This window comes from Procambarus clarkii, chromosome 58 (assembly GCF_040958095.1).
Source record: "Procambarus clarkii isolate CNS0578487 chromosome 58, FALCON_Pclarkii_2.0, whole genome shotgun sequence".
Lineage (NCBI taxonomy): Eukaryota > Metazoa > Arthropoda > Malacostraca > Decapoda > Cambaridae > Procambarus > Procambarus clarkii.
In genome coordinates, this window is record NC_091207.1 from 29387699 (window position 1) to 29510198 (window position 122500).

The 122500-nt window shown below is 43.3% G+C and overlaps 3 protein-coding genes across 5 annotated transcripts; 1 reads left to right on the forward strand and 2 right to left on the reverse strand.

The window, feature by feature from the left end:
• Positions 1-17619: 17619 nt before the first annotated feature.
• Positions 17620-33012, reverse strand: LOC138353487 (uncharacterized). 3 transcript variants are annotated; one of them, XR_011223174.1, is made up of 6 exons: positions 32717-33012; positions 32340-32537; positions 31922-32026; positions 31264-31611; positions 20053-20133; positions 17791-17848 (listed from the first exon to the last, which is right to left on the reverse strand). XR_011223174.1 is itself a non-coding variant. In XM_069306459.1 (5 exons), the coding sequence occupies exons 1-5, from the start codon at positions 22099-22101 to the stop codon at positions 17646-17648; spliced, it is 660 nt and encodes a 219-aa protein (XP_069162560.1). In that variant the 5' UTR covers positions 22102-22205; the 3' UTR covers positions 17620-17645. The 3 variants fall into 3 exon arrangements, 1 of the variants encoding a protein (XP_069162560.1); XR_011223173.1 differs by having other exon boundaries at positions 31264-31642; XM_069306459.1 differs by lacking the exons at positions 31264-31611; positions 31922-32026; positions 32340-32537; positions 32717-33012 and adding exons at positions 20720-20861; positions 21405-21613; positions 22077-22205 and having other exon boundaries at positions 17620-17848.
• Positions 28788-30834, reverse strand: LOC138353486 (uncharacterized). The gene is made up of 4 exons (XM_069306458.1): positions 30742-30834; positions 30175-30376; positions 29457-29641; positions 28788-29179 (listed from the first exon to the last, which is right to left on the reverse strand). Exons 1-4 carry the CDS (start codon positions 30772-30774, stop codon positions 28967-28969), a joined length of 633 nt encoding a protein of 210 aa, XP_069162559.1. The 5' UTR covers positions 30775-30834; the 3' UTR covers positions 28788-28966.
• A 30722-nt stretch (positions 33013-63734) lies between the features above and the next one.
• On the forward strand, positions 63735-113780 carry LOC138353544 (beta-1,4-glucuronyltransferase 1-like). The gene is made up of 6 exons (XM_069306716.1): positions 63735-64154; positions 69199-69348; positions 88592-88796; positions 97310-97509; positions 105630-105791; positions 113489-113780. The coding sequence occupies exons 1-6, from the start codon at positions 63750-63752 to the stop codon at positions 113684-113686; spliced, it is 1320 nt and encodes a 439-aa protein (XP_069162817.1). The 5' UTR covers positions 63735-63749; the 3' UTR covers positions 113687-113780.
• The last annotated feature ends 8720 nt before the right edge of the window (positions 113781-122500 follow it).

A 122500-nucleotide genomic window follows, 5' to 3' on the forward strand; every position in this document is an offset into this window, starting at 1 on the left:
TTTTTCTTATGAAATGATAAAGCTACCCATTTCATTATGTATGTAGTTTTACGGTGCCCTCTCCTATTTCTTTGTTTGCCGGCTTAAAGAGTCATATCAGCTCCCCCTACTGATTCTCTGAGGTTCAGGGAGTCTAATGATATATGTGGCGACCAGACCGGCTGCCAGTTAAGGGAAGGAAGTTATATTATAAGTTGTAAATAAAGGAAAATTGGCGCCCTGTTATAAAATGAAACAGTATCCCCTACGGCAGATATGACCTTTTGGAAGGGACATTAGCCGATCGCGGATTGGTCGACGTAGGTCGCGGGCGACAAATCAGGGCCCGCCATGACGTCACCGAGTGCCCCGGGCGGCGCCAACGTCAGAGTTGTTCTGACCTTGGAAGCGACAGGACGCGCCTCGGTCTGCTCTCAAGGATTGGAGGCTCTGCAAGCCTTGTTCAGTGGATTGAGCTGGCCATCGCAGCCCATCATAGTTATTGGAGACCCTGCGCTTCTGGGAAGCAAAAGAGGAACCAAGTTCAGTGAGCAGAGAAGTGCCAAACTTGGAAAATAGTCGGCGACGACGCTGGGCGGCGCCGCTGGCTGGACGTTGAGGTCTGGAAGGTGGGCGGGCAGGCCTAGCTGTGACTGGGGTCACATCCACTGAGAATCTTGGAAGGACGACACCGTGCCTAGGACAAGGAGCAACGCCTTGTGGGAGAGGCGAGTTTGGGGAAAATAGTGATTAGCTCAGCGCCCATCGATGAACCAGGATTGGGGCAGCTGAATCTCAGGGATTGGAACGGCGACGGCGCGAAGGCTCCACGACACCTGAGGACCTGTGGAACGTCCTGGATCGTCAAGGATCGACCCAAGGAAGCGTGGGAACCTCACACCATCGAGGGACAGGCGTCGTGAGCCAGGAATGTAAGGTAGATCATTTTCCCTCCCATTACCCCTTGTATGAGTAGGCTAGTTAGGCCACAATATTTACTTGTGTATGTGGCAGCAAGACTTTATTACTTTAATAGTAGAATAGGCTGCAAGGCAGCTTGAGTCCAGGACTGTCAGAGAGGACAGTGTGTATGGATGGCAGGACAGTGAAGAAGAGGCGCCGACGTGGTGAAGAGGCCCTCCTGTGAGAGTGTGAGACTCCTGTCTTTCTGCCCAGTTGAAGGAGGGTTGGAGGTCGTGGAAGAAGAGGCTGACGATCTCCAGATTCATTATCCATATTTCCATATTCATGTATTACTTGTGATTGTGTGTGTGTGTTCATGTAATTTGCATCAGTAAATCCACACATTTTATCACTGTGTTTGAGTGTGCCTCCATTATGATATTTCTCTATGAGCATACATTTCTGGTTACAAACAATATATAATACACCCACTGAACTGCGTTGCTGGGGCGCAGATATAATAACCCAGCTGGCGACCTTGCTAAGAGGAAGATAGAGAAGACAGGCGGGAAAGGAGTTCCTGCAACCTTTTTTGTCTGGCAGGCAAGACTCAGGGAGGTTATGGCTATAGGTAAGCCTGAGTCTTCCTTCACTCCCCCACGGGTCTAGGCCGGAACTGTTAACAGCAGTTTCCCCGTGTTTGACTGAAGGGCTTCCAGGGTGAATCAGTGGCACCCTTTGTGGTGGAAGCAAAGACCTGCGGAGGTGGGCATTGTTGGTCCTCTCTTGTGTGACCAAGGAGACTCCGGTGAATCCAGGGATTCGGAGGGGCTGAGTATTTGGGCCTTTGAGCCCCTAGCAGCCGAGTGTTAGCAGAGCCCTGGACCACCCACCCCCACGTGACAGTAGTCATTTTTTTTTTATTGGAGTTAAAATTACGTAGATATATGACCAAACCTAACCAATCCTACCTAACCTAACCTAACCTATCTTTATAGGTTAGGTTAGGTTAGGTAGCCGGAAACGTTAGGTTAGGTTAGGTAGCCGGAAACGTTAGGTTAGGTTAGGTTAGGTAGCCGGAAAGGTTAGGTTAGGTTAGGTAGCCGGTCGGCCGAGTGGACAGCACGCTGGACTTGTGATCCTGTGGTCCTGGGTTCGATCCCAGGCGCCATCGAGAAACAATGGGCAGAGTTTCTTTCACCCTATGCCCCTGTTACCTAGCAGTAAAATAGGTACCTGGGTGTTAGTCAGCTGTCACGGGCTGCTTCCTGGGGGTGGAGGCCTGGTCGAGGACCGGGCCGCGGGGACACTAAGAGCCCCGAAATCATCTCAAGATAACCTCAAGAAGGTAGGTTAGGTAGGCGAAAAACAATTAATTCATGAAAACTTGGCTTATTAGGCAAATCAAGCCTTGCATAGTAGGCTGAGAAGTGCGTTTCTGGCTACTAGGTACGACATATATATATATATATATATATATATATATATATATATATATATATATATATTATATATATATATATATATATATATATATATATATATATATATATATATATATAATATATATATATATGTTCGTACCTAGTAGCCAGGACGCACTTCTCAGGCCTACTATGCAAGGCCCGATTTGCCTAATACAGCCAAGTTTTCCTGAATTAATATATTTTTCTCTAATTTTTTTTTCTTATGAAATGATAAAGCTACACATTTCATTATGTATGAGGTCAGTTTTTTTATTGGAGTTAAAATTAACGTAGATATATGACCGAACCTAACCAACCCTACCTAACCTAACCTAACCTATCTTTATGGGTTAGGTTAGGTTGCCGAAAAAGTTAGGTTAGGTTAGGTTAGGTAGGTTAGGTAATCGAAAAACAATTAATTCATGAAAACTTGGCTTATTAGGCAAATCGGGCCTTGCATAGTAGGCTGAGAATTGCTTTCTGGCTACTAGGTACGACATATATATATATATATATATATATATATATATATATATATCTATATATATATATATATATATATATATATATATATATATTATACATATATATATATATATATATATATATATATATATATATATATATATATATATATATTATACATATATATATATATATATATATATATATATATATATATATATATATATATATATATATTTTCGAGTATTTATACACTCCAAGATCACCACCTCCCAAGAGCACTAGAGCAAGTGAGGGGTTATTTTTACGTTTTTTCATCAAGTCCCTGTTAATATGGGAGAACGCTGTGTCTATGCTTAAGGCACAACTCTCCTAAACACGAGAGTGAAGTATACAACTTTAGAACACTTTCCCACCAGGAGACTCGAACCCTAGCCAGCACAGAAGCCTTCCAGCAACTGGCATAACAGGTACGCCTTAACCCACTCCACCACCTGCTCAGACCCTTAAAGAGATGGTAGTTTCGGAGTATTTATACACTCCAAAGATCACCACCTCCCAAGAGCACTAGAGCAAGTGAGGGGTTATTCTCCCATATTAACAGGGACTTGATGAAAAAAACGTAAAAATAACCCCTCACTTGCTCTAGTGCTCTTGGGAGGTGGTGATCTTTGGAGTGTATAAATACTCCGAAACTACCATCTCTTTTAAGGGTCTGAGCAGGTGGTGGAGTGGGTTAAGGCGTACCTGTTATGCCAGTTGCTGGAAGGCTTCTGTGCTGGCTAGGGTTCGAGTCTCCTGGTGGGAAAGTGTTCTAAAGTTGTATACTTCACTCTCGTGTTTAGGAGAGTTGTGCCTTATATATATATATATATGTATATATTTAATGTGACGGTAAAGCGTTGGTGTTCGGCTGTTTCAAAAGTTAGGGGCAGGGCCTCGTCACATTAGAGAAAAAAAAAGAGAAAAGCTGGAACTTTCGTCAGTGGTAAGGTAATGGGAAGACACACAAAAACACAAGTAAATTTAACAATGAAATTTTAATTACGTTAGAAAAACAAGACATGAATAAAGTTAAGCACATAAAATATAACAGACAAGTCAACAAACAAAATAATATGAATAATCACTGGCAAATGAAAAGTTACGTTAAGACAAGTGAGTTACAGTGATAGCAAAATAAATATGAATGGAGCTGGAATATTGGCTTTGAGCTGCACCCTCCCTTAGTACACGAAAGCCAAGGCTTAGTTTACCAGCGTGAGATGTCAACTGCAAGGAGCACTGAGATATTCTGACAATACTGGGCCACTGCAGCCCAGACATCAACTTGTGGCGGAGGGCAAGTGCGACGGGGACACCAGCCAATCAGCGACAGGCAGGCAATGGACAAGCAGTTTTGCTGATTTACAGTGCGGTAGGTAGCAGGTGTCACTTTGTGCTGGGTACGATTTGCTCTCTGGGCAAAACGTTTGGCGATATTTGCTGGACGTATCTTCTATATTATCTTTTGTTTTTACGTACTTTGTAGGGAAGAGCAGGCTCAATCTCTCTTGAAAGAGATTATCGTCACAACTCTCCCCCGAAGCCTTCGGTTCTGGAAGAAGTACGTCGTCATGTGGTGGAGTAATAGGTGGAGTTGCTTCTACTCATAAACTCTGGAGATGGGCGTCGACTGTGATGTTGTCAGAACCCTTGATATAGCGGATCTGCAGGTTGAATTTCTGCAGTTATCAAGCCCATCGTAGAAGACGTTGAGTGTAGAAGTGGGCTTGCTGCAGGAAGTGTAGGGTGTTGTGGTCCGTGTTGATGTAGACCGAGCACTTTTCAGGTATGGAGCAAAGTGCTGGAGATTCAGGATGATGAAGAGTAGCTCCTTGCCAATTGTTCCGTAGTTCCTTGTAGCTGTGGTCGCTGACAGGTGTATTCTCCTCGCATCGTTGTTGTACTAGGTCACCCCCGATGCCGGTACCACTGGCGGCGACATGGAGGATGAAGGGCTTGGTGATATCTGACGAGGTGAGAGTGGAATTAGAATATGGTAAAGGAGCACTATTATGGTCCTGAAAATGGTTGGGAAGATCAGTAAGGATTTCTGAATTTGAAAGCGCTGAGTCAGTGTCCAGTGCTTTCGGGAGGAGAAGCAGGGAAGGTCTCACTGTGGATGTATGGTTCCTTAAAGGAAGAGTATAATGTTAAGACAGTGGGAGGAGTACCGTTATATAGCTTCAGGAGATTGACGTGGCACGGCTGGGTCTTCGCCGCCTATCTGGAGTCTCTAGAACGTAGTTATGGTTGTTTCTGCACTCCTTGATGCGGTAGGGTCCTAAAAACCTGTTTTGTAAAGGAGAACCTGGGATAGGGAAGTAAGCAAGTACGAAGTCTCCCGGCTTAAATTTTCTTACTTTGCTGGTCTGGTCGTAATGAGTCTTCATCCTCTCCTGTGCTTTCAATAGATTATCTTGGGCAAAACTGCGGACTCTCTCTAGAATGTGTTGTAGGTTTTGAAGAAACTGGGGCACATTCTGATGCTCACTGAAGGTGGCATCACTGTCGGAAAATCCGACACCATTTAATATCATACAGATAATAGCTGCTGTATTACCAACAAGTTACCCATAGAAAACGTAACTTGTAGTGGAATTACCATCTAAAGAAAACGGGATATCATCACCACATACTATTATAATTCACCACCTATTATGGTGGGAATTGTTCTTAAATACATTAGTCTTTGGACTTTACCATCATAAAAACATCTTATATAAGTTAACTTAATTATCAATATTAAAGTAGAGTAAATGTGACCCTTCTATCACTTTCTGAAATCTGGACAAAGTAGGCCAGGCGTCAGTGGGGAAGGAGGGCAGCCATTGTTGTTTATTGAGACCAGAGGCTCACACGGGAGCAAATTCGGCTCCTGTTAAATTTACTTGGACGTAGTGTTATGGAAACCAAAGGTGTACCATTTTTCAACACGCTGTCTACAAATATAAGTTAAGTGTCTATCCGAAACCCGTTTATCATTCATTTATGGCCATTAATGTCAGGATATAGGGTTAGCCGGTTAGAACGCGAAATCGCCTCATACTAAAGGTAATTAAGCCAGGTCTTTAATGTTCCATGTACTGTATACTGTTTTCTCTGATATACTTGTCATATATAGGTATCTGGCTTCACAGCTAGCGCACTTTTGACAGGTCAAGACGAGGATGCAAGATTTTGTGCACCAGTTACTGGGTGATATGGAAGCTACCTCAAAGAGGATAATTTGGTGTCTACACTCTAGTTATACCTGGTGGACTAACCTGCTGTACTATAAGAGAAGGAACCTCATCAATGTATGTAGCTATTACTGTAATTTGATTGGCTGCATATGTGTAATATAAACCCCCCTAATGTGTAGAGGATCGATTTGTGAGATTATGAGATTATTGCAGAAATACAGTCCAACTTATCATTATACAAATTGCTATCGAAGTATATAAATTAACGTAAATATAAATTCATATAAATTAAACAAATATAAATCTCACAGGTCGGTTCCCACAATCACGTAGAGTCTTTGAAAGCCTTGAGGGGAGTACGGCACTTACGTCCGTAGAGCATCTCATAAGGAGATACTCCTAGGGACTCATTGGGAAGACTTCTATATATGCACATTATCAGGTCAATTTGCTTATCCCAATCCTTAGAGGTTTCATTACAAAACTTCTTCAGGAGTGCTTTAATAGTCTGATGACTACGCTCAAGAGAACCCTGTGAAGAAGGATGATAGGGGCTGGACAATACCTGTTTGATGTTGAACTCCTCCAGTGTCCTCTTGAAGAGATCACTGGTGAAGTTGGTGCCACAGTCGCTCTGAACCTCCCTTGGAAATCCATACTGGGTAAAGATCTTCAATAAGTGTTTCACAACCGTAGCAACCGTAATGTTCTTTACTGGAACTGCTATGGGGAATCTGGGGGTAGGACACAGGATGGTTAAGATATAGGCGTTACCTGAACTGGTCCGAGGTAAAGGACCAACACAGTCTATAATAAGTCTGTGGAAAGGTTCCGCAGGCACCTGTATGGGAGTCAGTGGTGCTCTGGGGATAGAGATGTTCGGTTTACCTGTCATCTGACATGTATGACACTGTTTGACGCTATTTACCATACCTGGCCAGTAGTAGTCTTGACGGATTCCATGGTAGGTCTTGTTGAATCCGTAGTGGGAGAGTGCTCCGTGGGCCAGGTGTAGAATAGTGGGCCGCAGGCTGGCAGGAATCACAAGTTGTTCGACGTTGGCCCAATCGTCCTCCTCCTTCAGTTTACTGGGTCTATATCTGCGGTAGAGCAACTCGTTCTCTAGGAAGAACCCAGGAACACTGTCGGGTTGAGTCTCAGCCTCGAAAAATAATGGTGTCAAGTAAGATCTTCCCTCTGTAACTTACGGAACTCCAACTTGGTCAGATTCGGGGGTAGTTTCTGAGGGTCTTGAGGGACAGCGGTAGCAGTAGAGTCAGCTGGCTGTGGTCGTGCGGCTTGTGCACGGGTGGTCACTAAAACCGGAGGAGAAACTTCATCACTCTCTTAAACCTTTGCTGGAACATACTCAAATATAGGATTATCCGTCACAGAGGTACACACCTGGGGTTTGTCCATGACGATCAGGTTGGGCGGTTGCAGGTCTTCTGCCAAGTCGTTGCCCAGGAGAAGTTGCACTCCAGGCATGGGAAAAGGCGTTTCCCTGATGGCGACTTGGACTTCTCCGTTCACAAAGGGACAATCCAGGTGGACTCTGGCGAGAGGATAAGGAGTGGTAGCAGTGAGGTCAGTGATGAAGACAGTTTCTCCGGTGTAGGCGATGTTGGGCACAGCCGACTTCAAAATAATCGATTGTAGAGCCGCTGTGTCCCTCAAGATCTTCAATTTGAAACGTCCCTCCGGATTTGAACCGTTGGCAGAGACAGTTCCAGTATACAGGTGTTTACTGAAAAGAGAAAGATCATTAACATGAACACCAACGTTCATCACAGGCTTACCGGACTTAGGAGGAGTCTGTTTGGGTTTTGGCGTTTCGGTGGTTCCTTTGTATTGAGACTTACCACATTTATCTATGGTATGTCCATAGAGTCTACAATACTTACAATACAATTGCGAGCCAGCTTGATCGGTACTCACTTTCTCGTAACTGTACCACGACTTCTTACTGGAGGATGGTTTCTGGTGTCAGCCGGTGGATGAGGCTGTAAGTGTCAGCCGACTTAGCACACTTTAGGTAGTCGGTTTCTTCTTTATCTGCTAAATATAGACGGACAGGAGGCGGCACACGCCTCAAGAATTCTTCAACTAGCATAAGGTTGACGAGTTCTGCAAAGGTAGAGACATGTGCTGCTTCCAGCCATTTCATAAAATATCTCCTTTTGGTATTAGCAAACTCGAGAAAGGTAGTGGAACTTGCCTTCAGGTGGTCACGGAATTTTCTTCGATAACTTTCGGTGGAGAGAAGGTAGGCGTCCAACACTGCTTGTTTCAGAGTCTGGTAGTCATTCTCAGACGCCAAAGTACTGAGTGTGACTGCAGTTCTACCTGTAAGATGTACTCTGAGAAGGGTGGCCCATTGGTCGGCAGGCCAACTAAGTTGATTAGCAAGGGTTTCAAAGGTGGTGAAAAACACGTCAACTTCTGTTTCTACGAATGATGGCATTAACTTACTTGCATGTGATATATTAAAACTGACGGGAAGATTGGCGGTAGCTTGCTGGCGTTGAGCGAGGTGTGAAGTTTCCAACGCGAATTCTCGTTGACGACACTCCATAGTCAGTGATGCTTGTTGTTTGTCATATTCGTGTTGCATCTCCAATTGGCGTTGTTTTGTTTCAAGCTGCAGTCGTTCCCGCTCATGGAATAGTGCAACCTCATGTTCTTGTTCTTCCTTCCTCAAGGCAGTTTCACGTTCCTTGAGGGCGATTTCACGTTCTTGTTCTTCCCTTCGTATGGTAGCTGCTCGTTCTTGTTGCTCGAGGGCTTCCCTTTGCTGCTCGCGTTCAATCTTGGCCAGCTCTACTTTGAGTTTCATCGTTGCCAAATCAGTTTTATCTGCAATAAAGTAAGTTTCGTGAGTTTCAGAGTCTATCTTACCTTGCTCTAAGAGATGATCCAGTAACAGGTTGTGTATTTCATTTTTGTTGGCTTGGTAGGGAACTTCTAGTTGATACTCATGTGCAAGAGTGTGTAATTCAGTCCTCTTGGCACCACTTAAAGTCCCTATTTCACCTGCTGGATCTGCACGGAAAGCTTGGAGACGAAACATGGTGAAATTAGCAAATAAATGCACAACGAATATACTGTTGTGATATGGTGAATGTCAGAAACAGGACAACGTGGCAACTGGTACCTATCCTGTGGAATCTTTAACAATTAATGTTAATTACATGATGATAAATGATTAATTAAATCAAGGTCGCAGGAAATCTTGTACCCGGTACTCATGTAAGAGGATAAGGGCAAGAAAATCCTACTAAACAAGCGAAACTGAGTTTCTAAAACAAATGAAACAGTTAATTGCCTCAAAAGTAAAATTGGTAGTCCAAGAATGTAGGCATACCTTGCCGAGTCTCTATAGAACATAAGCAAGTTTTCCCACTAAAATTAATATGATACTTACAGAATTAGCAAACTTTTTGTGCTCTGAAAAGAAAGCTAATTCGCTACCAATGTAGGTATCATCATCTCTGACCGACATGTAGGGGTGCGAGGTGTCAACTGGTGACGAGAACTGCTGCTGAGGTCCCAATTCAGCAACTAAAGTTCGTGCCAGAGGAACTATGGCCCTCTTTATCCTCCTACTGTCAGATTGCAGAAGATTAGGTGCACTTGACCCGGGGGCAGACCACAGTACCAGGGTACCAATATGATGATCTGTCGAAAATATGAGAAATATCCTAGGGACAAAAGATGGTAAACACGAGTAATAACATGGAGGGAGAGATGACCAATTAAGAGAATGACTGAGGCCTACAGTCACCACGTAATCCAAAGTTGTCTCCCCTTCACCATATGCTACTCTCGGAATGCACAATACGCACAGCACCAAATAAAAATAAAATTGAATATGAAAAATAGTAAAAAGATACGTTATCAGAGCCAAATACGCTTACCATAAATTACTACTTGGCACCAGTACCTGAGTGAAGCTCCCGGACAGGCCCCCACTTTAATGTGACGGTAAAGCGTTGGTGTTCGGCTGTTTCAAAAGCTAGGGGCAGGGCCTCGTCACATTAGAGGAAAAAAAAGGGAAAAGCTGGAACTTTCATCTGTGGTAAGGTAATGGGAAGACACACAAAACACAAGTAAATTTAACAATGAAATTTTAATTACGTTAGAAAAACAAGACATGAATAAAGTTAAGCACATAAAATATAAAGGACAAGTCAACAAACAAAATAATATGAATAATCACTGGCAAATGAAAAGTTACGTTAAGACAAGTGAGTTACAGTGATAGCAAAATAAATATGAATGGAGCTGGAATATTGGCTTCAAGCTGCCACCTCCCTTAGTACACGAAAGCCAAGGCTTAGTCTACCAGCGAGAGATGTCAACTGCAAGGAGCACTGAGATATTCTGACAATACTGGGCCACTGCAGCCCAGACATCAACTTGTGGCGGAGGGCGAGAGCAGGTGCGACGGGACACCGGCCAATCAGCGACAGGCAGGCAATGGACAAGCAGTTTGCTGTTTTACGGTGGGGTAGGTAGCAGGTGTCACTGTGTGTTGGGTACGATTTGCTCTCTGGGCAAAACGTTTGGCGATACTTGCTGGACGTATCTTCTATATTATCTTTTGTTTTTACGTACTTTGTAGGGAAGAGCAGACTCAATCTCTCTTGAAAGAGATTATCGTCACAATATATATATATATATATTATATATATATATATATATATATATATATATATATATATATATATATATATATATATATATATATATATATATATATATATATATATATATATATATAATTAAAAGTAAGATTAATAATTCTAACACAAATTTTCTCAATTTTTCTTATATTTTTCTTCACTGTTGATGGTAACTGAAAAATCAGTTCACCAAAATTCATTTTTATATCTAGTCTGACACGACACTTGAGCGCGTTTCGTAAAACTTATTACATTTTCGAAGACTTTAATTTACTCACACACAACTTATATCTGAACAGAGCTTAAACATCTTCGATTTTATACCTGCATTTGGGTGAGGTGATATGTTACAACTGTTTTGGATGAGGTGAAAACAAGCTTTCAACACAAGACAAAACACGAAACAATGGGTAGTTTCGTTTCGTCCAACGAAACAATCGTTGGACGTAGAATCACTGTTTACCAACGTACCTGTGGATGAAACAATCGGGATAATAGTGGACAGAGTGTATCGTGATCCGGCCTGTACTCCTCTTGACATACCAGAAAACATCCTAAGGAAACTACTCCAAGCTTGTATTAAAGAGGCACCCTTCTTGAGCCCGGATGGGCACATGTATAAGCAAGTAGACGGGGTCGCCATGGGTTCTCCCCTAGGTGTCCTGTTTGCAAACTTCTACATGGGTACCATCGAACAAAAGGTCTTAGTCGTCATGAACTTGAAACCGGCCATATACTGCAGGTATGTTGACGGACATTTTTATCCAGGTACCTGATGTCAGACATCTGAAAGAGGCATTTGAGCAGAATTCTGTGTTACGTTTCACTTACGAGATGGAGAAGGATGGGAAGCTGCCCTTTCTAGATGTAACAGTCATGGAAAGGAGCGGAGGTTTCCACACTGCAGTCAACACTAAGGAAACAAACATAGGAATGTGCCTCAATGCCAACAGTGACTGCCCAGACAGGTACAAGAGGAGTGTCGTTAACGCTTATGTCGACCGTGCTCTCAGCCACAGCTCAGGATGGAAGCAAGTCGATGAAGAACTCTGTAGGGTAAGGCAGGTCCTAGTCAACAACGGCTTTTCCAATGGTTTCGTTGAAGACATCATAAGAAGGAAGGTGAAACGCCATGCAACCTCTGAAGAGACAACTAACACAACACCTGGTTGATACCTGGTTGATGGGGTTCTGGGAGTTCTTCTACTCCCCAAGCCCGGCCCGAGGCCAGGCTTGTCTTGTGAGAGTTTGGTCCACTAGGCTGTTGCTTGGAGCGGCCCGCAGGCCCACATACCCACCACAGCCCGGTTGGTCCGGCACTCCTTGGAGGAATAAATCTAGTTTCCTCTTGAAAATGTCCACAGTTGTTCCGGCAATATTTCTTATGCTTGCTGGGAGGACGTTGAACAACCGCAGACCTCTGATGTTTATACAGTGTTCTCTGATTGTGACTATGGCACCTCTGCTCTTCACTGGTTCTATTCTACATTTTCTTCCATATTGTTCACTCCAGTCCGTTGTTATTTTACTGTGTAGATTTGGTACTTGGCCCTCCAATATCTTCCAGGTGTATATTATTTGATATCTCTCTCGTCTTCTTTCTAGTGAGTACATTTGGAGGGCTTTGATACGATCCCAATAATTTAGGTGCTTTATTGCGTCTATGCGTGCCGTATATGTTCTCTGTATTCCCTCTATTTCAGCAATCTCTCCTGCTCTGAAGGGAAAAGTGAGTACTGAGCAGTACTCAAGACGGGACAACACAAGTGACTTGAAGAGTACAACCATTGTGATGGGATCCCTGGATTTGAAAGTTCTCGTAATCCATCCTATCATTTTTCTGGCTGTCGCAATATTTGCTTGGTTATGCTCCTTAAACGTTAGGTCGTTAGACATTATTATTCCCAAATCCTTTACATGCTGTTTTCCTACTATGGGTACATTTGATTGTGTTTTGTACTCTGTATTATGTTTAAGGTCCTCATTTTTACCGTACCTGAGTACCTGGAATTTATCACTGTTAAACATCATGTTATTTTCTGATGCCCAGTCGAAAACTTTATTAATATCAGCTTGAAGTTTTTCAATGTCTTCAGCCGAGGTAATTTTCATACTGATTTTTGTGTCATCTGCAAAGGATGATACGAAGCTGTGACTTGTATTTTTGTCTATATCTGATATGAGAATAAGGAAAAGCAGCGGTGCAAGGACTGTACCCTGAGGTACAGAGCTTTTAACTGCACTTGGACTAGATTTTATATGGTTGACCGTTACTCGCTGAGACCTGTTTGACAGAAAACTGAGTATCCAGCGTCCTACTTTACCGGTTATTCCCATTGACTTCATTTTGTGTGCTATGACGCCATGGTCACATTTATCGAAAGCCTTTGCGAAGTCCTTGTATTGCAACCCATCCTCCGAATAGACAGTACGTTTTAATACTAAGTGTAATAAGTACATTTTCATACTTATGTATTTAGTACATAAATGCACTTACCGGGCTGTTCCAGTTACCGGCTGGCCTCCCTAGAATATTCTCCCCGAAACGAGGAATACGTTTTCTTTAATGTAACGGGTGGGCTGTTTTCTTTTCTTAATTTTTGCGGATACTCAGTCAATTTTGCTTATACATGTATACTCGGCCCAAATTTTGCCTTTATAATTTAAGGTATCATGAAAATTGACCGCTTTTGAGGCAATTAAGCATAGCAGAAGCACAGTCACTGACATTCAAAGGAAAGAAGGAATGAGATAACTATTTATATTACGATTTAAATCCTTCTAATTTTTGCTCGTTCCTCAATGAGAACTGATGCCAACGCACTGGCCAATAAACTGAATAATACTGGCCACTAAACAATAGATTGATTGATTGGTGATTGATGAAGATTAAGCCACCCAAAAGATGGCACAGCCATGAATAGCCCGTAAGTGGATGCCCTCTCTGAGCCATTACCAGTATCAATAGATGATACTGGAGATCTGTGGAGGTGCGATCGCACCCTGCCTGACGGGAGATGTCTCCCGTGACTAAACAATAAACTGAACCTATCATAAAGAAGAACGACGACCATTGACCGTCTAGTGCTCCAACAGAGTGTAACTGTAATTAACAATGCTCAAGTCCTGACCAACAGTCAAATATTAATCCATCAGCCACGAAGCAGAGCGTCTCCCAACATCAATTCTAGTGTAGGGTCCTGTTGAACAAATTTTCCGATTTTACATAGGTTTACCGTGACAGACACTAACAATAGTAGCCTTGAAGAGGAAAGGAAATCGGCAGATTGTCGAAGGTTTGCCTGATATTTTCCAGCTATACAGTACTTTAAAAGAAAAGTTAACAGATGTTTGACTTTTATCCTTCTGTTTCACCAATATTTACCAACCATCGGGATGAATACTTATATGACACAAACTAGACATATTAGTATGAAAAAGAACTAACAATTCTTCAAATAGTAGGACGTGATTCAGTTTTCATGGATATATTCATTTAAGGGTGTTCGACTTCAGTTTGGAAATATGAAAAGGCACAGTTTGGTGCATTCAGATGATAAAGCAAAATTACCGTTTTAGGTAGTCAGTCCAGAATGTGTGAATCTTTATACGTAGACATCTTTTATATATAATTTATATATATATATAATAGCCATATGCTGTATTGTGACTACCAATTTTTGTCAACTACCATTCAAGCTGTCATTGCAATCAATCTTATATTGTTTTCTGCTGTATTGTGCCTACCAATTTTTGTCAACTACCATTCAAGCTGTCATTGTAATCAATCTTAGCTACCTATGTGCTTTAATATACTGTACCTACAATTTTCTCTCATCTTCTTTTTTTCATTCCATGTAACTGTTATCATTTTTTTTCTATAAATTTTACAAGTATTTACCTACTTAAAATTTTCTTAGATTAAGGACCTGCCCGAAACGCTGCACGTACTAGTGGCTTTACAAGACTGTAATTACCATATTATGTATCCTCACATTCCCAATGTACCTTCTTGTATATGCATAAATAAATAAATATATATATATATATATATATATATATATATATATATATATATATATATATATATATATATATATATATATATATATATATATATATATATATATATATGTGTGTGTGTGTGTATATCACGAAAATAAACACGTGATTAAGAATGTGACAATGTCAGACCACGGAGGAAAAATGAAACAGGAAATTTCCTTAAGTACTTTCGTACGTATATTAAATACATCTTCTGAAGATGGACCTTCTGAAGATGTATTTAATATACGAAAGTACTTAAGGAAATTTCCTGTTTCATTTTTCCTCCGTGGTCTGACATTGTCATATATATATATATATATATATATATATATATATATATATATATATATATATATATATATATATATATGTGTGTGTGTGTAGCCGAAAAAGTTAGGTTAGGTAGTCGAAAAACAATTAATTCATGAAAACTTGGCTTATTAGGCAAATCGGGCCTTGCATAGTAGGCCGAGAAGTGCGTTCTGGCTACTAGGTACGACATATATATATATATAATGTGTGTGAATATTCTCTTGTATATATTTATTTATTTATTTTTTTATTTATTTATATATTAGAAGGTACATTGGGTTGAGAAAGTAAAAATGATAATATAATGATATAAACACCTTGTTACAATATACTGTTTCATCTTACATGATATATAAGTGTCATTAGTCTCGTAAATAAAGTTCTTATTTTGCTGGAGATACTCTTATTATTTAGTTAAGAATTACTGAACTGTAATTACCTACTGTGTATTTAGTGTGGTGCTTACCAGTTGAAGATGCTAGGAGTTGATACAAGAGTGTGCAGAGAGAGTTAGCAATTTAGCCTAGCAGGAATTCATACCTGTGATATTGTACAGAATTATATTACTGTACCTGAGTTTACCTGAGATCCAGAAATACTAGTGGTCTTGAAAAAGACTGAAAGCCAGCTGCTTGTAGAAGGTCCCCTCATTTGCCTTGATGATCTATACTTTAAAAGTTAGTAGAGTTTTGCCATTTACGTATTCGGCGGGTAGGTAGTTCCATATGTTAATAATCATGTGGGTAAAAAAACATCTCTTGTTCTCAGATTTCTCCTATGTTGTGGCTTTTAATGCTTCAAACTGTTTTATCATATTAAACAGTTTAAATATTAAAATGGTATATATATGTTTTTTAGAAATCTTTCTCAAATTATATATTTTGAATTTTAAATTTCAACCTCCTTAAATACAACTAGGTGACTACATTACAACTAAGTGAGTACATTTTTTTGTACATGTATTAGCATGACTCTGGCATTTATTAACCTGACTCTGGCAGTTATATTAATCTGACTCTGGCATTGATATTACCCTGAATCAACACTGGCAAATATATTAGTCAGACTCTGGATATGAATTACTGTATATCTGTTTATTATTTAGTTATGACGTGGTGCTACCTCACTCAGCTAATTTAGAACTTAAAACATGACATTAAACTTCAACAATATATTTACCTGAGTTTACCTGGTAAATATATTGTTTATAGTCTATTATATCAATATTATATAACTCCCACTAATACCTCTGATGTTAATGACATTATTCTTTCTCTTAAACCAAAGTCAGGTGCCCGGGCTGAGATACAAACTGTAACTTACAAAAAAAACTCCTGATTTCATGCTACAGCCATTGCATTGCTCTACAACAAATCACTTGAACTCCACACCTTTCCTGATATTAAGAAAAAAAAGTTAGCCCAGTCCCTAAAAGTTGTGATCTCACTTATGTCAACAATTACAGACCAATATCAATCTAGCCAAACTTGTCTAAATTATCTTAAAAGTTAATATACAAGCAACTTTACTCGTATGTATCTAAACACAATATGCTCTTGCCAATATGGTTTTAGATCCAAAAAACGCATCAATGATGCACGGATTAGTATGAACTTGATACATGCTGCTCTTGATAATATTGAGTACCTTGTTGGGTTATTTCCTGACCTATGTAATGTTTTGACACTGTTAACCACAATAACCTCGTTCTTAAACTACAATATTATAGAGTCAGATATCACTTCCTGCAATACCTTCAATCTTACCTTAGTGACAGGATACAGTCACTAAGGTAAGTATCTTGTATGTTTTTGTGAACGAATTGAATTCTCCCACCCTACCCATTAACATTTGTGTTCCACATGTCAGTGTGTACTTGGCCCAAGTACGGTGTACTTGTACTTGGTACTATATATTTTCATTTTTTCCATAGCACATGAGCTGGAACTTATCTTCGTTAAACACTATATTATTTTCTGTAGCCCATAGAAAGACCTGATCCTTTAAGATCTTCTTTGCTATTTAAGTCCCTTGACATGCTAAACATACACTCACTCCACACATTCTCCTGTGCAATCTACATGTACAAAACCTTGTTCCTAAATGCTAATGTTGATCTGAAACTTTTTCACTATTTATTTAATAGAACTAATGAGCACCATACCGCAAATAAATATCACTTATATATCCTCAGAGTAAGACTAAATCTGTGCAAACACTCCACGCAAATAAAAGGGCCCAATCTTTGGAATTTTCTCACTGATAAATTAAAAAAGTTTCCAAACCATGCCTAGTTCAAAATAAAAATAAAAAAAAAAGAACCTTATTTCATCCTCATAGTTTCCAACATGGTGCTTCAAACTCACACTGGATCTTTTACAACCCCTACTTGCCTACTTTTTGCCTAATTCTTTATGTAAAAGGAATATTAATCAAAACACAGAGCATTAGCATTAATTAGTGGTTTTACTTTATTACTTTTTCATGGTACAGGCAAACACTTGCTAAGAGAGGTTTTTATAGAAACTTAATAAAATGATATCCTGACTTCATTAATTACTTTACCCTGACTGACATTTATAATTATTTAAGCCTGGCTGGCAATGTTTTTTTTTAAATCCTGGAAAATCACAAATTTTCCTGAATTTTGGGGGTTTCTCCTCCTCCCCCATATCTGGGGTTGATGAATCATCATCTAGCTGCTGCATTCCAGATTCTTCCATGTCTGTTGTCTTGTCATTAGCAGATCCAATGCCATTAGAATCTAGAAAAGATAGAATATATATTAATAATAATAATGGAAAAAATATATAATAAACTTATAATTAAAAATGAGAAAATTCCATGTTATAATTCGCTCACATCTATAACTAAAAATTTAACTGCAAGCATCAGGAAGAAGGGCTCCAATGTTGAAGCCGGCTGATCAACTATGAACCATTACTTTTTGCTCTATAAACACTGGCCAATAATAAGGTCAGTGTTTTCTGCTATGCAAAGTATCTAGTATGGCAAACACACACTTTCCCAAGGGAGGAAGGTATTAAATGTTTGATATGCAGTACCTAGAACACCTGGAGTCATAACATAATATTGGACACAGTATTGTTTTCTAACAGGAAGATGAAGTGAAACAAATCTACTTAGTTTTCATGATAGAGTCACAGATATATTACCAGAAAAAGGTTGTTGGATTTACTGTCTATCTAAACCTAAAAAAGCTTTTGACAGTCCCACACAACATGCTGTACACTACACACAAGGGGCATAACTAGCTGACCCTCCAAAGAATACCTGATCAACCAGGCTGTGGCTCATTCGTCAGGCTACGAGCAGCCGCGTCAAACAGCCTGGTTGACCAGTCCAGCAACAAGAAGGCCTGGTCGACGACCATGGGAAGGCTAAGCCCCGGAAACACTTATAGAGGTAAGGGTGGTTTTAGATAGTAAGCTACTGCCAGAGGAACAAAAAGCTCCTCTCACATAGTAAGAGGAGCTTGTGCATTACTTTACAACTTCAGACTTGCTTTTAATTATAAGGATGGTGAAAGACTAAAGAAAATGTTCATGACTTTTGTGAGACCAAAACTGGAACATGCAGCAGTTGAATGGTACCCAAATCTCAAGAAGCACATAAATAAACTTGAAAAGGTGCAACGGTATGCAGAAAAACATGGCTCCTGGAACTGAAAAACAAAGAGTTACGAGGCGACACTAGAGGCGTTAAACATGCCATCAGTAGAAGATAGAAGAAATAAGAGGTAATATGATCACCACTTACAAATTACTAACAGAAATTCTTCAAATTGATATGCTATATATGCAAATGCAAATATGCTGTGCTTACTATATTAACCTGCAATTTTAAATGGGATACATGTACTGTATTGTGATTTGTGTATTTGTACTCAATGAATTTGTGCGCCCCTTGAGGGACTTGAAGTGGAGGGGTGTAGAAATAGCCTAAGCTACTCTATCACTTTGAGATGTATTTTTTTTCTTGTCTCAATAAACTTACTTGAACTTGAAAGAATTACCACGTAACGAAAGTAGGACCCCTTGAGTATTTAAAGAGTTGGTTAGACATATATATGAATGAGATTGGGTGGATATAAATAGGAGCTGCCTCATATTGGTTAATAAGCCTTCTGCAGCTATCTTAATCATGTTCAGTTTTCTGCCTTATTCAAAAGTAAAACCCAAAAATACCTAATTTCATCCTCATTTACCTACCTACCTAGTGCTTCAAACTCCCACTGTATGTGTGTGTGTGTGTGTGTACTCACCTAATTGTACTCACCTAATTGTGCTTGCGGGGGTTGAGCTTTGGCTCTTTGGTCCCGCCTCTCAACTGTCAATCAACTGGTGTACAGATTCCTGAGCCTACTGGGCTCTATCATATCTACATTTGAAACTGTGTATGGAGTCAGCCTCCACCACATCACTTCCTAGTGCATTCCATTTATTAACTACTCTTACACTGAAAAAATTCTTTCTAACGTCTCTGTGACTCATCTGGGTACTAAGTTTCCACCTGTGTCCCCTTGTTCGTGTCCCACCCGTGCTGAAGAGTTTGTCTTTGTCCACCCTGTCAACTCCCCTGAGAATTTTGTAGGTGGTTATCATGTCTCCCCTTACTCTTCTGTTTTCCAGGGATGTGAGGTTCAGCTCCTTTAGCCTTTCCTCGTAGCTCAATCCTCTCAGTTCCGGGACGAGCCTGGTGGTATACTGCTGAATCTTCTCTAACTTTGTCTTTGTCTTTTCTTATTTTTGAAATATGAAGTTCAATTTTGTCTTTGTGTGTGTGTGTGTGTGTGTGTGTGTGTGTGTGTGTGTATATGTATGTGTATATGTATATATATATATATATATATATATATATATATATATATATATATATATATATATATATATATATATATATATATATATATATATATATATATATTTATTTATTTATTTTACTGACCTCTAGTCAATGGTGTCACAGAATCATTATGTTCAACTGTGAGTTGGTTTAATTCTGCAGCCTCCAACTTCCTCTTGCGATCTGAAAATAAAAATTTCTATTATAATTTAATTAATTCTGCAGCCTCCAACTTCCTCTTGCGATCTGAAAGTAAAAATTTCTATTATAATTTAATTATTAAATTATCAGCAAAAATATGTTGGCAATATACCTTTCATGGGAGGTGTGCTTATCATGTATTGGGATGTGAATCTGGCAACAGGCAAGGTAACAAGGAATTGTTTTTATATTCAATATTTAACATTTAAACTTATTTTTAGCATAGAACAGTAATATAGTATATAATATAAGTTTATCAGTTCAGATAATAGTGACCCCAAATGTATAACAATGTGGTTAAGAACCTTGTATGCATGATATTTTGTCCAACTAGTCAGAAAAGTTAAACATGAAATGTGAAAGGAAAGGAAAGCAAAACTATGAACTTCATATTTCAAAAATAAGAAGAGCAAAGACAAATCCTAGAGGGTTATTATATTTATTGCATTAAGGTCTATGCATTATTTTTATTACATTATATTAAAATATATTACATTAGTATATGCAATTATATTATATTAAATTATATTATATAATATTGCATTAGTATATTCAATACAGTACTTACACAAATGGAAGATATTGCTTATTGATTTACAGTCTGCTGCTGTTAGGCAATCTGCTGGCAAAATGCCTTGAGTAGCTTTATGGAGTCCTTTTTTGTAATAGATGAACACGGTTTCATACCCAGCACCACGCATTTTTGCCATCTGAAAAGAAAGGGTAAAATCCTAATGAACAAAAGGCCTCATGACGATCTCGTCTTCATAAAGACATATCTCTTTTGAGAAAGATCAACACTGGGGGATTCTCATACTCAAATTTCCTAACACTTTGGAGGATATATATCTACATTACTTCTTTAAGAGGGCCAGATGTAACAAACCAGGAGCAAATATTTAAAGATCACCAAGCCACAATGTAGGATAGGAAACAGGTGTTATATATAGTAGGCATCCATCGGTCTCAGGAGACTATGGAGTTGTGCTCTGGTGTCAGCCTGGTCAGGAGTGGCCTCACCAGGGCGCAAAGCCAGGGTAAGTTGATTCGGGGGAGAAGCTGTTACCCATACAGCAGGTTTGTGTGTATGTATGTATGTATATATATATATATATATATATATATATATATATATATATATATATATATATATATATATATATATATATATATATATACAAAGCCATACATACATATATATTATTTAATATAAGTGAATTCAATATAATATATTCAGGAAACAACAGTTTTACCTGCTTCTCAATGGCTCTGTAAGCCCGGGAGATGTTGTTTCGTTCTGCTACCTTCTTTTCAATAAGGAGGAGAGATTCTTCCATTTTTTTTTTTTTGCTTTCCATCCGACGAGCTTTAAAGTTGTACCCACATCTCTGGCATTTTGTAGACCGCACATGAACACATTCCTGGCATTCTGTGCATCTCATTAGGAATTTTCCTTTCAAACCTACAATGAAATACTTCATATTAAAATATTTTGTTTCCTAGAAGTAGCCTTAACTCTCCATATATATGTTGCTTAATTGAGAAACTGTACTTGTGATCAGTCTCTAGCCTATTGTTGATGTGACAATGTGCATTTAATTTTGAACCTACCTCATTAATACTAACTTGCTGAGATAAATGAATTATGGGTTTTAGTCCCTGAGTCTGCCTGAGGACTAATTTATCGGTATATCTAATGATGTTTTGTAACTAGCTCATCAAGATTGTAACTTGCTTAGCTAAATGAATTGTGGGGTTCAGTCCCTGAGCCCATTATGTGACTCTGTAACCCTTTCCACTACCGCCCACAAGATGGGTATGGGGTGCATAATAAATGAACTAAACTAAACTGTTTGTATGTGGAACACTGCAAATTCATACTAAATTAAAACCTTCTAAATAAAGTTTGATGTTATAATTGTTACCTTTTGAAGTTGTTGGCTGGGCCATGACCAATAGTGCCAATGGATCTCAAAATTGTTGAATAACAATGGAAGAGGGCCACTGCTCTCAGACTCATTGGCACCCATAGACGCACACCGCTACCATGTGCTGTAAACAAACACCAGCATTCATGACCCCAAGAATGAAATAATAATTATTTATTTGCCATATAACAAGTTTAATATATATATATATATATATATATATATATATATATATATATATATATATATATATATATATATATATATATATATATATATATATATATATATATATATTTTATTTTATTTTTATTTTATTTTATTTTTATTTTATTTTATTTTTATTTTATTTTATTTTATTTATGCATATACAAGAATGTACATAAGGAATGTGAGGATACAAATATGGTAATTACAGTCTTGTAAAGCCACTAGCACGCGCAGCGTTTCGGGCAGGTCCTTAATCTAAGAAAATTTTAAGGAGGTAAATACTTGCAAAATTATAGACAAAAAATGATAACAGATTACATGAAATGAAAAAAAGATGAGAGAAAATTGTAGGTACAGTATATTAAAGCACATAGGTAGCTAAGATTGATTGCAATGACAGCTTGAATGGTAGTTGACAAAAAAATTGGTAGGCATAATACAGTAGAAACAATATAAGATTGGTTGCAATGACAGCTTGAATGGTAGTTGACAAAAATTGGTAGTCACAATACAGCATATGGCTAGCACATAAAAGAAGACAGCAATGAACACAATGATAAGGTTGTTTGAAATTACATAAAAATTAGGAGATTGGGTAACACTAGGTACAGAGCAAATTTGAAGCTCAGTGTAGGAAACTAAGAAGATGAAGTTAGGTACTTTTTGGTTTTGCTTTTAAATAAGGCAAAAGTTTTACAGTTTTTCAATTCACTAGGGAGTGAGTTCCATAAACTAGGTCCCTTAATTTGCATAGAGTGTTTACACAGATTAAGTTTGACCCTGGGGATATCAAAGAGATATTTATTTCTGGTGTGGTGATAATGGGTCCTATTACATCTGTCCAGGGAGAGTTTCAGAGCATGGTTTGCATTTAAGAACAGGGTTTTGTAAATGTAGTTGACACAAGAGAATGTGTGGAGGGAGTTAATATTTAGCAAGTTTAGGGATTTAAACAAGGGAGCTGAGTGTTGTCTGAAAGCTGAGTTAGTTATCATTCTGATAGCAGATTTTTGCTGTGTGATGATGGGCTTAAGGTGGTTTGCAGTGGTAGACCCCCATGCACAGATACCATAATTAAGATAGGGGTAAATTAGTGCATAATATAGAGAGAGGAGAGCAGAGTTAGGAACATAATATCTGATTTTGGAGAGTATACCAACTGTCTTAGAGACTTTCTTAGTTATGTGTTGAATGTGGGTGCTGAAGTTGAGTCTCTTGTCTAGGAATAGGCCAAGAAACTTGCCATCATCTTTATTACTGATGTTAATGTTGTCTATCTGTAGCTGAATTGCATTTGATGATTTGCTTCCAAATAAGATGTAGTAAGTCTTTTCGATGTTTAATGTTAGTTTGTTCGTTGACATCCATAAGTGGACTTTTTTTAATTCATTATTCACAACATTATTTAGTGTATGTGGGTTGAGGTTTGAATAGATAAGAGTAGTATCGTCAGCAAACAGTATAGGTTTGAGAATATTAGAGACATTAGGCAGATCGTTTATATATATAAGAAATAGAAGAGGTCCTAAGATGCTGCCCTGTGGCACTCCAACGGTAATTGGTAGAGTGGACGAAGTTGTATCATTGATGGTTACATATTGGTGTCTGTCACTAAGATAGGATCGGATGTAGTCAAGGGCAAGGCCTCGGATTCCATAATGCTGGAGTTTAAGTAAGAGGTAGTTGTGATTAACAGTATCAAAGGCTTTTCTTAGGTCAATGAAGAGTCCAATCGGAAACTCATTTTTGTCAAGGGCTGAGTAGATAACGTCAAGGAGACTAATGATTGCATCGTTGGTGCTCTTTTGGGACCGGAAGCCAAACTGGCAGGGGCTGAGTATGTCGAATTTTACGAGGTAGGAATAGAGCTGTTTGTAAATAATTTTTTCAAATATTTTTGATAGAATGGGTAGATTTGATATTGGTCTATAATTGTTTATGTCCGCCGGATTGCCTATAAATATATATCCGCCGGATATATATATATATATATATATATATATATATATATATATCCGCCGGATATATATATATATATATATATATATATATATATATATATATATATTTATTTATATATATATTTATTTATATATATAAATTCTTATATATATATATATATATATATATATATATATTTATATATATATATTTATATATATATATTTATTTATATATATATATATAAATTCTTATATATATATAATTCTCTATTCTTATTCTTAAGAATTATATATATATAATTCTTTATATATATAAATTCTTATATATATATATAATTCTCTATTGAGAATAATTCTCTATTCTTAAATATATATATATATATATATATATATATATATATATATATATATATATATATATATATATATATATATATATCTGATATATATTTTTATATATATATATATATATATATATATATATATATATATATATATATATATTTATATATATATGTATATATATATATATATATATATATATATATATATATATATATATATATATATATATATTTATATATATATGTATATATATATATATATATATATATATATATATATATATATATATATATATATATATATATATATATATGTGTGTGTGTGTATATCACGAAAATAAACACGTGATTAAGAATGTGACAATGTCAGACCACGGAGGAAAAATGAAACAGGAATTTCCTTAAGTACTTTCGTATATTAAATACATCTTCAGAAGGTCCAATATATATATAAATATATATATTTATATATATATATATATATATATATATATATATATATATATATATATATATATGTGTGTGTGTGTGTGTATGTATATGTGTGTGTGTGTGTGTTTCATTGAATATGACCGCATATTCTGTATTTATTATTTTCTGGTTTAGGGCTTCTATCCCTCTAACTATTTTCTTAGCATCAGGGCTTAATTGAAATAGGAGTTCTCCAAAACTCATTTTCGTACTTTTAAGGTGAAGAAAAGAAGTGATTTACTATAGAGTGTATTACACTTATTTATATAATTTGCACAACGTTTCGAACCTCCATGGTTCATTCTCAAGTGAACAGATCTTACAATACTAGTTGATTTTATACCTGCGTACTGGGTCAGGTGATAATACAATAAAGGTGAAAACATGGGGGGATACCTAAGGGATAAATGTGAGGTGAAACATAGAGGTAACTGCAGAAGGCTTATTGGCCCATACGAGGCAGCTCCTATCTAAACACAAAGATTAATCCAGTGTAATTGGCCTATTATTATGTCTTGTCCTTACTCTCATGGTGGGTAGAGTAAATAGTTCCGTGATTTGGGTGTTCATGGTAGGTCGCTCTATTCTTATGTGAATTGCCTCAAGAATTTGTAATCTTCTTGCATCTTGGGTTTTGTCTATTATGCAGGTATTCTTGTTCAACATTTCTCTTGTTAGAGTAATGTCATGGGCTTGTCTCATGTGATTCCTGGGGGCACCGGATTGAAGATGGCATGTCAAACGCCTCGTCAGCTTGGTCGACGTCATACCTATGTACTTACGTTGAAGGTTACATCCTTCGTGGGGGCAAGTGTACATGTATACAACGCTTACATTGGGATCAAACTCAACCCCTCAAAGTCAAAGGCCATGCCCATAAAAATAGCGAAGCCCAACATCCAACTCACAGTACAGGGTCAACCAATAGAATGGGTCGACACCTATCAGTATCTAGGAATCATCCTGGACACATACATGAATTTTAATGCTGAGAGAGCGAACTGCGGCCCGGACGGCAATCCTCAGGTCGCTAACCTCCCTTTCTGGAAGAGCCAATCTGCAAGTCCTTCGCACATACTATGTACAGGCAGTCAGATCAGTGATCGATTATACCGCACCTGCACTCACAAATCTATCACACTTTTCATGTTGCCTTTTGCTTCATTGAATTTATTCACATAATATGCAAGTTTTGCCTTTCTTATGATACTGGTAAGCATTGATGAGTACCTTTTAGCTACTTCCTTTGAAACTAGGCCAATCCTAACTTTCTTTTCATATTCATGTTTCTTGTTGATTGAGTTGAGAATGCCACTTGTGAGCCATGGATTGTTTAATCTTTTGTCAGTTACTTGCTTGGTAAGAAGGGGACAATGAAGTTTGTAGAGGCTTAGAGTTTTGGAGAGGAAGAGGTTAGCTAATGAATTTATATCATTTATATCACTAGTATCATCAACCCAAACTGAGCTGTTTGCCATACAACAGGCATTCGCATATGTGATTGCACAAAACACTCAAAATGCAATCATACACACAGACTCAAAAGCTGCACTTCAAATACTAGGACAAAAACAGTGGAAAGATAATGTGGAAATAATTACAACTATTTTGTATCTTGGAGCAGTCGCTAAAGGCAAAGGACTCAACATAACTTTAAACTGGATCCCATCCCATATTGGAATCCCATTAAATGAAAAAGCTGATAAAATTGCTAAATTGGCAACTCGTCATCCAGTGATACATAAAACAATTCAACCCAGCCTAGAGAACATAAAAAACATCATCACCAAAAAACTCTCACATCTCAACAAAGCCTACCTGCACCAGAGAATAGCTGAAGGTTCGCCATCTGCAACATGGTATCTTCAGGCAACCAAATTAGAAAGGTTAAATATCCCAAAAGGAATCCACAGGGAAATAGCAGTTAGGCTATATAGACTACGTCTAGGTTACAGATGCAACTGGGAGATTGGTGAACCCCGACAGAGAGAGTGCATCTTCTGTCAAACTGTCACAGAAAAGCCATTACTTCACTATCTTCTGGAATGTGAAGCAACCAATGACCTTAGAAGAGCTTTAAGAGTTCCTGAATCATGCAGTGGCCACCCTGAAGCCATCAACACAGCCACTCTCCTGGTCAACAAAGGTGTCCAGCAGCTGGACACCCCTCATAAAGACTGTGAAGCAGTATCCCCAGAATTCTTGAAGCAATTCACATAAGAATAGAACAACCTACCATGAACACCCAAATCACGGAACTATTTACTCTACCCACCATGAGTGTAAACACAAGACCAGAACATAACTTTCTCTCTTCTCCCTTTTTCTGTTCATTGTCTGCTCCTACGCTCCCTTGCTATCCTCTTCTTATTCTTATTACTATCTCTATTCGGTATCTCTATTACTCTATTACTATCTCTATTCTCCTTCTCATTCGGTGGTTATAATAGGAGCTGCCTCGTATGGGCCAATAGGCCCTCTGCAGTTCTTATTATTACTACTATCCCCTCTACTACACCTTACTTTGTTGCCAAGAGCATATAAGCAGCAGAATAGCAAATATTAACTAATCTACTTTCAAGTGTGGTCTAGAACACACTTGCGAGATACTGTACCGACTCTCAGTGCGCTCAACTCACACCATTGTTCAGCAAGGTTTCACCTACATACGTCTGTATGCTCGACTAAATATGCCACATATAATCAGGATTCCTCCCTTATGTTGACCAATCCACACACTAGAAAATGAAGGAATGACGACGTTCATTCGTCCTCCAGCACGGCGAATGGTTGGAAGTCCTGATGATATCTGTAGGCAGTCTTTTCAAAGTCTTCTTACGACCCCTGTCCTTTATGACACTTCAGGACGAATTTTTACTGCTGCTATTTCTATTGAAAGCTTTCTATTCTGCGTATTTCAGCCTCAAATACCCGTTGCCTCCATCTCCCCATTTCTCTCTTTCCTTCCCTCTCAAGCAATCATGAAATGTGACACCCAAACCTTGCCCGAAACGCTGTGCACATTAATGGGTTTAGGTATTGTATGCACTAGCTCTATCTATAAATCCAACATTATGTTTGTAACTCATCTATGTATGTACATTTACCTGAATAAACATTTTGACTTGATTTTTTACCATCCCAAACAATAAAGCCCAGTACTTGTCCTCCATACCTACTCAACTTTTAAATCACACATCTATACACAACACTCACTTGAGTGTTTAAGGTATTTTATATTGAGAGTATGCATGCCTTTGTATTATGAAATCATATTGATGTGATGTATCATTGAGAATTGGATTTAATCAGAGGATTCAGTGGTATCCCAGGTGGCATTAATTTTCACAAAGTAGTTGCATGGTGGTCTACAGTGCTAGCTTGAGAGTACCAAGTGAGGGGTTCGAATCCTCCTCTTGGCTACCACTTTTTTTTTCCAGTGATAGTTTCAGAGGGTTGAGAAAAACACAGCATGAGGAAAATATTTTAATTAATATAATCCAGTTTTATTGTATTAAAAGACAAAAGTATATGCATATAAAATATTAGTTTAGTTTATTTATTATGCACAACATACCCATCCTGTGAGTGGCAGTGGAAATTTTTAGAGGCACATAATGGGCTTATAAATGAACAAAATTCACGTAGTTATAAGAATCTCTGTAACTAAGCAACATAATTTGTGTGGTCAATTCATGTAACCAAGCAACAGGACAAAAGTAAGTAAGTAAGTAAAAATTTAAAAATTTAAAAGCCTATCTTGTATCTATTTGTTAAACACAGAAATCACAATAGCGTGATGCCTTAAATCTACGATCTTTTGCCATGTCGTAACACAGTCCATTAAGGCTCGTGTGGGATCCTCTCGGACATAGGTTCGAACCCTCATCATGGCCCTTGTGGATTTGTTCATTTGTATCTATTCATTTTGTAAATACATGTCTTCATCTTCATCACTTTCTAAGAGCTCCAAGAAAGGCTCATAGACCTCATTTGGCTGGTAGGAACTAAATAAATGTTTGGCTTCAGTAAGCTTGTCAGCACATTGCTTTTGACCCTGCTTGAGAAGAGCCAATAATCCACGTTTCTCTTCTGACAGAATTGGGTTTTCAATGGTGTACGTGTTAGAATCCTGGAATATAATATTTAAAACATCTTAAGAGTCAAATATATACTGTACCTATTTAGTTGTACATAATGCAAATATATAAAAGTATAGATTAAGTAAAACAAAAGGATACAAATAATAATAAAAGCCATATTCTCCACAGTACCACTCTTGAAAATGGAAGTGTTTCATAGTTTAAATGTGAAAGGTGATGGCAATATTACTCTGATTAATTGAACACATTTAAGTGAGTTGAGTGTTTTGAAGATCTAAATTGCAAAAAGTATTTTGAATTTCTTACCTTGCAGAGACATGAAGGGAAAGAATCACATTGTAATTCTTGAATATACTCGGATAGTTTGTCCCTTTTCTTTTTGTAGTACTGTAACCATGTTATCATTTCTTGAATGGTTAGTGATTCCTCCTCTCTACATCTCTTCTGGAGCTCAAACTTTTCCACTGCACTTCTTTTTTCAGTCAGGGACACTATAATGCAAAATGAAAATACAGTATGTGATTGACAAATTATAATAATGGGAATCATTTGTGAATTAAACATCATTAAAAATTGTATCTATAAAATTTACCTTTAGAAAACAAACTCAATTTAATGGTATTGCAGTCTTTCCATATATAAAAGTAATATTAATACAAATAATATATAAATATTTGAAAATGCTGAGAAAACTAATGAATCATTAGATCTTGTGTAAATACCACTTGTGTTTTGATGAAGCAATAAATTGTGCCATGGAAGGATGCCTGTTAAAACATCTGCTTCAGACAAATCCGGATGGTTCTGATTGTAGATTTTTATGAGATCTCGTAGTTTTTTTTCTCAACTTCATTTTTGTTTCTCAATACAGCTCTCATTTTAGATGAAACTGTAAAGTTTCAGGTTGTTATCAAATATTTGATTTGCACCAATAGTATTTTACATAGAAAAACTAATTTAACAACTGTGTACTGTATTAATGTTTAGGTTTCAGTGAACAAACAAAAAAGCAATTAATGTCTACCTGCATAAGTGGTAATCTGATTTTTGCGATGCCTTATATTCTCTCCATATGCCTCGATAGTATGCTCAATGTTATTGGCAGAGGATCTGTTATTTAAGGATCTTGCAATGATCAGTAATTCTGATCTCCATTTCTCAATAACAGATTCTGGGACATTAAGCCTGTGAATCTCATTTGAAACTGCTGCAGCTGTCTCTGTGGCCTATTTAAAAATAAATGCCATCATATTTATTGTAAAATTTATGTTCAGAGTTAAACGAAGTCTTTTGAACTATCCCTAGTGCTTTGCCAAGGTCTGAGTATGTGTTTTTCAGATTCAGACCTTGACAAAGCACCAAGGAGTGTGTGAAAGACTTGGTGTAATTCTTTACATAAATTTCCCAAATACACAAGTGGGTTTTTATCCAATTTTACTTTGTCTATGATAAGAAAATACCATGAGTGTCTTATAATAAGATTAAAGATAAATAAAAACATGTATGTACACTTGATTCATTGTATAGAACAATTGCATATTTATATATAATTCTATATTTTCATTGTATAGAACAATTCATATGTTAATACCTTTCTGAATCTGGCAACTAATGCCCGAGGCATTCCATTAATTTTTCTGTGATTCCAAAAGAGTGCCCCCTCTGTCAGTTCTTATGTACGCTCTGTGGAAATAAATTTAGTTATTCATTGACATCTTAATACTGTGTGTCTCAAAATACTGATTGGAAAGTAAAAGGATGATGATATTGATGCTGTCTTAAGTGGAATGAATTAATTGTTATTTCAGAGGAAACAAAGAACTCAAAAACAGTGGTAGTGTAATAAGATTAAAAATATCAGGATGTGAAAGAAAGCATAAAACAGGGACAACTTGATTTTTCAAACAAGGATTATACATGTATATGTTGGTTGCATATGAGTATAATGCTACTTTATATGAGCCAAAATGCCTTTCTGCAATTTCCTATATTCTTATATTACTGTATTTTATAACATTATCTGGATATATATAACCATCAAATATTACCATTGTACTGATTTGATTGAAAGGTACAAAATTTAGAACTAGATTAAACAAAAATTAACACATACCAGCTTTAAGCATGTTCTTAGTGTTGTTGTTATATCTTGAAAGGTAGGAAAATACTTGCTCTGCCTCCTCCCCAGATGTCAGGCCACTTCCTTCTTGCCACCGCCCTCCATACTTGCACTATTAAAACAGTAATGGTATGAAAACTTACACGCCCTCGAGAAGCACCAAATAATTCCAGTGCACTAACTAATGCCTGAAGAGAAGTTCCAGGGCTGCTTCTCTTGAGAAAATGCCAGGAATCCAATACATTTATGCTGTAGAAAGTGCTACTATTTCTTCCAGTTGAATAAAAACCAGACTGGTGCATGGCTTTCCCAAGTTCTTCATCTACATATCCGCACTTGCACCTAAATATTGGGGTATACAGATCATACCTTCCTGCCCCCCACACAAAAATAAAAAAAATTGAAGTAAAACAATTTTATTTGGCAAGGGATTCAAGTGTGGCTATCAATATATGTGTAAACCAACCCATAAACAAGTCTCTGTATGGTTATAAATACGTATGTGATATAAATACGTCTTCATAAGTGAAGATACAGTGGTAAAGAGAGTGAAGTATAAATGGTTATATTGATGAAGACTGTAGCCTGGGTCACCTGAGCAATGCCAGCTACCAATAATAGTATCAAATAAATGTTTCTTAAAGTAACCTACCACTTAAAGTTACAAAGATGCACAAATTATTGGAGCTTAAAGTTGTGAACTTGCTCTCACTGCAGTTTGGGCAGGAATTAGGTGGATGTGCTGGTACAACAGGCTCTGGTAACAATTAAATTTACAAGATCAGCTATGCAGCAAAATAAATACATGTTTCAATCATTACATTTTAAATTACTAATAATTTTTTTAGCATTAACTGGAGTTACATGAATGATTTATATTTAATAACAAATAAAAATTCATTTATTTAACTAAAAATCTGTAATTAATGAGGTAATCAATAATTAATGAGGAAAATGACCAATACAAAAACTACTAAAAAAATTACATGAACTAAATAAAATTTTAAAACACTGCTTGGTTCAGGATAGAAATGAGAGTATAAGAAACAGACTACAGGTATATTACTTACTCCAGTGAATGACATTCCCATCTGAACACACAGTTTGTGTTGGGTCTAAAGGCTCGAAGAACCCATTTTTCCAGCAGAATCGCTGGTGGAAAGGCATTACAAAATGCTGCTGCTGATCACATTTATGACACAAAAAATGAAAGCAGTCTTCACATTTTATGCTTGCCTCACAACTTCTACATTGTACACAACATTTGCCTGGTTTTCCAAAAAATAATGTAATTATGTACTTTGAATGGTAATAATGGATTTAGAAATATTGTATACCAAGTTTAAAAATGACAAACATCTAAGTGTATTCAGAGATTGACATTAATCATGCATTTCATAATTACATTGAAATTTATCCATAATTACACACTAAAGATGTTATTTACCTTTATCTGGAACACCCAACTTTGACAATGTCCAGCTAAACAACATTGACCTACGTTCTCCCCATTTAATCTCACTATTTTTTCTTCTTTTTTGCCAATCAGAAATGCTTGCTTGAGATTCATAAATTTCCTCCAGTTCTGCAGCAAGTACTTTGAAATATGGGATTCTAAATTAGTCAGGAAAATCTTCAAGAGCAAATAGATGTAATAAATAAAAGTGTATTTTATACATATTATATAAGCATCTAGAACAACTGACAGCTTTCAGTAATGTGTTAGTTAGACTATGATATATATATATATATTTTTATATATATATATATATATATATATATATATATATATATATATATATATATATATATATATATATATATATAATCTTTGGACAACACCCACCAGTGGGACTCGAACCCAGAAAGCACAACTACCTTCCAGTAGCTGGCATAACTAGTATGCTTTAACCCACTACGCCATCAGACCTTACAAAAGAAGTAGATAGTTCGAGATATATATATCTCAAACATCTCTACCTCCCGAAGGCACCAGATGAGTGAGGGGTCAATCTGCAATTTTCATCAAGCCACTGTCAATGTGAGAGAACTCGTGTCCAGCTTATAAGCCTATACTTGCATAAACCACAAGTGAAGATAAACAATCTTTGGACAACACCCACCAGTGGGACTCGAACCCAGAAAGCACAACTACCTTCCAGTAGCTGGCATAACTAGTATGCTTTAACCCACTACGCCATCAGACCTTACAAAAGAAGTAGATAGTTCGAGATATATATATCTCAAACATCTCTACCTCCCGAAGGCACCAGATGAGTGAGGGGTCAATCTGCAATTTTCATCAAGCCACTGTCAATGTGAGAGAACTCGTGTCCAGCTTATAAGCCTATACTTGCATAAACCACAAGTGAAGATAAACAATCTTTGGACAACACCCACCAGTGGGACTCGAACCCAGAAAGCACAACTACCTTCCAGTAGCTGGCATAACTAGTATGCTTTAACCCACTACGCCATCAGACCTTACAAAAGAAGTAGATAGTTCGAGATATATATATCTCAAACATCTCTACCTCCCGAAGGCACCAGATGAGTGAGGGGTCAATCTGCAATTTTCATCAAGCCACTGTCAATGTGAGAGAACTCGTGTCCAGCTTATAAGCCTATACTTGCATAAACCACAAGTGAAGATAAACAATCTTTGGACAACACCCACCAGTGGGACTCGAACCCAGAAAGCACAACTACCTTCCAGTAGCTGGCATAACTAGTATGCTTTAACCCACTACGCCATCAGACCTTACAAAAGAAGTAGATAGTTCGAGATATATATATCTCAAACATCTCTACCTCCCGAAGGCACCAGATGAGTGAGGGGTCAATCTGCAATTTTCATCAAGCCACTGTCAATGTGAGAGAACTCGTGTCCAGCTTATAAGCCTATACTTGCATAAACCACAAGTGAAGATAAACAATCTTTGGACAACACCCACCAGTGGGACTCGAACCCAGAAAGCACAACTACCTTCCAGTAGCTGGCATAACTAGTATGCTTTAACCCACTACGCCATCAGACCTTACAAAAGAAGTAGATAGTTCGAGATATATATATCTCAAACATCTCTACCTCCCGAAGGCACCAGATGAGTGAGGGGTCAATCTGCAATTTTCATCAAGCCACTGTCAATGTGAGAGAACTCGTGTCCAGCTTATAAGCCTATACTTGCATAAACCACAAGTGAAGATAAACAATCTTTGGACAACACCCACCAGTGGGACTCGAACCCAGAAAGCACAACTACCTTCCAGTAGCTGGCATAACTAGTATGCTTTAACCCACTACGCCATCAGACCTTACAAAAGAAGTAGATAGTTCGAGATATATATATCTCAAACATCTCTACCTCCCGAAGGCACCAGATGAGTGAGGGGTCAATCTGCAATTTTCATCAAGCCACTGTCAATGTGAGAGAACTCGTGTCCAGCTTATAAGCCTATACTTGCATAAACCACAAGTGAAGATAAACAATCTTTGGACAACACCCACCAGTGGGACTCGAACCCAGAAAGCACAACTACCTTCCAGTAGCTGGCATAACTAGTATGCTTTAACCCACTACGCCATCAGACCTTACAAAAGAAGTAGATAGTTCGAGATATATATATCTCAAACATCTCTACCTCCCGAAGGCACCAGATGAGTGAGGGGTCAATCTGCAATTTTCATCAAGCCACTGTCAATGTGAGAGAACTCGTGTCCAGCTTATAAGCCTATACTTGCATAAACCACAAGTGAAGATAAACAATCTTTGGACAACACCCACCAGTGGGACTCGAACCCAGAAAGCACAACTACCTTCCAGTAGCTGGCATAACTAGTATGCTTTAACCCACTACGCCATCAGACCTTACAAAAGAAGTAGATAGTTCGAGATATATATATCTCAAACATCTCTACCTCCCGAAGGCACCAGATGAGTGAGGGGTCAATCTGCAATTTTCATCAAGCCACTGTCAATGTGAGAGAACTCGTGTCCAGCTTATAAGCCTATACTTGCATAAACCACAAGTGAAGATAAACAATCTTTGGACAACACCCACCAGTGGGACTCGAACCCAGAAAGCACAACTACCTTCCAGTAGCTGGCATAACTAGTATGCTTTAACCCACTACGCCATCAGACCTTACAAAAGAAGTAGATAGTTCGAGATATATATATCTCAAACATCTCTACCTCCCGAAGGCACCAGATGAGTGAGGGGTCAATCTGCAATTTTCATCAAGCCACTGTCAATGTGAGAGAACTCGTGTCCAGCTTATAAGCCTATACTTGCATAAACCACAAGTGAAGATAAACAATCTTTGGACAACACCCACCAGTGGGACTCGAACCCAGAAAGCACAACTACCTTCCAGTAGCTGGCATAACTAGTATGCTTTAACCCACTACGCCATCAGACCTTACAAAAGAAGTAGATAGTTCGAGATATATATATCTCAAACATCTCTACCTCCCGAAGGCACCAGATGAGTGAGGGGTCAATCTGCAATTTTCATCAAGCCACTGTCAATGTGAGAGAACTCGTGTCCAGCTTATAAGCCTATACTTGCATAAACCACAAGTGAAGATAAACAATCTTTGGACAACACCCACCAGTGGGACTCGAACCCAGAAAGCACAACTACCTTCCAGTAGCTGGCATAACTAGTATGCTTTAACCCACTACGCCATCAGACCTTACAAAAGAAGTAGATAGTTCGAGATATATATATCTCAAACATCTCTACCTCCCGAAGGCACCAGATGAGTGAGGGGTCAATCTGCAATTTTCATCAAGCCACTGTCAATGTGAGAGAACTCGTGTCCAGCTTATAAGCCTATACTTGCATAAACCACAAGTGAAGATAAACAATCTTTGGACAACACCCACCAGTGGGACTCGAACCCAGAAAGCACAACTACCTTCCAGTAGCTGGCATAACTAGTATGCTTTAACCCACTACGCCATCAGACCTTACAAAAGAAGTAGATAGTTCGAGATATATATATCTCAAACATCTCTACCTCCCGAAGGCACCAGATGAGTGAGGGGTCAATCTGCAATTTTCATCAAGCCACTGTCAATGTGAGAGAACTCGTGTCCAGCTTATAAGCCTATACTTGCATAAACCACAAGTGAAGATAAACAATCTTTGGACAACACCCACCAGTGGGACTCGAACCCAGAAAGCACAACTACCTTCCAGTAGCTGGCATAACTAGTATGCTTTAACCCACTACGCCATCAGACCTTACAAAAGAAGTAGATAGTTCGAGATATATATATCTCAAACATCTCTACCTCCCGAAGGCACCAGATGAGTGAGGGGTCAATCTGCAATTTTCATCAAGCCACTGTCAATGTGAGAGAACTCGTGTCCAGCTTATAAGCCTATACTTGCATAAACCACAAGTGAAGATAAACAATCTTTGGACAACACCCACCAGTGGGACTCGAACCCAGAAAGCACAACTACCTTCCAGTAGCTGGCATAACTAGTATGCTTTAACCCACTACGCCATCAGACCTTACAAAAGAAGTAGATAGTTCGAGATATATATATCTCAAACATCTCTACCTCCCGAAGGCACCAGATGAGTGAGGGGTCAATCTGCAATTTTCATCAAGCCACTGTCAATGTGAGAGAACTCGTGTCCAGCTTATAAGCCTATACTTGCATAAACCACAAGTGAAGATAAACAATCTTTGGACAACACCCACCAGTGGGACTCGAACCCAGAAAGCACAACTACCTTCCAGTAGCTGGCATAACTAGTATGCTTTAACCCACTACGCCATCAGACCTTACAAAAGAAGTAGATAGTTCGAGATATATATATCTCAAACATCTCTACCTCCCGAAGGCACCAGATGAGTGAGGGGTCAATCTGCAATTTTCATCAAGCCACTGTCAATGTGAGAGAACTCGTGTCCAGCTTATAAGCCTATACTTGCATAAACCACAAGTGAAGATAAACAATCTTTGGACAACACCCACCAGTGGGACTCGAACCCAGAAAGCACAACTACCTTCCAGTAGCTGGCATAACTAGTATGCTTTAACCCACTACGCCATCAGACCTTACAAAAGAAGTAGATAGTTCGAGATATATATATCTCAAACATCTCTACCTCCCGAAGGCACCAGATGAGTGAGGGGTCAATCTGCAATTTTCATCAAGCCACTGTCAATGTGAGAGAACTCGTGTCCAGCTTATAAGCCTATACTTGCATAAACCACAAGTGAAGATAAACAATCTTTGGACAACACCCACCAGTGGGACTCGAACCCAGAAAGCACAACTACCTTCCAGTAGCTGGCATAACTAGTATGCTTTAACCCACTACGCCATCAGACCTTACAAAAGAAGTAGATAGTTCGAGATATATATATCTCAAACATCTCTACCTCCCGAAGGCACCAGATGAGTGAGGGGTCAATCTGCAATTTTCATCAAGCCACTGTCAATGTGAGAGAACTCGTGTCCAGCTTATAAGCCTATACTTGCATAAACCACAAGTGAAGATAAACAATCTTTGGACAACACCCACCAGTGGGACTCGAACCCAGAAAGCACAACTACCTTCCAGTAGCTGGCATAACTAGTATGCTTTAACCCACTACGCCATCAGACCTTACAAAAGAAGTAGATAGTTCGAGATATATATATCTCAAACATCTCTACCTCCCGAAGGCACCAGATGAGTGAGGGGTCAATCTGCAATTTTCATCAAGCCACTGTCAATGTGAGAGAACTCGTGTCCAGCTTATAAGCCTATACTTGCATAAACCACAAGTGAAGATAAACAATCTTTGGACAACACCCACCAGTGGGACTCGAACCCAGAAAGCACAACTACCTTCCAGTAGCTGGCATAACTAGTATGCTTTAACCCACTACGCCATCAGACCTTACAAAAGAAGTAGATAGTTCGAGATATATATATCTCAAACATCTCTACCTCCCGAAGGCACCAGATGAGTGAGGGGTCAATCTGCAATTTTCATCAAGCCACTGTCAATGTGAGAGAACTCGTGTCCAGCTTATAAGCCTATACTTGCATAAACCACAAGTGAAGATAAACAATCTTTGGACAACACCCACCAGTGGGACTCGAACCCAGAAAGCACAACTACCTTCCAGTAGCTGGCATAACTAGTATGCTTTAACCCACTACGCCATCAGACCTTACAAAAGAAGTAGATAGTTCGAGATATATATATCTCAAACATCTCTACCTCCCGAAGGCACCAGATGAGTGAGGGGTCAATCTGCAATTTTCATCAAGCCACTGTCAATGTGAGAGAACTCAAATGTAGCTTGATGAAAATTGCAGATTGACCCCTCACTCATCTGGTGCCTTCGGGAGGTAGAGATGTTTGAGATATATATATCTCGAACTATCTACTTCTTTTGTAAGGTCTGATGGCGTAGTGGGTTAAAGCATACTAGTTATGCCAGCTACTGGAAGGTAGTTGTGCTTTCTGGGTTCGAGTCCCACTGGTGGGTGTTGTCCAAAGATTGTTTATCTTCACTTGTGGTTTATGCAAGTATAGGCTTATAAGCTGGACACGAGTTCTCTCACATTGACAGTGGCTTGATGAAAATTGCAGATTGACCCCTCACTCATCTGGTGCCTTCGGGAGGTAGAGATGTTTGAGATATATATATCTCGAACTATCTACTTCTTTTGTAAGGTCTGATGGCGTAGTGGGTTAAAGCATACTAGTTATGCCAGCTACTGGAAGGTAGTTGTGCTTTCTGGGTTCGAGTCCCACTGGCGGGTGTTGTCCAAAGATTGTTTATCTTCACTTGTGGTTTATGCAAGTATAGGCTTATAAGCTGGACACGAGTTCTCTCACATTGACAGTGGCTTGATGAAAATTGCAGATTGACCCCTCACTCATCTGGTGCCTTCGGGAGGTAGAGATGTTTGAGATATATATATCTCGAACTATCTACTTCTTTTGTAAGGTCTGATGGCGTAGTGGGTTAAAGCATACTAGTTATGCCAGCTACTGGAAGGTAGTTGTGCTTTCTGGGTTCGAGTCCCACTGGTGGGTGTTGTCCAAAGATTGTTTATCTTCACTTGTGGTTTATGCAAGTATAGGCTTATAAGCTGGACACGAGTTCTCTCACATTGACAGTGGCTTGATGAAAATTGCAGATTGACCCCTCACTCATCTGGTGCCTTCGGGAGGTAGAGATGTTTGAGATATATATATCTCGAACTATCTACTTCTTTTGTAAGGTCTGATGGCGTAGTGGGTTAAAGCATACTAGTTATGCCAGCTACTGGAAGGTAGTTGTGCTTTCTGGGTTCGAGTCCCACTGGTGGGTGTTGTCCAAAGATTGTTTATCTTCACTTGTGGTTTATGCAAGTATAGGCTTATAAGCTGGACACGAGTTCTCTCACATTGACAGTGGCTTGATGAAAATTGCAGATTGACCCCTCACTCATCTGGTGCCTTCGGGAGGTAGAGATGTTTGAGATATATATATCTCGAACTATCTACTTCTTTTGTAAGGTCTGATGGCGTAGTGGGTTAAAGCATACTAGTTATGCCAGCTACTGGAAGGTAGTTGTGCTTTCTGGGTTCGAGTCCCACTGGTGGGTGTTGTCCAAAGATTGTTTATCTTCACTTGTGGTTTATGCAAGTATAGGCTTATAAGCTGGACACGAGTTCTCTCACATTGACAGTGGCTTGATGAAAATTGCAGATTGACCCCTCACTCATCTGGTGCCTTCGGGAGGTAGAGATGTTTGAGATATATATATCTCGAACTATCTACTTCTTTTGTAAGGTCTGATGGCGTAGTGGGTTAAAGCATACTAGTTATGCCAGCTACTGGAAGGTAGTTGTGCTTTCTGGGTTCGAGTCCCACTGGTGGGTGTTGTCCAAAGATTGTTTATCTTCACTTGTGGTTTATGCAAGTATAGGCTTATAAGCTGGACACGAGTTCTCTCACATTGACAGTGGCTTGATGAAAATTGCAGATTGACCCCTCACTCATCTGGTGCCTTCGGGAGGTAGAGATGTTTGAGATATATATATCTCGAACTATCTACTTCTTTTGTAAGGTCTGATGGCGTAGTGGGTTAAAGCATACTAGTTATGCCAGCTACTGGAAGGTAGTTGTGCTTTCTGGGTTCGAGTCCCACTGGTGGGTGTTGTCCAAAGATTGTTTATCTTCACTTGTGGTTTATGCAAGTATAGGCTTATAAGCTGGACACGAGTTCTCTCACATTGACAGTGGCTTGATGAAAATTGCAGATTGACCCCTCACTCATCTGGTGCCTTCGGGAGGTAGAGATGTTTGAGATATATATATCTCGAACTATCTACTTCTTTTGTAAGGTCTGATGGCGTAGTGGGTTAAAGCATACTAGTTATGCCAGCTACTGGAAGGTAGTTGTGCTTTCTGGGTTCGAGTCCCACTGGTGGGTGTTGTCCAAAGATTGTTTATCTTCACTTGTGGTTTATGCAAGTATAGGCTTATAAGCTGGACACGAGTTCTCTCACATTGACAGTGGCTTGATGAAAATTGCAGATTGACCCCTCACTCATCTGGTGCCTTCGGGAGGTAGAGATGTTTGAGATATATATATCTCGAACTATCTACTTCTTTTGTAAGGTCTGATGGCGTAGTGGGTTAAAGCATACTAGTTATGCCAGCTACTGGAAGGTAGTTGTGCTTTCTGGGTTCGAGTCCCACTGGTGGGTGTTGTCCAAAGATTGTTTATCTTCACTTGTGGTTTATGCAAGTATAGGCTTATAAGCTGGACACGAGTTCTCTCACATTGACAGTGGCTTGATGAAAATTGCAGATTGACCCCTCACTCATCTGGTGCCTTCGGGAGGTAGAGATGTTTGAGATATATATATCTCGAACTATCTACTTCTTTTGTAAGGTCTGATGGCGTAGTGGGTTAAAGCATACTAGTTATGCCAGCTACTGGAAGGTAGTTGTGCTTTCTGGGTTCGAGTCCCACTGGTGGGTGTTGTCCAAAGATTGTTTATCTTCACTTGTGGTTTATGCAAGTATAGGCTTATAAGCTGGACACGAGTTCTCTCACATTGACAGTGGCTTGATGAAAATTGCAGATTGACCCCTCACTCATCTGGTGCCTTCGGGAGGTAGAGATGTTTGAGATATATATATCTCGAACTATCTACTTCTTTTGTAAGGTCTGATGGCGTAGTGGGTTAAAGCATACTAGTTATGCCAGCTACTGGAAGGTAGTTGTGCTTTCTGGGTTCGAGTCCCACTGGTGGGTGTTGTCCAAAGATTGTTTATCTTCACTTGTGGTTTATGCAAGTATAGGCTTATAAGCTGGACACGAGTTCTCTCACATTGACAGTGGCTTGATGAAAATTGCAGATTGACCCCTCACTCATCTGGTGCCTTCGGGAGGTAGAGATGTTTGAGATATATATATCTCGAACTATCTACTTCTTTTGTAAGGTCTGATGGCGTAGTGGGTTAAAGCATACTAGTTATGCCAGCTACTGGAAGGTAGTTGTGCTTTCTGGGTTCGAGTCCCACTGGTGGGTGTTGTCCAAAGATTGTTTATCTTCACTTGTGGTTTATGCAAGTATAGGCTTATAAGCTGGACACGAGTTCTCTCACATTGACAGTGGCTTGATGAAAATTGCAGATTGACCCCTCACTCATCTGGTGCCTTCGGGAGGTAGAGATGTTTGAGATATATATATCTCGAACTATCTACTTCTTTTGTAAGGTCTGATGGCGTAGTGGGTTAAAGCATACTAGTTATGCCAGCTACTGGAAGGTAGTTGTGCTTTCTGGGTTCGAGTCCCACTGGTGAGTGTTGTCCAAAGATTGTTTATCTTCACTTGTGGTTTATGCAAGTATAGGCTTATAAGCTGGACACGAGTTCTCTCACATTGACAGTGGCTTGATGAAAATTGCAGATTGACCCCTCACTCATCTGGTGCCTTCGGGAGGTAGAGATGTTTGAGATATATATATCTCGAACTATCTACTTCTTTTGTAAGGTCTGATGGCGTAGTGGGTTAAAGCATACTAGTTATGCCAGCTACTGGAAGGTAGTTGTGCTTTCTGGGTTCGAGTCCCACTGGTGGGTGTTGTCCAAAGATTGTTTATCTTCACTTGTGGTTTATGCAAGTATAGGCTTATAAGCTGGACACGAGTTCTCTCACATTGACAGTGGCTTGATGAAAATTGCAGATTGACCCCTCACTCATCTGGTGCCTTCGGGAGGTAGAGATGTTTGAGATATATATATCTCGAACTATCTACTTCTTTTGTAAGGTCTGATGGCGTAGTGGGTTAAAGCATACTAGTTATGCCAGCTACTGGAAGGTAGTTGTGCTTTCTGGGTTCGAGTCCCACTGGTGGGTGTTGTCCAAAGATTGTTTATCTTCACTTGTGGTTTATGCAAGTATAGGCTTATAAGCTGGACACGAGTTCTCTCACATTGACAGTGGCTTGATGAAAATTGCAGATTGACCCCTCACTCATCTGGTGCCTTCGGGAGGTAGAGATGTTTGAGATATATATATCTCGAACTATCTACTTCTTTTGTAAGGTCTGATGGCGTAGTGGGTTAAAGCATACTAGTTATGCCAGCTACTGGAAGGTAGTTGTGCTTTCTGGGTTCGAGTCCCACTGGTGGGTGTTGTCCAAAGATTGTTTATCTTCACTTGTGGTTTATGCAAGTATAGGCTTATATATATATATATATATATATATATATATATATTATTAAATATGACCGAAAAAGTAAGATTAATAATTTTAACACGAATTTTCTCAATCTTTCGTACATTACGCTTCACTGTTGGAGGTAAATCAAAAATTAATTCTCCAAAATTCATTTTTATTTCTAGTCTGACGCGACACGGGCGCGTTTCGTAAAACTTATTACATTTTCAAAGACTTTAGTTCACAAATACACAACTGAATAGAACTTACGTATCTCCGATTTTATATCTACATTTGAGTGCCCTTGAGTGACATTTAGCCCTTGCCAATATGGCTTCAGACCCAAAAAAAAGCACTAACGATGCACTTATTAGTATGCTTAACTCGATTCATACAGCTCTTGATAAAAAGGAGTTCCCTGTTGGGTTATTTGTGGACCTGCGTAAAGCTTTTGATACTGTCAACCACCATAACCTTCTTCTTAAATTACATCATTATGGAGTCAGAGGACACTCCCTACAATACCTCGAGTCCTACCTTACTGACAGGCTTCAATATGTTTCTGTGAATAATACAATTTCTCCCACCCTACCCATCAACATTGGTGTTCCTCAGGGAAGCATACTTGGCCCTCTCCTCTTTCTCATCTACATTAATGACCTTCCAAATGCCTCCCAACACCTCAAACCAATTCTATTTGCTGACGACACAACCTTCATTTACTCCAGTCCTGACCCTCTTGCTCTAAATGCCACAGTAAATACTGAGCTAAATAAAGTCCATCTTTGGCTAACTGCCAACAAACTCACCCTTAACATTGACAAAACTTTCTATATTCTGTTTGGCAATAAATCCTCTAGTCATATAAATCTCAAAATAAACAATACCCAAATTTGTAACAAATTAGATGGCAAATTCCTTGGCATTCTCATTGACCACAAGCTGAATTTCCAGGGACACATTCTAAATATATCAAAAAAAGTTTCAAAAACTGTGGGCATTCTTTCTAAGATCAGATATTATGTACCACGCCCTGCCCTGGTGACTCTCTATTACTCCCTTATCTATCCTTATCTCAACTATGGTATTTGTGCTTGGGGTTCTACTACCCAAAATCACTTACGTCCTCTAATTACCCAACACAAAGCTGCTATTAGAACAATATCCAACTCTGGCCCCAGACATCACTCGGTACCCCTACTCAAATCTCTGAATATGTTAGATATTAAGTCACTGCACATTCTCTCATGTGTATTATACATATATAAAACGCTAAACTATAATGCCAATCCTGATCTTAAAAGCTTCATAGAAGGTTGTAACAGAACCCATGAGCACCACACCAGAAATAAATACAGTTTTGATATTCCTAGAGTACGTCTTAATCAAACTAGAAATGCTCTGCAAATCAAGGGGCCCAGAATGTGGAATGACCTTCCCAACCATGTTAAAGACTGTACCTCTCTCAACCAGTTTAAGATAAAAACTAAACACTACCTAATAAATTCCCTGTAATCTACCTCACTCCTCTATTGTCAACCCATGTCTGTTATTTTCTTTTTTCTTTTTAATCAACACTGTTTGTCAACCTATTGTATTTGTGCTGCTTTTTCAGTCATGTTCCCCCTTTTTTTATCTTTATTTGTATTTGTTCTCAACACTTTTTATTCTTTATGCTCAATTAGTATTAAGTTCTAGATATTAATGTTTTTCTTGCCCGAAACGCATTGCGTAATAGTGGCTTTAGGCATTGTATGTACTAGCTCTATCTTTATATCAATCCATTAATGTAACATCACTTGTATGTATATACCTTACCTGAATAAACATCTGAATCTGAATCTGAATCTGAGTGAGGTGGGAGGGGTGATGTGGCATTAACACAAGACAGAACAAGAGGGGATATTAATAGGGTATTAAAAGTATCAACACAAGACAGAACACAAACAATGGGTATTGAATAGAAGTGTTTGTAGAAAGCCTATTGGTCCATATTTCTTGATGCTTCTATATTGGAGCGGAGTCTTGAGGTGGGTAGAATATAGTTGTGCAATAATTGGCTGTTGATTGCTGGTGTTGACTTCTTGATGTGTAGTGCCTCGCAAACGTCAAGCCGCCTGCTATCGCTGTATCTATCGATGATTTCTGTGTTGTTTACTAGGATTTCTCTGGCGATGGTTTGGTTGTGGGAAGAGATTATATGTTCCTTAATGGAGCCCTGTTGCTTATGCATCGTTAAACGCCTAGAAAGAGATGTTGTTGTCTTGCCTATATACTGGGTTTTTTGGAGCTTACAGTCCCCAAGTGGGCATTTGAAGGCATAGACGACGTTAGTCTCTTTTAAAGCGTTCTGTTTTGTGTCTGGAGAGTTTCTCATGAGTAGGCTGGCCGTTTTTCTGGTTTTATAGTAAATCGTCAGTTGTATCCTCTGATTTTTGTCAGGTAGGGATAACGTTTCTATTAACAATATCTTTCAGGACCCTTTCCTCCGTTTTATGAGCTGTGGAAAAGAAGTTCCTGTACAATAGTCTAATAGGGGGTATAGGTGTTGTGTTAGTTGTCTCTTCAGAGGTTGCATGGCTTTTCACTTTCCTTCTTATGATGTCTTCGACGAAACCATTGGAGAAGCCGTTATTGACTAGGACCTGCCTTACCCTACAGAGTTCTTCGTCGACTTGCTTCCATTCTGAGCTGTGGCTGAGAGCACGGTCGATATATGCGTTAACAACACTCCTCTTGTACCTGTCAGGGCAGTCGCTGTTGGCATTTAGGCACATTCCTATGTTTGTTTCCTTAGTGTAGACTGCAGTGTGGAAACCTCCGCCCTTTTCCATGACTGTTTCATCTAGAAAGGGCAGCTTCCCATCCTTTTCCATCTCGTAAGTGAAACGCAGCACGGAACTCTGCTCAAATGCCTCCTTCAGCTCCTGCAGATGTCTGACATCAGGTACCTGTGTAAAAATGTCGTCAACATACCTGCAGTATATGGCCGGTTTCAAGTTCATGTCGACTAAGACTTTTTGCTCGATGGTACCCATGTAGAAGTTTGCAAACAGGACACCTAGGGGAGAACCCATGGCGACCCCATCTACTTGCTTATACATGTGCCCATCCGGGCTCAAGAAGGGTGCCTCTTTAGTACAAGCTTGGAGTAGTTTCCTCAGAATATTTTCTGGTATGTCAAGAGGAGTACAGGCTGGATCACGATACACTCTGTCGGCTATCATTCCGATTGTCTCGTCCACAGGTACGTTGGTAAACAGCGATTCTACGTCCAACGAGGCTCTTATCCCTGTGGCCCGTGTGCCCCGCAGTAAGTCAACAAATTCCTTTGGAGACTTCAGGCTGAAGGCGCAAGGAACATAAGGAGTCAGCAGGCCGTTGAGTCGCTTCGCCAGTCTGTACGTGGGTGTGGGTATCTGGCTAATGATTGGCCGAAGTGGGTTTCCAGGCTTGTGCGTCTTGACATTTCCATACGCATATCCAGGTTTATATTCCCCAATGATCATTGGCAGGTGGAGTCCGGATTTCTTGGCGTTCACAGTTTCGATCAGTTTGTTTACTTTTGCTTTAAATTCGGCTGTAGTGTCCTTCGTTACCCTTTGGAACTTAGTTTGGTCAGAGAGTATGATGTTCATTTTCGCCAGATATTCGTCTTTTTTAAGAATGACATATATTGGCGACTTGTCCCCTCTCCTGACAACTATCTCCTTGTTCTCACGAAGGCTTTTAGCTGCCGCTTTAAGCTCGGGGGACAGTATGGTGCTTCTGTAGTTGCCTCGATTCTTTCCTCCTTCTGCAATAAGTTCTGCTTGTAAGGTATCTTTGGTAGTGACCTTCTTTTGTGTCTCGAGGTCGAATATGTCGTCCAACAGAATTTCCAACTCTACTTTCCGGGCCATCTCACTCGGTCTGGACATAACATGACAGTTTATGCCCAGATTTAGGAGAGTGACTTGGTCCTCAGTGAGGTTAATTCCTGCAAGGTTCAGGAAGCCATCTCTTGGTCGTGGAATTGCCATAGGTCCTCCATATAATGTTGTTAGTTTCTTGATATTCCTTGTTTCAGTGCTGAGGTGATGTTGGTCTGTGAGGATGTCGAGGTGTTGTTCAATGCGGGTACGGATACTATCGTCGATGTTGTTATTTCTCCACTCGTTTGTAGCATGAAGTAGTTGCGTTTTGTTGTCTTTGATTTCATTCTCTGCCTTGTATATCTGATCACGAATCAGATCCTGGCGATATTTTATCGTGAAGGCTTGATTCCTTGCTGCTGGGTCGTGCGCTTTAATATTAGTATATTTTGGTAGCAGTCTTTCCTGTAGACATATATTATTAAATATGACCGAAAAAGTAAGATTAATAATTTTAACACGAATTTTCTCAATCTTTCGTACATTACGCTTCACTGTTGGAGGTAAATCAAAAATTAATTCTCCAAAATTCATTTTTATTTCTAGTCTGACGCGACACGGGCGCGTTTCGTAAACTTATTACATTTTCAAAGACTTTAGTTCACAAATACACAACTGAATAGAACTTACGCATCTCCGATTTTATATCTACATTTGAGTGAGGGTGGAGGGGTGATGTGGCATTAACACAAGACAGAACAAGAGGGGATATTAATAGGGTATTAAAAGTATCAACACAAGACAGAACACAAACAATGGGTATTGAATAGAAGTGTTTGTAGAAAGCCTATTATTCCATATTTCTTGATGCTTCTATATTGGAGCGGAGTCTTGAGGAGGGTAGAATATAGTTGTGCAATAATTGGCTGTTGATTGCTTGTTATGCGACACGAACGCGTTTCGTAAAACTTATTACATTTTCAAAGACTTTAGTTTACAAATACACAACTCAAGTTGTGTATTTGTAAACTAAAGTGTTTGAAAATGTAATAAGTTTTACGAAATGCGCTCGTGTCGCGTCAGACTAGAAATAAAAATGAATTTTTGAGAATTGATTTTTGATTTACCTCCAACAGTGAAAAGAAATGTACGAAAGATTGAGAAAATTCGTGTTAGAATTATTAATCTTACTTTTTCGGTCATATTTAATAATATATATATATATATATATATATATATATATATATATATATATATATATATATATATATATATATAACTGAAAACTCACACCCCAGAAGTGACTCGAACCCATACTCCCAGATGCCACGCAACTGGTATGTACAAGACGCCTTAATCCACTTGACCATCACGACCGGACATAATGAGATGATAGCCTCATATTGTCCTGGGGACCATTCAGGCTTGTTCGCATTTGTGTTCCTCACGTGTGCCCCAAAGAATGAGGTGATTTGGTAAAATGCTATGCCCAAGATTACTATCCGAGTGCCGGCGGTGGGGTGGTTCAAATAGCCTCGGCTATCACCTCATTATGTCCGGTCGTGATGGTCAAGTGGATTAAGGCGTCTTGTACATACCAGTTGCGTGGCATCTGGGAGTATGGGTTCGAGTCACTTCTGGGGTGTGAGTTTTCAGTTGCATATTGTCCTGGGGACCATTCAGGCTTGTTCGCATTTGTGTTCCTCACGTGTGCCCCAAAGAATGAGGTGATTTGGTAAAATGCTATGCCCAAGATTACTATCCGAGTGCCGGCGGTGGGGTGGTTCAAATAGCCTCGGCTATCACCTCATTATGTCCGGTCGTGATGGTCAAGTGGATTAAGGCGTCTTGTACATACCAGTTGCGTGGCATCTGGGAGTATGGGTTCGAGTCACTTCTGGGGTGTGAGTTTTCAGTTGCATATTGTCCTGGGGACCATTCAGGCTTGTTCACATTTGTGTTCCTCACGTGTGCCCCAAAGAATGAGGTGATTTGGTAAAATGCTATGCCCAAGATTACTATCCGAGTGCCGGCGGTGGGGTGGTTCAAATAGCCTCGGCTATCACCTCATTATGTCCGGTCGTGATGGTCAAGTGGATTAAGGCATCTTGTACATACCAGTTGCGTGGCATCTGGGAGTATGGGTTCGAGTCACTTCTGGGGTGTGAGTTTTCAGTTGCATATTGTCCTGGGGACCATTCAGGCTTGTTCGCATTTGTGTTCCTCACGTGTGCCCCAAAGAATGAGGTGATTTGGTAAAATGCTATGCCCAAGATTACTATCCGAGTGCCGGCGGTGGGGTGGTTCAAATAGCCTTGGCTATCACCTCATTATGTCCGGTCGTGATGGTCAAGTGGATTAAGGCGTCTTGTACATACCAGTTGCGTGGCATCTGGGAGTATGGGTTCGAGTCACTTCTGGGGTGTGAGTTTTCAGTTGCATATTGTCCTGGGGACCATTCAGGCTTGTTCACATTTGTGTTCCTCACGTGTGCCCCAAAGAATGAGGTGATTTGGTAAAATGCTATGCCCAAGATTACTATCCGAGTGCCGGCGGTGGGGTGGTTCAAATAGTCTCGGCTATCACCTCATTATGTCCGGTCGTGATGGTCAAGTGGATTAAGGCGTCTTGTACATACCAGTTGCGTGGCATCTGGGAGTATGGGTTCGAGTCACTTCTGGGGTGTGAGTTTTCAGTTGCATATTGTCCTGGGGACCATTCAGGCTTGTTCGCATTTGTGTTCCTCACGTGTGCCCCAAAGAATGAGGTGATTTGGTATAATGCTATGCCCAAGATTACTATCCGAGTGCCAGCGGTGGGGTGGTTCAAATAGCCTCGGCTATCACCTCATTATGTCCGGTCGTGATGGTCAAGTGGATTAAGGCGTCTTGTACATACCAGTTGCGTGGCATCTGGGAGTATGGGTTCGAGTCACTTCTGGGGTGTGAGTTTTCAGTTGCATATTGTCCTGGGGACCATTCAGGCTTGTTCGCATTTGTGTTCCTCACGTGTGCCCCAAAGAATGAGGTGATTTGGTATAATGCTATGCCCAAGATTACTATCCGAGTGCCGGCGGTGGGGTGGTTCAAATAGCCTCGGCTATCACCTCATTATGTCCGGTCGTGATGGTCAAGTGGATTAAGGCGTCTTGTACATACCAGTTGCGTGGCATCTGCGAGTATGGGTTCGAGTCACTTCTGGGGTGTGAGTTTTCAGTTGCATATTGTCCTGGGGACCATTCAGGCTTGTTCGCATATATATATATATATATATATATATATATATATATATATATATATATATATATATATATATATATATATATATATATTTATATATATATATTGTGATTGTGACGGGAAAGTGTTGGAGTGTTGATATTCGGCAGTCCTCCAATGGCAGGTGTCAAAGCCTGGTCACACTTTAAAAGAAAAATATAGACTGCTTGCCTGTGGTCTGTGGTAAGTTAGAGGGGGGAACACGTAAAACACAAAATATGAACAATGAAACTTTAATATATTAACTTTAAACATAAATGAAATAAAGACAAATCTTGGGAAGTTAAATTACAGTTAAATAATAAAGAAAATGTAAAGACAATGTGAAATACAAAATACAATGTTAAAATGGTGCTGAGAATATCGGCTATGACTGAAACCTCCCTTCGTATACGAGCTAATGAGCGAGTATGCCAGAGAGGGGTGTCAACCTTAAGAGCACAAGGAATATTCTGAAGTGTATTGCTGGTTAGGCTCAGACGTCGATTCGTGTAGAGGGCGCTGAGGTGCTGTGTGCAGGTGCGCGGCTGGCGAGTCACCAATCACAGGCAGGCAAGCTGGTGAAGGGTAGTTAGCTGGTTTGATGACGAGCCGGCGTGAGGAGGGTGTGTGGAGTTGGGGGATCTTGGATACGTTTTGCCTCCTGGTCAAAACGTTTTGTGCTACCAGTGACGTATCTTGAATGTAGCATCTTATACTTGTGTCTTTGGCGTAACTTAAAGTAGGGAAGAGCAGGCTCAATCTCTCTTGATAGAGATTATCGTCACTATATATATATATATATATATATATATATATATATATATATATATATATATATATATATATATATATATATATATATATATATATATTTGAAATATAATGCGTTTACTTATGGACACAAGTTTTAATTATTAGTATATACACTAGGTTTAGTTTGCTATCCAGTATTCTATTATGGTTGATAGTATTGACTAATTTGTTGACCACATGGGTCCTGGACTCTCCTGCCAGATGTACTCTGTCAGGGGTCAAGTTCTGTTGATATGGTCTAGCAGTAAAATGAATGTAAGTGGCTTCCAATCTTACCCTTTTTCTCAGCCGAAAATTAATGTATTTAGCAGAACGCTGATAATATTCAGCGTTCTCCCCAACGGTTTTTCACTTCTTAGTTGGCGAGGTTCCACTAATATGAATACTACTAGAGTTGCTAATTAGTTTAAATGAAATGATGATAGTTTTTAAGTGGTTAATTATTTCAGCTGGTTGGCGAGTAGGATGGATATCATTGACACCTACATAAATTATGGTTAGATGGAGAGGCCATTCTAACACAGGTGTTAATGTTGGATTATTATAAAAAAATTTGAGCGGTTGCTCCTGGTGACCTAAAGATTCTTACCTCAATGTGAAGTATAGGTCTAAGGGTTGTTGGTAATTGGCTATGACCCACTAATGCTACTTTGTACATGAAGTATTAGTAGAAAATATCAGAAACAAATTTAATGTTGTTTAGGCTATGATATGAGGCAGTCTGATGACAGCCGTAATTAATGAGAATATGTAAATAGCCTAATACACTGCACACAATAATTAGTGTTAGAAATGATTAGTTAGGGCTTTTGAGGATAGCATAAATTCTCAGGTATCTAGCTTCGAGGGACCAGAAGTTGTCCGAGAACCGATATAGATGTTAAAGTTAATTGTGATTTATCCGGTTCGAAGAAACAGTAATTTATGTGGGAAAAGCCTAGCTCTAAACATTAATAATAATCATGTTAATTGAATACAACACTAACTTCGAAGGACCACCTCTTTTTATACAAAAAAGAGGAAAAATAAATAAAGGAATGTGAAGTATAATCCAGGAATCAGTGTCCTATGGATCTAGATTAATTCAATAAAATATTAAGAGAGCATTAAATGGACTGTAGTTATAATTAATTAGAGAGCTGACTTAACACATAAATCTGGGGGTTACATACTAAAAGATTAATATATTCCTAGTATTGTACTAACACTGGTACTTTGTCAGAGTAATTGTTGAATATTAATTAAGTAAAGTTCTATGAAATAAATGCATGTAGATTTTTATCTAGTTAAATAGTGAAATATTAAATAGATGCATAATAAACGAATGGTACACGTATAGATAATAAATCATATAAGTATAATAATTAATGATGTAATAAGTTTGTCTACGAAAAGGGAAAGAGCAGCTTAGCTGTAAAGAAGGCTTCACAACGTATATCTCGCAATCAGATACTCGTAGACGTAAAACTCGTTGCCAGGCTACTGATGAGAACACGTGAGAATGTAGGCCGCATGGAGGGGAAGACTATTTCTCCACTTGTCCTTTCGAGTCATGCTGGAATCACAGTTAAAATGTAAGAAATGCCTAGGTTAACAGATTATTCCACTATTCATTATAGGATGTGGGGACATGAGTGAAATGGAAACTAACGTGGATTATTTTATTGCCTTGCTAGTAACGACGAGCAACCTACCCATTGAAGTACATGTGCACATCTACCAACATTAGCAGGAACAATGATATATTATGCTCGCCGGAACTGTCATATAGTTATTGGAGACACCGTCGATCCCTGACGTTCGCTTTTTTTTTTTTTTTGCAGGGATATTCCTGCGCGGGCCCTAAGCCTCTGGCTGGCCCACTAAGTGTTTCTTGTTTCTGTTTTACTTGGGCGGAGTATGAGTATTTATGACTCGTAAGGTCGCTTCAGTAAGATATGGCCATATGTGTTAACAACTTGTTCTGCTCTGTTGAATCTAAGTTGAAATCTTAATGGGTTTGTAACTGTGCACTGTGTTAGACAATGTTCCCGTGGTCTGTCGGGCATTACTCCACAGTGCTGACATTTCCTCTCATCTTCCGGAACCTGTAAGCATATTTCCCATTCACATGGGTATCCAAGCCTGATGTGATGTATATGTACTTCTGTTGCTCTACTGCTCCCTTTCATCAAATTAAGTGGTTCGTAGTTGGTTGAATTCTTGTACCAACCCGCAGAGCCTGATGTTGCAACTGCTGTGTTGTGGTCACTGTACATCTTTTGCATTGCTCTGTTTCTAATTACTTTCTTAATCTGTGATAGACTCTGTGGTATGTAAATGTCTACATTTCTTCTCTTAGTTGCAAGTTTTGCAGCTTCGTCTGCAATGTCATTTCCTATTATTCCCACATGACTTGGCACCCAGTTGATAAGTACCCGTCGGCCTTGTCGTTTGAGTGTTTGCATTAATGATACGACATTTGTGATCAGATGTATGTTATCACATATGTGTTCTTGTTGCAAGGTTTCATTGGCGGTTCTCGAATCTGTATGTATGATAACATGTTGTCAGTGTTCAGCAAGAGCATGTTCCAAAGCCTTTTGAATGGCTAGCATCTCTGTTTGTAAAGTCGAACACCCATTTGAGAGCCTCCAAGTATTTACAGAGTTTCCTGCTCTACCTGCAGCTCCGGTTTCTTGTCCCTGCTGGTCTACTGATCCATCTGTGAAGTAAGTGAAGCTGTCGGATGCCAAGTTTGCTTCTATATGCATCTGTGCAATGTTACGTAGCAGATGAGGATTTGTCTGATTCTTTTTTCCTTCAATAACCAAAATCTTAAAGTCTGCTGGTGGAGATTCCCAAGGGGCTTGCATAACAAATTCTGCATGTATTTCGTCGACACCCTTCTCAGTGACTGTGTTTGTTATATCGAATGTATTGATGGTGTTTATCGCACAATGGGTCCACCTGTTGCTATTGGAGGCTCTTCTGTCCAGAGTTAGTGCACCAGTGATTATATCTTTAAGTGAACTGATTCTAGGTCAAGTCATTATCTTGGTCATGACGTTCGCTGCTGCAGAATGTCAGATTTCGGGACCAGTAGTACGATCCTAGACACAGATTATTATCTTCAGTCTTTCTGGGAAGTTAACACGCTGTCAATATGGCGTTCTCTAGAACGGCAATGTCGACTCTCTCTTCTTTCTCCCTCGCTGGGATACGCATGCGCAGTACACTCCATAGGAGTCCCGAGCGGAAAGTGATTTACTTACTCGTAATTAATTAGGGAAGTAAGGAATTATGACAAATATTAATGACATACATAAACATGTTATATCATAATACCACTTCTCGTTGGGCGATTGGTTTAATTAAGACCGCATGAAATAAACGAGAAGGGTTGAATGTAGACATATTTTACGTCGCAGTAATATCTACAGGAGTAATCAATCTGATTACATGATCGAGTTCAGTATGCAATAATATGCGAAATAAGCAAAACTCTTTCATAGAAGATTATCTTTAGAGAGGAAAAGCAAATAACTGAACCTGGTAAAATTCCAATAATATGTGGAATATTTCATGTTTCAGCCTGACGCTATCCCTCGGTGCCATGGAGACTAGGAAGGATTTGGCTAATATTGCGTTGCAATAGAAAAACGTAAATTGGGTTAATTATACGATTTCATAAAGCTATTGTTAGCAAATAAATGAGGATTGAATGTTGGTTATTTCCAACAAAATATGGACAGGGTTATGGGACAGGCGCTGGTGGGTGAGGTTATGGAACAGGCGCTGGTGGGTGAGGTTATGGAACAGGCGCTGGTGGGTGAGGTTATGAGACAGGTGCTGGTAGGTGAGGTTATGGGACAGGTGCTGGTAGGTGAGGTTATGGGACAGGCGCTGGTAGGTGAGGTTATAGGACAGGCGCTGGTGGGTGAGGTTATGAGACAGGTGCTGGTAGGTGAGGTTATGGGACAGGCGCTGGTGGGTGAGACTATGGGACAGGCGCTGGAGGGTGAGGTTATGGGACAGGCGATGGTAGGTGAGGTTATGGGACAGGTGCTGGTGGGTGAGGTTATGGGACAGGTGCTGGTGGGTGAGGTTATGGGACAGGCGCTGGTAGGTGAGGTTATGGGACAGGCGCTGGTGGGTGAGGCAATGGGACAGGCGCTGGGGGGTGAGCTTATGGGACAGGCGCTAGTAGGTGAGGTTATGGGACAGGTGCTGGTGGGTGAGGTTATGGGACAGGTGCTGGTGGGTGAGGTTATGGGACAGGCACTGGTGGGTGAGGTTATGGGACAGGTGCTGGTGGGTGAGGTTATGGGACAGGTGCTGGTGGGTGAGGTTATGGACAGGCACTGGTGGGTGAGGTTATGGGACAGGTGCTGGGGGGTGAGGTTATGGGACAGGCGCTAGTAGGTGAGGTTATGGGACAGGTGCTGGTGGGTGAGGTTATGGGACAGGCGCTGTAGGTGAGGTTATGGGACAGGCGCTGGTGGGTGAGGTTATGGGACAGGTGCTGGTAGGTGAGGTTATGGGACAGGCACTGTAGGTGAGGTTATGGGACAGGCGCTGGTGGGTGAGGTTATAGGACAGGCGCTGTAGGTGAGCTTATGGGACAGGCGCTGGTGGGTGAGGTTATAGGACAGGCGCTGTAGGTGAGCTTATGGGACAGGTGCTGGTGGGTGAGGTTATGGGACAGGCACTGCTAGGTGAGGTTATGGGACAGGCACTGCGAGGTGAGGTTATGGACAGGCGCTGGTGGATGAGGTTATGGGACAGTGTTGGTAGGTGAGGTTATGGGACAGGCGCTGGTGGGTGAGGTTATGGGACAGGTGCTGGTGGGTGAGGTTATGAGACAGGTGCTGGTAAGTGAGGTTATGGAACAGGTGCTGGTGGGTGAGGCTATGGGACAGGTGCTGGTGGGTGAGGTTATGGGACAGGCTCTGCGAGGTGAGGTTATGGTGACAGGTGTTGTTAGGTGAGGTTATGGGACAGACGCTGGTGGGTGAGGTTATGGGACAGGCACTGGTGGGTGAGGTTATGGGACAGGCACTGCTGGGTGAGGTTATGGGACAAGCACTGTGAGGTGTAGTTATGGGACAGGTGCTGGTAGGTGAGGTCATGGGACAGGAACTGGTGGGTGAGGTTATGGGACAGGCACTGGTGGGTGAGGTTATGGGACAGGCGCTGGTAGGTGAGGTTATGGGACAGGCACTGGTGGGTTGACGTTATGGGTGTTACGGTCCTATTGGGTCGCAACTGGGTTCTTTCTCTGATGTTTATTAGAGTTTGGGTATCCGCCCCAAGTTAGTAGTGGCTTTCAAGGGGTGTGTTCCGTAACGCAAGTAAATTAAAGGGGAAGGGATAAAAGTGCACAAAATTAAATATATAATTATTCCACCACCATAAATAAATATATAAACCATCACACAGCGGTTACTATGACTACACTTATTTACAATCACTTCTTCTTCCGAAGACATGGGATGCTCCACGGTGCTCACGATGAGTAGCCCTGGTTCTCTCCTTGTGGCCTCACGATGAATCCTTCAATTCCCTCGGCGAGTCTACCCTGGCCACGGGCCAGCCAAATCACAGTCCCACTGGGTGCACCGTCGTGGAGGCCTTCAACCACAAATCCAGCCTGTAGCTGGCAGGTTCCAATCAGCTACGCTGCGTAGGCCACTCCACGACCGATACTAGGGTTGCGAGATCTAGGCAGGAGCCTCGTATGATTCCACAGATCACTCTCCTCATCACAACACCACAGTGGCTAGTCTTCTCAAAAAGTCAGCCCGGGTACGACAATCCCTGGTTCTGCCACCTCACAGGCAGGCTAACACAACAGTGTTCATCCGGGGGGTGACTCCACAGCTTCTGCACCAAATGCGTGGATATACTACGGCTGCCTTGGGTAGACTGATCCACCGTCCGATTCAGCAGTCCCAGGTTGACTCTGTAATCAGACACCGTCATCAGTACTAGGGACACCCTAGGGCACCTCACTTACCGGCTTAGACCACAAACGCCCACCTATCCACTCCATAGATGGCGTTGCTGCCTAAGCGTCACCTCACCAGAGGTCAGCAGCGGCTATGTCACGAGTTGATTAGGACGGGAAACCAGCCCCTGTGTGCCGGTATATCCTGTCCTCACTAGATGGCGCTGTCCATTTGGAGGGGGGTTTCGGGAGTTGACCCACAGATGGCGTGGTCGTCACAGCTCCGTGCTCGGACGCTGGGCTCGGGTCCGTAACAATGGGACAGGCACTGCGAGGTGTGGTTTATGGGACAGGTGCTGGTAGGTGAGGTTATGGGACATGCACTGGTGGGTGAGGTTATGGGACAGGCACTGGTGAGTGAGGTATGGGACAGATGCTGGTGGGTGGAGGTTATGGGACAGGCGCTGGTGGGTGAGGTTATGGGAACGGGCGCTAGAAGGTGAGGTTATGGGACAGGTGCTGGTGAGTGAGGTTATGGACAGAAAGCTGGTGGGTGAGGTTATGGGACAGGTGCTGGTAGGTGAGGTTATGGGACAGGCGCTGTAGGTGAAGTTATGGGAGAGGTGCTGGTGGGTGAGGTTATGGGACAGGCGCTGGTAGGTGAGGTTATGGGACAGGCGCTTGTAGGTGAAGTTATGAGACAGGTGCTGGTAGGTGAGGTTATGGGACAGGCGCTGGTGGGTGAGGTTATGGGACAGGCACTGGTGGGTGAGGTTATGGGACAGGCGCTGGTGGGTGAGATTATGGGACGGTCGCTGGTGGGTGAGGTTATGGGACAGGTGCTGGTAGGTGAAGTTATGGGACAGGCGCTGGTAGGTGAGGTTATGGGACAGGCGCTGGTAGGTGAGGTTATGGGACGGGCGCTGGTGGGTGAGGTTATGGGACAGGCATGGGTAGGCGAGGTTATGGGACGGGCCCTGGTGGGTGAGGTTATGGGACTGGCCTGGTGGGTGAGGTTATGGGACGGGCGCTGGTGGGTGAGGTTATGGGACAGGCGCTGGTGGGTGAGGTTATGGGACAGGCGCTGGTAGGTGAGGTTATGGGACGGGCGCTGGTGGGTGAGGTTATGGGACAGGCACTGGTGGGTGAGGTTATGGGACAGGCACTGGTGGGTGAGGTTATGGAACAGGCACTGGTGGTGGGTGAAGTTATGGGACAGATGCTGGTGGGTGAGGTTATGGGACAGATGCTGGTGGGTGAGGTTATGGGACCGGCGCTGGTAGGTGAGGTTATGGGGACAGGTGCTGGTGGGTGAGGTATGAGACAGGTGCTGGTAGGTGAAGTTATGGGATAGGCGCTGGTGGGTGAGGTTATGGGACAGGCGCTGGTAGGTGAGGTTATGGGACAGGTGCTGGTAGGTGAAGTTATGGGACAGGCGCTGGTGGGTGAGGTTATGGGACAGGCGCTGGTAGGTGAGGTTATGGGACAGGCACTGGTAGGTGAGGTTATGATGGTTGATGATAAACATGTATGACCTCCTTGCGACTTTTCGTTTTCACACATACAGCCTTACTAATGAAGAAAGAAAATATATAATTGTACGGCCCTCTCGGGTCGCAACTGGGTTCTTACTTTGATGTTGTTAGAGGAAGGGTATCCGGCCCCAAGCCAGTAGTGGCTTTCAAGGGATGTGATCAGTAACGCAAGTAAATTAAAAGGGGAAGGGAAATAAAGTCAAAACTTAATATAATATAATAACCGCCACCAATAAATATATATATAAAGGTTACACAGGGGGAGGGGTATTAACACTATTATTAACAAAGATAACAACTTCTTCTGAAGACCCTGGATCTTCTCGGTGCCAAGTTCTCGGTGCTCTCGTGGCCTCTCGACGAATCCTTCCAAAGCTGAGTCTACCCCGGCCACAGGCCAGCCAAAAACACAGTTCCACTGGGGGCACCGCCGTGGAGGCCGTCAACCACAAGTCCAGCAGACTGCTGGCAGGTTCCGGATCAGCAACGCTGGTCAGGCCACTTCACGAGCGATACTAGGGTAGCGCCCTAGTCAGGAGCCTCGTGTGATACCACAGATCACTCTCCTGTCCACAATACCCCAGTGGTTAATCGTCTCCACCAGTCAGTCCCGGGTACGACAATCCTTCAACTGCCACTTCACTGGCAGGGTAACACCACAGTGTTCATCCGGGAGGCGACTCACAGCTGCTGCAGCAAAGCACTTGGTGTGGGGACGGCTGCCTTGGGTAGACTGCCTCAACTTCCCTTACAGCAGTCCCAGGTCGACTCTGTAAGCAGACACGTCATCAATAACAGGGACACACTAAAGCACCTCACTTACAGGCTCAGACCCAAACGCCCACCTATCCACTCCATAGATGGCGTTGTCGTCTGAGCACCACCTCACCAGAGGTCAGCGGCGGCTGCGTGGTGAGCTGAACAGGACTGGAAACTGGCCCTCGTGGCCAGTACACCTCGTCCTCGCCAGGTGTCGTCGTCCATTTGGAGGGGGTTTCGGGAGCTGACCCACAGATGGCGCGGTCGTCACTGCTCCGTGCTCGGACGCTGGATTCGGGTCCGTAACAATAATGTGGTAAAGAGCCCGGCCGTTCTCACGGTGTCATATGCGTTGAATTTGAAGCGGTTATTCCTGACCAGACGTCTTAGAACCTACGCAACCCAACTAAAATCAATATTAATTATCCAGAGGAAGCTGTGGGGTCTAGTTTCTGACTCACTATAGTAAAAGTCTAACTACAAACATAACCGCAACCTTAGCTGTCTACATTGCTAGTAGTCATATACAGTGGCCTCTAAGAAAACTGATGCCTTCTTTGTTTAGTGGACTGTATTTATTATGTCAGTGTTCCCTAGGTGCCTCGCTGTCAGGGAGCTCCAGCAGGAATGGGGCTGCTTTCATTTATCTACCGGATTGAAATAGCCACACATTACAACCTGGTAATAATACAAATATGTATAATGCAGCTAGAACTAATACGGTTCTAAATTTTTTTAGCCTATCCTTTTAATTCTGGTACTTTGCTATACATGAATTATATTATAAACACTAACCGTACCCGGCCACGCGTTGCTGTGGTTCAGCAACGCATGTGCGTTGCTGAGCAACAGCAACCTTCCCTTGTCCCCCAGTCCTCCCCCACCATTTCCCCCTCCCCCGTCCCCTCGTCCTCCACCATTCCCACTCCTCTGCCCCTCGTCCTCCCAACCATTCTCCACTCCCTCCACCCATCCCCCTCGTCCTCCCCACCATTCCCCTTTCCCCCCATCCCCTTGTCTTCCCCACCATCCCCTCGTCCTCCCGAACATTCCCCACTCCACCATCCCCTCCTCATCCTCCCCACCATTCTCCCACTTCCCCATCCCTTCGTCCTCCCTACTATTGCCCCCTCCCCTGTCGTCTCTTCCTCGCCCACTCTCCAGTCCCCTTGTCCTCCCCACCATTCTCCAGTCCCCCCTCCAACCCTCGTCCCCAATCCCTAACTCCTCCGTGCCCTCGTCCTCCCCACCATTACCCCCCTTCCAAGTGCCCCTCGTTGTCCCCACTATCCCCCACTCCCATCCCCTCGTCCTCCCCACCATTCCCCACTCCCTTGTCTGATGCATTCCCAAATGATCTGGTATTCCCTTCAGAAAATTGGGAACATCAAATGATCTGGTGTTCCCATTACTGAGAAATAACAAGAACAGTTAAAAACCAAATGAGAAACAATGAAAAAATAAAAATAAACTATACTCATGAAATGAACGGTATGGTAAACAACACAGCTCAATTCCAAGGCAATGTCCCATAAAATAATTAAATCAAAATGAAATTAAATCGAAATCTATGAAAATTCAATTGATCAGTGCAATCGAAAACATTGAAATGGAGTTGTAACATATTTAGTATAGTATGTGTTGCTCTTATGAGCAATAAATGGCAATGTTTTTACAAAAAAAAGGTTTTACCTGTCGCAGGTGTTGCATCTATATAGTAGGTATATAAAAACGTGCGCGTATTCAAATGGAACGTTCAGTAAAAATTTCAGAACAATCGGTGAAGAACTTTCAGAGATTACAGCGTGTGTTGCTCTTATGTCCAACAGATTGCGCTGTTTAAAAAAAAAACTGTTTTCTCCTGTCACAGGTGAGGCATGTATATAGTCGGTATATTAAAACACGCGCCTATTCGAATGCAATGTTTGTCAAAATTTCAAAGAAATCGGTAAAGAGGTTTCGAAGATTTCACTCACATGAAAAACACAGTTTTCCCAAAAAAACAAAACATGTTTTTTCCCTTTACAGATGTGACATCTATATAGTATGCATGTATATATAAACCCGCTCGGATGTGAATGGAACATTGTGTGAAAATTTCAAAGTAATCGGTGAAGAACTTTCGGAGATTAGCGATTTTGAACAAATGAACATTTACATTTTTATTTATATAGATTGACAACATTGGTTATTTAATTTTTTTTGTTATTAATTTATCTATTGCAAATCTATACTTCAATTTATCTTTAAGCAATTGCAATACATCAAATATTTATTTGTTAAATCTTGATTAACCTAGTTAGTATATATTGAATTAAGTGCCAGTAATTTACTTACTGCAATGGGCTCATAAGCCCAAAGTTTAACCACACCTGCAATAAATGGGGTTAGTGGCACAAAGAATTTGGATCCAAACCTTTAATAACACCACCAATCTCCTCTATTTTGTGGTAATATACAGATACTGAGCTCTCAGTCTTATTTTGACAAGACTTAAACCCTCCTGTAGGCCAGAGTATGTAGTGTTGTTCACTATCGTTGTTGAAGTGATGTTGAAGCTTCTGGTGGACTCCGTCGACTCTTGACGTCAAATGAAGTCCAGTATTACTAATCTACCTCACAGTTTCTTTATATTTTCACGCAATTTTTCAGCATTTTTAAATGGTCTATGAGTGCTTTAGTCGGTTTTATAGCTATAATTTACACCGCTATGCAAAGGTCCATGGATATAAAACAGCTAAAGTAAGCGTGTATTAATATGGTGTCATTTCTTAATATTGGTGTTGTTGTTGTTAATTTTGGGGCGACAACGATCGTTGGATCGGCTGCGCCCTGGCGTACCCGTGAAGGGTTAATCGTGAAGCCCGGAAAGGTGAAACGCCAAGCGTAATTGCGAAACGAGTGACGTCAATCACTGGAAACTTATATGCCTTGCGGCAAAGAAATGCAGACAAGCAGATGATTGGGGAGCCCCAGGAGTCCCTCAGGGTGACGACTATCACATGCTTCAGCCCACGCCACACACTGAGAACACTAGGTAGCAAAACCAAAAACTCGGCCACCAACGAAAACACAAAATTCATCTAGTGCCCTCCAGCAGAGCAGAAGCCGGCTGCCCACCATTGCTGAGGGCACACCAGGAGCCCACCAAGACCAACTAACTCCCGGCACCTCTCGGCCAGGCCGGCGCCGGACACAGTCATCCCGCCAGGAGAACCACCCAAAACACATGAAAAAAATATATGCCAACATCCCGGTGACCCAAGGCGATACGTGAGCCAGGCGTCGTACAACTGGACCGTTGACAAGGCAGTATCAAATCCAAAATCGCAAAACCAAAAGTGAACCGTTGGCGATATGAGCGCCAGGCGTCGTCCGGACCGATCATTGAATAGGGACGCCAAACAGCAGTATCAAATCCAAAACGCGAAAACAGAATGTGATCCGGCTGCTCCCAGGCAAAGTAGGTGTCCAGACGTCCATTCGGCATCAAGGTTGAACCAGGAGTCCTCAATTTCTTAACGTGGTGGAGTTTCTGTTAGTGTCACGGCAGCGCCTAGACACACTACATCCACCTCAAGGCGGGCATAGTTACCCTGGCTGTTTTAAAGGTCGATTTATACGATCGTTAACCAAACGTATCTGGTTAAACAATTATTTTTTTTAGTATATGTATTTATTTTGGAGTTGTACCATGATATGCTTATAGCTATTAGATTTAATTACATATCCTGGTATAGAACCATTGCAGATGCCTTATTGGGATGGATTTTTATTCAACCTTGACGTTGCATGGACGTCTTGACACCTGCTCTGCCTGGGAGCCGCCGGATCACGTTCTGTTTTCGCGTTTTGGATTTGATACTTCCGTTTGGCGTCCCTATTCAATGATCGGTCCAGACCACGCCTGGCACTCATATCACCTTGGGTCACAGGATTGTTGATCATTTTTTTCACGTTTTCTGGTTGGTTCTCTTGGGGGGTGACGGTGTCCGGCGCCGGCTTGGCCGAGAGGTGCCAAGTTGGTGGGTCTTGGTGAACTCCTAGTGTGCCCTCAGCCATATTGGGCGGCCGGCTTTTGCTCTGCCGGAGGGCACTGGATGACTTTTTGCGTTTTTGTTGGGGGGCCGTGTATTTAGTTTTGCTACCCGGTGTTCTATTTGTGGGGTGGGGTCTGTGTTCGTCACCCTGAGGGACTCCAGGGGCTCCCCAGTCATCTGCCTGTCTTCAGTTTTGCGAGTACCCCTACACGGGTACACCGGGGTGCATCCGATCCCACGATCGTCGTCGCCCCTAAATCAACTACAACAACAACCTCCCCTGGGATGGTGTATTCTCAAAAGGGTGGAAATATGCTGACCTGACACTGTCTTGGGAGAGCTTGGCTCGTTCTATAAACAACCATGTCTGGTCCATGTGCTCTCTCATAGATCATGTTACTCAGACACGTTATACTTTATTTTTGGTGGAAATTTTCCACAGAAGCGCCAATATCGCAGTAAGCCCTATAATGTTGACACCGTGATCGATAGCATCAATACTGTAGTAGATTAAGTGTAAGCAAGAGTTGTAGGACGCTGGGTGATACAAAAGTTAATTTGTAATATTCCTGCAGCATGACACCAGTAGGAAGGATGAAGATCGGCCTGTTGCTCTTCATGAACATTGTGATGTTTATGTTCCTGTGGTGTCCCTTCTGGCTCTGCGACAACGGGTCTCCCAGTCTCACGACTGCAAAGAAAAATTCACATTTTAACACAAGTGGCTCGAATGCTGTTCGCTGCCAGGGGGAAGACTGCAATGCTCCCTCTTCCTCAGGACCAACAGCGAACTCCCTACAGAGAAAAATGTACCCGGACCTGCATAGGTGCTCTGCAGGACTTCAGAGAAACTTCTACTACCAGCGGGGAGACTACTGGGTCTTGGAGAACTACATTCCTGCCGACCTGACCTTCCGCTGTAACGAATCCATCACCTACACTACCCATGGAGAATACACCTTCCTCGATAACCTCGACCCAGTGACGGCTCACTGGCAGGTCAGACAACACCATCACTTCTACTTTGCACGCTTTCACTCCTGTCTCTACACACAGAGATCACACTAACGTGATGCATGAAATGAACAAATCCACAAGGGCGTGACAAGGATTCGAATCGTAGCTCAGTCGATTAAGGCAGTGTCTGGGATGCTCCCGGATGCAGGTTCGAATCCTCGTCACGGCCCTTGAGGATTTGTTCACTTCTGTCTTATCCACTTGCTTGATTTATTCAACATTTCCTTACGTAATTTAAGTGTCTAACTCTTGTCATCTACTTGACCATTGTGAGTAGCGTGAAGCCATGTTGTCTTGTTCCCTCCTCTAGTCACATATTTTGTATGTGTTACATATACATAATTATTTTCTATTAACACCCAATTTATATACATATATATATATATATATATATATAATATATATTAATATATATATATATATATAATATATATATATATTATATATATATATATATATATATATATATATTATTAAATATGACCGAAAAAGTAAGATTAATAATTCTAACACGAATTTTCTCAATCTTTCGTACATTACGCTTCACTGTTGGAGGTAAATCAAAAATCACTTCTCCAAAATTCATTTTTATTTCTAGTCTGACGCGACACGGGCGCGTTTCGTAAAACTTATTACATTTTCAAAGACTTCACAAATACACAACTGATTAGAACTTACGTCTCTCTGATATTATATCTACATTTGAGTGAGGTGGGAAGGGTGATGTGGCATTAACACAAGACAGAACAGGAGGGGATATTAATAGGGTATTAAAAGTATCAACACAAGACAGACAGAAACAATGGGTATTGAATAGAAGTGTTTGTAGAAAGCCAATTGGTCCATATTTCTTGATGCTTCTATACTGGAGCGGAGTCTTGAGGTGGGTAGAATATAGTTGTGCAATAATTGGCTGTTGATTGCTGGTGTTGACTTCTTGATGTGTAGTGCCTCGCAAACGTCAAGCCGCCTGCTATCGCTGTATCTATCGATGATTTCTGTGTTGTTTACTAGGATTTCTCTGGCGATGGTTTGGTTATGGGAAGAGATTATATGTTCCTTAATGGAGCCCTGTTGCTTATGCATCGTTAAACGCCTAGAAAGAGATGTTGTTGTCTTGCCTATATACTGGGTTTTTTGGAGCTTACAGTCCCCAAGTGGGCATTTGAAGGCATAGACGACGTTAGTCTCTTTTAAAGCGTTCTGTTTTGTGTCTGGAGAGTTTCTCATGAGTAGGCTGGCCGTTTTTCTGGTTTTATAGTAAATCGTCAGTTATATCCTCTGATTTTTGTCTGTAGGGATAACGTTTCTATTAACAATATCTTTCAGGACCCTTTCCTCCATTTTATGAGCTGTGGAAAAGAAGTTCCTGTAAAATAGTCTAATAGGGGGTATAGGTGTTGTGTTAGTTGTCTCTTCAGAGGTTGCATGGCTTTTCACTTTCCTTCTTATGATGTCTTCGATGAAACCATTGGAGAAGCCGTTATTGACTAGGACCTGCCTTACCCTACAGAGTTCTTCGTCGACTTGCTTCCATTCTGAGCTGTGGCTGAGAGCACGGTCGACGTATGCGTTAACAACACTCCTCTTGTACCTGTCGGGGCAGTCGCTGTTGGCATTTAGGCACATTCCTATGTTTGTTTCCTTAGTGTAGACTGCAGTGTGGAAACCTCCGCCCTTTTCCATGACTGTTACATCTAGAAAAGGCAGCTTCCCATCCTTTTCCGTCTCGTAAGTGAAACGCAGCACGGAACTCTGCTCAAATGCCTCCTTCAGCTCCTGCAGATGTCTGACATCAGGTACCTGTGTAAAAATGTCGTCAACATACCTGCAGTATATGGCCGGTTTCAAGTTCATGTCGACTAAGACTTTTTGCTCGATGGTACCCATGTAGAAGTTTGCAAACAGGACACCTAGGGGAGAACCCATGGCGACCCCATCTACTTGCTTATACATGTGCCCATCCGGGCTCAAGAAGGGTGCCTCTTTAGTACAAGCTTGGAGTAGTTTCCTCAGAATACTTTCTGGCATGTCAAGAGGAGTACAGGCTGGATCACGATACACTCTGTCGGCTATCATTCCGATTGTCTCGTCCACAGGTACGTTGGTAAACAGCGATTCTACGTCCAACGAGGCTCTTATCCCTGTGGCCCGTGTGCCCCGCAGTAAGTCCACAAATTCCTTTGGAGACTTCAGGCTGAAGGCGCAAGGAACATAAGGAGTCAGCAGGCCGTTGAGTCGCTTCGCCAGTCTGTACGTGGGTGTGGGTATCTGGCTAATGATTGGCCGAAGTGGGTTTCCAGGCTTGTGCGTCTTGACATTTCCATACGCATATCCAGGTTTATATTCCCCAATGATCTTTGGCAGGTGGAGTCCGGATTTCTTGGCGTTCACAGTTTCGATCAGTTTGTTCACCCGTGGTCTGCCATCACCTGTGGGGTCTTCCTTCGTTCATGTGTTGGACCAGAGAAGGAATTGACAGAATATTGAGCAACAAGTGCTCCAGGAACAGGTGTTGTGCAGGTGAAGTCTAGGCAGCGACGTATGCGACGGCTGATAGCTTCACAGTGATGACGTAGTTGCTGGGCCAATCCTCCGTGAGGGAATCAGTCTGACACGACACGTCAAGGTGGTTGGACGTGCGAAGATTGGTCCTGTCAGTTTGACAGTTGTTTCTCGCTCCCGTGGATTTTACGCGTCACCCGAAGTCTGCCAGTACTCTGTGAGGTCTTCCTTCGTTCATGTGTTGGACCAGAGAGGGAATCGACGGGATATTGAGCAACAAGTGCTCCAGGACAGGTACTGTGCAAGAAGAAGTGAAGTCTGGGCAGTGACGTATGCGACGTCTGAGGCAGTTCGCCCGTTTGTGACGGCATAGTGGCTGGACCGAGCCACCGGGAAGCAGTGGAAGAAGGAAACTATTCGGGAATCCGAACGACTGCAGCCGAGACGTAGGCAGGCAGCCGTAGCTGGGAGGAGAAGTCGACGGCCGGGAGACCGACTCCAACCCTACAAGAAGTCGAGGAGGAGCACGGACCTGCAGTGAAAAGGCATGGAGACGACGCGCTTACAGTGGGACGTTGATTGAGTTCCTGGAGGACACGACAGTGTGGTGTGGGGGCGTTCCCTACACGAGGCAGGAGCCAGGACCAGGAGCTACAACTCAACTCACACCGGAGGATAGGTGGAAGTAGGTGATTCTAGTTTCCCTCCCAATTCCCCTTTAGTCAGCTATATTATTTAGCCAGAGTATTTTGTATGTCGTGAGCAAGGCTCACCTATGTCACAGTAAGGCACCAGTGTGAAGAGTGGGACTATAAAGAGTACTCACGATATTTATGATTATTATTGGTGTGTGCAGGCACCCGGAGTAATTGATGAATTTACTGTGTTGATAATGTCTATCATGAGACTTTAAGATGATCATTTAGTGAGACAATATATATATATGAATAGGCCAGTATTTGGAGTTAGGCTATGTGCCCAGTAACTATGTTATCACCATTATTGATGTCTATGACTCATCCACATACATATATATGTCTATGCTTGTGTATTGAATAATCATTCATGTGTGCAGTGATTAATTGTGTTGTCGCCCACGGAAGGAATTACTGAGAAGTCCAGTGATATATACTTGCATACGTTATCATTAAATGAAGGGCAGTATGTTATACTATGATAGTGAGGTATTGTGTCTATTAATATAGAGATGTTTGATTGAGCTCAAGATCAGCGTAGCGAAGTATTTACATGCTATTGTCGCAAATATTGTGTGTTCGAACTTCTAGTGATCTTTGAGAACTTAAAGAAACTGGCGCGTCACGCCACAAACACATAAAGTAACATTTGTGCGGGGGGTAGTCGCCCAGCTGATTTTGACATTGACGTGAGGGGGAGCGTTGCCGGCTTGGTGAGTTCATATTATATATGTGGGAACGAGCGACTCCCGCCTGAAACAGCTGTTTGCTTATTGATATAATCTTGTGATGTCTTTGAATGAGTTTTAAGTAAAATACAAAGTACATTGGTGTTTATATCATCCCCTCCATATTTCTTGTGGCTATGTAATACCTGAAAGCAGAGAGTGATAGAAGTAAATACCTGCCCGATATCAGACATATTGAGTGTGCTCTTGCCCCTGTTACCACAATTCAACAAAACCACTGACGTGTTACTGGACACCGAAAACACCAGTTGGCGACCTTGTGGTTAGTAGTAGAGCCCTGTGTTGAGGCGGGCATACAACAGTTAAGTGAACAAGTTGTGTTCCCACTCCTTCTTGATCAGAGGCCGGTTGGGATTGACTGGGATACGCTCCTGGCGTACAGTGGCGCTACGAGGATAGAGTGAAGACCCGCAGGGCTACATTGAGTGACCTTGAGTATACTGTTACTCGCCCCTTTCCCCTCTCATTGGAGGTGGACCCCGACAATATATATATATATATATATATATATATATATATATATATATATATATATATATATATATATATATATATATATATATATATATATATATATATATATATATATATATATATATATATATATATACACATATAAATACATATATATGAACACATGAATCAATGGGTCCATTCGATGCCTCGTTCGCTTCTCCATGTTCATATTCAAAGGAGGTACTGTTGTATGTGCAAAAATCCGGTCTTATTGCAGGACGTGTGCACTGAAATATATGTAAGTTGCTGATATGATCACTAAGAACATAATGACCATATGGTTATCACCAGTGAGAAAGTCAACTGGAGCTCTTAGGTAACTCGAACCCGCAACCGTCGGACTGCCAGCCGCCACCTCTCCCACTATACCATTAACACCACATACCTATACATTGGTAGAGGTGGCGGTTTGCAGTCCATTGGTGGCGTGGGAGGGGTTCGAGTCACCTAAGAGCTCCAGTTGATTTTCTCATTGATATATATATATCATATTAGTGTGATTTCTCTGTGTAATTATCACCAATATTGAGCAGCGTGGTGACCTCAGCAATACCTCTTCAGGGCCCCGTGAGCATTGCCTGGTACGCCCCCGGGGACGATTTCAACGCCACCGTCGCCACCATACTGTACCTGCGCCAGTGTGCCAGGTCAGAGATCAGGAAGCTGGTCACCTTCCATATCTTCTTCCACGACTCCCACACACCCAAGGAGGTAAGGTGCTTCAGGCGGGAGGTGCCAACACATCCAGCGAGGTGTCAGTGCCTCAGTGGGGAGGTGCCAACACTCCCACACACCAGGGAGGTGTCAGTGCCTCAGTGGGGAGGTGCCAACACTCCTACACACCCAGGGAGGTGTCAGTGCCTACACTCCCACACACACACACACACACACAGAAACGTGTGTGTGTGTGTGGAACCACCTACAAAATTCTCAGGGGAATTGACAGGGTGGACAAAGACAAACTCTTCAGCACGGGTGGGACACGAACAAGGGGACACAGGTGGAAACTTAGTACCCAGATGAGCCACAGAGACGTTACAAAGAATTTTTTCAGTGTCAGTGTAGTTAATAAATGAAATGCACTAGGAAGTGATGTGGTGGAGGCTGACTCCATACACAATTTCACATGTAGATATGATAGAGCCCGGTAGGCTCAGGAATCTGTACACCAGTTGATTGATAGTTGAGAGGCGGGACCAAAGAGCCAAAGCTCAACCCCCGCAAGCACAACTAGGTGAGTACAATTAGGTGAGTATAGGGAGGTGTCAGTGCCAACACTCCCACACACACACACAGGGAGGTGTCAGTGTCAACACTCCACCCCACACACACAGGGAGGTGTCAGTGCCAACACTCCCCCCCACACACACAGGGAGGTGTCAGTGCCAACACTCCCACACACACACCCAGGGAGGTGTCAGTGCCAACACTCCCACACACACACACAGGGAGGTGTCAGTGCCAACACTCCCACACACACACAGGGAGGTGTCAGTGCCAACACTCCCACACACACACACACACACAGGAAGGTGTCAGTGCCAACACCCCCACACACACACACAGGAAGGTGTCAGTGCCAACACTCCCACACACACAGGAAGGTGTCAGTGCCAACACTCCCACACACACACACACACACACAGGGAGGTGTCAGTGCCAACACTCCCACACACACAGGGAGGTGTCAGTGCCAACACTCCCACACACACACACACACAGGGAAGTGTCAGTGCCAACACTCCCACACACACAGGAAGGTGTCAGTGCCAACACTCCCACACACACACAGGGAGGTGTCAGTGCCAACACTCCCACACACACAGGGAGGTGTCAGTGCCAACACTCCCACACACACACACACACACACAGGGAGGTGTCAGTGCCAACACTCCCACACACACACACACACAGGGAGGTGTCAGTGCCAACACTCCCACACACACAGGAAGGTGTCAGTGCCAACACTCCCACACACACACAGGGAGGTGTCAGTACCAACACTCCCACACACACACAGGGAGGTGTCAGTGCCAACACCTCCCACACACACACACACAGGGAGGTGTCAGTGCCAACACTCCCACACACACAGGGAGGTGTCAGTGCCAACACTCCTACACACACACAGGGAGGTGTCAGTACCAACACTCCAACACACACACAGGGAGGTGTCAGTGCCAACACTCCCACACACACACACACACACACACACACACACACACACACACACACACACACACACACACACACACACACACACACGCGCGCGCGCGCGCAGTGGGAGTCTGTAGGAGACACGCGATTAGTGAGGTCCGCGGAAATTCGTCAATTTCTCGGGACATTGAAGGGAGTATAGAGGCTAGATCATAGTATTTGGCCTCTCGCAGTGTGTAGCTAGCAGGGTGCAACATAGCATAGTCATATCGCTAGCGATAGTGCGAAGATTTGGCGAAGAAACCAAAAGTGGAGCTAGGGCAATCACCGGTGCATGTAAGTGTGTGACCTGACCGGGTGGGACGACCCGCCGTGGAGCTACCTGATTGTGCTGCGAGTGGTGACTGTGATCAGTGGTACAGTGAATTAGTGAACTGTCACATAACGATACAGTGACTGACTCCAGAGCTTTGTGTAGACAGAGAAGAAGACCTCATCAATCTACCAGCATTTAGTGAATCACCTAGTGGAGACAACGAAGGATAAACATCGTCATCGTACATCGCCCTGCCCTTACTCATCTGGTTGTGTGAGCGGAGGCAGTCTGGTATGTACCCCTCTCTGGTCAATTAATCAGGTGTACAGATTGAGGTAAAAGATTATCAAATTCTCGTTCAGGATATCAAATATATTTTAAAATCTCAGAGTGGCTCATTTAGGCAGAGGTAACGCATAAGGGATATCTTGACACAAACAAGCACGCCCGCCCACGTACGTATACACGCACACAAGTGTGCACACGCTAAAACAGACACACACACACGTGCACGCACACACACACGTGCACGCGCACACACACACACAATTGTTCAGTCAGGGGAAAAGGCATTAACACCTGGATAGACCTTACTATCCCCCCCCCTCTTGACCCCACCACCTGACCTGACCTGACTTAGTCGCCATCTCCGCCCCCCCCCGCCCCACCCCCAGTCCCCCGGCATCGCCCATACACACACTCTTCCCCTCCCCACTCTCCCTCTCTCCCACTCCCTCTCTCCCACTCCCACTATCTCTCTCTCCTGCTCTCTCTCTTCCTGCTCTCTCTCTCCTGCTCTCTCTCTCTCTCTTCTCCTCTCTCCTCTCTCTCTCTCTCTCTCCTCTCTCTCTCTCTCTCTCTCTCTCTCTCTCTCTCTCTCTCTCTCTCCTCTTCACTCTCTCACTCCTCTCTCTCTCTCTCTCTCTCTCTCTCTCTCTCTCTCTCTCTCTCTCTCTCTCTCTCTCTCCTCTCTTCTCTCTCTCTCTCTCTCTCTCTCTCTCTCTCTCCTCTCTCTCTCTCTCTCTCTCTCTCTCTCTCTCTCTCTCTCCTCTCTCTCTCTCTCCCCTCCCTCCTCCCCCTCTCCCTCCCCTCTCTTTTCCTTCCCCCTCCCTCCCCCTCCCTCTCCCTCTCTTGCCCACACACACACACACACACCTCCCCCCCCTCTCTCCCTTACCCGCTCTCTTACCCTCACCCGCTCTCTTCCTCATCCACTCTCTCCCTCTCCTCTCCTCTCCCTCCCGCCTCTCTCTCCATCTCCTCCCCCCCCTCCCCGTCTACCTTCTTCTCACTTCAGTGGAAGGGTCAGATCCCCCCCCACCCACCCCATTTATCTCTCCCTTTATCACTCCCTTTCTCTCTCTCTCTCTCTCTCTCTCTCTCTCTCTCTCTCTCTCTCATCTCTCTCTCTCTCTCTCTCTCTCTCTCTCTCTCTCTCTCTCTCTCTCTCTCTCTCTCTCTCTCTCTCTCTCTCTCTCTCCCCCTCTCTCTCTCTCTCCCTCCCCCATCCCAACAGGGTCAAGATGGCAGCCAGAGGTCCCAGGGGAGCGGAAAGAGCCAAGGTGACGAGATGAAGGAAATGTTCGCCCAGTTTCTGGAGGACATCAAGAGTGAGATGCAAGAAATGATGCAGGAAATGAAGAACGAAATAAGCAACCTGAAAAGAGAGCTGACAGCAGCAAAGGAGGAGATTAGAACCCTCAAAGAGAATGGTTTCGAGGCTGAGAGTCAGAAAAACCACCCAGGGAGAAGGTGGTAATAGTTTTCTGGATGAGAATGCCACAATAAAAGCAACATTTGCGGAAATACCTAAAAAAAAATAACTTCTGAAGTAATGACTGCAGTGATGGAGGTGGCCATGAAAGCAGCCACCTCGCAGGAGGCGGCACGTTCCACTAGCCAACTGCTGGAAAGGAAAAGATCAGTGGTTGCTGTGGGTATTAGGGAACAGGAAGGAACCAATAGGACAGAGTGGAATGACAAGGACAAAGCAGCAGTGAATGAAGTACTAAAGGCACTAGACATGGAAGGGGCCGAGCATAGCATTGAGAAGGTTTTCAGGCTAGGCCGGTACAACAAAGACCGAGACCGAATGATAAAGATAGTGTTTGCAAACGAGAACACAAAGGAGAGGATCCTATCAAGGAAGAGCTCCTGAAAAACGTGGGAAAATTAAAAAATGTATTCCTCCAGCGAGACATGACAAGGGAGGAGAGAGCCGTGCGGCAGAAGCAAGGAAGAGGCGCAGGGCGAGAGGGGAAAACCAGGAAGTCACAGCTCCCAACACAACACCCCCAGAGGCGAGGGGGGAACCCACAACCAGCTACCCAGTAACACCAGAAGGAGGACAACCCCCGCCTCCCTCCTCTGCATAGAAAACCCCCCTACCCCAAACCCTCCCTGCCCCCACTCAAAAGTTCAGCCAAATCTCCCTCCCCCCACACCCAATCCCCACCCTTCTAACCCCTCCCCTCCTCCCGAGTCCTCCCTCCCCCCCCTTTCCTTCCCGTCCTCCCTCCCCTTTCACCCCATACCCTCCCTGTCCCTCCCCCTTCACTGGATCCCCCCGCCCCTCATTCCAGTATCCTCTGAGATCCTGTTACCCATCTCACAGGTCCTCACACCCATGGAACAGCCTCCCCCACCAGCAGAACACTCACCAAGGAGGAGATTTGAGAAGGGACAGAAGAAAGTGAGCCTCAAAGCGATGTACACTAACATAGATGAATTACAAATAAAGCAAATGAGCTTGGAGAACTGGTACTAGAGGAAAACCCAGACATAATAGCCCTCACAGAAACAAAGATCACGAAAACAATAACAAATGCAGTGTTTCCACAGGACTATTATGTTATGCGGAAGAGAGGGAAGGAAGAGGTGGGGGTGGTGTAGCTCTGCTGGTAAGAAAAGGCTGGGATTTTGAGGAGATGGATATTCAGGGCTGTGAAGGTTTAGTGACTACATAGCAGGTACTGTAACAAATGGAGGGAAAAAAATTATAGTCGCAGTGATATATAATCCACCACCAAATGACAGAAGACCTAGACAGGAATATGATAGAAACAACATGGCCACCATTAACATAATAGAAAGAGCAGCTTCTGTTGCTAGCAGGAATGGATCTGGACTACTAATTATGGGAGACTTCAACCATGGGAAGATAGATTGAAGAACAGAGACCCGCATGGAGGACCAGAAACATGGAGAGCTAAGCTGCTGGACGTGGCAACAAGAAACTTTCTAAGCCAGCATACCAAAGAGCCAACAAGAATGAGAGGAGAAGATGAACCAGCAATGCTTGATTTGATATTTACCCTAAATGAATGGGATATAAGGGAAGTTAAGATGGAAGCGCCCTTGGGAATGAGTGACCACAGTGTATTGAACTTTGAGTACCTGGTAGAGCTAGGACTTATCTCCCCCAAAAAGAACTAGGAATCAAAAGGCTGGCATACCGAAAGGGGAATTATGAACAGATGAGAAGTTTCCTAAGTGAAATACCTTGGGACACAGACCTCAGAGACAAGTCTGTACAGGGTATGATGGACTATGTTACACAAAAGTGTCAGGAGGAAGTAAACAGGCTCATCCCGGCCCAAAGGGAAAAATCCGAGAAGCAACAGAAGAATCCATGGTATAATAGGGCATGTATGGAAGCGAAGAAACTGAACAAAAAGGCGTGGAGGAACTTCCGGAATAACAGAACACCAGAAAGCAGGGAGAGATACCAGAGAACCAGGAATGAGTACGTCAGGGTCAGAAGAGAAGCAGAGAAAAATTTTGAAAATGATATAGCAAACAAAGCCAAGACCGAACCAAAGCTACTCCACAGTCACATCAGAAGGAAAACAACAGTGAAAGAACAGGTATTGAAACTTAGAACAGGCGAGGACAGGTATACAGAGAATGACAGAGAGGTGTGTGAGGAACTCAACAAGAGGTTCCAGGAGGTCTTCACAATAGAACAGGGTGAGGTCACTGTGCTAGGAGAAAGGGAGGTAAACCAGGCGGCCTTGGAGGAGTTCGAAATTACGAGAGAGGAGGTCAAGAGACACCTGCTGGATCTGGATGTTAGAAAGGCGGTTGGTCCAGATGGGATCTCACCATGGGTACTGAAAGAGTGTGCAGAGGCACTTTGCTTGCCACTCTCCATAGTGTATAGTAAATCACTAGAGACGGGAGACCTACCAGAAATATGGAAGACGGCGAATGTGGTCCCAATATACAAAAAGGGCGACAGACAAGAGGCACTGAACTACAGGCCAGTGTCCTTGACTTGTATACCATGCAAGGTGATGGAGAAGATCGTGAGAAAAAACCTGGTAACACATCTGGAGAGAAGGGACTTCGTGACAAATCGCCAACATGGATTCAGGGAGGGTAAATCTTGCCTTACAGGCTTGATAGAATTCTACGATCAGGTGACACAGATTAAGCAAGAAAGAGAGGGCTGGGCGGACTGCATTTTCTTGGATTGTCGGAAAGCCTTTGACACAGTACCGCATAAGAGGCTGGTACATAAGCTGGAGAGACAGGCAGGTGTAGCTGGTAAGGTGCTCCAGTGGATAAGGGAGTATCTAAGCAATAGGAAGCAGAGAGTTACGGTGAGGGGTGAGACCTCCGATTGGCGTGAAGTCACCAGTGGAGTCCCACAGGGCTCTGTACTCGGTCCTATCTTGTTTCTGATATATGTAAATGATCTCCCGGAGGGTATCGATTCATTTCTCTCAATGTTTGCGGACGATGCTAAAATTATGAGAAGGATTAAAACAGAAGAGGACTGTTTGAGGCTTCAAGAAGACCTAGACAAGCTGAAGGAATGGTCGAACAAATGGTTGTTAGAGTTTAACCCAACCAAATGTAATGTAATGAAGATAGGTGTAGGGAGCAGGAGGCCAGATACAAGGTATCATCTGGGAGAGGAAATTCTTCAGGAGTCAGAGAAGGAAAAAGACTTGGGGGTTGATATCACGCCAGACCTGTCTCCTGCAGCACATATCAAGCGGATAACATCAGCGGCATATGCCAGGCTGGCCAACATACGAACGGCATTCAGAAACTTGTATAAAGAATCATTCAGAACTTTGTATACCACATATGTCAGGCCAATCCTGGAGTATGCAGCCCCAGCATGGAGTCCATATCTAGTCAAGGATAAGACTAAACTGGAAAAGGTTCAAAGGTTTGCCACCAGACTAGTACCCGAGCTGAGAGGTATGAGCTACGAGGAGAGACTACGGGAATTAAACCTCACTTCGCTGGAAGACAGAAGAGTTAGGGGGAACATGATCACCACATTCAAGATTCTGAAGGGGATTGATAGGGTAGATAAAGACAGTCTATTTAACACAAGGGGAACACGCACAAGGGGACACAGGTGGAAACTGAGTGCCCAAATGAGCCACAGAGATATTAGAAAGAACTTTTTTAGTGTCAGAGTGGTTGACAAATGGAATGCATTAGGGGGTGATGTGGTGGAGGCTCACTCCATACACAGTTTCAAGTGTAGATATGACAGAGCCCGATAGGCTCAGGAATCTGTACACCTGTTGATTGACGGTTGAGAGGCGGGACCAAAGAGCCAGAGCTCAACCCCCGCAAACACAACTAGGTGAGCACAACTAGGTGAGTACACACACACACACACACACACACACACACACAGGAAGGTGTCAGTGCCAACACTCCCACACACACACAGGGGGTGTCAGTGCCAACACTCCCACACACACACACACAGGGAGGTGTCAGTGCCAACACTCAAACACACACACACAGGGAGGTGTCAGTGCCAACACTCCCACACACACCCAGGGAGGTGTCAGTGCCAACACTCCCACACACACACACACAGGGAGGTGTCAGTGCCAACACTCCCACACACACACACAGGGAGGTGTCAGTGCCAACACTCCCCACACACACACAGGGAGGTGTCAGTACCAACACTCCCACACACACACACACACAGGGAGGTGTCAGTGCCAACACTCCCACACACACAGGGAGGTGTCAGTGCCAACACTCCCACACACACACACACACAGGAAGGTGTCAGTACCAGCACTCCCACACACACACAGGGAGGTGTCAGTGCCAACACTCCCACACACACACACACAAACACACACACACACACACACACACACACACACACACACACACACACACACACACACACACACACACACACACACACACACACACACACACACACACACACACACACACACACACACACACACACACACAGGAAGGTGTCAGTGCCAACACTCCCACACACACACAGGGAGGTGTCAAAGCCAACACTCGCACACACACACACACAGGGAGGTGTCAGTGCCAACACTCCCACACACACACACAGGGAGGTGTCAGTGCCAACACTCCCACACACACAGGGAGGTGTCAGTGCCAACACTCCCACACACACAGGGAGGTGACAGTGCCAACACTCCCACACACACAGGGAGGTGTCAGTGCCAACACTCCCACACACACACAGGGAGGTGTCAGTGCCAACACTCCCACACACACACACAGGGAGGTGTCAGTGCCAACACTCCCACACACACACACAGGGAGGTGTCAGTGCCAACACTCCCACACACACACAGGGAGGTGTCAGTGCCAACACTCCCACACACACAGGAAGGTGTCAGTGCCAACACTCCCACACACACAGGGAGGTGTCAGTGCCAACACTCCCACACACACAGGGAGGTGTCAGTGCCAACACTCCCACACACACAGGGAGGTGTCAGTGCCAACACTCCCACACACACAGGGAGGTGTCAGTGCCAACACTCCCACACACACACACACAGGGAGGTGTCAGTGCCAACACTCCCACACACACACACAGGGAGGTGTCAGTGCCAACACTCCCACACACACAGGAAGGTGTCAGTGCCAACACTCCCACACACACAGGGAGGTGTCAGTGCCAACACTCCCACACACACACACACAGGGAGGTGTCAGTGCCAACACTCCCACACACACAGGAAGGTGTCAGTGCCAACACTCCCACACACACAGGGAGGTGTCAGTGCCAACACTCCCACACACACAGGAAGGTGTCCGTGCCAACACTCCCACACACACAGGGAGGTGTCAGTGCCAACACTCCCACACACACAGGAAGGTGTCAGTGCCAACACTCCCACACACACAGGGAGGTGTCAGTGCCAACACTCCCACACACACACACACACAGGAAGGTGTCAGTACCAGCACTCCCACACACACACACAGGGAGGTGTCAGTGCCAACACTCCCTCACACACAGGGAGGTGTCAGTACCAACACTCCCACACACACACAGGGAGGTGTCAGTGCCAACACTCCCACACACACACACACACACACACACACACACACACACACACACACACACACAGGAAGGTGTCAGTGCCAACACTCCCACACACACACAGGGAGGTGTCAGTGCCAACACTCCCACACACACACACACACACAGGGAGGTGTCAGTGCCAACACTCCCACAAACACACACAGGAAGGTGTCAGTGCCAACACTCCCACACACAAAGGGAGGTGTCAGTGCCAACACTCCCACACACACAGGAAGGTGTCAGTGCCAACACTCCCACACAAACACACACAGGGAGGTGTCAGTGCCAACACTCCCACACACACAGGGAGGTGTCAGTGCCAACACTCCCACACACACAGGGAGGTGTCAGTGCCAACACTCCCACACACACAGGGAGGTGTCAGTGCCAACACTCCCACACACACACAGGGAGGTGTCAGTGCCAACACTCCCACACACACACACAGGGAGATGTCAGTGCCAACACTCCCACACACACACACAGGGAGGTGTCAGTGCCAACACTCCCACACACACACACACATTGAGGTGTCAGTGCCAACACTCCCACACACACAGGAAGGTGTCAGTGCCAACACTCCCACACACACAGGGAGGTGTCAGTGCCAACACTCCCACACACACACACACACAGGGAGGTGTCAGTGCCAACACTCCCACACACACAGGAAGGTGTCAGTGCCAACACTCCCACACACACAGGGAGGTGTCAGTGCCAACACTCCCACACACACACAGGGAGGTGTCAGTGCCAACACTCCCACACACACACACAGGGAGGTGTCAGTGCCAACACTCCCACACACACAGGAAGGTGTCAGTGCCAACACTCCCACACACACAGGAAGGTGTCAGTGCCAGCACTCCCACACACACACACAGGAAGGTGTCAGTGCCAACACTCCCACACACACACACACAGGGAGGTGTCAGTGCCAACACTCCCACACACACAGGGAGGTGTCAGTGCCAACACTCCCACACACAGAGGGAGGTGTCAGTGCCAACACTCCCACACACACACACAGGGAGGTGTCAGTGCCAACACTCCCACACACACAGGAAGGTGTCAATGCCAACACTCCCACACACACACAGGAAGGTGTCAGTGCCAACACTCCCACACACACAGGGAGATGTCAGTGCCAACACTCCCACACACACACACACAGGGAGGTGTCAGTGCCAACACTCCCACACACACAGGAAGGTGTCAGTGCCAACACTCCCACACACACACAGGGAGGTGTCAGTGCCAACACTCCCACACACACACAGGAAGGTGTCAGTGCCAACACTCCCACACACACACACACAGGGAGGTGTCAGTGCCAACACTCCCACACACACACACAGGGAGGTGTCAGTGCCAACACTCCCACACACACAGGGAGGTGTCAGTGCCAACACTCCCACACACACACACACATGGAGGTGTCAGTGCCAACACTCCCCACACACACAGGGAGGTGTCAGTGCCAACACTCCCACACACACACACAGGGAGGTGTCAGTGCCAACACTCCCACACACACACACAGGGAAGTGTCAGTGCCAACACTCCCACACACACACACAGGGAGGTGTCAGTGCCAACACTCCCACACACACACACAGGGAGGTGTCAGTGCCAACCCTCCCACACACACACACAGGGAAGTGTCAGTGCCAACACTCCCACACACACACACAGGGAGGTGTCAGTGCCAGCACTCCCACACACACAGGGAGGTGTCAGTGCCAACACTCTCACACACACACACAGGGAGGTGTCAGTGCCAACACTCCCACACACACACACAGGGAGGTGTCAGTGCCAACACTCCCACACACACAGGGAGGTGTCAGTGCCAACACTCCCACACACACACACAGGGAGGTGTCAGTGCCAACACTCCCACACACACAGGGAGGTGTCAGTGCCAACACTCTCACACACACACACTGGGAGGTGTCAGTGCCAACACTCCCACACAAGGTGTAAACGATAAAGTGCCACTTGCTGCAGACGATGAGTCATAATAACGTGGCTGAACACATGTTAACCAAACCACACATCAGAAAATGGAGAAACGACGACGTTTCGGTCCGTCTTGGACCGAAACGTGTCAAGTGGTGTGCGACTTGCTATCATGATTAGAAACACAGATTTGACAGAAGTAGAAGTCAATAAAACAAATACATCACAGTTTGATACAATATCCCTATGGGTAGTAAATGCACCACGGCAGGAAGCTCAGCAAGCCAGTGGTAACTGTGAGTGGTAACTCTTACGTTTACCTCCCTTAAGAGGTGGACCCCAAACAAAAGGAACTGCTTACTTACAAATTTTTACTTTAAGCCTGAGCCCGTAAAAAAGCGGGAGCAAACCGCCAGGCTTCCACCACACGGGTAAAAACCTGTGTGGTGGAAAACAAGCAGAACATGAGTGGAACAAGAATAGTTGAAGGGTTGACATCAAAGACCGTTTTCGATAACAATAACAAGTTTATTAACAGAGACTAAACGGCTACAACATCGAGTTTACGTTACGTTAATGTCCATCCAGTGGCACTCAACAGCTACTTAACAACCCCGAAATAGCAACGACTCCTGTCAATTGCTGCATGGCTGAATACTGAACTAACCTGAACACAGGTGTGCCCACTGACGACGCAACATTGCAAACAAATAATTCACAAGACAACGTTTACACAACAGTGAGCGTTACGTTACGTTAATGTTCATCCAGTGGCTCTTGTAAGACAGCTATTCAACAGCCCCTCGAGAAAAAACAACAGTCTGCATATTGCGGTTACTGCGGGCTGACTGAATAAAGTAACTGAACAATGGTGCCCACTGGTGACACAAGCTTGCACTCAATATATCTCACGGCCCTCCTGGTGAGCAATATACTATAATCACAATCTTACTGGCACTGGCAGCCCTCCCGGCGAGGTGGGTAATCCAACACTGATAACCCCCCTATCAGTGTCTTTTGTGAACACTCTATGCGACTCCCTGCAATGAAATTGCAAATGTAAACAAAGTTAGGCAAGGTGGGGTCCTGAGACACTTCTCCAGTAACCCCCAAGTTACTTTAACTCTCATCTTCAGAGACGATAATCAAACAAATTGCCTTAGTCAATTGCAATATTGATTATGTGATTAATTACATTAATTGACTGTCAACAGCAGCCAGCAACAAAGTACTTCTACGTTAATCACGAACACTTGTCTCACTCAGACAACAAACATCAATAGTACTCTATGTTAATCACCAACACTTGTCTCCTACAACAAGTCACACTGTTAACAATAACTCGTTATCTCTAAATTACATCACATTTGACCCCCCTCAAGCATTCAGTGAGTAATTCCCAATTATTGTCAACGGACAACTAATTAAATTCCAATCGAGTTACGTTAACTAAGCCTACCACTCTCACTTGGTAGCTTCTCAACAGTCTATGTCAAACTTACTTTAATGAGTGTTAATTACCCTAATTAACCCAGAGCAATTATTTAACTGTCACCTGGACCGACAATTAATTATACATAAATACGTCTCACTCCGCACTGCCTAGGCAGGTCTCATCAAACACTGTGAATTCCCGGAGGAGGTGTTAATTATCCGAATTAACATGAGTGCTTAATCATCTACCGTCCCGCGACAGATCAAATTAATCCAACGAGTTACGCTAGCCCAATGACATCGCCCTACGAGTCAGTCAATCCCTTTGACGTTAATTACTCCACTAATTAACATGAGCCATTAATTGCCGTCCCAGACTGGTAATTAGTCACGAGCAAATTACGTTAACACAAATATTGTCAACCTTTGACAGTTCCTCCCCACTATGTGAATTCATGACAAGAATGCTAATTACACAATTAGCTAGAGTGGGCAATTAGTTGTCATACGGACAATTAATTGCTCCTGAAACGTATCTGGACAAGTGCAACACTGTTTACCATAACAGCTCCCTCATTAAGTAATGTGCAACCCCTTATGACGTTAATTACCCCTTAATTAACTCTCACTGAATCCTTAAATCATCAACACAACTTAAAGAAAACATAAAGTAACCTCAGGTTACATAGGTCAAACTCTCAGTGACATAACAAATAAATGTCACGGCCCCACACGCTTGCAGGAACCTGCAACACGTTATTCTTGAGATCTTCTTGAGATGATTTCAAGGCTTTAGTGTCCCCACAGCCCGGTCCTCGACCAGGAAACCCACCCCCAGGAAGCAGCCCGTGACAGCTGACTAACATTCAGGTACCTATTTTACTGCTAGGTAACAGGGGCATAGGGTGAAAGAAACTCTGCCCATTGTTTCTCGCCGGCGCCCGGGATCGAACCCCGGATCACAGAATCACAAGTCCAGCGTGCTGTCCGCTCGGCCGACCGGCTCCCTGCGACAGCGCAGGAACTGGTGATGTATTGGCATTGAAATCGAAATGAAATGTATTGAAATCGTATTAGCGTATGTTTTTCCATTGGAGACTTTCAGCGACGTGGAGAGGGGGAACCTGCTGCCTGGGTAACAGCTTCTCCCCCGAATCAACCTACCGGATGCCTACTACTGAGACACCGTAATTTCATAAATCTGAGTACTCACGTTACCGGTCTCCGCATTTATCCTTACATACATCCCCTCCAGGTTGAAGCAGATCATACAACTTGCTCCCAAGTGGTTTTGCCATACCCATGTGACTCAACCCGTTGTGGCCACAGGGTGTGGCGGTAGGGTGTGGCCATGGAGTGGTGCGCCGCGCTGGCCTCAGATGTATACAGTCGGTGTGGAAGACATGTGAGTACCAACCTGTCCTCTTAAAAAGAACGTCGCTTTTGGCCGTTTGCCCGTATGGCCGAATTTGGACACCGGGTGTGATGGATGGCGGTGACGAAACATGGATGACACGGCAAGGTGAAATTTCAATGTAACATGGGCCTGTAATCTCCCCAAAATTACACTTGAGGGCTTCCCCTGAACACCGGGAAGCCCTACCCGAAGGGAACTTACAAACATTCCATGGGGAACTGTTCTAAGTAATACAAGTCCTACAGAAGGAATAGAAAAACTGACTTCAGAAGCGTATCAAGTCTGTCTGAAACATGTTCCTTTGAGGAAAGCCAGAAAGTGATCTAACGTAGAAAGAGAACGCAGACGACACTATAAACGCAGGAAAAAATAACGGAACTGCTTATGCAGACACGAATTTCCCGTCAAAGAAGGAATAATTTAAATAGGGAGATTGAAGAAATCGAGCGGAAATATAAACACTCATATGAAACTGAAGAAAGGCAGTTAGAACAGAAAGCAATTCAGGAAATAAAGAAAAATCCAAAATATTTCTTCTCATATGCGAAATCAAAAGCAAAAACCACTGCCAGTATTGGACCTATTCGTACAAGTGAAGGTTCATACACGGAGGATGACAAAGAAATTAGTGAAATCCTAAAAAAGCAGTATGAGGACATGTTTAGCACTCCAATAAACAACATGAAGGTGGAAGATCCAGACAATTTCTTTATGCGGGATATTCAAACCCCTGTAAATATAACTGATATAAACACGAGCGCACTAAATTTTGAAAAAGAAATTGAAAACATGCCCATGCACTCGGCCCCAGGTCCAGACTCACGGAATTCAATATTTATAAAGAAATGCAAAGTGCCGGTAGCACAGGCACTCAGTATAGTGTGGAGGAAGAGCTTGGACACGGGGGAGATACCAGATGCACTTAAAGTAGCAGACATAGCCCCTCTACACAAGGGAGGGAGCAAAGCATTGGCAAAAAATTATAGACCAGTTGCACTAACATCGCACATCATAAAAGTATTTGAGAGAGTGATTAGGAGTCAGGTCACCAATTTCATGGAGACCAATGACCTTCACAACCCAGGCCATCATGGATTTCGAGCGGGGAGATCGTGCCTCTCACAGTTACTTGAGCACTACGACAAAGTCACTGAGGCATTAGAAGAAAAACAGAATGCTGATGTGATTGTCGGAAAATCCGACACCATTTAATAATCATACAGATAATAGCTGTATTGTATAAACAAGTTACCCATAGAAAACGTAACTTGTAGTGGAATTACCGTCTAAAGAAAACGGGATATCATCACCACATACTATTATAATTCACCAGCTATTCTGCTGGGAATTATTCTTAAATACATTAGTCTTTGGACTTTACCATCATAAAAGATCTTATATAAATTAACTTAATTATCAATATTAAAGTAGAGTAAATGTGACCCTTCTATCACTTTCTGACATGTGGACAATGTAAGCCAGGCGTCAGAGTGAGGAAGGAGGGCAGCCATTGTTGTGTCACCTCCGAGACGTGTGGAGCAAATTTGGCTCCTATCATATCTGGACAATGTCGGCCAGGCGTCAATAGTATGGAGTGTTAGATGCAGCCATTGTTTATACGAGACCAGAGGCTCACACGGGAGCAAATTCGGCTCCTGTTAATTTTACTTGGACGTAGTGTTATGGAACCCAAAGGTGTACCATTTTCAACACGCTGTCAACAAATTCAAGTTAAGTGTTCTTTCCGAAACCCATGTATCTTCATTTTTGGCCATTAATGTCATTATATAGGGTGTGCCGGTTAGAGCACGTGGAGGCCTCAAACTAAAGGTAATTAAGCCAGGTCTTTATTGTTCCATGTACAGTTTTCTCTGAAATACTTGTCATATATAGGATTCTGGCTTCACAGCTAGCGCACTTTTGACAGGTCAAGACGAGGTAGCATGTTTGTGCTTCAGTTACCAGCACGTGGAAGCTACCTCAAAGAGGGAAAATGTGGTCTACATCCTGGTTATACCTGCTGTACAAATAAGATAAGGAACCTTTTCAATGTATGTAGTTAATTCTGTAGTATGATTGGCTGCATATATATATTAATTTAATAAACCCCCCCTAATGTGTAGAGGATCGATTTGTGAGATTGAGATTATTGCAGAAATACAGTCCACTTATCATTATACAAATTGCTATCGAAGTATATAAATTAACGTAAATATAAATTCATATAAATTAAATAAATATAAATCTCACAGGTCGGTCCCCACAGTGATATACACGGACTTCGCAAAGGCTTTCGATAAATGTGACCATGGCGTGATAGCACACAAAATGAAGTCAATGGGAATAACCGGTAAAGTAGGACGCTGGATACTTAGTTTTCTGTCAAACAGGACTCAGCGAGTAACGGTCAACCATATAAAATCTAGTCCAAGTGCAGTTAAAAGCTCTGTACCTCAGGATACAGTCCTTGCACCGCTGCTTTTCCTTATTCTCATATCAGATATAGACAAAAATACAAGTCACAGCTTCGTATCATCCTTTGCAGATGACACAAAAATCAGTATGAAAATTACATCGGCTGAGGACATTGAAAAACTTCAAGCTGATATTAATAAAGTTTTCGACTGGGCATCAGAAAATAACATGATGTTTAACAGTGATAAATTCCAGGTACTCAGGTACGGTAAAAATGAGGACCTTAAACATAATACAGAGTACAAAACACAATCAAATGTACCCATAGTAGGAAAAGAGAATGTAAAGGATTTGGGAATAATAATGTCTGACGACCTAACGTTTAAGGAGCATAACCAAGCAAATATTGCGACAGCCAGAAAAATGATAGGATGGATTATGAGAACTTTCAAATCCAGGGATCCCGTCACAATGGTTGTACTCTTCAAGTCACTTGTGTTGTCCCGTCTTGAGTACTGCTCAGTACTCACTTCCCCCTTCAGAGCAGGAGAGATTGCTGAAATAGAGGGAATACAGAAAACATATACGGCACGCAATAAAGCACCTAAATTATTGGGATCGTCTCAAAGCCCTCCAAATGTACTCACTAGAAAGAAGACGAGAGAGATATCAAATAATATGCACCTGGAAGATACTGGAGGGCCAAGTACCAAATCTACATAGTAAAATAACAACGTACTGGAGTGAACGATATGGAAGAAAATGTAGAATAGAACCAGTGAAGAGCAGAGGTGCCATAGGCACTATCAGAGAACACTGTATAAACATCAGAGGTCCGCGGTTGTTCAACGTCCTCCCAGCAAGCATAAGAAATATTGCCGGAACAACCGTGGACGTTTTCAAGAGGAAACTAGATTTATTCCTCCAAGGAGTGCCGGACCAACCGGTCTGTGGTGGGTATGTGGGCCTGCGGGCCGCTCCAAGCAACAGCCTAGTGGACCAAGCTCTCACAAGTCAAGCCTGGCCTCGGGCCGGGCTTGGGGAGTAGAACTCCCCAAGTTCAGGGTCACCGTAGTGATAAGGAAATTAATGATTACACGGCGATAACGGCGATAGCAACATGCCACCTGGGCATATAGGGCATGGGTGAACTTCTTGTCTCTAGAGCACTAGAGCGCTAGAGTGCACCATACACTCTAGCCCAGTCTAGAAAAACTAGCTGGGAATTTCATGCCCTCACAGTAACAAACCCCCTGTCCCTATATCTTAAATGGCGAAAAGGGATCCCGAAAAGGCTTTATAGGCACCATTATACTTCTACTGAGGAATGTACAAAGCAACCCAACTAAACAATATTTGTTTTAGAGGTTCCCGTTCAGCTGCCAATGTAATTATGTTCGTATGCTCCTCTGGTGTTAGAATTGACGTGATATCAATACACTAAACCATTTTTTTCTTTATGCAGATGATGAGTCGCAATAACGTGGCAGAAGATATGATGACCAAACCACAAATCAGAAGATGGATAATCGACGATGATTTGATTTGATTTTACAGTCTCCGTGGTGTAGTGGTAAGACACTCGCCTGGCATTCCGCGAGCGCTATGTCATGGGTTCGTATCCTGGCCGGGGAGGATTTACTGGGCGCAATTCCTTAACTGTAGCCTCTGTTTAACGCAACAGTAAAATGTGTACTTGGATGAAAAAACGATTCTTCGCGGCCGGGGATCGTATTCCAGGGACCATAGGATTAAGGACTTGCCCGAAACGCTACGCGTACTAGTGGCTGTACAAGAATGTAACAACTCTTGTATATATCTCAAAAAAAAAAAAAAAAAAAAAAGATTGTTGCTGCCGAAGGCGGCTAGTTTATTGTGCACCCCATACTCATCCTGTGAGCGGTAGCGCAAAAGCATGACAGAGGGCACAAAAGGTCTTTATCAGACCTCATCTTAGATTATTACCTAAACAATTTCTTCTATCCTTCACACCTTATAGTTACAATGTTAGCTAGTTACAGAGAGAGTGCTATTACAAGAGCTACATATTTACAGTAAGTCATCATACATTATTGGTAGGTCTTATCGCTAATACATAATAGTTTGGCCAATGGGGATATTACAGAGTCATAGGGGAGCTTCTGTTTATTATTAGTCCTCACAATACACCACTTGTTTCTGAATCTCATATGTCGTTCATCTACTGGAAGCGAAATGTGGGTACAGTGCAAGGATTTCAGGTAATTTATCCATTAAGGAGCCGGTCGGCCGAGCCGACAGCACGCTGGACTTGTGATCCTGTGGTCCTGGGTTCGATCCCAGGCGCCGGCGAGAAACATTGGGCAAAGTTTCTTTCACCCTATGCCCCTGTTACCTAGCAGTAAAATAGGTAGTACCTGGGTGTTAGTCAGCTGTCACGGGCTGCTTCCTTGGGGGTGGAGGCCTGGTCGAGGACCGGGCCGCGGAGACACTAAAGCCCCGAAATCATCTCAAGATAACCTCAAGATGGTAATAAGATAGGTTGCCATATCATACAGAGTGAGCTTAGATTTATCTCTAAAAGGCTCAATTTTACAACAATCCAAGATATAGTGTTCGAGTGTGTGTCCCTGCCTATGTCCACACACTTTACACTTTACTTCATCTAGATCCCTATACAAGCCGAACTGCCAGAGATACTTGTAGCCAAGTCTTATACTAGCTGTGACAACATTTGTTAGTCTACTGACTTTGTTACTTGCCCCATACACATCGACGACGTTTTAGTCCATCCTGGACCAATATCAGGTCATATATCATCGAATTTGACATACGACGACGTTTCTCCATCTTCTGATGTGTGGTTTCGTCACCATTTTTGTCTCTGTCTTGTAACTGCCGTCTCCTTGCTACCCAGATTCCCTCGAGGGAGGAGATGTTGCGCAGGCGGGTAAACTGCCAGGCGGGGGCCCCCAACCTGACCAACGTCACCACCTACAGGGCCCACAACAAGCTCCTCTACCCCATCAATGTGGCGAGGAATATCGCCAGGCTGGCCGCTCGCACCTACTTCGTCTTCCCAGCAGATGTGGAACTTTATCCCTCAGTCGACTTTATCCCAGGTGAGGCGTCTATACATTAATTAAATAACATTGATAACAACAGATACAGCGCCAACACCAGCATCAGCGGTGGTAATACCAGCAGCAACACTAGAATCAGCCATGATAATACCAGCAACAGTAGCAATGGCAGCAAGACATCATAAGAAAAGTTATAATTAGTCGGGTTCCTATCCTGGCCGGGGCGGATTGACTGGGCGCTAATCTTTAACTGTAGCCTCTGTTCACCCAGCAGTGAATGGGTACCTGGTTGTTAAACGAATTGGCGGGTCGTATTCCAGGGAAATTTAAAGGATTAAGGACTTACCCAAAACCCTATGCGTGCTAGTGGCTTGAAAAGAATGTAAGAACTCTTGTGTGTATATATATATATATATATATATATATATATATATATATATATATATATATATATATATATATATATATATATATATATATATATATATATATATATATATGTATATATGTCGTACCTAGTAGCCAAAACGCACTTCTCGGCCTACTATGCAAGGCCCGATTTGCCTAATAGGCCGAGTGATTTTCTTTATTTTCAATAAATTGTTTCCAATTAGTTTATTTGAATTATTATTATTATTAAATTATATTAAGAACATAAATTATTGACATAATTGTGTTTGTTTAGGGTAGGTTAAGATAGGTTAGGTTAGGTAGGGTTGGTTAGGTTCGGTCGTATATCTATGCCAGTTTTAACTCAAATTTAAAATAAATTAACTCATACATATTGAAATTGTTAGCTTTATCATTTCATAAGAAAAAAATATTGAAAAATATATAAATTCAGGAAAACTTGGCTTATTAGGCAAATCGGGCCTTGCATAGTAGGCCGAGAAGTACGTTCTGGCTACGTTCTACGTTCTGGTGTGTGTGTGTGTGTGTGTGTGTGTGTGTGTATATATCACGAAAATAAACACGTGATTAAAAATGTGACAGTGTCAGACCACGGAGGAAAATTAAAACAGGAATTTCCTTATTCCTGTTTCAATTTTCCTCCATGGTCTAACACTGTCATATATATATATATATATTGTGACGGTAACGCGTTGGTGTTCGGCTGTTTAAGGCTAGGGGTATGGCCTCGTCACATAGTTATAAAAAAAAATAGAAAAAAACTGGAACTTCGTCTGTGGTAAGGTAAGGAGAAGACACACAAAACACAAGGAAACTTTAACAATGAAATTTTAATTACGTTAAATAAATCAAAACATGGAAAAATGGACAAACAAATTCGTATAATAAAATCAATCAATCAAAAGAATAAGAATAATTAAATGACACAATGAAAAGTTACGTTAAGACAAAATAACAAGAAGTGCAATACAAAAATAAATGTGAGGTGCTGGAATATTGGCTTTAAGCTACCACCTCTCTCAGTACACGCTAACGTCTAGCCGGGAGAAGTGTTAACCGTGGAAGCACTGAATATTCTGAGGTCTGAGGTCGTGGCGACCCCAGACATCAAGTAGTATGGGGGGGCGAGTGCAGTTGCAGCCAGACCGGCGACCAATCAGCGAGGAGCCGGCAGCGATCAACAGGTAGTTTGGCGGTTTGAGTCTGAACAGGTGTCCCTGGCTGCATACGTTTTGCGCTCTGGCAAACCTTGCTGGTGTTGTTGTCGTTGTTGGACATTTCTTCCATAGTAGTTATATATATTTGTTGCGACGTATTTGTGGAGGGAAGAGCAGGCTCAATCTCTTGAAGGAGATTATCGTCACAACTCTCCCCCGAAGCCTGCGGTTCTGGAAGAAGTACGTCGTTATGTGGTGGAGTATTAGATGGAGTTGCTTCTACTTCATAAACTCTGGAGAGATCATGGGCTAAGATGTTGTCAGACTCTTGGTATAGCGTGTCTCCAGGTTGAATTTCTGCAGGTAGCAAGCCCATAGTAGAAGACGTTGAGATGAGAAGTGGGCGTGCTGTAGGAGGTGTAGGGTGGTGTGGTCCGTATTGATGGTGGACCGAGCACTTTTCAGGTGTGGAGTGAAGTGCTGAAGTTTCAGGATGAGGAAGAGTAGCTCCTTGCCAATTGTTCCGTAGTTCCTTGTAGCAGTAGTCGCTGACAGGTGTATTCTTCTCGCCTCGTTGCTGCATCACGACACCACCAACGTCGGTACCCCTGGCGTCGACATGGAGGATGAAGGGCTTATCTGACGAGGTGAGAGTGGAATTAGAAGAGGGCAAAGGAGCACGATTATTATCCTGAAAGCATTTGGGAAGATCATTAAGGATTTCGGAATTAGAAAGCGCTGACTCCTTGTCAGTGCTTTCGGGAGGAGAAGCTGGGAAGGTCTCACTGTGGATGTAGGGTTCTGTGAAGGTAGAATAGTTAGTCAGGACAGTGGGAGGAGTACCATTATATTGCTTCAGGAGGTTGACGTGGCACAGCTGGGTCTTCCGCCGCCTATCTGGAGTCTCTATTACGTAGTTGTTATTATTCCTGCACTCTTTGACGCGGTAGGGTCCTGAAAATCTGTTTTGTAAAGGTGAACCTGGGATAGGGAAATAGGCAAGGACGAAGTCTCCCGGCTTGAATTTTCTTACTTTGCTGGTCTGGTCGTAATGAGTCTTCATTCTCACCTGGGCTTTCAATAGATTATCATGGGCAAAACGGTGGACTCTCTCTAGAATGTGTTGAAGGTTTTGAAGAAACTGGGGCACATTCTGATGCTCACTGAAGGTGGCATCTCGGAGAGAGTCTTTGAAAGCCTTAAGGGGAGTACGGCACTTACGGCCGTAGAGCATCTCATAAGGAGATACTCCTAGGGACTCATTGGGGAGACTTCTGAAAATACACATTATAAGGTCAATCTGCTTATCCCAATCCTTCGAGGTTTCACTACAAAACTTTTTCAAGAGTGCTTTGATGGTCTGATGACTACGTTCAAGAGAACCCTGTGAAGCAGGATGATAGGGGCTGGACAATACCTGTTTGATGTTGAACTCCTCCAGTGTCCTTTTGAAGAGATCACTGGTGAAGTTGGTACCACAGTCACTTTGAATCTCCCTGGGAAATCCGTATTGAGTGAAGATCTTCAATAGATGTTTGATAACCGTAGCAGCCGTGATGTTCTTCACTGGAACTGCTATGGGAAATCTGGTGGTAGGACACAGGATGGTTAGGATGTAGGCGTTACCTGAACTGGTCCGAGGTAAAGGACCAACACAGTCTATTATGAGTCTGTGGAAAGGTTCCGCAGGCACCTGTATGGGAATCAGTGGCGCTCTGGGAATGGAGATGTTCGGTTTGCCTGCCATCTGACATGTATGACACTGTTTTACGTACTGTTTGACGTTATTTACCATACCTGGCCAGTAGTAGTCTTGACGAATCCCATGGTAAGTCTTGTTGAAGCCGTAGTGGGAGAATGCTCCGTGGGCCAGGTGTAGAATAGTGGGCCGCAGGCTGGTGGGAATCACAAGTTGTTCGATGTTGGCCCAGTCGTCCTCCTCCTTCAGTTTACTGGGTCTTGCTCTATCTGCGGTAGAGCAAGTCGTTCTCTAGGAAGAACCCAGGAATACTGTCGGGTTGAGTCTCAGCCTGGAAAAACAATGGTGTTAAAGTAAGATCTTCCCTCTGCAACTTACGGAACTCCAACTTGGTCAGATGCGGGGGTAGTTTCTGAGGGTCTTGAGGGACAGCGGTAGCAGTAGAGTCAGCTGGCTGTGGACGTGCGGCTTGTGCACGGGTGGTCACGAGAACCGGAGGAGAAACTTCATCACTCTCTTGAACCTCTGCTGGAACATACTCTAGAATAGGGTTTATTGGCACAGAGTTACACACCTGGGGTTTGTCCATGACGATCAGGTTGGTCGGTTGCAGGTCTTCTGCCAAGTCGTTGCCTAGGAGAAGTTGCACTCCAGGCATGGGAAAAGGCTTTTCCCTGACGGCGACTTGGACTTCCCCGTTCACGTAGGGACAATCCAGGTGGACTCTGACGAGAGGGTATGGAGTGGTAGCAGTGAGGTCAGTGATGAAGACAGTTTCTCCGGTGTAGGTGATGTTGGGCACAGCCGACTTCAAGATGATCGATTGTAGAGCCGCTGTGTCCCTCAAGATCTTCAATTTGAAACGTCCCTCCGGATTTGAACCGTTGGCAGAGACAGTTCCAGTATACAGGTGGTTACTGAAAAGAGAAAGATCATTAGCCTTAACACCAACATTCATCACAGGCTTACCGGACTTAGGAGGAGTGGGTTTGGGTCTTTGTTGGTCAGTGGTTCCCTTGTATTGAGACTTACCACACTTGTCTATGGTATGTCCATAGAGTCTACAATACTTGCAGTACAGTTGTGAACCAGCTTGATCGGGGCTCACCTTCTCGTAACTGTACCACGACTTCTTACTGGAGGATGGTTCGGGTGTCAGCCGGTGGATGAGGCTGTAAGTGTCAGCCGACTTAGCACACTTCAGGTAGTCGGTTTCTTCTTTATCTACTAAGTAGAGGCGGACAGGAGGCGGCACACGTCTCAAGAATTCTTCAACAAGCATCAGGTTGACGAGTTCTGTAAAAGTAGAGACATGTGCTGCTTCCAGCCATTTCATGAAATACCTCCGTTTCGTGTTAGCAAACTCAAGGAAGGTAGTGGTACTTGCCTTCAGGTGGTCACGGAATTTCCTTCTATAACTTTCGGTGGAAAGTAGGTAGGCGTCTAACACTGCTTGTTTCAGAGTGTAGTAGTCATTCTCAGACGCCAAAGTACTGAGTGTGACTGCAGCTCTACCTGTAAGATGGACTCTGAGAAGTGTGGCCCATTGGTCGACAGGCCAACTGAGTTGATTAGCAAGGGTTTCAAAGGTGGTGAAAAACACATCAACTTCTGCTTCTACAAAGGATGGCATTAACTTACTTGCATGTGATATATTAAAACTGACGGGAAGATTGGCAGTAGCTTGTTGGCGTTGAGTGAAGTGTGAAGTTTCCAAGGCGATTTCACGTTGACGACACTCTAGAGCCAGAGTCGCTTGTTGCTTGTCATGTTCGCGTTGTATTTCCAACTCGCGTTGTTTGGTTTCAAGCTGTACTCGTTCACGTTCACGGAGTAATGCGACCTCACGTTCGTGTTCTTCTCTCCTCAAAGCGGCCTCGCGTTCTTGTTCGTTTCTCCTCAAAGCAGCCTCGCGTTCTTGTTCGTCTCTCCTCAAAGTAGTTTCACATTCTCTGAGGGTGATTTCTCGTTCTTGTTCTTCCCTACGTATGGCAGCTGCTTCTCTTTGCTGCTCACGTTCAATCTTGGCCAGCTCTAGTTTGAGTTTCAGCGTTGCCAAGTCAGGTTTCTCTGCAATATAGTAAGTTTCATGAGTTTCAGAGTCGATCTTACCTTGCTCTAAATAGTAATCCAGCAACAGGTTGTGTAGGTCATTTTTGTTGGCTTGGTAGGGAACTTCTAATTGATACTCATGTGCAAGAGTTTGTAATTCAGTCTTCTTGGCACGACTTAAAGTCCCTATTTCACCTGCTGGATTTGTACGGAAAGCTTGGAGACGAAACATGGTGAAATTAGCAAATAAAGGTACACGAATATTCAATAGTGAATGTCAGAAACAGGACAACGTGGCAACTGGTACCTATCCTGTGAGATCTTTAACAATTAAAGTTAAGTAAAAGATGTTAAATGATTAAATTAAATCAAGGGCGCAGGAAATCTTGTACCCGGTACTCATGTAAGAGGATAAGGGCAAGAAAATCCTACTAACAAATGAAACAGAGTTTCGAAAACAAATGAAACAGTTAAATGCTTCAAAAGTAAAATTGGTAGTCCAAGGATGTAGGCATACCTTGCCAAGTCTCTATAGGACATAAAGCAAGTTTTTCCCACTGAATTTAATATGATACTTACAGAATTAGCGAACTTTTGTGCTCTGAAAAAGTAAGCTAATTCCCTACCGTTGTATGTATCATCATCTCTGACTGACGTGTAGGGGTGCGAGGTGTCAACTGGTGACGAGAACTGCTGCTGAGGTCCCAATTCAGCAACTAAAGTTCGAGCTAGAGGAACTATGGCCCTCTTTGTCCTCCTACAGTCAGATTGCAGAAGATTGGGTACTCTTGACCCAGGGCAGACCACAGTACCAGGGTACCAATATGATGATCTGTCAAAATGAGAAATATTCAAGGGACATAGATGGTAAACACGAGTAATAACACAGAGGGAGAGATGACCAATTAAGAGTATGACTGCGGCCTACAGTCACCACGTAATCCAAAGTTGTCTCACCTTCACTATATGTTACTCTCGTAATGCACAATACACCGCACCTTATAAAAAATGAAATTGAATATGAAAAATAGTAAAGCTACATTAACAAAGTTAAATACGCTTACCATAAATTACCACTTGGCACCAGTACCTGAGTGAAGCTCCTAGGACAGGCCCCCATATAACTTGTGACGGTAACGCGTTGGTGTTCGGCTGTTTAAGGCTAGGGGTATGGCCTCGTCACATAGTTATAAAAAAAAATAGAAAAAACTGGAACTTCGTCTGTGGTAAGGTAAGGAGAAGACACACAAAACACAAGTAAACTTTAACAATGAAATTTTAATTACGTTAAATAAATCAAAACATGGAAAAATGGACAAACAAATTCGTATAATAAAATCAATCAATCAAAAGAATAAGAATAATTAAATGACACAATGAAAAGTTACGTTAAGACAAAATAACAAGAAGTGCAATACAAAAATAAATGTGAGGTGCTGGAATATTGGCTTTAAGCTACCACCTCTCTAAGTACACGCTAACGTCTAGCCGGGAGAAGTGTTAACCGTGGAAGCACTGAATATTCTGAGGTCTGAGGTCATGGCGACCCCAGACATCAAGTAGTATGCGGGGGCGAGTGCAGTTGCAGCCAGACCGGCGACCAATCAGCGAGGAGCCGGCAGCGATCAACAGGTAGTTTGGCGGTTTGAGTCTGAACAGGTGTCCCTGGCTGCATACGTTTTGCGCTCTGGCAAACCTTGCTGGTGTTGTTGTCGTTGTTGGACATTTCTTCCATAGTAGTTATATATATTTGTTGCGACGTATTTGTGGAGGGAAGAGCAGGCTCAATCTCTTGAAGGAGACTATCGTCACAATATATATATATATATATATATATATATATATATATATATGTCGTACCTAGTAGCCAGAACTCACTTCTCAGCCTACTATTCAAGGCCCGATTTGCCTAATAAGCCAAGTTTTCCTGAATTAATATATTTACTATAATTTTTTTCTTATGAAATGATAAAGCAACCCTTTTCTCTATGTATGAGGTCAATTTTTTTTTATTGGAGTTAAAATTAACGTAGATATATGACCGAACCTAACCAACCCTACCTAACCTAACCTAACCTATATTTATAGGTAAGGTTAGGTTAGGTAGCCAAAAAAAGCTAGGTTAGGTTAGGTTAGGTAGGTTAGGTAGACGAAAAAACATTAATTCATGAAAACTTGGCTTATTAGGCAAATCGGGCCATGAATAGTAGGCTGAGAAGTGCGTTCTGGCTATTAGGTACGACATATATATATATATATATATATATATATATATATATATGTCGTACCTAGTAGCCAGAACGCACCTCTCGGCCTACTATGCAAGGCCCAATTTGCCTAATAAGCCAAATTTTCATGAAATAATTGGTTTTCTACTACCTAACCTACCTAACCTAACCTAACCAAACTTTTTCGGCTACCTAACCTAACCTAACCTATAAAGATAGGTTAGGTAGGGTTGGTTAGGTTCGGTCATATATCTACGTTTATTTTAACTCTAATAAAAAAAATTTACCTCATACATAATGAAATGGGTAGCTTTATCATTTCACAAGAAAAAAAATTGAGAAAATATATTAATTCATGAAAACCTGGCTTATTAGGCAAATCGGGCCTTGCATAGTAGGCTGAGAAGTGGATTCTGGCTACTAGGTACGACATATATATATATATATATATATATATATATATATATATATATATATATATATATATATATATATATGTCGTACCTAATAGCCGGAACGCACTTCTCAGCCAACTATGCATGGCCCAATTTGCCTAATAAGCCAAGTTTTCATGAATTAATGTTTTTTCGACTACCAAACCTACCTAACCTAACCTAACCTAACTTTTTCTGCTACCTAACCTAACCTAACCGGTAGAGATAGGTTAGGTTAGGTTAGGTAGGGTTGGTTAGGTTCGGTCATATATCTACGTTAATTTTAACTCCAATAAAAAAAAATTGACCTCATACATAATGAAATGGGTAGCTTTATCATTTCATAAGAAAAAAATTAGAAAAAATATATTAATTCAGGAAAACTTGGCTTATTAGGCAAATCGGGCCTTGCATAGTAGGCTGAGAAGTGCGTTCTGGCTATTAGGTACGACATATATATATATATATATATATATATATATATATATATATATATATATATATATATATATATATAAATATATATATATATATAATATGAAGCATATAAAATGGTTTGAATCTGTTTCAGACTTCCTCACAATGTTGAAAAAACCTGATGTGTCAAATACAACATTCCCGCGAGTGTTCGTGTTCTCTGTTTTCGAAGTCAAAGAGAATATCAGCATTCCAGAGACGAAGAATGAGCTGCTCGGTTTGCTCCACAAAGGTGACGCTGCTCCATTCCATAATAATGTTTGTTCTGCTTGTCACAGTATACCTGGATCACAGGTGAGTACTAGGATATGAAGTGCTGTGAACTCACTCCATGTGTTAGGTAGGGAGTTTCTTTCGCAGGCTTCAAGTGTCCTGAAAAGGATGTACTAATGTAGTTTATCGATACAAATGCATTTTTTGAGACAGCTCCGAAATATATGCTACGTTGGATATACCACGAATACACTGAGTAAACATCTCACACTTCATTTGCAAGTGGGAGGTCGGTCGGCTAGTAGGCTCTGCCATGTTAGAGTTACGTAACCTCCACGTGCAAGTTAGAAGCATGTAGTGATTTGGGTCAGTTTCAAGTATGTTGTGGATGGTCTCTAGGACCAGTGTTACACTAGAATAGGAAGATTGAAGTCAGAGTCATGATTGGTATCTGAGTCTAGTGTAACCAGTTGGATGTGTTGTGTAAGTAGTCAGCCCATCAGATGTTGTGTCCATCATTCACTCGCTAAAAACCAAAACTGGGGAACATTAGTGAAATACCATGGATGGTTTCAAGACTGCCTCCCATGCCCTTGCACCACCCATAGCATTGCTGTTCAATAAATCCTTAGTGTCATACCTTCCCTGATATCCTTAAAAAAGCAAGAGTAACGCCAGTTCATAAAGGAGGTAACACGGCAGATATAAATAATTACAGACCCATATTGAATCTATCTATATTATCAAAAATATTTGAAAAAATTATTTACAAACAGCTATACTCCTCTCTCGTAAAATTCAATATGCTAAATCCCTGTCAATTGTGCTTCCGCTCCCAAGATAGTATCAATGATACAATTGTTAGTCTGCTTGACTTGATCTACTCAGCCCTTGACAAAAGTGAGTTTCCGATTGGACTCTTCATAGATCTTAGAAAGGCCTTTGATACTGTTAACCATAACTACCTTTTACTTAAACTCCACCATTATGGAATCCGTGGCCTTGATCTGAACTATATCCGATCCTATCTTAGTGACAGACACCAATATGTAGCCATCAATGATATAACCTCTCCTACACTACCACTAACTGTAGGGATGCCCAGAGCAGCATCCTAGGACCCCTTCTGTTTCTTATATACATCAATGATCTCCCTAATGTCTCTAACATGCTTGAACCTATACTGTTTGCTGATGATACTACTCTCATCTACTCTGACCCCAACCCACTCATGTTAAATAATGTTTTAAACAATGAATTCAAAAAGTCCACTTGTGGATGTCAACCAACAAACTCACATTAAACATAGAAAAGACCTACTATATCATATTTGGAAACAAATCAACAAATGCAATTCAACTTCAGATAGATAATGTAAACATTAGCAATAAAAATTATGGAAAGTTACTTGGCCTGTACTTATACAAGAGACTCAACTTCAGCACCCATATACAACACATTATCAAAAAGGGTTCTAAAATAGTTGGTATACTCTCTAAGATCAGATATTATGTACCATACTCTGCTCTCCTCTCGTTCTAATATGCACTTATCTATTCCTATCTTACTTATGGTATCTGTGCTTGGGGTTCAACCTCTGCAAATTACCTCAAGCCCATCATCATCCAGCAAAAATCTTCTATCAGGACAATAACTAACTCTGTCTTCAGACAACACACAGCTCCCCAGTTCAAATCCCTAAACATGTTAAACATAAATTCACTCCATACATTCTCTTGTGTAAATTACGTTTATAAAACCCTTTTTCTAAGTGCAAACTCTGTTCTGAAACTCTTCCTGGACAGATGTAATAGAACACATGCCCACCACACCAGACATAAATATCTCTTTGATATCCCTAGAGTCAAACTTAACCTATGTAAACACTCTATGCAAATAAAGGGACCTAGTCTAAAGGGACCCAGGACTATATGCAACTGAAACTCACACCCTAAAAGTGACTCGAACCCATACTGCCAGGAGCAACGCAACGGGTATGTACAGGACGCCTTAATCCACTTGACCATCTCGACCAGACATAAGCAGGTGATAGCAGAAGCTATTTGAACCCCCCCCCCCGCCAGCACCTGGATGGTAATCTTGGGCAGAGCATTTTATCAAATCACCTCATTCTTTGGGGCACATGTGAGGAACACAAATGCGAACAAGTCTGAAAGGTCCCCAGGACTATATGCAACTGAAAACTCACACCCCAGAAGTGACTCGAACCCATACTGCCAGGAGCAACGCAACTGGTATGTACAGGATGCCTTAATCCACTTGACCATCTCGACCAGACATAAGGAGGTGATAGCCGAAGCTATTTGAAAGAACCTCCCGCCAACCCGGATGGTAATCTTGGGCATAGCATTTTATCAAATCACCTCATTCTTTGGGGCACACGTGAGGAACACAAATGCGAACAAACCTGAAAGGTCCCCAGGACTATACGCAACTGAAAATTCACACCCCAGAAGTGACTCGGACCCATACTGCCAGGAGCAACGCAACTGGTATGTACAGGACACCTTAATCCACTTGACCATCTCGACCGGACATAAGGAGGTGATAGCCGAAGCTATTTCAAAGACCCTCCCGCCAACCCGGATGGTAATCTTGGGCATAGCATTTTATCAAATCACCTCATTCTTTGGGGCACACGTGAGGAACACAAATGCGAACAAGCCTGAATGGTCCCCAGGACTATATGCAACTGAAAACTCAAACCCCAGAAGTGACTCGAACCCATACTGCCAAGAACAACATAACTGGTATGTACAGGACGCCTTAATCCACTTGACCATCTCGACCGGACATAAGGAGGTGATAGCCGAAGCTATTTGAACCACCCCTCTGCCGGCACCCGGATGGTAATCTTGGGTATAGCATTTTATCAAATCACCTCATTCTTTGGGGCACACGTGAGGAACACAAATGCGAACAAGCCTGAATGGTCACCAGGACTATATGCAACTGAAAACTCACACCCCAGAAGTGACTCGAACCCATACTGCCAGGAGCAACGCCACTGGTATGTACAAGACATCTTAATCCACTTGACCATCTCGACCGGATATAAGGAGGTGATAGCCGAAGCTATTTGAAAGACCCTCCCGCCAACCCGGATGGTAATCTTGGGCGTAGCATTTTATCAAATCACCTCATTCTTTGGGGCTCACGAGAGGAACACAAATGTGAACAAGTCTGAATGGTCCCCAGGACTATATGCAACTCAAAACTCACACCCCAGAAGTGACTCGAACCCATACTGCCAGGAGGAATGCAACTAGTATGTACAGGACGCCTTAATCCACTTGACCATCTCAACCGGACATAAGGAGGTGATAGGCGAAGTTATTTGAAAGACCCTCCCGCCAACCCGGATGGTAATCTTGGGCATAGCATTTTATCAAATCACCTCAGTCTTTGGGGCACACGTGAGGAACACAAATGCGAACAAGCCTGAATGGTCCCAGGACTATATACAACTGAAAACTCACACCCCAGAAGTGACTCGAACCCATACGGCCAGGAGCAAGGCAACTGGTATGTACAGGACGCCTTAATCCACTTGACCATCTCGACCGGACATAAAGAGGTGATAGCCAAAGCTATTTGAACCAGCCCCCCGCCGGCACCCGGATGGTAATCTTGGGCATAGCATTTTATCAAATCACCTCATTCTTTGAGGCACACATGAGGAACAGAGATGCGAACAAGCCTGAATGGTCCCCAGGACTATATGCAACTGAAAACTCACACCCCAGAAGTGACTCGAACCCATACTGCCAGGAGCAACGCAACTGGTTTGTACAAGACGCCTTAATCCACTTGACCATCTCGACCCGATATAAGGAGGTGATTGCCGAAGCTATTTGAACCACCACCCCCCCCCCCCCCCGCCAGCACCCAGATGGTAATCTTGTGCATAGCATTTTATCAAATCAACTCATTCTTTGGGGCACACGTGAGGAACACAAATGCGAACAAGCCTTAATGGTCATATATGCAACTGAAAACTCACACCCCAGAAGTGACTCGAACCCATTCTGCCAGGAGCACTCTGCAACTGGTGTACAGGACACCTTAACCACTCGACCACGACCGGACAAAAGATGATGGTAGCCGAGGCTAATTCTCCTTCATCTCGCTGGCACTCTGATGGTTGTCTTGGACATAGTATTTTATCAAGTCACCTCATTCTTTGGGGCACGCGTGAGGAACACAAATGCAAACAAGTGTGAATGGTCACCAGTCATATAGTAGTAGTAGTAGTAGGCATCCTTCAGTCTCGGGAGACTATGGAGTTGCGCCCTAGTTGTCTAATCCTGGTGCAGCATCTGGTGTGACTGATGAGGCCAATCCGAGAGTGGCAGTCCATCCCACACCGAGCACAAACGAAGTCCGATTCTGGTCCGTCTTCCTGGCTACCGGCTTTCCTTCTCTGTCTCTTAGCCTCCAATTCCTTGGCAAGTGACTCTTCGAACTTGGAGAGACCTCTTTGAACAGACTGCCTCCAGGCTGAACGGTCTGTAGCCAGTGTCTCCCATATAACAAGATCGACGTCCTTGGCTTTCAGGTCCCTTTTGCATACGTCTTTGTACCGTAGCTGGGGCTTGCCTGTTGGACGCTTTCCCTGCCTCAGCTCTCCGTACAGGAGATCCTTAGGGATCCTGCCGTCGCCCATTCGCACAACGTGCCCGAGCCAGCGCATTCGTCTCTGTTTCATCATTGTGTACATGCTGGTGATTCTTGCTCTCCCCAAGACGTTGTTGTTTGTCACCTTGTCCTGCCAGGTGATGTCCAAGATGTGTCTAAGGCTGCGCATGTGGTAGGCATTCAGCTGTCTTTCCTGACGGGCACGGAGTGTCCAAGACTCACTGCCATAAAGGAGAGTGCTCAGGACACAGGATCTGTAAACCTGAATCTTAGTATACTCAGTTAGCCTATTGTTGGCCCACACTCTCTTTGTCAGTCTGGACATGGTAGTAGATGCCTTACCGATGCGTTTGTTTAGCTCCGTATCAAGAGAGAGGGAGTCAGAGATTGTGGAGCCCAGGTACACGAAGTCGTGAACGACTTCCAGTTTGGAATCAGAGATGCCGATGTCAGGTGGGGAGTCCACTCCTTGTCCCATGATTTGTGTTTTCTTCAGACCGATGGTGAGTCCGAAAGCCTGAGAGGCCTCGCTGAAGCGGGTTATGAGCCGTTGGAGGTCTTCAGCTGAGTGGGCAGTGACTGCTGCGTCGTCGGCAAAAAGGAAGTCGCACAGACACCTCAGCCGAACCTTCGTCTTGGCTCTCAGCCTGGCGAGGTTAAAGAGCATTCCATCCGACCTGGTCCGGAGGTAAATGCCTTCCGTGACAGATCCGAAGGCGTGCCGCAGCATAACTGCGAAGAAAATCCCGAATAGGGTTGGAGCCAGTACGCAGCCCTGCTTTACTCCACTTCGGATGTCAAAGGCGTCTGATGTTAGGCCATCAAAGACCACGGTGCCCCTCATGTTCTCATGGAAAGATCTGATGATGCTGAGGAGCCTGGGTGGGCATCCGATCTTGGGGAGGATCTTGAACAGGCCATCCCTGCTGACGAGGTCGAAGGCCTTCGTCAGATCTATGAAGGCTACGAAGAGTGGCTGCTTCTGTTCCCTGCATTTCTCCTGTAGTTGTCTGAGGGAAAAGACCATGTCGATGGTGGACCTGCCAGCTCTGAATCCGCATTGTGATTCCAGTCATATACGCATCTGAAAACTCACACCCCAGAAGTGACTTGAACCCATACTGCCAGGAGCACTCTGCAAATAGTGTACAGGACACCTTAACCACTCGACCATCACGACCGGACAAAAGATGATGATAGCCGAGGCTAATTCTCCATCATCCCGCAGGCACTCTGAAGGTAATCTTGGGCATAGTTTTTTATCAAATCACCTCATTCTTTGGGGCACACGTGTGGAACACAAATGCGAACAAGCCTGCATCTGCTACAACATTAACATATATTCCAAAAAGCATCCCGCCGCAAAACAATAGCCAAACTCTCAAATCTAAGTCAATAATACTCCAGAAACTATTCTAACATGTCATTATATCCTCTTTTTTATATCTTCGTCTCTCCAAGGAGGAAACACATCACTTTCACCTACGGTCATTAAGGCTGTCTATGAATACCCAAGAGAAGATAACCAAGTTCGCCTGCCTCATCCAGCAAAAAACACCAACAACTAAATTTGTAACAAAAACATATTGAAAACTTCCAACATCAGAGCACAAATCAAAATGTAAAATTTAACAAGGAAATACAGCAGGCACTATTCGAGTCATCCCCAGCCATGAAGAAATGTCTTCACACAATTCTGCCACAGCAGAAGCTCTACAGAACAGACACTCACACTCGTACGAAACAATATCATACCATGAGCATATGACACCAGATTAGACCCATTAGTTGTTGGCGAACCTGAAATCTATAATGACACCTATTATTTTCCACCTAGGTTACCAGGTGGCTTTACAAGAAAAAATGCCAACATGTCAAGCAATGGCTAAGCCCGGTACTTGGTGATGCTGCACGAGGTCTTCTTACGGAACTCATAAGACTTGTCAACACGTTCATAATGGTATACCAGAGGTCATCAACCCACTTTTTATTTTTTGGTGCTTACCGCTGTACACTTAATAAGATAGACGGGGCCATGCCAATCACGGTTGGCAACATTATCTTACGCTTCGTTGTTCAGGCATTATCAACCAACTAGCGGCTCAATTGGTGAAGCCAAATCAACTTCAATTGGTGGTCCACAAGATTGTGAAGCTGCCGCTCGTTCAGAACGAGCATACATCGGCAACATCTCTGACCGAAAGTCTCTAATCAAACTGGACTTTATAAATGCCTTCAACACGGTCCGAAGAGATGCAGTGCTCCGTGTTGTATATTGCCACTTCCGTCCTCTTTGCCCATTCATTCTATCGTGCTACAGTAGTGAATCAAAGTTATTCTCTGGCAAACATGAAATCAGATCAAGAGAAGGTGTCCAGCAAGGGGATTTCTTAAAAGAAATCACCAAAAGTTTGTAACTGTTCTTGGACGATTGCAGATCGTCCAGGAACAGTTACAAACTTTTGGTAGTTTCTATTAAGAAAATCGTGTTAGAAATAGCTGTCAACCTTCCCCTTAATGACTGTCAGATTAAACAAGAAACTCTTCCAGTCAGACTCGGTGGCCTTGGTGTCCATATTGTTACCCAAATTGCTGTTTCATCCTTCCTGTCTCTCCCTTCAGCATCAGATGACCTGATGATGGAAATTTTACCTGATAATTTAGGTGACTTACAGTAATACATGACACATACTGAACAGAATGCATCACTAATTGGGATATCCTGGCAACCACAGCAATCAGACCAACACTACCAAAAATCAACAAACTATCCACCTGGAACAGCCCCATCGTGGACAAAGAGACTACAACTTTGCTGGAGACAACAACAATACCCAGCAACATGCTCACCTCTCAACCATATATGCTCCCCATGCAGTGGATTTCCTTTTGGCATTCCCTATGTGACAGGTATACATTTCTTGATCTGCAGTGGCTTTGTATTGCAGCTGCCTTGCTGTTCTAATCCACACTCTATGTAAGTGTGTTTGTGGCAAAGCAGATGTGGAGCCATCATCAAGTAGAGCCTTTCCTCTGCCCAGCGTCCAGTAGGGAGAGAGCCTCGTCTTCTAATATCCCATCACTTTTCTGACTTTGCTGGTCAACTGGATGGAATCACACTACACCTGTGGAGGAATGGCAGACAACTGGTGTGGGACTGTACTCGTAGACCGTCCTTGGCAGCCACATAAACATTACCCTCTCTGTTGGTCAAGCTGCGGCCACACACATGTTTTGTGTGTGTGTGTGTGTGTGTGTGTGTGTGTGTGTGTGTGTGTGTGTGTGTGTGTGTGTGTGTGTGTGTGTGTGTGTGTGTGTGTGTGTGTGTGTGATGCTGGTCGGCAACCTGTCAACAATTGCTGGAAAAGTTGTCAATAGTCTTTTTAAGTGCTATAGTAGCATCATTTTTTTCCTTTTTAATATCAGCAGTCTTCACCAAAACATTTAATCGTTAAATAATCCACATCTCATTGAATCATGTTTAAAAAAACGCATTAATGTAAAGTAATTCATATAAATATTCAAACTACATTTTCTGGAAGGAGTGGTTGGAGGCCCCAGTGAAGCCAGGCATGACTGTATTCCAAATTGGTAAACGAACGCCGCCCTTCCAGTCCTGGGAGCCTTTCTTCGTGGGCACCAACCTCGACCCTCTCTATGATGAGAGACTCACCTGGGAAGGCAAGAGTGACAAAATGACTCAGGTTAGTACAAATTATGCCACTCTCTTTTCCCTCTCTGTCTCTCACTCCTTTTTGTCTCTCACTCTTTTCTGTATGTCTCTCTCTCTCTCTCTCTCTCTCTCTCTCTCTCTCTCTCTCTCTCTCTCTCTCTCTCTCTCTCTCTCTCTCTCTCTCTCTCTCTCTCTCTCTCTCTCTCTCTCTCTCTCTCTCTCTGTCTCTCTCTCTCTCTGTCTCTCTCTCTCTCTGTCTCTCTCTCTCTCTGTCTCTCTCTCTCTCTCTCTCTCTCTCTCTCTCTCTCTCTCTCTCTCTCTCTCTCTCTCTCTCTCTCTCTCTCTCTCTCTCTCTCTCTCTCTCTCTCTCTCTCTCTCTCTCTGTCTCTCTCTCTCTGTCTCTCTCTCTCTCTCTCTCTCTCTCTCACTCTCTCTCTCTCTCTCTCTCTCTCTCTCTCTCTCTCTCTCTCTCTCTCTCTCTCTCTCTCTCTCTCTCTCTCTCTCTCTCTCTCTCTCTCTCTCTCTCTCTCTCTCTCTCTCTCTCTCTCTCTCTCTCTCTCTCTCTCTCACTGTCTCTCTCTCTCTCCTCAGGACTAGAATAAACTTTGTGTATGTTCACTGAGAAGTTGGGTACACTTCAAGGCGTATATATATATATATATCTTTCCAATGAGAAAGATTTCTTGAGCACTGATAATGAACACGAGCTGAGAGTTCTCTGTGTTTATGCAACCTTCCTTCATCTGGCGTCCGTAACTCCTTGTCCCTCATGGACAATCTTCCATAAAATACTTTGCCAGACTTCGTCATCATGAACTAGTTAATTAAATATTATAAAAAAATCATTACACTACGAAATAAGGTCGAATTACTCCCAGGTTATTTGCCACAGATTATTTCAAGCAGTTATTAATTTTCTCTCGTTGAGTCACTCCGTAAGAAATGCAACTGTTTAGTCTACCCAGTAACACAGACTCGAGTGACAGACTTTATTATCAAGACCGAGGCACAGAAAATGTCAGTATTATTCTGCCATATTTCTTGCTAATATATTGTATTTTTTTTAACGATTGCGTAAAGAATGTGACGTATTACGAGAGAGGCTGGATCGCGTCTGAATTAATTAAGAAAGGATATTTATTATTACTATTAACTGAAATGAACTGAACTGATTATCTTTTGTATTAAATGTGCTGATAAATTAAAAGACTTAAAGTGCCAGTTGCACTCTTATCTTCACCGTTCCCTCATACAAAGGGGTGAATCCTCTTCTCCCTCATCACTGGCATCTTACCTCGGGTGTCGTTGGCTTCCTCGCTTCCTACTCTTACGAAAGCCACGTTACCACCGTGCTTGGGTCGGCCACATTCTCGAGCACAGAGTCCCCGACCTCCACAATTAAAGCATCGGCCGCCTCCCCTGGGCGACCCACTACCAGTCACCCTGGTAGCACCAACGGCAGACGTACCCTGGGTCCTCTTTGAACTCCCCGTCGTCGGTTCTCTGGCAGTAGCTCCTGCTACAGAGTTAGGTCCGCCACTCACACATTGGGGCCTCCTCCCAGCGTCCCTCGAGCTCCTGAACCGGGGGTTCACTTCACTGGGTAAGCTCTTGAGAGAGCCCCGCCCGTCCTCGCTCTTCCTGAACTCTTGAAGTTCCCTCCAAACCATGGGTAAGGCGAGTGTCAGGGCGGTCCCTCCCTACGGAGATGTAGTGCCTCGTTGACCAGACCACACACTAGAAGGTGAAGGGACGACGATGTTTCGGTTTCTTCGACGACACAATCGACTTGAGAATGGTCCAGGACGGACCGAAACCTCGTCGTCCCTTCACCTTCTAGTGTGTGATCTGGTCAACATACTTTTGCCACGTTATTGTGACTCATCGCCTGCATGTAGTGCCTCCTCCAGCATGTCGGCTCTGTCCACGGCAGCTTTAAGGTCCTTAATTCCTGCCTCTTTCACTCTGACCTTGAGTTCTGGATGGAGCATCGACATGAACTTTTCCATCACAATCAATTACTTCAGGTCCTCCATCGTTTCCACCTCTTCGGCTTTCAGCCACCTGAGAAACTTACGCTCCATGCCACAAGCAGTCTCAGCATACGACCTCCCCGATGCTCTTTTGCACTCACGAAAACGTTTCCGGTAGACCTCCGGAGTCAGTCTGTATGAGTGGAGCACCGCCTTCGTGATTGTGTCGTACCTGGCGCACTCCTCAGTGTCTAACATGTTATAAGCCTCTCTCGCTTCACCGTTCAGTCTGCTCTGCACCAACGCATACCAATCCTCTTCCGGCCATTTCTTCAATGTTGCTATCCTCTTGAAATGGTTGAAGAAAGCCTCGGCCTCTAGAGATTCAAAGGTTGGTAGGTCGTGCTTCCTTGCCTTGAGGTCGTCCCGGCGTGCAGGTACCGAGACTAGCCCGTGTTCAACACGTCTCAGCTCGACCTCCTTGTTCACTTCTACCTCGGCTCGGCGCATCTGGAGCTGAACCTTACGTCGCTGCTGTGCCTCTCTCTCTTCTTGCTGCAACTGTGCCTCTCTCTCTGGTCCCTTATATTGCTGCTGCGCCTCCCTCTCCTGCTCCTCATGCTGTGGCTGTGCCTCTCTCTCTCGCCCCTCAAGTGTTAGGGGCATAAGCCCCCTTACCTGCAAATCTTATAAATGATAATTTCTCCATAAATAAGTAATCTATTTGGTAGCCTCTTATATCAAATGACTCCTTGCATCTCAGGAGTGAACCTGCAAGGTACGAGAATATGACTCTTAACACTGGCATTGGGGAGAAATAAGGAGAGGGCACCGTAACATTGCTGAGTATAGAAGTGCATTGTATTACCACCTTCCTCTGGTGAGGAAGGTGGTAATACATTGACGTACACTCTTTCCATGCATGAAGCCATATATCTAGGGATACAACACGTTACTAATTCTGTAAAGAAGACGGTAACTCCAGTCTCCCCGGGTGATGTAGCTTTGCCTTTATGTAGAGCAGAGTCTACATCCTCTTCAGTAAAAAAACATGTCAGTCATCCTCTTGATGAAGCATTAAGTCAAGGAGCCTTATTCTATCAGCATATCTATTATTTAACTCATTCTGTGTGAGTAGAGGAAGCCTGTCAAAGCTGGAAATTGTGGCCCAAGCATCAATAAGCTCATTTGCTCTGTGCAGATGATTAGGGTGCGAGATCTCTGCAGCTTTTTTCCCTTTAATCTTGTTTATATCCTTCCATGCCCGGCTTAGTTGCGTGTGGGAATTGAGATCGATGACAAAAGTTTCCCAGTCTGTCTGCCTCAGCTCTACCATACGTAGAGCTTAAGCATTTCAGCAGTGCGGGTCCTTCTATAAGTTAGTCCAATTCTTCTGGCAGTGCGTTTTACTGTATATAATTTGGAATCATTATAATAGGCAAAAGCGTAATTTGGGTTACGTGGCCTGGACGATGGATTAAGTGATTCTATAAACTGTTCGATAGTACCTGTGAGTTCATTGTTAAAATCTTCAACTGAAGAAGGCTCAGATGAACTGTACCATTCTGACACATAAGCAACAAAATTGTTGCTTTTGTGTTAAATAGAGCTTCCGTCTATTTAAGCTTTGCTTAAATAGACGCCATATCTGACACTATTAAAGAGACGCAGACGGTGTGGGAGACGTTGAAACCGAGACATAGATCAAGAATACCTCCATAGATATGCGTCGGTTTAAGGCCACCCACAATCTGTGCATCATTGTGACTACCTAATAGTGACAACAGTTGGTTGCCGTTACGATTACTGAGCTATGAATTACCAATATTCCTAAGTCTAGCGTTATAATCACCTGTAATGATGGTAGGCTCAGTCTGAATACAGATAGGAAGGTCAGTATAATTAAACTTATTACTAGGAGCATACAGGTTAAAGATATTGAGAGCAGAGTTCCCCACGTAGATCCTCACACCATGATACTGAAGCCCTTTGGTTGACTTGGCTGGGAGTGGCTGGTGAGGAAGGGACTTCTTAACATACAAAATACAAGAGTGACTGGATTTAAGGTTATAGACAGCAAAGGAGAGTAATTTAGGGGGGTGGAGACCTGGTGGGAACTCTGCACTCCAGAAGGCAGACGACATCAATGGGCTCGGTCGTCACTTTGTGGTGATCAGGAAGTCTTTTCCTGAGTGATGCTATGTTCCAACTGAGGATACGAAGCACCGATGTATTGGGAGAGTTTGTGGAGGGATCCATACTTGATATCTAATTTTTAGTCCACAAGAGCTTATATGTGTGTTTGTGTAATTTACTGTCCCTTTGCTTTGCTTTGTATCACTCCTGGTATCCCTCTAAGTTCTGTGATGCAGCTGGCTGCAAGGCAATACAGCTGCAATACACTGTCTCTGGTATGAATTTTTTGACTATGAATTCTGTGCGAGATTTATGAATTCATATTTATTTATGAATTCTATTTATGAATTCTGTTTTAAGGGATTTGGAAGCACTGTTTTTAAAAGGCTTTCCAGTTCCGCAAGTCCTAGTTGTGATATATCAAACCCACTAGCTAGACGAGTGGTGGTATTTAAGTCACCAGGTGTGTGAGTCTCGCTCACTGTACTGCTCTCAGTCCTGGCTGCTGACTGTGGGTTACTGTCCAGGTCACTATACTCATATACTCACTATGTTCTTCGCGATGACAACGACAGCGCTGCTGTTCTTCCTTCAGCATCTGCTCATACGTCTGTTTAACTGTTACCATAGCTGCTTCATGCTGATGGCGAATCTCTTCTAACTCAAGTCCCCGAGTGTGCTCAACAGGTCTGGAGAGCATTTACCACACAGACAAACGTTTCACAGACAAATCACCGAGAGCAACACAAGGTTTCGCTTGACACAAATAGTAGAGATTTTATACTTTCAGTCGGCTAGCGTTGACACATTCACTTCCAATACATATTTCCTTAAATTAACAGCTGGATGAGGCTGTATTAGCTACACGGACTCAGGCATGGCATAGCTGGGCTGGTGGAAGGCATAGATGGCAGTCTTCTCCCACAAGCACTCCCACATGTGTCAGGTTTATTGTTTGACATAACAGCGTGCAGGTACACGTGAGGTACACTTGAGACGCACAGGTTGTAGGGCGCTTCATGTGATGGCTCGGAGCATGAAGGTGGACTCTTGATGTAGTGACTCGGAGCATGAAGGTGGACTCTTGATGTAGTGACTCGGAGCATGAAGGTGGACTCTTGATGTGGTGGCTAGGAGCGCGGTTCTATCGTAGTTTCTCACCTTAGACTCCAAATCAAGTAAATAACGTGGTTGTCTTTCTGAAACTATCGGCATTTGACTTGGATTCGCACATAGTGAGATTAACTGCTTTATGAGCTTCTAGAGGTTATCGATACTAATTGGGTCATTATTAATTTGATGCACGTTGTGATGCACAATCCCCTTTTCAGAACTGATGACCAGAAAGAACTCCAGTTAATACCCATAAACGGCCCAGCGCTCCTGGACAGAGTGGAGGGACCTGGAACCCGACCTCAGGTGGGGTTCCCACTCCTAGTACTCACTGACTATTACTCGAATCCATACTACTCTAATTCATGCTTGTCTATGCCTGTTATACCTGAAAGGGATGAAAGCTTCGCATCTCCTTCGTCCACTGTCTCTTCCAGATGAGACCGCAAGGCAGGGTCTTGTGCTGGTGATGGTACTGAGGGAGCTATAATGCCTGACCTTCTGGCCTGGAGTCTGATGTTTTGACCCGTCGCCAAGTCTGCCACCACCTTTGTGTAATCTTGAGGCTCGAACTGTGAAGCGGCCTTGTAGTGAACTCCCCAAAATCCATCCCACAGTGATAATGTCTCCGTTGACCCTATGTGTCAGATTAGAAACAATCAGCTCTTTAGGCCTCGGTAGGTGGTAGAGATATGGAACACAGATGACTGAAACACAAATTTTTGTCAAATTTACTCAAACTAAAGCTGTAATGCAAAATTTGAACAGAATCCTGGTCACTGAGGCCGAAGTAAAGAAAAGCATTTATCAAAATCAGACAATTAACAGTGAAGTACTTAACTAAATAAGCTCCAACAAAAGACTACTGCTGACAGGTGAAGTATATGTCCACCTTCTGCACTGGTTGGAGGTTCACCGTAAGGGATCCTTTCAGTCCCTCGGCCTCAACCTGGTGAGGAAATATTCATCCATCATAATCAACTTGCCCCTTGTAATAACCAATTATCTGTGTCTAGCAACGTCCACAACTACTACGTGACTGAGTGATCCTCATTTAGTCAATTGCCTGCTCCTTGTGGATGGTCCCATGATACTGGGCTCTTCTGTATGAGTTTTTCTGTAATAAACTTTCCAACCATCCGCCGATATCTGAGAGCATGATACTTGTGTGACTCACTCGAGCGAATCGGTATGCCAGGCGTACCAAACACGTCTTCTTTTCCAGTCTACATCGGTGTGAGGGTATTTATTTTTTATTGTTTTCTTCCTACAACAACCTGCAATTGCATGGGACTGCACCAACACCGGTGGTGGTCACACTGCATGAGGTCACGTTGCAGAGAATAACAACAGGCGAGAGCAACTGCCGAGGTCCACTGTATCTCAGGTGTCAAGGTGTGGGGCTTGCAACTGCCAGGGCCCCCTGGTGGACACACCAGATGTAAGGTTCTGGTCAACTCTCATCACCAACCCAGCATACTAGGTCACCGTCGTTAGTCCCTCAATTGCTTAAGCAATCTAGTAAATAAACTAATGAATTATCACACCGAATTTGTATGCATTAGTTGAGGCTATGGGGTCTTGATACCCTGAGCCAACCCAATTAAAACAAGTAGCAATAATTTAATAACAGAAAATAATGGGGCAGTACTCAGAAAAAGGGATGACGGAAAGACACGTGTACAGCAAAATAAATTGGTTCAATAAACTTACTCATTAATACACTTTGACATGAAGCTACATTACGTTAATCTAAAGTGTCGCTTTCAACAGCTAAACAATACCATTGGCAGAAAAACACGGTCCTATCACTCTAAATGGTAAGAATGAGACCTCATTTACACTTTACTGGACTAGATGATCACAACCATGCACTGACATGTGTTTACTCACCCACACATGACGGTCACCCTTGAATGGCGTGTCACCCTTGAGAGGTGTGTCACCCGTGAGAGGCGTGTTACACTCGAAGTGTCATCACTGTATATTTATGCACAGCGAGGGAGCTCAAGCTAGTAATAAAAGCTTTGTTGTTACTTACAATATCCTGTAAATAAACTACTAATGACACAAAGTTTGGTCAAATAAATTTCAGGTATTAGACGTTCACATTAAAATACACAAAACGTAGGGGAAGATAAGAGCACAATCCTTGAGATATCCACATTAAAGTGAGTTTCAGTTTGCTACAAGAAGTTCTTATGGTTCAGGGATCCTAGTGATCCAAACAGTGCAATCACATACATGTTTGCATCAGTTTTGTTTGGTTCTACTTCTTCACCTTTTCTGCTTCAAGTAACGTTAGATACGCACTTGAAGAAGTCTAATAGCCCAAATAAAACTGAAATTAGCAACAATCTGAATGTGGACAATTTTCAAGGAACAACAAGAAGGTAAAGTCACTTATGTAAATATATACAGCAATAATAGTTCATTACCACGAATATATATACTTCATGACCTTGTGATGCCTTTAACCTTTGTCTCCTCCTGCCCACCCCACCAGGCATACATCATGTGCCTGCACGACTACGAGTTCCACGTGCTGGACAACGCCTTCCTCGTGCACCGGCCGGGCATCAAGGTGTACCGCACGGAGCCTGCCAGAGGGGCAGTTGTGGGCCCCCAGAACATCTTAATCCACAACAAGATCCAGCATCAATACGATGTCCTCTTCGGCTCCGGCAAAAATTGTTCTATATGACAACAGAGTTGGAGAGACAGAGTGACATTACTAGTAGTGTATGGAGTGATGTTCTCAATAGTGTATGGATGTGCCATTATCAATAGTGTATGGAGTGACTTTGTCAAGAGTGTATGCATGTGAGGCTCATGTGCTATACACAGATTATTCTCACATTTGTAGAAGCATTTCAGGAGTGTATTTTATGTGAAATAAAAGTTTTTATTGTCTTTTTATATTTTGTTTTATTGTGTCTGATCAGGGATGTCTGTAGATAGCGGGACTGCGGCAGGAGCACTGCCGTCTCCAACCAAGACGTTTTCTAGAGCAAAACTATGCTTCTTAATGCACGAATCAATATTGATTGTGTCATGTGACACTGAGCACCTCACAGTGTCATGTGACACTGAGCACCTCACAGTGTCATGTGACACTGAGCACCTCACAGTGTCATGTGACACTGAGCACCTCACAGTGTCATGTGACTCTGAGCACCTCACAGTGTTATGTGACTCTAAACACCTCACAGTGTCATGTGACTCTGAGCACCTCACAGTGTCATGGGACACTGAGCACCTCACAGTGTCATGGAACACTGATCACCTCACAGTGTCATGTGACTCTGAGCACCTCACAGTGTCATGTGACTCTGAGCACCTCACAGCGTCATGGGACACTGAGCACCTCACTGCGTCATGGGACACTGAGCACCTCACAGCATCATGGGACACTGAGCACCTCACTGCGTCATGGGACACTGAGCACCTCACAGCGTCATGGCGCTGAGCACCTCACAGCATCATGGGACACTGAGCACTTCACAGCGTCATGGGACACTGAGCACCTCACAGCATCATGGGACACTGAGCACCTCACAGCATCATGGGACACTGAGCACCTCACAGCGTTATGGCACTGAGCACCTCACAGCATCATGTGACATCGAGCACCTCACAATGTCATGTGACACTGAGCACCTCACAGCGTCATGGAACACTGAGCACCTCACAATGTCATGTGACACTGAGCACCTCAAAGCATCATGTGACACTGAGCACCGCACAATGTCATGTGACACTGAGCACCTCAAAGCATTATGTGACACTGAGCACCTAACACGGTCATGTGAAACTGAGCACCTCACAGCGTCATGGCACTGAGCATCTCACAGCATCATGTGACACTGAGCACCTCACTGCGTCATGGGACACTCAGCACCTCACAGCGTCATAGCACTGAGCACCTCACAGCATCATGGGATACTGAGCACCTCACAGCATTATGGGACACTGAGCACCGCACAGCGTCTTGGGACACTGAGCACCTCACAGCATCATGTGACACTGAGCACCTCACAGCATCATGTGACACTGAACACCTCACAGCATCACGTGACACTGAGCACCTCACAGCATCATGGGACACTGAGCACCTCAAAGCATCATGGGACACTGAGCACCTCACAGCATCATGGGACACTGAGCACCTCACAGCATCATGGGACACTGATCACCTCACAGCATCATGGGACACGGAGCACCTCACAGCATCATGTGATACTGAGCACCTCACAGTGTCATGTGACACTGAGCACCTCACAGCGTCATGGGACACAGCACCTCACAGCGTCATGGGACACTGAGCACCTCACAGCATCATGTGACACTGAGCACCTCACAGCGTCATGTGATACTGAGCACTTCACAGCGTCATGGGACACTGAGCACCTCACAGCATCATGGGACACTGAGCACCTCACAGTGTCATGTGATACTGAGCATCTCACACTGTCATGTGACACTGAGCACCTCACAGCGTCATGTGACACTGAGCACCTCACAGCGTCATGGGACACTGAGCACCTCACAGTATCATGTGATACTGAGCATCTCACAGTGTCATGTGACACTGAGCACCTCACAGCATCATGGGACACTGAGCACCTCACAGCATCACGGGACACTGGGCACCTCACAGCGTCATGGGACACTGGGCACCTCACAGCGTCATGGGACACTGAGCACCTCATAGTGTCATGTCATACTGAGCACCACACAGCATCATGGGACACTGAGCACCTCACAATGTCATGTGACACTGAGCACCTCAAAGCATCATGTGACGTTGAGCACTTCACAATGTCATGTGACACTGAGCACCTCAAAGCATCATGTGACACTGAGCACCTCACAATGTCATGTGACACTGAGCACCTCACAGCGTCATGGCACTGAGCACCTCACAGCATCATGGGATACTGAGCACCTCACAGCATCATGTGATACTGAGTACCTCACAGCATCATGTGACACTGAGCACCTCACAGCGTCATGGGACACTGAGCACCTCACAGTGTCATGGGATACTGAGCACCTCACAGCATCATGGGACACTGAGCACCTCACAGCATCATGTGACACTGAGCATCTCACAGCATCATGTGACACTGAACACCTCACAGCATCATGTGACACTGAGCACCTCACAGCATCATGTGACACTGAGCACCTCACAGCATCATGGGACACTGAGCACCTCAAAGCATCATGGGACATTGAGCACCTCACAGCATCATGGGACACTGAGCACCTCACAGCATCATGGGACACTGATCACCTAACAGCATCATGGGACACTGAGCACCTCACAGCATCATGTGATACTGAGCACCTCACAGTGTCATGTGACACTGAGCACCTCACAGCGTCATGGGACACAGCACCTCACAGCGTCATGGGACACTGAGCACCTCACAGCATCATGTGACACTGAGCACCTCACAGCATCATGGGTCACTGAGCACCTCATAGCGTCATGGGACACTGAGCACCTCACAGCGCCATGTGATACTGAGCACCTCACAGCGTCATGGGACACTGAGCACCTCACAGTGTCATGTGATACTGAGCATCTCACAGTGTCATGTGACACTGAGCACCTCACAGCGTCATGGGACACTGAGCATCTCACAGTGTCATGTGACACTGAGCACCTCACAGCATCATGGGACACTGAGCACCTCACAGCATCATGGGACACTGGGCACCTCACAGCATCATGGGACACTGAGCACCTCACAGCGTCATGGGACACTGAGCACCTCACAGCGTCATGGGACACTGGGCACCTCACAGTGTCATGTGATACTGAGCACCTCACAGCATCATGGGACACTGGGCACCTCACAGTGTCATGGGACACTGAGCACCTCACAGTGTCATGTGACACTGAGCACCTCACAGCATCATGGGACACTGGGCACCTCACAGTGTCATGGGACACTGAGCACCTCACAGTGTCATGTGACACTGAGCACCTCACAGCGTCATGGGACACTGAGCACCTCACAGTGTCATGTGATACTGAGCACCTCACAGCGTCATGGGACACTGAGCACCTCGCAGCGTCATGTGACACTGAACACCTCACAGCATCACGTGACACTGAGCACCTCACAGCATCATGTGACACTGAGCACCTCACAGCATCATATGGGACACTGAGCACCTCAAAGCATCATGGGACACTGAGCACCTCACAGCATCATGGGACACTGAGCACCTCACAGCATCATGGGACACTGATCACCTCACAGCATCATGGGACACGGAGCACCTCACAGCATCATGTGATACTGAGCACCTCACAGTGTCATGTGACACTGAGCACCTCACAGCGTCATGGGACACAGCACCTCACAGCGTCATGGGACACTGAGCACCTCACAGCATCATGTGACACTGAGCACCTCACAGCGTCATGTGATACTGAGCACTTCACAGCGTCATGGGACACTGAGCACCTCACAGCATCATGGGACACTGAGCACCTCACAATGTCATGTGATACTGAGCATCTCACACTGTCATGTGACACTGAGCACCTCACAGCGTCATGTGACACTGAGCACCTCACAGCGTCATGGGACACTGAGCACCTCACAGTATCATGTGATACTGAGCATCTCACAGTGTCATGTGACACTGAGCACCTCACAGCATCATGGGACACTGAGCACCTCACAGCATCATGGGACACTGGGCTCCTCACAGCGTCATGGGACACTGAGCACCTCACAGTGTCATGTGATACTGAGCACCACACAGCATCATGGGACACTGAGCATCTCACAATGTCATGTGACACTGAGCACCTCAAAGCATCATGTGACATTGAGCACTTCACAATGTCATGTGACACTGAGCACCTCAAAGCATCATGTGCCACTGAGCACCTCACAATGTCGTGTGACACTGAGCACCTCACAGCGTCATGGCACTGAGCACCTCACAGCATCATGGGATACTGAGCACCTCACAGCATCATGTGATACTGAGCACCTCACAGCATCATGGGACACTGGGCACCTCACAGCGCCATGGGACACTGAGCACCTCACAGTGTCATGGGATACTGAGCACCTCACAGCATCATGGGACACTGAGCACCTCACAGCATCATGTGACACTGAGCACCTCACAGCATCATGTGACACTGAACACCTCACAGCATCATGTGACACTGAGCACCTCACAGCATCATGTGACACTGAGCACCTCACAGCATCATGGGACACTGAGCACCTCAAAGCATCATGGGACACTGAGCACCTCACAGCATCATGGGACACTGAGCACCTCACAGCATCATGGGACACTGATCACCTAACAGCATCATGGGACACTGAGCACCTCACAGCATCATGTGATACTGAGCACCTCACAGTGTCATGTGACACTGAGCACCTCACAGCGTCATGGGACACAGCACCTCACAGCGTCATGGGACACTGAGCACCTCACAGCATCATGTGACACTGAGCACCTCACAGCATCATGGGACACTGAGCACCTCACAGCGTCATGGGTCACTGAGCACCTCATAGCGTCATGGGACACTGAGCACCTCACAGCATCATGTGACACTGAGCACCTCACAGCGTCATGGGACACTGAGCACCTCACAGCGCCATGTGATACTGAGCACCTCACAGCGTCATGGGACACTGAGCACCTCACAGTGTCATGTGATACTGAGCATCTCACAGTGTCATGTGACACTGAGCACCTCACAGCGTCATGGGACACTGAGCATCTCACAGTGTCATGTGATACTGAGCACCTCACAGCATCATGGGACACTGAGCACCTCACAGCATCATGGGACACTGGGCACCTCACAGCATCATGGGACACTGAGCACCTCACAGCGTCATGGGACACTGAGCACCTCACAGCGTCATGGGACACTGGGCACCTCACAGTGTCATGTGATACTGAGCACCTCACAGCATCATGGGACACTGGGCACCTCACAGTGTCATGGGACACTGAGCACCTTACAGTGTCATGTGACACTGAGCACCTCACAGCATCATGGGACATTGGGCACCTCACAGTGTCATGGGACACTGAGCACCTCACAGTGTCATGTGACACTGAGCACCTCACAGCGTCATGGGACACTGAGCACCTCACAGTGTCATGTGATACTGAGCACCTCACAGCGTCATGGGACACTGAGCACCTCGCAGCGTCATGGGACACTGGGCGTCTCACAGTGTCATGTGACACTGAGCACCTCACAGCATCATGGGACACTGAGCACCTCACAGCATCATGGGACACTGGGCACCTCACAGCATCATGGGACACTGAGCACCTCACAGCGTCATGGGACACTGAGCACCTCACAGCGTCATGGGACACTGGGCACCTCACAGTGTCATGTGATACTGAGCACCTCACAGCATCATGGGACACTGGGCACCTCACAGTGTCATGGGACACTGAGCACCTCACAGTGTCATGTGACACTGAGCACCTCACAGCATCATGGGACACTGGGCACCTCACAGTGTCATGGGACACTGAGCACCTCACAGTGTCATGTGACACTGAGCACCTCACAGCGTCATGGGACACTGAGCACCTCACAGTGTCATGTGATACTGAGCACCTCACAGCGTCATGGGACACTGAGCACCTCGCAGCGTCATGGGACACTGGGCACCTCACAGGGTCATGTGACACTGAGCACCTCACAGCGTCATGGGACACTAAGCACCTCACAGCGTCATGGGACAGTGAGCACCTCACAGCGTCATGTGACACTGGGCACCTCACAGTGTCATGGGACACTGAGCACCTCACAGCATCATGGGACACTGCGCACCTCACAGCATCATGGGACACTGAGCACCTCAAAGGGTCATGTGACACTGAGCACCTCACAGCATCATGGGACACTGGGCACCTCACAGCATCATGGGACACTGAGCACCTCACAGCGTCATGTGACACTGGGCACCTCACAGGGTCATGTGACACTGAGCACCTCACAGCGTCATGGGACACTAAGCACCTCACAGCGTCATGGGACACTGAGCACATCACAGCGTCATGTGACACTGGGCACCTCACAGTGTCATGGGACACTGAGCACCTCACTGCATCATGGGACACTGAGCACCTCACAGCGTCATGGGACACTAAGCACCTCACAGCATCATGTGACACTGAGCACCTCACAGCGTCATGGGACACTAAGCACCTCACAGCATCATGGGACACTGAGCACCTCACAGCGTCATGGGACACTGAGCACCTCACAGCATCATGTGTGACGTCTCGAGTACCCCAGCCAGTCAACATAACAGATTCTTCTTCCCCCCCTTCCTGAGTGCCTCTGCTCACCCCTTGGAAGCGTCTCTGTCGACCTGCTGAGCAGAGTTCTCCACCGAACCCCAGCCTTGTACACTGCAGGTGATGAGGGTAACCCTACCACACCTTATGTTCGTTATTGGGGTGTCCATAGATATGGAAACTCAAGATTTACTAGAGGTCGAGTTGCCCGCCCATAAAATTTCATACAAGGTCGCTCAAGACCATACCCAACTTAGCTGGTTATACAGTCATTCACAACTGTAGGCCAAATAAAAAAGAAGTGTCACAACTATCTATTACCAAGATACCTTTATTTGCAATAGTGTCATTAGTGATTGAGACGACTACTGTGAAAATTCCTTTGATCAATTCTCGATTAAATCCCTTATATACTCCTTCTATTGGAGCTATCTATAGATTTCCCAATACTAATACAACTGTATTCTCATTTAACCTAAGGAATCCTATCATAAACAACAACCTCAACAAATATAATATCATTCTAGAGGGTGACTTCAATATTGACCTGTGTCAACAAAATAACCCTCAAGTCGATTATTTCCTAAACAGCATGAACTCCTGCATTCTAATCCCGACAATCACCAAGCCAACCCGAATCATTCAAACATCCGCTACTACAGTGGAACACTTATGGACTAACACAACAGCTTCCCTTGCATCTGGTATAATCGTTGACAGAACAACTGACCACTATCCTACCTTTCTCGTAGTAAACATGGACATATCATCACCAGCTAACAAGAAACTTCAGACTACACAGTGAAGCAGCAATAGGCAATCTCACAAATGCACCTCACAATATTAACTCGGAATCTGAATTCAATAATACACAGGATATAAATTCATTAGCCAACATCTTCCTTTCCAAAACTTTAAGCCTCTACAACACTCATTGTCTCCTCAACAGGTAAGTAACTGCCAAAAGATTAAACAACCCCTGGCTCACAAATGACATACTCAGAGCAAGCAACAAGAAACATGAATATGAAAAAAACCTTAGGATTGGCCTAGTTACAAAAGAAGTAGTTAAGAGATACTCATCAATGCTTACCGGTATAATAACGCAAGCAAAACTTTCCTATTATGAGAGTAGATTCAAAGAAGCAAAAGGAAACATGAAAAGCACATGGAAAGCCATCTCTAATATTCTAGGATCTAAACAACAATCATATATCAAGCATATAAAATTCTTCAAAGATGGTTACACTCTTGCAACAGATTTGGAAACAGCAACAGAATTTAATAGCTTCTTTTCGTCAGTTCCTGCTAACCTAGCCATATAAATCTCACAGACCCAGACAGCAGCATTTTCCCTTGTTGCAGAGTGTTACGTATTCCCATTTAAGGAATACTCACATTAATATACTTACTAATTTAAATTCCTTCATTTATCTGTATATGTTGTTAAATATGACCGAAAAAGTAAGAGTAATAATTCTAACACGAATTTTCTCAATATTTCTTATGTTTCTTTTTACTGTCGATGGTAATTGAAAAATCAATTCTCCAAAATTAATTTTTATTTCTAGTCTCACCCGATGCTTGAACGCGTTTCGTAATAACTTACTACATTTTCAAAGACTTTAGTTTACACACACACAACTCTAACCTGAAAACACTAAACAGAGTTTTACTTATGCTAAACACTTAAACAGCTTGTCTTATATTCTCGCATTTGGGTGAGGTGATATGTTGCAACAGTTTTGGAGTAGGTGAACAAACTTTTGACCAACACAAGACAGAACATGGAACATTGGGTATTAATTGGATAAATGAGGGGGAAGAATGGAAGTAATTGCAAAGAGCCTATTGGCCCATACTTCCTCTTGATGCTTCTATATTGGTATGGAGTCTTGAAGTGGGTAGAATATAGATGTGCATTAATTGGCTGTTGGCAATTAATGCACACTTGGGGGCGGTAAGCCCCAAAGAACTTAGTATATAGGCAAGACAACAACATCTCTTTCTAGGCGATTAACAATTCATAAGCAACAGGGCTCCATCAAGGAACATATAATCTCTTCTTAGAACCAGACCATCACCTGAGTGGGCGGTAAATGCCCACTTGGGGACGGTAAGCCCCAAAGAACTCAGTATATAGGCAAGACAACAACATCTCTTTCCAGGCGATTAACAATGCATAAGCAAC

Bases quoted from the DNA above. Each gene is read 5' to 3' on its own strand.
- LOC138353487 (XM_069306459.1), bottom strand. From the start codon at position 22,101: ATGGCCCAGCCAACAACTTCAAAAG. The intron at 20,862-21,404 runs GTAAAACTGTTG...CTTTCTTTTCAG, and splicing joins ACAGAGCCATTGAGAAGCAG to ATGGCAAAAATGCGTGGTGC. The intron at 20,134-20,719 runs GTAAGTACTGTA...TTTTATTTTCAG, and splicing joins AAGCAATATCTTCCATTTGT to ATCGCAAGAGGAAGTTGGAG.
- LOC138353486 (XM_069306458.1), bottom strand. From the start codon at position 30,774: ATGCCTCGGGCATTAGTTGCCAGATTCAGAAAG. The intron at 30,377-30,741 runs GTATTAACATAT...ATTTTTAAATAG, and splicing joins TAGTTGCCAGATTCAGAAAG to GCCACAGAGACAGCTGCAGC. The intron at 29,642-30,174 runs GTAGACATTAAT...TTTGCATTATAG, and splicing joins TCAGATTACCACTTATGCAG to TGTCCCTGACTGAAAAAAGA.
- LOC138353544 (XM_069306716.1), top strand. From the start codon at position 63,750: ATGAAGATCGGCCTGTTGCTCTTCATGAACATTGTGATGTTTATGTTC. The intron at 64,155-69,198 runs GTCAGACAACAC...ATACCTCTTCAG, and splicing joins CAGTGACGGCTCACTGGCAG to GGCCCCGTGAGCATTGCCTG. The intron at 88,797-97,309 runs GTGAGGCGTCTA...AATCTGTTTCAG, and splicing joins CTCAGTCGACTTTATCCCAG to ACTTCCTCACAATGTTGAAA.